Here is a 144,179-nt window from a genome sequence, read left to right on the forward strand (position 1 = left end):
AGAACCCTGGGATTATGACCTGAGCCAAAGGCAGACACTTAACTGACTGAGCCACTCAGGCATCCCTACTTCCATGCTTTTTAAGAAAGTAAATCTATACCTGAAGAGATTAAACAAGGTTGTTTGTAAATATGTATAACTGTATATACTTATATTCATGTAGATGTCCATATAGATGAATCTTTGTATAGCCAAGAAAGGTTTAGATTGTGTGCACTTTGTATTTTCTTTCCCTTCTCAGACCAAACTCAAGGGGTATGAGAGGAAGTGCTTCTGTCCATATCAAGTCAATTGAAAGTCTTCAAAATAATCATCAGGAGAGCTTGCCATGAGTCCACCGAAGTCCAAAGGCCATCTGATTCCATTGGTCAACTCTAAGATAAGCAGTGGTTGCCAGAGTTGCTACTACTTAGCAGCAGAGCTTGGAGAGCTGGCATTCCCAGAGACAGATTGGGTAAGAATCCTATAAGTCTCCTGCGAACCTTGCATAAGGATTCAGACAGGGCCATCTCTAATAGATACACTGGTGGGGCTAGGATACAGAGATACTGGTACCATTATCCTGGGGGCTGTAGAAAAATGCCTAAAGACATTACTCACTTGACAAAGTGAACCAGTGAGAAATGCTCAACAGTGGAATTCTCTAGAGAACCCACATAAGCACCATGTAGAGAAAACAGCCAGAAATTCTGAATCTATAATACACAGCTTGCTACATTTTCCAATTACAAGTAAAATTCCCAATTATATGAAATCATTCCTTGTGTCTTCATTGTATTCTTGCAATTGCTATGATCATACTGAAAGGGACAAAACAGCAAATAAGAATAAAAGATGTAGAGCAAAAAAGTGTATATGGGATTTATTCCAGAGGGAGCTATTAAAAGGACAACGGATGAAATGAAAATGTTTACCTTACATTATGGAGGCTAGTTTATTTGAAATACTTTAAATACATAAGCATATATTTAAATACTTTATGTATATATAAATACTGTAATAATTCATGGACTCAAGTCTATAGAGTCTGATTTATTCAAAACCCTTCAAAAATATATATTATATATGCATGCTACTATTTGCTTCTACTATTAAACATATGTTTACCAGGACACCTGGGTGGCACAGTTGATTAAGCATCTACTTCTTGGTTTTAGCTCAGGTCAGAGATTGAGGCTCACATTGGGCTCTACACTCAGCCTGGAGTCTGCTTGGGACTCTCTGCCCCTCCCTTCCCCTCTCTTTCTCTCTCAATAAATACATAAATCTTAAAACAAACGTATGTTGCATTTATACAACTTTATATTATAGACTTTAAAAAAAGTTACCTATGTATCTGTCTCCTCTTTTCTCTAAATTATTTGGGGAAAGGGGGAATTAATCATTTCCCAGGGAAGTTCTAAGATACTACTTTTTTATGTTGTATTTGTCTCTACTGCGTTCACTCTACTATTATCGTGGCTGGAAAGACCAGAACTGTATTATCCTTCCCAGTGCCGGCCTCACCTCATTATAACTTAAGCTAAAGAGTGAAGATTGGTTGGTCACTGGTTTGTGCTATTTTTGCTCCCAATACCATCATTCGAGGTTTTTTTGTGTATACCAGATTTTACTGAATCAGACAATGGATCAGTTTTATTATACAATAGGACAAATCACCTAAAGTAAACATATTTCTAATATTAATTAAAAGTTAACTGACAACCTCTCTCAAAGAAATTTCATAATTTCTAGCTTGCTAGTCATTGCCTAGTCTCTTTCTCTTTTTGATTTGCATCTACTCTCTCTGTCTTGTGTATTTGTAATCCAAAAACATGGTGTACGTATAGAGAAATTTTTTATCTTTGTCCTTTTGTCCCCCACCCCCTTACCCTTTGTCAAACTACATCCTCGGAACTTTATTCCCAGGCAGCTTAGTTTCATTTTCATGAATCCAAAAAAGAAAAAAAGAAAAGTCCTAGGTATATACACATGTGTTTCTATGTTTGTAACTTTAATACAGATACAGTATCAAGTAAAGAATCATTTTTCATTTCTCCTATATCAAAGCATTTCTTTTTTATATTGTATTAAATCTCAACTTCTCTTATCTTTACAGCAGCAGTTATATATAGCAGAAATTATAATTAATGTAGATAACTATTTTTAAACAATCGTTAGTATTCCTAATATAAAATGTCCATTATAGTATTGGTTAGAATGATCATAGGAAACAGATGGTGACCTCAAATGGTAAAATGAAGAGAGTTTAATGAAACACTAGCTACTGATGTGAAGACAAGGTTAAGGAAAACAACAAGGGATGGTGAATCAATCACTACAGCGCTAGCAGTAGCAGTCAGACATTCTCACCCTTAGAGCTGGTAGGGAATGCAAAACTCATGGTTATCACATCTGATTGCTGCAGCTTAAAAAAAAAAAAAAAGTGGTGAACAACCACTGCCAAAGTGCAGCCAAGCAGATTAAAGTGAGCCAGTATAATAAATGACCTTACTTCTTTCTCCAATTGTCCTTGAACCCCTTCCAGGGCTGCCTATTGGGCAATTCTCCTGGATGATGAAGATCAAGAGGCTTTGTCTGCTGTTAGCATTTAGAAGCCAGTTGGTCAATGTTTATAGCAAGATAAAGTACATGGAAGAATGCACCTGGAGGTATAAATGGAAAATAATTTGCACAACTCACCTCTTTCTCCCATTAACATCAACTCCAATGCTTTGTCTGGATGAAAGACTCAGGTAAGTTAGCAGAGGAAAGGAAATGATGAAACCGAATAAAAAATGGTTACTTTTATGCAGCTGACTATTAACCCTTACACCATTTATTCCATGTTCCCCTTACCCTCTATAGGCATATACACTGGTTGGGAAATTTCTATGTAGAGAGTTAACTTGACACAAATCTTAATCCCATGGGACAAAAGATCTCCATGCTTCTGTCCTTACCAGATTGACAACCATTATTGAGTCCAGGGGAAGTAGGAGGAACTTAAGAGGAACTTAGTTTATAATATAGTGATATAGTTGTTCTTGACACTATTGGGGAGAAGCAACTTAATTTTCTCTTAATAATCAGGGTGAATCACCTTGGTCAGTACACTAGTCCCTCTCTGTTAGTTCAGTAACAGAAACATCAAATAAGAGACATAACTATATTTCCTAGTGAAAGCATTTCTTCTAGCATGTTAGGAGAACTAAACATAATGATCCTAAGATCACAGAAACAGAAAGCAAAAATTTTGTAAATGGATTAGTAGAGCAATAAGGGGGATGAGTCATGGCATTCTTGGCCACTCCCAACTCCCAATGGATCCCAGGGCTTTGCTCTCTTTCCGTGGAAGAGACCACACTGAATATTGGGTCATGGACTTAAAGTCAGAGTGATTATATTTCCCAGTTTACACCAGGCGATGTCAGTTCAAAACTTTTGTTTCCTCTTTCCCTCTGAAAAATGTTCTGGTTTACACTAAGTTAAACAGTTACATTATTATAGGCATATAATGCATATTATAGAACAGTTCTCTATACTTGTAGGAAATTCTTTTTGTCTACTGACATCACAGCAAATTCTGCAATAAGTCGTTTTAAAATTTTACCGGGTCAACTGCTTCTAGGTAATAAGAGTACATTAAGACAAATGAATTCTTTTTTTTTTTTAATTTTTTTTTATTTTTTATTTTTTTTTCCCATTTTATTTATTTTTTCAGCGTAACAGTATTCATTCTTTTTGCACAACACGCAGTGCTCCATGCAAAACGTGCCCTCCCCATTACCCACCACCTGTTCCCCCAACCTCCCACCCCTGACCCTTCAAAACCCTCAGGTTGCCCCAACCTCCCACCCCTGACCCTTCAAAACCCTCAGGTTGTTTTTCAGAGTCCATAGTCTCTTATGGTTCGCCTCCCCTCCCCAATGTCCATAGCCCCCTCCCCCTCTCCCAATCCCACCTCCCCCCAGCAACCCCCAGTTTGTTTTGTGAGATTAAGAGTCATTTATGGTTTGTCTCCCTCCCAATCCCATCTTGTTTCATTTATTCTTCTCCTATCCCCCTACCCCCCCATGTTGCTTCTCCATGTCCTCATATCAGGGAGATCATATGATAGTTGTCTTTCTCCGATTGACTTATTTCACTAAGCATGATACGCTCTAGTTCCATCCACGTCGTCGCAAATGGCAAGATTTCACTTCTTTTGATGGCTGCATAGTATTCCATTCTGTATATATACCACCTCTTCTTTATCCATTCATCTGTTGATAGACAAATGAATTCTTATCTTTTCTCATAGCCCCACTTTTTAGTGTTTATATTAATTCTCTGGTTGACAACTATGTTTTCAAGATACCAAGGCAATCACTAAAACATTGCTACCAAAGTACAGCTTGTACATTAACTGCTGATTGCCAAACTATCAATTATCAGACCAGAACTAGATTTAATTCAGAAACTGAGGAAAAAAATAGAATATTTTATAGAATTTTGGCATGGCTGCTTTATGCGAGCACATTACTGATGGGTCCATCTCTGAAAATATTATATATCCATTAGAGTTCTTACTCTAATGGATGGAGTAAGAACTTACACAGTGAATCACACGGGTACTTATTGTATATGGTAGGCCCCATTGCGCCATTTAATATTTTAAGATTAGTTTGTCGACTATAACCTAAAATTATGTAAAACTCTGAGAATATGTGAACATGTATAAATATTTAACATTATTTCACAATAATTTTAATTTTTATTCAAATCCTGCTTTACGTATTTTAACTTTATTAACTAAATTGGGGAAGTAAAACCTCTATTATTTTTTTCCAAAGTGATTTTAAAGTTGTCAAAATTAGCTTCACTGAACATTTTTGTTAAGAAAAGGCAGTAAAGTAGTAAAGAAAGTGAAAGCAATGGAGTGATTCTGAAGTAAATTAAGACATCCTAGTTTTATTTACTTGGTTTATTTTTACAGCTGTAATTTTTGGTGAGATGCCAAAACTAAAGTGTGTCCTTTGAGAAGATACACTGACTAATGAAGCAATGAGCCATCAGAACTTAAACAATCTATGACTAACATTTTGGTGTCACCTGCCTATAGACTATAAGCATACTCCCCTATGGCCACATTTTTGGCTGGCATAGTTTCTTTGTAACAGAAATCAGAAAATTTTTCAAATTTTACTTATTTATTTGAGATAAGAGAGCAGAAGTAGGGGAAGCGCAGAGAAGTAGGAGAGGCAGACTCCACACTCAGCAGGGAGCTCCACCCAAGGCTCAAACCCAGGACACTTGGGATCACAACCTGAGCTGAAGGCAGATGCTTAACTGACTGAGAGCCACCCAGGTACCCCCATGAAATCAGAAATTTTTAATGGAGATATTTGAAAAAAATCAGATGAATTGGGAACATAAAATATTTATGCTCCAAAAGGAAGAAACAAAAATTGTAGATTGAATATGTCTTTAAGAATACCTCTGAGCCTCAAGATGGGATTGGGAGGGAGACAAACCATAAATGACTCTTAATCTCACAAAACAAACTGGGGGTTGCTGGGGGGAGATGGGGTTGGGAGAGGGGGAGGGGGTTATGGACATTGGGGAAGGTATGTGCTATCGTGAGTGCTGTGAAGTGTGTAAACCTGGCTATTCACAGACCTGTACCCCTGGGAATAAAAATACATTATATGTTTATAAAAAAAAAAAAGTTGGAAGGGGAGGCGAACCATAAGAGACTATGGACTCTGAAAAACAACCTGAGGGTTTTGAAGGGTCGGGGGTGGGAGGTTGGGGAAACAGGTGGTGGGTAATAGGGAGGGCACGTTTTGCATGGAGCACTGGGTGTTGTGCAAAAACAATGAATACTGTTACGCTGAAAAAATAAATAAATTAAATGTACAAAAAAAAAAAAGAAAGAAAGAAAGAATACCTCTGAGCCTGTATGGCTCAGTCAGTTGGGCCTCTGACTCTTGATTTTGGCTCAGTTATTGGTCTCAGAGTTCTGAGGTTGAGCCCCACATGGAGCCTTGCATCGAGCCCTGCATCTAGCCCTGCATCTGGCTCTGCACTCAGTGGGCAGTCTGCTTGAGATTTTCTCCCTTTCTTCCTCCCTCACCTCTCTCTTAAATAAATAAATCTTTAAAAAGGAGGAGGAGGAGGACGAGGAGGAGGAGGAGGAAGGGTGTCTGGGTGGCTTAGTCAGTTAAGCATCAGTCTTTGGCTCAGGTCATGATCCTGGAGTCCCAGGATGGAGCCCCCAGTCATTGGGCTCCCAGCTCAGCAGGGAGTCCACTTCTTCCTCTGCCATTCACCCTGCTCCTGCTCTCGTACTCACTCTTGCTCTCTCTCAAATACGTAAAATCTTTAAAAAAAAAATGTCTCTGGTAACTCTGAGACTCAAAATATTAAGGTAAATTATAGTCTAATTTAAAGAAAGCTGTGTATCTAAGAATCTCATTGTAAAGGTAATGGGAGCCTAAATAGGTTATAGAGATAGGTTGAGCAAAATAAGCAGACACTTAACCAAATGAGCCACAGAGGCACCCCTATTAATTTTCTTATATTTAAAACATTAAATTAGAGCTTAGATACCCTTAAACATTAAAGAAAAAACTGCCACAGTGTAGATAGTAGTAAAATGTGACTTAAAAGGTTAAGAAGGCTGTTCAAAGAGGGCTGTCTTAGGACTAAATGTGGAAATCATGACTTCCTGCCAAACACATATCCTATTCTTATTTTTTTCCTCTTTATATGCATGTAATACTGAACTTTTCAAAATGCATGAATGAGATCACATGACATTTAAATTGCTATAATTATGATACAAGTAAGAATTCCATATCAAAAGTATGATTATTAAAAATGATTACTGATTTTTCTAGATTTTCTCAGTAACCACAGGATTTGACAAATTTTTACAAATGCATATGTTCGATGGAACTATACATCAGTTTTCTGACAGAGCTTACATATGATTAAGACTTCCTTTAGGAGGAACTATAAGAGCTACTCATAGAATACAGCTAATAATCTGTTTAAACTAGCTACATGTTTTTCAATTGTTGGTCAAGAAATTTAAACTTATAATTGCTTGAGAGAATCAGTATTAGTAGAAATTATGGATTAACTTATAACTAATGTCAGGTAAATGGTGATTACTCATCTATTTTCCAAAGACTACTGTACAAATTTTCACGCAAAAAGGAGAGTCTCAAATGATTCTTGGATTGCATAAAGTCAATTGAATCAAGTTGACATAAAAGAAGTGATTATGTCAAAACGAAAATAACCTTTAAAATGGACAATGGGGAACCATCCATTTCGTTTATTTTCATTTTTCTTCTTTAAGAAGAAATTTAACCTTATGCTAGTTTATCTTTGTATTTCAGATAGTAATACCTTTAATGGAGAAATAAACTTATCTCCTATTTTGTCTGGTGTTTCTGTTGCTGCCATTCTGTTGCTTTTCCAAGTTAATCCAATAAGGTTTTATTAAATGCTATTACCTTTTATTTTCCAGAAAAACATTTTGTGAAGTTTAAATATTTCATTAGACCCTAAAGCTATAATAATGTGGTTTACTATCACAGGAGGATTTTAATTATATCAAACTTTAAGAAAAAAAAACAAAATAAAGCAAAAAACAGCTTTTGTATTTTAGAGACAAAAATTACAAATTACGAAACAGATATTTGAACAGATACTATTAAACCAAGTCAACATCTAAAATCTTACCTCTACACTTGAGGTATTTTTTTTTTTTTTTGGCTGGCAGAACACTGTGAATACTGTGAGTTCCCAAGTATTTGCATACCGGATTTAAACATGATATTTTACAGTACTGATTTGGCTTTCAGCACCTTTTCCTTCTTACAAACACAGATAGTAAAAGGAAGTTGTTTTCCATGAAATAAGAATAGCTCATTTATTTGGTTATAAAACCAGATCCCAAAATGATAAATGGTTCTGGGAATTTTGAGTTTCATCTTTTCAATAAGAGGAAGACCCTTTCATGCTAAGTCCGTCATGTGTTATAGTAAATACTAAAAGAGACTCATTGATTTCCCAGCTCTCTGACTCATGCATTCTGAGATTTGAAAGTTCACAACAAAGATAGCCAACATTAAACTTTTATAATATAAAATACATTGCAAAAATATGTTTAGCTTTTGGTTAAAGTTCCATTTTAGTGAGTTTTCTTTTTTAATAAATGAATCTAGTTATAGAGCATGATGATTAATGGTGTATGAATAAAAATACCTGTAAAAATTTTTTGTATAATTACAGTACTACTTTTGGCTAGGATTTATTTTTAAAGTTCATCATCTTGGAACCCTTGCGTCAAAATTTTTAAAATGCACCATTTAAAAAATAAAATGTATAAGGACTCTTTAAGCCATTAAAGAATGGCAGTAAGCCATAGGACTTATTACAGCCTCATAAGTGTTTCACAAAGTGGAAATTTTAACTGATGCTATTTTTTTTATTTAAACAGATCAAGGATTAGTTAAAGAGATTATTATTTACAAAGATAACAATAGAGAGTGGCAGTTGATCACTTTTCCTTTCATGTTAAGTTCTTTTGAGTAATACTGGCAAAGCAGCAAATTAAAAAAAAAACTTTCATAGTCATGAAACTGCTTAATACTTTGACCATATTGAATAACTTGGCATAAACATATATATTTATATTTATATTTATCTCTAGTTCTCATATTTAATGTTACCCTGTTTGTTAGCAATAAGATTTTTTCTGAAAAACTATTTTTATAGAAGATAAAAATAACAGAAAATTGCCTAATTATTATCATAACAAGGAAATACTTTAATAATAAGTTTTACATAATATAATTATTTACTGTTTACTTCATTCTTTTTGAAGCTAAAAATGAGCCAAATTCCTTATGACTGTTTCTCCTCTAAAAATATAAAGAAATCCTGCCAGACATTTAACATTACATGTAACAAGGCTAAATCTCATACAACCATGCATAGAAGACTATGTCTATAGATCTAAGGAAAATCTGCCCTGGACAAGTAAATTCCTTGAATTTTTGGTTCTGCTTTCCTCATACATGAAGCAAGGAATTAGACTAGATCACTCAGAGACCACCTCCTCACGGACATTCTATGGGAGGTACTCAGACAGCACTAACCAAAATAATTCTGGCCTGAAAGGAATTCAGTAAGATCATAAACCAGCTCAGGTTTGGATTGGCATCCTGGAATGGGAAAGTCACATAATTGGGTCCATTTCTCTCAGGCCCTTTAATGTGGAGCTGGTCCAGTTCAGTTCTTAATTCTCAGTAGAATTATTGTAAATGGTGATAAGAAATCCCCAGAACCAAGATGTGCCTATCTCTACTTCTGGACATGCTCTGAGACCTTGACCCCAGAATTACCTGAATATATACACCAGCATGGACCTCTTTCCTGAGTCAGTGATGCAAGGAGGTCAGGTATGCATCCCTAAAACCAAGTGCCTCTTGTCTCTGAATAATGCTCAGTCTTCCAGGCTCGAGTAGATGCATCGTCAGTTGAGAGCATCTATATCTACTCAGATGCTCTAAATATATGTTCATGAGAAAGGGGATGTGAATATAGGAGTAAATAAGAGTTTAGATTTTAAAATGTTCATTAAGAGACTCCCAGGAGGAATCAAGTGTACCTGTAAAAGAAGTATTTAAAGTTATATGTTGAATTTAATATTAAATTCCTGAGCTAAAAGCAGACACTTAACTGACTGAGCCCACCCAGGCATCCTTACAAGTATCAGTGAACAATACAAGCGTTTTAAAAAAACATTTAATCAGAACAGGACTATGATGAGAAAACGAATAAGAATGACCTAAGGTACAGTAAAAGAGCTATCCACCTGTGCATTTACTAACCCCATATACTTTAGAGTTTAAAAAATAAAAACTTTTATCACATTAAAAGAGATCCAACTGAGATTCCCCTTCCCTTCCATTCCACTGCATGAGAATACCAACCTGGAAGTATGCAATCTGGAAGGGCACCCTCCTTCAACCATTATGGCAGCCTGATTTCAGATTTCTTCCTCTGAAACTGTGAGAAATAAATTTCTATTATTTATAAGCTATCTAGTTTATTATATTTTGCTATAATAGCCTGAATGGACTAACACACTCCTGGTTCTTTCACTTTTAAAACAACTCTTTAATTGCACTGGACCCATACAAGTAGTCTAAATTAATCTCCCTGATTTAAAATCAGCAGACTAGGAAATTTATTAGCATCTATAGCCTTCTTTTTTTTTTTTTTTTGCCCTAAAAGATAACATATCCATAGTATGCAGTACATTACTGAGAGGGCACTATTCTGCCTAACGCATTATCTAGGAAGCATTCATTCCCCTTTCCTCTGACCACTTGGAGGAAGTACATTTCCCTATTCGTTTGATGCTGGGCTTGGTCATGTGACTTGAATTGGCCAATAGAATCTAAACAGAAGTGACAGATTGCCAATACCATGTTTAACTTTGTCTCTCTGATGTGTCTGAACTCCACTATGAAACTCACCGTCTACACCTTGAAGTAGAGCCATCTCATCCAATCCAGAGACTAGAAAATGCTCAGTTTTGGGTTAGTTTATTACGCAGCAATGGATAACTATGTTAGTATTAATTGCATCTCCAAAGCGTGATGCCAGCTTATAACCATTGCTGGATAGAGGCAATAACAGGGATGATATTTGCATAACTCTGTGGATAAAAGGTAATTTGTACCCTATTCTGTGTGAATGAGATTTCCAGTGTTATGCAATTGGTAGCCCTGGACTATGACAGTAATTTGATGTTCTGGGAGAAGGTGAATAAACACTGAAACCTGAGAGAAATGAACATGTCTCGAAGTTCTGTTGTCCAGAATGTAAATTCATCACTCTCAGCTGTCTGATATCCATAATCTATCGACTAGCTCATTTGTAGAAACCTATCATCATAAAGTCTCCTGAGATATTTTGCTCCTTATTTTATCTTTATGCATCATCCTACCTCCTCTCTAACTAATATTTGAAGCAAACCTAACTTGTTGCAAAATTCTGAAACTTTCCAAAAAAAGTACTTTAATTTAAATGTACATTTTATTTTTGTTGATTATTAGTTTATTTGTAAATTGTTAGTCTCTCCTCTCTCCTGAACATTTCTGTTCTTATAAACACTCTTCACTCAGTGTGTGACTGTCTGTGTTCTCCCCAGAATACAATTCTTAATATTTCCTACATATTTCCTTATCCCTTTTAGGATTCTAAGACTTCTCCATACCAGTGTCATAATGGATGCTTCAGCTGTTTATGAATCTTACTTTCTAGGAGTGCATCCTTACAATTATTAAGAAAGAATCAACTTTACCAGATATTAAATCGCTGTTGTAAATATATCCAAGCGCTGTGTCTGTATTGCCACTGAAGACCTGTGAACCCTAAGCTATGGCCTAGTCTCTATTTCCTCCATTCTTCAACATTTGAATTTCCTAGGCTTGAAATAAATTTTAAGTTGGCCCCTAAGTGTTCCATTTCTATTATTTTCTATTCCTTTAAAGCAAATCTGGTGAGGGCCACCTGGGTGGCTCAGTTGGTTTAAGCCTCTGCCTTTGGCTCAGGTCATGATCCCAAGATCCAGGGATGGAGTCCTACATGGGACCTTGCTCAGCAGGGAGCCTGCTTCTCCCTCTCTCTCAACCTGCCACTCCCCTGCTTGTGCTCTCTCTCTCTCTCTGCATCAAATATATAAACAAAATCTTTTTTTTTTCAATTTTATTTATTTTTTCAGCGTAACAGTATTCATTGTTTTTGCACAACACCCAGTGCTCCATGCAAAACGTGCCCTCCCCATTACCCACCACCTGTTCCCCCAACCTCCCACCCCTGACACTTCAAAACCCTCAGGTTGTTTTTCAGAGTCCATAGTCTCTTATGGTTCGCCTCCCCTTCCAAATTTTTTTTTTAAATAAACATATAATGTATTTTTATCCCCAGGGGTACAGGTCTGTGAATCGCCAGGTTTACACACTTCACAGCACTCACGATAGCACATACCCTCCCCAATGTCTATAGCCCCCTCCCCCTCTCCCAATCCCACCTCCCCCCAGCAACCCCCAGTTTGTTTTGTGAGATTAAGAATCATTTATGGTTTGTCTCCCTCCCAATCCCATCTTGTTTCATTTATTCTTCTCCTATCCCCCTAACCCCCCATGTTGCTTCTCCATGTCCTCACATCAGGGAGATCATATGATAGTTGTCTTTCTCCGATTGACTTATTTCACTAAGCATGATACGCTTTAGTTCCATCCACGTCATCGCAAATGGCAAGATTTCATTTCTTCTGATGGCTGCATAGTATTCCATTGTGTATATATACCACATCTTCTTTATCCATTCATATGTGGATGGACATCTAGGTTCTTTCCATAGTTTGGCTATTGTAGACATTGCTGCTATAAACATTCGGGTACACGTGCCCCTTCGGATCACTATGTTTGTATCTTTAGGGTAAATACCCAGTAGTGCAATTGCTGGGTCATAGGGTAGTTCTATTTTCAATATTTTGAGGAACCTCCATGCTGTTTTCCAGAGTAGTTGCACCAGCGTGCATTCCCACCACCAGTGTAGGAGGGTTCCCCTTTCTCCACATCCTCGCCAGCATCTGTCATTTCCTGACTTGTTAATTTTAGCCTTTCTGACTGGTGTGAGGTGATATGTCATTGTGGTTTTGATTTGTATTTCCCTGATGCCGAGTGACGTGGAGCACTTTTTCATGTGTCTGTTGGCCATCTGGATGTCTTCTTTGCAGAAATGTCTGTTCATGTCCTCTGCCCATTTCTTGATTGGATTGTTTGTTCTTTGGGTGTTGAGTTTGCTAAGTTCCTTATAGATTTGGATACTAGCCCTTTGTCTGATATGTCGTTTGCAAATATCTTCTCCCATTCTGTCAGTTGTCTTTTGGTTTTGTTAACTGTTTCCTTTGCTGTGCAAAAGCTTTTGATCTTGATGAAATCCCAATAGTTCATTTTTGCCCTTGCTTCCCTTGCTTTTGCCAATGTTCCTAGGAAGATGTTGCTACGGCTGAGGTCGAAGAGGTTGCTGCCTGCATTCTCCTCAAGGATTTTGATGGATTCCTTTCTCACATTGAGGTCCTTCATCCATTTGGAGTCTATTTTCATGTGTGGTGTAAGGAAGTGGTCCAATTTCATTTTTCTGCGTGTGGCTGTCCAATTTTCCCAGCACCATTTATTGAAGAGGCTGTCTTTTTTTCCATTGGACATTCTTTCCTGCTTTGTCGAAGATGAGTTGACCATAGAGTTGAGGGTCTATTTCTGGGCTCTCTATTCTGTTCCACTGATCTATGTGTCTGTTTTTGTGCCAGTACCATGCTGTCTTGATGATGACAGCTTTGTAATAGAGCTTGAAGTCCGGAATTGTGATGCCACCAACTTTGGCTTTCTTTTTCAATATTCCTTTGGCTATTCGAGGTCTTTTCTGGTTCCATATAAATTTTAGGATTATTTGTTCCATTTCTTTGAAAAAAATGGATGGTATTTTGATAGGGATTGCATTAAATGTGTAGATTGCTTTAGGTAGCATAGACATTTTCACAATATTTATTCTTCCAATCCAGGAGCATGGAACATTTTTCCATTTCTTTGTGTCTTCCTCAATTTCTTTCATGAGTACTTTATAGTTTTCTGCATATAGATTCTTAGCCTCTTTGGTTAGGTTTATTCCTAGGTATCTTATAGTTTTGGGTGCAATTGTAAATGGGATTGACTCCTTAATTTCTCTTTCTTCTGTCTTGTTGTTGGTGTACAGAAATGCAACTGATTTCTGTGCATTGATTTTATATCCTGACACTTGACTGAATTCCTGTACAAGTTCTAGCAGTTTTGGAGTGGAGTCTTTTGGGTTTTCCACATATAGTATCATATCATCTGTGAAGAGTGATAGTTTGACTTCTTCTTTACCAATTTGGATGCCTTTAATTTCTTTTTGTTGTCTGATTGCTGAGGCTAGGACTTCTAGTACTATGTTGAATAGCAGTGGTGATAATGGACATCCCTGCCGTGTTCCTGACCTTAGCAGAAAAGCTTTCAGTTTTTCTCCATTGAGAATGATATTTGCAGTGGGTTTTTCATAGATGGCTTTGATAATATTGAGGTATGTGCCCTCTATCCCTACACTTTGAAGAGTTTTGATCAGGAAGGGATGCTGTACTTTGTCAAATGCTTTTTCAGCATCTATTGAGAGTATCATATGGTTCTTGTTCTTTCTTTTATTAATGTGTTGTATCACATTGATTGATTTGCGGATGTTGAACCAACCCTGCAGCCCTGGAATAAATCCCACTTGGTCGTGGTGAATAATCCTTTTAATGTACTGTTGAATCCTATTGGCTAGTATTTTGGCGAGAATTTTTGCATCTGTGTTCATCAAGGATATTGGTCTGTAGTTCTCTTTTTTGGTGGGATCCTTGTCTGGTTTTGGGATCAAGGTGATGCTGGCCTCATAAAATGAGTTTGGAAGTTTTCCTCCCATTTCTATTTTTTGGAACAGTTTCAGGAGAATAGGAATTAGTTCTTCTTTAAATGTTTTGTAGAATTCCCCTGGGAAGCCGTCTGGCCCTGGGCTTTTGTTTGTTTGGAGATTTTTGATGACTGTTTCAATCTCCTTACTGGTATGGGCCTGTTCAGGTTTTCTATTTCTTCCTGGTTCAGTTGTGGTAGTTTATATGTCTCTAGGAATGCATCCATTTCTTCCAGATTGTCAAATTTGTTGGTGTAGAGTTGCTCATAGTATGTTCTTATAATTGTCTGTATTTCTTTGATGTTAGTTGTGATCTCTCCTCTTTCATTCATGATTTTATTTATTTGGGTCCTTTCTCTTTTCTTTTTGATGAGTCTGGCCAGGGGTTTATCAATCTTATTGATTCTTTCAAAGAACCAGTTCCTAGTTTCATTGATTTTTTCTATTGTTTTTTTTTGGTTTCTATTTCATTGATTTCTGCTCTGATCTTTATGATTTCTCTTCTCCTGCTGGGTTTAGGGTTTCTTTCTTGTTCTTTCTCCAGCTCCTTTAGGTGTAGGGTTAGGTTGTGTACTTGAGACCTTTCTTGTTTCTTGAGAAAGGCTTGTACCGCTATATATTTTCCTCTCAGGACTGCCTTTCCTGTGTCCCACAGATTTTGAACTGTTGTGTTTTCATTATCATTTGTTTCCATGAATTTTTTCAATTCTTCTTTAATTTCCTGGTTGACCCATTCATTCTTTAGAAGGATGCTGTTTAGTCTCCATGTATTTGGGTTCTTTCCAGCTTTCCTCTTGTGATTGAGTTCTAGCTTCAGAGCATTGTGGTCTGAAAATATGCAGGGAATAATCCTAATCTTTTGATACCGGTTGAGACCTGATTTGTGACCCAGGATGTGATCTATTCTGGAGAAGGTTCCATGTGCACTAGAGAAGAATGTGTATTCTGTTGCTTTGGGATGAAAAGTTCTGAATATATCTGTGATGTCCATCTGGTTCAGTGTGTCATTTAAGGCCTTTATTTCCTTGTTGATCTTTTGCTTGGATGATCTGTCCATTTCAGTGAGGGGAGTGTTAAAGTCCCCTACTATTATTGTATTATTATTGATGTGTTTCTTTGATTTTGTTATTAATTGGTTGATATAGTTGGCTGCTCCCACGTTAGGGGCATAGATATTTAAAATTGTTAGATCTTCTTGTTGGACAGACCCTTTGAGTAGGATATAGTGTCCTTCCTCATCTCTTATTATAGTCTTTGGCTTAAAATCTAATTGATCTGATATAAGGATTTCCACCCCAGCTTTCTTCTGATGTCCATTAGCATGGTAAATTGTTTTCCACCCCCTCACTTTAAATCTGGAGGTGTCTTCACGTCTAAAATTAGTTTCTTGTAGGCAACGTACTGATGGGTTTTGTTTTTTTATCCATTCTGATACCCTGTGTCTTTTGATTGGGGCATTTAGCCCATTAACATTCAGGGTAACTATTGAGAGATATGAATTTAGTGCCATTGTATTGCCTCTAAGGTGACTGTTACTGTATATTGTCTCTGTACCTTTCTGATCTACTACTTTTAGGCTCTCTCTTTGCTTAGAGGACCCCTTTCAATATTTCCTGTAGAGCTGGTTTGGTGTTTGCAAATTCTTTCAGTTTTTGTTTGTCCTGGAAGCTTTTGATCTCTCCTTCTATTTTCAATGATAGCCTAGCTGGATAGAGTATTCTTGGCTGCATGTTTTTCTCGTTTAGTGCTCTGAATATATCATGCCAGCTCTTCCTGTGGATTCCATGTGGATAAGTCTGCTGCCAATCTAATATTTTTACCATTGTATATTACAGACTTCTTTTCTCGGGCTGCTTTCAGGATTTTCTCTTTGTCACTCAGACTTGTAAATTTTACTATTAGGTGACGGGCTGTGGACCTATTCTTGTTGACTTTGAGGGGGGTTCTCTGCATCTCCTGGATTTTGATGCTTGTTCCCTTTGCCATATTAGGGAAATTCTCTCCAATGATTCTCTCCAATAGACCTTCTGCTCCCCTCTCTGTTTCTTCTTCTTCTGGAATCCCAATTATTCTAATGTTGTTTCATCTTATGGTGTCACTTATCTCTCGAATTCTCCCCTCATGGTCCAGTAGCTGTTTGTCCCTCTTTTGTTCAGCTTCTTTATTCTCTGTCATTTGGTCTTCTATATCACCAATTCTTTCTTCTGCCTCATTGATCCTAGCAGTGAGAGCCTCCATTTTTGATTGCACCTCATTAATAGCTTTTTTTATTTCAACTTGGTTAGATTTTAGTTCTTTAATTTCTCCAGAAGGGCTTTAATATCTCCAGAGAGGGTTTCTCTAATATCTTCCATGCCTTTTTCGAGCCCAGCTAGAATGTTCAGAATCGTCATTCTGAACTCTTGATCTGACATATTACCAATGTCTGTGTTGATTAGTTCCCTAGCCTTCGGTACTGTCTCTTGTTCTTTTGTTTGTTGTGATTTTTTCCGCCTTGTCATTTTGTCCAGATAAGAGGATATGAAGGAGCAAATAAACTACTAAAAGGGTGGCAAAGACCCCAGAAAAATGCTCTGTAACCAAATCAGAAGAGACCCCTAATTGTGGGGGGGAGAAAGGGGATAAAAACAGGTTCTTTCAGAAAGTGGTTGATTTTCTGTTTCTACAGTTGCTGTTCTTCTTCTCTTCACTCTCCTGTTGGATTTGTAGGTGTTTGCAATGTTTAGATAAGCTATTGATCTGATCTCCTGCTACCTGATGTAGTCTCAGGCTGCTACTTCTCTGCCATCTTGACTCCTCCTCTATAAACAAAATCTTTAAAAAAAAAAAAGAAAGAAAGAAAGCAGATCCAGTGAAATTGTCAAATTCTATTTAGTTTCTTAAATTGATTCGGCATCTTTTCCAACAGAGAGGTTCTACTTGTCTTCTGTATCTTAGTGCCATTATTCCCTGATGGTTCTCTTTCCTGAGGCCAGACATTTTTATTGTTTTTATTCTTGATATGCCTATTGTATTTTTTTCTTACAGATTCCACTCTTACTGTAAGATATAGAAAGCCAATAGTTCAGAGCCTGCCAATACATTCACTGTTTAAACAAATCTTGCTGACTTTTACTTTCTTATTTATGGTTATCCATCAAGTAGATTTCCTAATGTCTAGCCAAGATCTGGGAGGAATATCTGTGGTTCCATCAGGTAGCACATTGCTGGACAAACGCAAACATACACACACACACACACACACACACACACACACACACACACACACCTAACTCAAGCACCGTAACTCTGAATCTTCCCTGGCCATACATACTTTCTCCTTAGTACAGAAACTTTGTCACTCTCTCTGAACTTGCAGGACTTTTCCATCAAATTGTTTCAAATAATGTATAATCACCTAACTACATCTGACCAAATGATATAGGAAAGTTTCCTCAATTGCTCTGATAATTAACTTTCTCTCTCTACCAGTTTAAAAGCATGTCTCTTAATTATTTTTCCTCGATTCAGCTTTCCTCATGTTAAGTAATTCCAGGCTGATCTCTAAGATCGTGACTCTGTTAAACCATGTTGGGTCCCATTGGCCTCTTTGACCTAGTAATAACTTCACTGTTCAGTGGTTCCTAGTTCCATCTTTAGCAACACTTAGGTACATATTCTTTTAATTTTTATGTATATCTACTATGTTGTTGACATTTTTTTTTTTTCCTGAGGAAGGGTCTTTTCTTTCCTCTAATGTTTTTTTCTTAATATCTGTGTGTATGGGTGTTTCTTATTCTTTCAATTTCTTTTTTTTTTTTAAAGATTTATTTATTTGACAGATAGAGATTACAAGTAGGCAGAGAGGCAGGCAGAGAGAGAGAGAGGAGGAAGCAGGCTCCCAGCCAAGCAGAGAGCCCGATGCGGGGCTCGATCCCAGGACCCTGGGATCATGACCTGAGCTGAAGGCAGAGGCTTTAACCCGCTGAGCCACCCAGACGCCCCTTATTCTTTCAATTTCTAACAACATTCATTTTACATGGCTTTTGAGAAAATTTTTTCTGAGTCTCCAATCAAAGTGTCTAATCAAACCTACTGCTTTGACACAGTTTCAAAGTACAAATCTTTATGATGGTCTTCTTTGTCTTTGGGCTTTTATATATATAATCTCGTGTATATACACATATGTATATATATATGTATATATATATACACACACACATACATATAATCAATCTCATATTATATACACATCATATATACATATATGTATACATTATATATACATACAATATACACATTATATAGATATATAATGTGTATATATAGACAGATATATAATGTATGTATAGGTGTATGCATATATACATTACATATATAGATATCATGTATAAATATACATAACATGTATATACATGTGTATATGTATATGTTATACACATATACACACACACCATGCGTAATTAAGCTGCTTTCTGCAATTTAAAATCCAAGTAATATAATAGTAGATGTGTCTATTTCCCTGGTGTCAGACCCAAAGCAAAATTAAGTATCAGTAGGATATGGACTTGGGGGAAATCCTCATGGTCAGACTAGCTAACATCCCATTGAAACAAAAATCAAATCTTTCTCTTTTTCCATGCTTTTCCTCTCCATTCTCCTTTCCCTAAATAACATAGAGTTGGCTAAGTCTCAGCTTTCAAAATTGATATGAAAGCTTCACTTCTCCTTTCAAGAAAAGCTGTTGATGGATATCATCTTTTGTTCTCTCTGGGGGCCATTCCTATATATATGAATATAATATATATATTATAATTATCTTATATATTATAATATATACAAACTATTCATATATAATATATTATATATTATGTATTATTTATAATATATATGTGTTCATATTAGATATATATTATATATATTTATATATTTAAAATTTTGGAATAGGTAAGCAGGATTATTTCAATGGAAGTAATGAAGAAGGTACTCCCATCTGAATTAATATTGTGTTTCTGATACTGCTATTGTGTGAACATATAAAGCCACTCAGTTGAAAACTCCTCTAGCTAACTCAGAACAAAATAGTAAATTGGGAAGGGAAGAATTTTGCAGTTTAATTTTCTTCAGTTTTCATTAATAAGAGGTTTTCATTCAGCACTCTAATTATTTTGTGTAATTTAATAATGAGATCAACCTAGAAAAAATTTATTGAATTAAATGGGATTATTATGTAACACTTCCTGGTGAACTATATAGGGCACTAAGGCATAATTTGAGGTGGAAAATAGAACAAAAATTACATGTGTCCTTGAAGAACACACAATAGTTTAAAATTAACTTATGTCTTGATTTGATCCATTTTGGAGGTTTCTGTGATCAAACTTGAATTATTCATCTGAGTCTTACAGAATACTGTCCCTCAAGCTTTATTAATTATCTGTAGCTCTTTGAAAAAATGCAGATTCAGATTCAGTACACCTGAGAGGGGTCTGAGTTTCTGCATTTTTAACAAACTACCATGTAATGCCAATGACAAGTGAGCGTGGTTACCCTTTGAGTAGCAAGGCCACAGAATGCATAAGGGTAGTAGCAGGAACAAGTAGTAAATTAACATAATGGAGAACAGGACTTAATTGATATGCTAATGTTTTCTTCCAGAAAGAGCAGCTTCACTCTGATTATTAAACTCCATAAAAAAAAAGGAAAAAGAACAAAATACTTGGGAATAAAAGGGAATCTTATCCAATTATTATAGTGAGGTGGTTGTGTGCTTATAGGTCCATGGAAAATTCCAGCTATCCTCTCCACATGAGTGGATTTTGGACAAAGCTTTAACTTTCTAATCATTTTTTCTTACCTCTTTCCCAAGGGAAGAGTTGCTTATCTAATTGGTCAGAGGACAAGACACTCACTGGTCACAGTTTTAAAACTGAAGTTGTTTTGCCTAAGTCCAAATGCAAAACAACATGAAAAGACATATAATGGAAAGATTGGCAAAATATTTATTTGGCAAATATAAACCATAAAAAATGTGAAACAACACTAATATTGGGGTGTTTTAAAAGAAATTATAGTTATAGGGGCACCTCGGTAGGTCGATTGGTTAAGTATTTGCCTTCAACTAAGGTCATGATCCCAGAGTCCTGGGATCAAGCCCCACATGAGCTGCCTCCCTGTTCATCAGGGAGTCTGCTTCTCCCTCTGCCCCTTCCCCCACCCCACTTGTGCTCTCTCTCACCTGAATGCAGAGTGCAGGAGAGAGCACAAGTGGGAGAGAAGCAGGCTCCCCGCTGAGCAGGAAGCCTGATTGGGGACTCCATCCCTGGACCCTGGGATCATGACCTGAGCTGAATACAGATGCTTAACTGGTGTCCCTAAGTAAAATCTTAAAAAAAAAAGGCAATTATAAATTATAAACATAACATAAACATTAAAACAGGAAATTATAAACATCAACACTGCCAGCCTCCAGTCAGCTCAGGATCAGGATGAGTGGTTTCCCAAGAAAAAATAAGGGGCGAATATAATATGGACAGGAAAGAAATAAGAATAAGAATTCAACCCTTTTTCTGCCTAGTATCTATGTGCATCTTTCTTCTCCACTGACACATTTCAAACAATTGCGTCACTAATTTACAGTTGTACCACTTTCAACCAAATATGCATTCACCATATACAAAGCAAAATACAATACAGAGACTCATCTATTTATTATATCCTGCTATAAGTTCAGGGTATTTGCATGACAGAAGTGTCTCAGTGACAATATTTAATATGACTTAGGTTAATACAGAAATATAAGTCTGTAAAATAAATATACTTAGTTCAGTACACCCATTATAAAATAGAAGACATGAAAATAGGTAAAACCAAAATTAATTTCCTATTTGCAAATTAAAGAAAGGGAAGCAACTATTAGAAAGCAAAGAATGGGCATAAAATACTTAGTTTGCATGTGATATTTTATCTTAAAAATTAAACAAACATCATACCTTAACAGAATTTGATACTATTAATTACTTCTTGGTCACTTTGCCTTTCATCTGCCACATCCTTATCTTAAAAGTGAAGTTCCTCAAGGTTCAGTCCTTTCTCCCCTTCTTTTCTCTATGCTTATATTGACTCCTTGGGTGTCAGAGATTTTGTTCTAAATAAGGTATTTAGATATCAGTTGCAGAATTCCCAAATCTCTATCTCCAGCCCTGACCTGCCTCTTAAATTCCAAACTCCTATATCCAACTGCTTCCTCAATATCTCCACTTGAGTGTTCAATAGTTTTTTCAAACATGACATGTCACAGACTGATTTGCCATTCTTATCCTGCAAGGTTGATCCTCCCACATTATTTTCTATCTCCATAAAGAACAAATCATCCTTCACTTCTCAGTTCAAATATTTGGGTTCCTCTATTTCTCTCCTGTATCATGGACAACACATCAACATGCCATATCAGCCCTAATTTCTTTTTTTAAAAAGATTTTATTTATTTATTTGACAGAGAGAGATCATAAGTAGGCAGAGAGTCAGGCAGAGAGAGAGAGAGAGAGGAGGAAGCAGGCTCCCTGCCTAGCAGAGAGCCTGATGCGGGACTGGATCCCAGGACCCTGAGATCACGACTTGAGCCGAAGGCAGAGGCTTAACCCACTGAGCCACCCAGGCGCCCCTCAGCCCTAATTTCATCACTTATCTCAAATCTGAATGTTTCTCACCAACATTATCACTACCACACTGGCATAAATTCCTCTATTTTTACTCACATATATTTAATAATGTATTGAGCAGATACGATTTTTCTAGAAAAATTTAATCCACATTCGGCTTAAATTCCAAATCTACCAGTGGCATTATATGTCAGTGAGAATCAATGCCAAAGTGCCTCTCATGGCACAGAAAGACTGTTTTTTTGTCTGGCCTCCATCGCCTTCTCTGACCTCATCTTCTATCACTAATTCATTCCACTTCTGCCTCACTGACCTTCTTATTGTTTCTGAAAAAGATCTTATGTTTTCTTTTGACACTGCTGGGATACTCTTTCCTCCAGATGTCCTTACTGACTCACTCCTACATTTGGTTCTGGTTCATATCTCTTTTAAACTCAGATGTCAGGCCTTTCCTGATTTCCCTATATAAAATAACAGTTCCTGTTACCTCAGTCCCATGATTCCCTACCTCTATTACCCTGATTTATTTTACTTGATAGTAGTTGTCACCATCTGCAATGCATTATTTGTCTATAATAGTTATGCTTTTATCAGAATATAAGTTTCTCAAATGTAAGCACTCGGTTTGTGTTTTGATCATGGATATATCTTTAACATATAGAATATGTATCTATATGTAATAGGTACTCTTAAATGTGTTGAATCAATGAATGAATGGTGACTGTTTGAAAGCAACTGAATTAAAACCAGAATTTTAACAAAAAGGAGATAAGCTATTATTCAACATTGTATCAAGAGTCCTAGCAACTATATATATGTATTGTGAAATTAAAATGAAGTATAAATATCAGGTGATATGATTTTGAGTTCTCATGATGTGCAGATTTTATCTACTGAAAAAATACAAAACCACAAACTAAAACATTATTTGAAATAATGAATAAGCTAAATATAGACATGTTATATACTGCATTAAGGGCCTTAAATTTTATCTTATCTATAGCCACACTTCTTGTCATGTAGTTTTGCAGTTCTTAAAACTGGAGAGATAAAGTATGTTATCCCATAATTAACTTTGGTTTTAATTATGTGACTTTCTTTTAGCAATGGAATGTTACCAGACATGACTCAAGTAGGGGCTTAAAAAGCATTTGTAATGGGACACCTGGGTGGCTCAGTCCGTTAGTGTCTGCCTTTAGCTCAAGTCATGATCCCAGGGCCCTGGGATCAAGTCCCACATCAGGCTTCCTGCTCAGTGGGGTGCCTGCTTCTCCCTGTATCTGCTCTGCCTGTCACAATCCCTGCTTTTACTTACTCTACCTGGAGCTGAGGCTTCCCCAGCCAAGGGAATTCTAGATCAGTTGAAAGCCCACCAGCCTCAGATATATGAGTGAGCCTAGATAAGACCAGCAGATATACCTAGCTGAATGCAGTCTAGGTCAGCTGACCTATAGTCAAACTGTATAGACCCTTGATCTAAATAAACAGTCATCAGTGCATTCTGCTGGTATTTTGTATTATTCATTATGCATATTATTATGCTGACAGTAAACCTAAACTTGGTATATTCACAATTTGTTATTATATATATATAATACATACTTATGTATATAAGTATGTAATATATACATATTTATATATGTATATATACATATACATATACTTATATATGTATATATGTATATATGTATATGTATATAAGTATATACATATACTTATATACATAAGTATGTATTATATATAATAATATCTTATAATAATACATACTTATTATAAGATATATTATTTATATCTTATACATATACATATGTATAATATGTATATGTATATACATATGTGTATATATATACATATATTATATGTATATATGTATATATATGTATATATGTATATATGTATATATATATACATATATATGTATATATATGTATATATGTGTATATATATGTATACATATACATATGTATACATATGTATATGTATGTATGTATACATATGTATACATACATACATATATAATATATATATTATATACATATACATATTATATACATATGTATATGTATATAAGTATACATACTTATACATATACATATATATAAATATATACATATTTATATATGTATATATACATATACATATACTTATATATGTATATATATGTATATATGTATATATGTATATGTATATAAGTATATACATATACTTATATACATAAGTATGTATTATATATAATAATATCTTATAATAATACATACTTATTATAAGATATATTATTATGTATCTCAATGCTGCATTCTACATGAGCAATAACAATACTAAAATGTAATGGAATAAAACTCTTACAGAAGCAATGTGAATAATGAATTACATCAAAATAATCCAAAAATATTTAATAGAATGTAACAAAATTTGTAAAAGACATAAGAATGAAGAAAAACTTGTTCATGGCTAGAGAAGGTCAATAATATAATCACTGTGATTCTTCTCTTATGAATGTACAAAATTCTTTCACAACTTCAGATTATTCAGATTATTATTCAAGAAAGCAGATTCTAAAATAATATTAAAAATAAATACACAAAATAAAGCAAGTCAATTTGGGAAGAGTCCGATTCAAAGAAAGTCATCAAGATATATTGGCACAGGACTAGATAAATATGTCAATTGTATCAAATAGATAATCTAGGAATTTTTTTAGGTACATATAAGGACCTTATTATATGGTAATGACTGCTTTTCAGATAAGTGAGGAATGAAGAGATAATACAAACAACAATGCTGAGACAATTTTGGGAAAATTAGATATCTTAGAACATTCATAAAAATAAGTACTATTAAAATTATCTAAAGTATTACTATAAAATGTAAGATAATATGTCTATGATTTTAAATAATAAAATAAATATATATATTATATATAAGTAAATATATATAATATATATAATAAAATAAAAAATAAATTTTAAGCAAATTTTTTCAAAGAGATATGGACAGTGTGGACATCAAAAGTACAAAGACAATGCTTATGTAATTTATACTTTTTTTTTTAAATAAATAGGCTCCACACCTGGCATGGAACACAACATGGATCCTGGACTCAGGACCCTGAGATCAAGACCTGAGTTGAGATCAAGAGTCAGATAATTAGTGGACTCCCCCACCCAGGTACCCCTGTAATTTATGCTTCTTAACTAAATATCTATAAATAACAAAAATATCATGTCCAAATTTACACAAGTGACTGGCCCATGACATCATATCCAATATATATACAACAAAGGACTAATAGTCACAATAAGAGCTCCAATACATTTATACAAAAAAGCCAAATGATTCAATATAAATTTTTGCAGTTATATAAAAATCAATGACAGATTAGAAATGTGAGTGGTCAATAAAGGCCAAAATATTTTTCTTCTTACCAGTAACAATAGAAATACAAAATAAAACAATTTAACAGCATTCTTTAATCATCTTCCTGAGAAGACAAAAATGAAGCTTTTTCACATGAATCTTTTCTCTACACATCCTTAGGGGGAAAAAAAGTTGTAGCTGTGAAACAGAAAGTTTTGCTCTTATGATGAACAAAAACAACCTTTCTGATAACGATCTTTTCTGATACTCAATAATGTGAAGAGAATGACCTATATGATTTCTATGGTTTCTTCTTTCCTATAATGTCACTAAGAGAAAAGTCAAAACCATCTTCATGGAAAAGATAAAATATATGATGTAATAAAGTAAAAGAATATCTATAACATGTAAAAAGTGCAGAAACGAAAATTCTCATTCTGTCAATTATGAAAAGACAAATCACTCAATAAATCAGAAATAAGTAAAACATAGGGTATTTCAATATCATTATATTATACCACAAAATTAATTCATATTTTACTTAAAATTGGTAAGAGAATGATATTAACCACATAAAAACAAATATTTAGAAATGAAATATTCTGTTACCACAGAAGGATATGATCTATTTTTTTCCAGCTAGAGAATATTTTGTTTTTGTGAAATAGATATTAAGTGAAGATATATTCCTTAAAGCCCAGATCAATCAAAATGCAAGACATATTGAGAATCTTAAAGACTGTTTCAAAAATTATTTGAAGCATTGGGGCTATTTAGAGATTCAATTACCATTACCTTAAAAATTGTTTTTCAGGGAGGAGGAGTCAAGATGGCGGAGAAGTAGCAGGCTGAGACTACATCAGGTAGCAGGAGATCAGCTAGATTGCTTATCTAAACATTGCAAACACCTACAAATCCAATGGGAGATTGAAGAGAAGAAGAACAGCAATTCTAGAAACAGAAAATCAACCACTTTCTGAAAGGTAGGACTGGTGGAGAGGTGAATCCAAAATGACGGGAAGATAGACCATGGGGGGAGGGGCCGGCTCCCGGCAAGCGGCAGAGCAACAGAGCACAAAATCAGGACATTTAAAAGTCTGTTCCACTGAGGGACATTGCTCCAGAGGCTAAACCGGGGTGAAGCCCACATGGGGTCAGCATGGCCCCAGGTCCCGCAGGGTCACAGAAGGATCAGGGGTGTCATAGTGTTGCAGAGCTCGCAGGTATTAGAATGGGGAAGCTGGCTACAGAGACAGAGCCGAGGACTGAACTCTCAGCTCGGGGTTACCTTGAACAGGTCGCAGGCTGGGTGAGCTCAGAGCATGGCGTGGGCCAGGGATATGGGAGTGATTGGGGACTATTCTCTGGGGGCGTACTGAGGAGTGGAGCCCCAGGCTCTTGGTTCCTCTGGTCAGAGACTGGAAGGCCGTCATTTTCATTCCCATCCTCCGGAACTCTACCGAAAGCGTTCAGGGAACAAAAGCTTCCGAAAGTGAAACCTAGTGGATTACTGCCCCCAGTAAGGGTGGTGCAATTCCGCCCCAGGCAAAGACACTTGAGAGTCACTACAACAGGCCCCTACCCCAGAAGATCAACAAAAATTCCAGCCAGGACGAAGATCATCTATCAAGGAAAGCAGGTTCAATACAAAGGACAGCAGCAGAATTCCAGAGGAGTAGAAAGCAAAGCACAAAACTCATGGCTTTCTCGCCACGATTCTTTAGTCTTGCAGCTAATTTAATTTTTTTTTTCAATTTTTTTTCTTCTGCTAATTTTTTTTAACTTTTACCCTTTTCATTTTTAACATTTTTTAACTAGTTTATCTAATATATATATTTTTTTCTTTGTTATATTTTTTATTTGTTTTCTTTTTTAATTTTTTTTTTTCTGAACTTCTTTTTATCCCCTTTCTCCTCCCCCATGATTTGGGGTCGCTTCTGATTTGGTTAAAGCACATTTTCCTGGGGTCTTTGCTGCCCTTTTAGTATTTTACTTGCTCCTTTATATACACTTACCTGGATAAAATGACAAGGCTGAAAAACTCACCACAAAAAAAAAAAAAAAAGAACAAGAGGCAGTACTGAAGGCTAGGGACCTAATCAATACAGACATTGGTAATATGTCAGATCTAGAGCTCAGAATGATGATTCTGAAGGTTCTAGCCGGGCTCGAAAAAGGCATGGAAGATATTACAGAAACCCTCTCTGGAGATATAAAAGCCCTTTCTGGAGAAATAAAAGAACTAAAATCTAACCAAGCTGAAATCAAAAAAGCTATTAATGAGTTGCAATCAAAAAAGGAGGCTCTCACTGCTAGGATCAATGAGGCAGAAGAAAGAATTAGTGATATAGAAGACCAAATGGCAGAGAATAAAGAAGCTGAGCAAAAGAGGGACAAACAGCTACTGGACCATGAGGGGAGAATTTGAGAGATAAGTGACACCATAAGACGAAACAACATTAGAATAATTGGGATTCCAGAAGAAGAAGAGAGAGGGGAGCAGAAGGTCTATTGGAGAGAATTATTGGAGAGAATTTCCCTAATATGGCAAAGGGAACAAGCACCAAAATCCAGGCGGTTCAGAGAACCCCTCTCAAAGTCAACAAGAATAGGTCCACACCCCGTCACCTAATAGTAAAATTTACAAGTCTTAGTGACAAAGAGAAAATCCTGAGAGCAGCCTGGGAAAAGAAGTCTGTAACATATAATGGTAAAAGTATTAGATTGGTAGCAGACTAATCCACAGAGACATGGCAGGCCACAAAGAGCTGGCATGATATATTCAGAGCACTAAACGAAAAAAAAAAAAAAAAAAAACATGCAGCCAAGAATACTGTGTCCAACTAGGCTATCATTGAAAATAGAAGGAGAGATAAAAAGCTTCCACGACAAACAAAAACTGAAAGAATTTGCAAACACCAAACCAGCTCTACAGGAAATATTGAAAGGGGTCCTCTATGCAAAGAGAGAGCCTAAAAGTAGTAGATCAGAAAGGTACAGAGACAATATACAGTAACAGTCACCTTACAGGCAATACAATGGCACTAAATTCATATCTCTCAATAGTTACCCTGAATGTTAATGGGCTAAATGTCCCAATCAAAAGACACAGGGTATCAGAATGGATAAACAAAACAAAACCCATCTATATGTTGCCTACAAGAAACTAATTTTAGACATGAAGACATGTCCAGATTTAAAGTGAGGGGGTGGAAAACAATTTACCATGCTAATGGGCATCAGAAGAAAGCTGGGGTATGAAAATTCTCACCAAAATACTAGCCAATAGGATCCAACAGTACATTAAAGGGATTATTCACCATGACCAAGTGGGATTTATTCCAGGGCTGTAGGGTTGGTTCAACATATGCAAATCAATCAATGTGATAGAACACATTAATAAAAGAAAGAACAAGAGCCTATGATACTCTCAATAGATGCTGAAAAAGCATTTGAAAAAGTACAGCATCCCTTCCTGATCAAAACTCTTCAAAGTGTAGGGATAGAGGGCACATACCTCAATATTATCAAAGCCATCTATGAAAAACCCACCGCAAATATTCTCAATGGAGAAAAACTGAAAGCTTTTCCATTAAGGTCAGGAACACGGCAGGGATGTCCATTATCACCACTGCTATTCAACATAGTACTAACAGTCCTAGCCTCAGCAATCAGACAGCAAAAGGAAATTAAAGGCATCCAAATCAGCAAAGAAGAAGTCAAACTATCACTCTTCACAAATGATATGATACTATATGTGGAAAACCCAAAAGACTCCACTCCAAAACTGCTAGAACTTGTACAGGAATTCAGTCAAGTGTCAGGATATAAAATCAATGCACAGAAATCAGTTGCATTTCTGTACACCAACAAGAAGACAGAAGAAAGAGAAATTAAGGAGTCAATCCCATTTACAATTGCACCCAAAACTATAAGATACCTAGGAATAAACCTAACCAAAGAGGCTAAGAATCTATATGCAGAAAACTATAAAGTACTCATGAAAGAAATTGAGGATGACACAAAGAAATGGAAAAATGTTCCATGCTCCTGGATTGGAAGAATAAATATTGTGAAAATGTCTATGCTACCTAAAGCAATCTACACATTTAATGCAATCCCTATCAAAATACCATCCATTTTTTTCAAAGAAATGGAACAAATGATCCTAAAATTTATATGGAACCAGAAAAGACCTCGAATAGCCAAAGGAATATTGAAAAAGAAAGCCAAAGTTGGTGGCATCACAATTCCGGACTTCAAGCTCTATTACAAAGCTGTCATCATCAAGACAGCATTGTACTGGCACAAAAGCAGACACATAGATCAATGGAACAGAATAGAGAGCCCAGAAATCGACCCTCAACTCTATGGTCAACTAATCTTTGACAAAGCAGGAAAGAATGTCCTTTGGAAAAAAGACAGTCTCTTCAAAAAATGGTGTTGGGAAAATTGGACAGCCACATGCAGAAAAATGAAATTGGACCACTTCCTTACACCACACACAAAAATAGATTCAAAATGGATGAAGGACCTCAATGTCAGAAAGGAATCCATCAAAATCCTTGAGGAGAACATAGGCGGCAACCTCTTCGACCCCAGCCACAGCAACATCTTCCTAGGAACATTGGCAAAGGCAAGGGAAGCAAGGGCAAAAATGAACTGTTGGGACTTCATCAAGATCAAAAGCTTTTGCACAGCAAAGGACACAGTTAACAAAACCAAAAGACAACTGACAGAATGGGAGAAGATATTTGCAAACGACTTATCAGATAAAGGGCTAGTGTCCAAAATCTATGAGGAACTTAGCAAACTCAACACCCAAAGAAGAAATAATCCAATCAAGAAATGGGCAGAGGAACTCTGAAGCTAGAACTCAATCACAAGAGGAAAGCTGGAAAGAATCCAAATACATGGAGACTAAACAGCATCCTTCTAAAGAATGAATGGGTCAACCAGGAAATTAAAGAAGAATTGAAAAAATTCATGGAAATAAATGATAATGAAAACACACGGTACAAAATCTGTGGGACACAGCGAAGGCCGTCCTGAGAGGAAAATATATAGTGGTACATGCCTTTCTCAAGAAACAAGAAAGGTCTCAAGTACATAACCTAACCCTACACTTAAAGGAGCTGGAGAAAGAACAAGAAAGAAACCCTAAACCCAGCAGGAGAAGAGAAATCATAAAGATCAGAGCAGAAATCAATGAAATAGAAACCAAAAAAACAATAGAAAGAATCAATGAAACTAGGAGCTGGTTCTTTGAAAGAATCAATAAGATTGATAAACCCCTGGCCAGACTCATCAAAAAGAAAAGAGAAAGGACCCAAATAAATAAAATCATGAATGAAAGAGGAGAGATCACAACTAACACCAAAGAAATACAGACAATTATAAGAACATACTATGAGCAACTCTACGCCAACAAATTGGCCAATCTGGAAGAAATGGATGCATTTCTAGAGAGATATAAACTACCACAACTGAACCAGGAAGAAATAGAAAATCTGAACAGGCCCATAACCAGTAAGGAGATTAAAACAGTCATCCAAAATCTCCAAACAAACAAAAGCCCAGGGCCAGACGGCTTCCCAGGGGAATTCTACCAAACATTTAAAGAAGAACTAATTCCTATTCTCCTGAAACTCTTCCAAAAAATAGAAATGGAAAGAAAACTTCCAAACTCATTTTATGAGGCCAGCATCACCTTGATCCCAAAACCAGACAAGGATCCCACCAAAAAAGAGAACTACAGACCAATATCCTTGATGAACTCAGATGCAAAAATTCTCGCCAAAATACTAGCCAATAGAATTCAACAGTACATTAAACGGATTATTAACCACGATCAAGTGGGATTTATTCCAGGGCTGTAGGGTTGGTTCAACATACGCAAATCAATCAATGTGATAGAACACATTAATAAAAGAAAGAACAAGAACCATATGATACTCTCAATAGATGCTGAAAAAGCATTTGACAAAGTACAGCGTCCCTTCCTGATCAAAACTCTTCAAAGTGTAGGAATAGAGGGCACATACCTCAATATTATCAAAGCCATCTATGAAAAACCCACCGCAAATATCATTCTCAATGGAGAAAAACTGAAAGCTTTTCCATTAAGGTCAGGAACATGGCAGGGATGTCCATTTTCACCGCTGCTATTCAACATAGTACTAGAAGTCCTAGCCTCAGCAATCAGACAACAAAAAGAAATTAAAGGCATCCAAATCGGCAAAGAAGAGGTCCAACTATCACTCTTCGCAGATGATATGATACTATATGTGGAAAACCCAAAAGACTCCACTCCAAAACTGCTAGAACTTGTACAGGAATTCAGTCAAGTGTCAGGATATAAAATCAATGCACAGAAATCAGTTGCATTTCTGTACACCAACAAGAAGACAGAAGAAAGAGAAATTAAGGAGTCAATCCCATTTACAATTGCACCCAAAACTATAAGATACCTAGGAATAAACCTAACCAAAGAGGCTAAGAATCTATATGCAGAAAACTATAAAGTACTCATGAAAGAAATTGAGGACGACACAAAGAAATGGAAAAATGTTCCATGCTCCTGGATTGGAAGAATAAATATTGCGAAAATGTCTATGCTACCTAAAGCAATCAACACATATAATGCAATCCCTATCAAAATACCATCCATTTTTTTCAAAGAAATGGAACAAATGATCCTAAAATTTATATGGAACCAGAAAAGACCTCGAATAGCCAAAGGAATATTGAAAAAGAAAGCCAAAGTTGGTGGCATCACAATTCCGGACTTCAAGCTCTATTACAAAGCTGTCATCATCAAGACAGCATTGTACTGGCACAAAAGCAGACACATAGATCAATGGAACAGAATAGAGAGCCCAGAAATCGACCCTCAACTCTATGGTCAACTCATCTTCGACAAAGCAGGAAAGAATGTCCAATGGAAAAAAGACAGCCTCTTCAATAAATGGTGCTGGGAAAATTGGACAGCCACATGCAGAAAAATGAAATTAGACCACTTCCTTACACCACACACGAAAACAGATTCAAAATGGATGAAGGACCTCAATGTGAGAAAGGAATCCATCAAAATCCTTGAAGAGAATGCAGGTAGCAACCTCTTCGACCTCAACCAAAGCAACATCTTCCTAGGAACATTGGCAAAGGCAAGGGAAGCAAGGGCAAAAATGAACTCTTGGGATTTCACCAAGATCAAACGCTTTTGCACAGCAAAGGAAACAGTTAACAAAACCAAAATACAACCTACAGAATGGGAAAAGATATTTGCAAACGACATATCAGATAAAGGGCTAGTGTCCAAAATCTATAAGGAACTTAGCAAACTCAACACCCAAAGAACAAACAATCCAATCAAGAAATGGGCAGAGGACATGAACAGACATTTCTGCAAAGAAGACATCCAGATGGCCAACAGACACATGAAAAAGTGCTCCACATCACTTGGCATCAGGGAAATACAAATCAAAACCACAATGAGATATCACCTCACACCAGTCAGAAAGGCTAAAATTAACAAGTCAGGAAATGACAGATGCTGGCAAGGATGCGGAGAAAGGGGAACCCTCCTACACTGGTGGTGGGAATGCACGCTGGTGCAACCACTCTGGAAGACAGCATGGAGGTTCCTCAAAATGTTGAAAATAGAACTACCCTATGACCCAGCAATTGCACTACTGGGTATTTACTCTAAAGATACAAACATAGTGATTCGAAGGGGCACGTGTACCCGAATGTTTATAGCAGCAATGTCTACAATAGCCAAACTATGGAAAGAACCTAGATGTCCATCAGCAGATGAATGGATACAGAAGATGTGGTATATATACACAATGGAATACTATGCAGCCATCAAAATAAATGAAATCTTGCCATTGGCGACGATGTGGATGGAACTAGAGAGTATCATGCTTAGTGAAATAAGTCAATCAGAGAAAGACAACTATCATATGATCTCCCTGATATGAGGACACGGAGATGCAACATGGGGGTTAGGGGATAGGAGAAGAATAAATGAAAGAAGATGGGGATTGGAGGGAGACAAACCATAAATGACTCTTAATCTCACAAAACAAACTGGGGGTTGCTGGGGGGAGGTGGGGTTGGGAGAGGGGGAGGGGGTTATGGACATTGGGAAGGGTATGTGCTATGGTGAGTGCTTTGAAGTGTGTAAACCTGGTGATTCACAGACCTGTACCCCTGAGGATAAAAATACATTATATGTTTATAAAAAAAAAAAAAAAAAGAAAGAAAGAAAAAAAGAAAGGATGAATACCCAACTTTTGTTGCAACATGGATGGGACTGGAAGTGATTATGCTGAGTGAAATAAGTCAAGCAGAGAGAGTCAAGTATCTTATGGTTTCACTTATTTGTGTAGCATCACAAATGACATGGACGACATTGGGAGATGGAGAGGAGAAGGAAGTTGAGGGAATTGGAAGGGGAGGCGAACCATAAGAGACTATGGACTCTGAAAAACAACCTGAGGGTTTTGGAGGGGCGGGGGTGGGAGGTTGGGGGAACCAGATGGTGGGTAATAGGGAGGGCACGTATTGAATGGAGCACTGGGTTTTGTGCAAAAACAATGAATACTGTTATGCTGAAAATAAATAAATTAATTAATTAATAAAAAACAAGAAAAAGAAAAAGAAATGGGCAGAGGACATGAACAGACATTTCTGCAAAGAAGACATCCAGATGGCTAACAGACACAGAAAAAGTGCTCCACATCACTGGGCATCAAGGAAATACAAATCAAAACCACAATGAGATATTACCTCACACCAATCAGAATGGCTAAAATTAACAAGTCAGGAAATGACAGATGCTGGCGAGGATGCGGAGAAAGGGGAACCCTCCTACACTGTTGGTGGGAATGCAAGCTGGTGAAACCACTCTGGAAAACAGCATGGAGGTTCCTCAAAATGTTGAAAATAGAACTACCCTATAACCCAGCAATTGCACTACTGGGTATTTACCCTAATGATACAAATGTAGTGATCCGAAGGGGCACATGCACCCGAATGCTTATAGCAGCAATGTCTACAATAGCCAAACTATGGAAAGAACCTAGATGTCCATCAACAGATGAATGGATAAAGAAGATGTTGTATATATACACAGTGGAATACTATGCAGCCATCAAAAGAAATGAAATCTTGCCATTTGTAATGACGTGGATGGAACTAGAGGGTAATATGCTTAGTGAAATAAGTCAATCAGAGGCTTAACCCACTGAGCCACTCAGGCGCCCCCAGAATTCAATATAGAAAGGATGACAAAATAATATAACTCTACGGAAAGGAAATGGAATTTAAATATAAAAAAGGTGGAAATACTGGATTATAGGTTATGTATATATGATCCATTATGATATATATATATAGTCATCCAGGTTTTCAAATAGTTGTTATTCATTTACACTCCCATCAACATTGTATATGAGTTCAAATTGCTTCAGAGTCTCAATAACACCTGTATAATTTACTTTTTTGTTGCTGTTTTTAAGTTTAGCAATTCAGTTCATGTGTAATGGGGAACATAGTGATTTTTAAGTTGTATTGACCTGAAATCTAATAAATTGGACTTTTTAAAAATTTGACCATTTGAGTCTCTTCTGTTCCTGTCCTATATTTTGCACATTTTCCTTTTTTTTTTTTAAATTGTGGAAGAACAATTTAACCTGGTAGCCACCCTCTTAAGTGCCGTACAGTATTGTTAACCATAGACACAATTCTTTATAGTAGATTTCTAGAGTGTATTCATTTTGCATAACTAAACTTTATACCTGTTAATGTAAATTTCCATTCCTCTTCCCTCCATTTTTTCCTATTGGGTTCTCTGGTTAAGTCTCATTTATTTTGCAGGAGTAGATTAGATAGATAAACAGTCTTTTCTCTAATATTTCTTGCAAATATTTTTCCCCAGTACGAATATTTTATTTTCATTCTCCTAAGATTTTTTTCTGATTATCAGAAATTCTTTTTTTTTTTAATTTTATTTATTTGTTTGACAGAGAGAGAGAGAGTGAGAGAGGGAACACAAGCAGGGGGAGTGGGAGAGGGAGAAGCACGCTTCCTGCTGAGGAGGGAGCCTGATGTGGACCTCAATCCCAGGACCCTGGGATCATGACCTGAGACAAAGGCAGATGCTTAATGACTGAGCCACCCAGGTGCCTCTGATTATCAGAAACTTTTAATTTTAATATAATCCAAATTACTTTTTTCTTTCATAGTGAGTGCTTTTGTATCCTGTTGAATAAATCTATGCCTGCCCAAATAGATTTTCATCTAAAGCCTTTATTGTTCTTATTTCTTTTTCAGATCTATAATCTGTTTGGAATTACTTTTTGTGTAGAATGTTAGAAGTGGCTTAAAATTTAGTTTTTTTTCCAATATAGATATTGAACCAGCACCATTTACTGAAAACATCATCATTTCCCCATTTCAAGACAGAGTCCCTTTAGCCATAAATCATATCTGAACTGTTTCTGGAATTTCTGTTCTATTCATTAGTCTGTTTATTTTTATTATTGCATCAATATTATAATCACATATTTTGTTTTAGTTGAAAATAGAGCTGTATAAGGATTCTTGACATTGTTATTGCACATTCACCCAATGTTTTATGAGAAAAATTATTAGAGTGAAGCTTGATAAATTGTCTCAAAGTAAACTCCAGCTGGCAACAAGCACAAGCTAAAAAACAAAACAAAACAAAACAAAAAAACAGGAGTATCCACAACCAGTACTCCGAACTTCTCTCATGCATACTTCCAGTCAGGATTCCTGCCCAAAGGTTCACAACATACTGACAGCTAGCCCTTGAGTAAGATCATATGGGATGTACTTTTTAATCTCTATTTTTTTTGTTCAGTACTTTGGAGATTTACTTTTTATGAAGTGGCATTTAGTTTGTTCTCATTACTATATTTTATGGCATTGGATGTTTGTGCCACAATGTTTGTAATTCATTCTACTTTAGATAGAAATTAGAGTTGTTTCTAGCCTGGGCTATAATTAATAGATGGACTAGTTTTCTATTACTGCCATAACAAAGTAGCAGAAACTTAGTGGACCTCACAGTTCTGGAAGTTTTTGGTCCACATGGGCTCCTTTGGTTCCCTGTCCATGTCTCACAAAACTAAATTTAAGATGTCAGCTGGCCGGTTCTATCTGGAGGTGCTGAAGCAGAATCTGCCTCCAGGATCATTTAGTTTGTTGGTAGTATTCAGTTCATTTGGTTGTCATTTGTTTCCCTTTTCCTTGTAGGTTGTCATTGGGAGCCTCTTGGCTTTTTAAGATTACCTGAATTCCTTGTCATGTTCCTACCTCCAGCTTCAACCCCTCCAAGGGCAGATCAAGTTCTTCTTATGCTTCCAATCTTTCTCACTTATTCTTGTACCTCATCTTTTCTCCAGCTAGAGAAAGTTCTCTGCTTTCAGGGCTCATGGAATTAGGTTGGGCTCATCTGGAAAATCTAAATTAATTTCTCTATTTTAAGGTCCTTAACTTTAATCATATCTGAAAAGACTCATTTGCCGTATAACATAACATAATTGGCAGCTTCTTAGGATACGACGTGGATGACATCTTGTGGGGGGAGGGGTGGTATTATTCTGCCTTCCACAATGCTTTTTCTAATAGCATACTTGCAGATGGCTTTGTGAATACATATCTGCACTTTATTAGCATATACTTGGGATAAATGCTTTTGCCAAAGTGTGTAAAATTTAGTAAATATAGCCAGTTTTCCAGAAAGTCCGTACAATCTAGCAATCTGCAAGATCTCCCACGTCCTAGGTTCTCATTAACAGTAGATGTTTTATGACTATTCCAAATAGCCATTCTAATATTGTACAATATTTCACACTATAGTTTCAATATGGATTATAATGATAATTAAAAGATTGATAGGGACGCCTGGGTGGCTCAGTTGGTTGGACCACTGCCTTCGGCTCAGGTCATGATCCTGGAGTGCCGGGATCGAGTCCCGCATTGGGCTCCCAGCTCCACAGGGAGTCTGCTTCTCTCTCTGACCTTCTCGTCGCTCATGCTCTCTCTCAAATAAATAAATAAAATATTTTAAAAAAAAGATTGATAAAGTTTTCATGTTTTTTACCTTCAGCTTTCCTTTTTTCTTTTTTTTTTGTATATTGTCTTTGTTTAGGTCTCTTGTTCATTTCTTTGTTGTTTCCCTTCTATTTCATTGAATTGGAAGAGTTATTTATGTGTTATTTATATTAATACTTTGTTGAATATACATATTGGAAGTATTTTTCTACCCAATAACGTCCTTTTGCCTTTCTTAATGACCAATTTTAATGAATAATATTTTATTTGAAAACAATATATTATCTTATTGTATTATGGCTTATATTTTTATTTATGAAACTTTTGATAGTGTTTATCCTCATGAAACTACTCCTCCACATTGTATTCTAATTTTTGTTATTATTCTACCATTCTTAGAGATAAATGAATTTGAAGTCGATATGTAAATGGCATAAGATAAGGATCAATACTCACTTTCTCTACCATGAATATCCAATTGACCCAGCATAATTTCTTTTGAAGAATATCCTTACTCTAGTTATTACAGCATTTACTTATGTCAATTGTCAAGCAATTGTACATGTGTGGGACTTCTCAAACACCTTTTTCTGTCCATCATTCAGTTTGTCAATTAGTATAGCAATTCTATACAGTCAAGGTTGCTATTGCCTATAGATCTTGGTATCTATTGGTTTTAGCCCTCAACTTTGTTTTCCTCTTCAATTTTATTTATGTTTTGCTTATTTTTCTTTTTTAAAAAGATTTTATTTATTATTTGACAGAGAGAGATTACAAGCAGGCAGAGAGGCAGAGCAGAGAGGGAGAAGGGAAGCAGGCTCCCTGCCGAGCAGAGAGCCTATGTGGGGCTCCATCCCAGGACCCTGAGATCATGACCTGAGCCGAAGGCAGCGGCTTAACCCACTGAGCCACCCAGGTGCCCTGCTTATATTTCTTAAATAAGATGCATGTTTAGCCAATATCTTTCCCTCTAAACATTATTTTATCTGTCTTAAAAATGCAATAGATGCAATCAATAGGAATTAAAGCAGTAAAGCTGTTTTTATTTCCAGATAACTACAGTGTATACACAGAAATTATAAACTTCAAAAAAGCTTCTTAGACTAATAAATGAATTTAGTAGCATCAGAAAATATAAGATTAACATATATATACATGTGCTATTTGAAAGAATCTATATTGTTAAGGTATAATTAAGGTATAATGTATAAGGTATACATTAATCTACAGATTCAGTGAAAGTCCATATAAAATTACAAACAAAATTGCCATTTGATACTAAAATATATGTATTGAAATACAAAGAACTTAACTAGAATAATATATTTTAAAAAGAAGACAAAGGTTAAAAAATTGAGGGACACCTGGGTGGTTCAGTTGTTAATCAATTGCCTTTAGCTCAGGTCATAATCCCAGGGTCCTGGGATTTAGCTCCACATCAGGTTCTGTGCTTTGCGGGAAGGCTGCTTCTCTCCCACTCTCCTGGCTTCTGTTCCCTCTCTCGCTGTATTTCTCTCTGTAAAATAAATAAATAAAATCTTAAAAAAAAGGTTAAAAATTGAATGTCCTATGGTTAATACTTTCTAAGAAGCTACCATGTTTAAAAGAATAAAATTAATGCTAAGATAAACATTTCTATCAAGTGATTTTCAAAAATAGTATCAATGCAAATCAAAAAGAAAAAGAAATCTCTACAACAAATAGCACTAGAAAAACTATGTCTACATAGGAAAAAAAATACATCAACACCTTCCTCATATTATATATGAGAACAATTTAAGGTAGATCATTCACCTAAGCATAAAACTAAAATTATAAAGTACTATAAGAATATATAGGGGAACATTTCTGTGACACTTCTTAAACAAGTCATGGAAAGTACTAACCATTAAAAAAATTACTAAATTGGGGGTGTCTGGGTGGCAACCAATATTCCAAACCAATATTCATCTCTTTGGGATGATATCATGTTCACTGGTACTGCACAACTTAAATCAAATTAGTGTGAGACAATCTGAAGCCTTAAGTGACCAAATGAGTGAAGTAGGAAATATAATACAAAATATTCTCCAAATGTATTTGAATACAAATTCTGTTTTTCTCAGATTTCAAGGGAATAGTGTTAAAATACAGAAATTTCTGGAAGCAAAGAACCTACAGCCCTTGAAGAACTATGCAATTCTTAAGTTCTTTGATACTTCATTCATATGTGTACTCAGGTCATGTCATCTGGTTTAAATCACTTACCTAGAATTGTGCTTGATCTGTTTTCCTCTACTTTTTCCCTACCTGTAAGGAGAAGGTAATTGAAGTCTGAGAAAAATCTATAAATGATGAGCCATGACTGAATGAGATTAGCCAAGTATTTTTTTTAAGTCATCTTATTTGCAAGGTTTTCTCTCTCTCAGAGATATGTTTTTTCTTACTTGAAATGTAGTGAAACTTAAAAAAAATTCCAGGTTTTCTAGCAAATTTTTAGCAAAGTATTTTTAATAAAAATTATCAAGTAATCAAAATTCAGAGAAAGTGAAATGTTATTCTAAATCTAAATGTCAGAAATTAAATCAAATATTTAATATTTATTCTTAACCAAAACTGGTTCCGAATATTCTCAAACTATATTTTTTATACTCATTTAGGAAAACCCTTTTAATACAATGAGATATGATTACCATATTAGTATCATGGCCTCTATTTCGCAAAGTGTCATTCATTCACAAATCATTGTGTGTATAAAGAAAAAAATCTAATTCAATTTTTTAGTAAAATAAGTTATATCAATGAAATGAAAGACAACCCCAGACAATGCAAAGATCAGAAATATATGTAATAGCCATATGAAATTTTTGATGAAGAGTGACAGTTGCTTTTTATTTTCTTTGATCAAATTTTTTCTCACTTTTAAAATTTAAATTTACTCATGATGATCTGTTAGTATTAGATTGCTTGAAAGCAACTAAAGAATAATGATTTCTCATGATAAACATCTATTTCTAGGCCACTAAAACAAAAATATATGTAGGCAATTCAAAACTTGTAGAGCAATTTCACAAAGATTTAAGGGATTCAGGTTACTTCCTTTTTACTGTCCTCCCTTCTTCAGCATCTAATTCAATGCCCTGAGATTTTTTGAGAGAGCTGCAGATTTCATATACTCATTGTAGCCAGCAACAATAGGAAAAAAAAAAAGTGTTTCTTTTCTCCAAAGCTATTTCTTATATGTAAGGTCACAATTTCTCCTTCCCTCCCACTGGGGAGAGGGTATGTCCTTACCAAGGAATAAAGGGTAAATGTGTAATAGAGAATTAGAAATCACTACTAAATTATACAATCTGATATTATCTATATTTATTATACAGTAAAATTCCTATGGAACAATTTTACATTCAATTTTTCCTATTACTTAAGAATTAGGTATTATTTACCTGGTTATTTTATTTCCATTTCACTGAGTGTTACTTCCTAATATATGTTAGTTTATTAATCATACATAGTTACCAGGGTTTTTTGAGTTTTACTTATGGCATTGCTCACATCATTGTGTTTTCAATGTATGCTTGGAAATAAGAACACAATACATTCACTGGGGAACCACTACCAATACTCTGCAGAAACTCATATACTTATATTCCAGAAACTTTTAACAGTCCAGTAAGGCACAGAATATTGCCTTCAGTTCAGTTTTGTTTACCTTGCTAAACTGACACATTCAACTTCATGTGCAATCAAAAAGTTATTGAATATGCAATCTTCCATTCTGTTTTACAGGAAACATAATGTTGACAAAACTATTAAAGTTATATTAGATAAAGGAATTCTATTATATTAAGGATGGATTATCTTTTTTTCTAATATAATCTCTTTCTCTCTCTCTCTCTCAATATTATACTTCAGCAAACATACTAAGAATGATTAACGATATCAGGTAGAAAGCAAAGTAAATTTCAAATTTTTAAACATAATTTCTGTAGTTGAAGAACACATCATAAATTAAAATGTATTTTGGTATTCTTTTCTATTTTCCAACTTAACACAAGAGATTCAATCTCCTTAAAAGTTTCAAACACATATCATCAGCAAAAAAATATTTAGTATATCATTGAACTAGAATGTGGAGTGGGAGGAGTTCTATGATAATGCACTTTACACAGAAACACAAAGCACATCTGCTCATGATGAAATATTTTAAAATGCTAATATTAACTGAAGTAATATATGTTGGACTGTATCATTGATTGGTCCTTTTAAGACATTTTAGGGAAAGAGGTCATGTATGTTATTATAACTTTATAAGAGTTGCAAAATATGAGTTTAAAAGTTAACTTAGGGTTTTAATAAAATTTAAGTACATTAGAAACTTTGCTGAATAAAAATAATATAACAAAAATCTACTTTATACATGATATTATTTAAAGTAGCCACAAAATATAATATGCTCAACTTCTTTACATAAAAAACTACAAAAAACTATCAAAGAAAAGGTATACAAGTGGAATATAAATCATTTTCACTGACAAAAGGTCAATATTAAATGGATATCATTTATTTCCAAACTGCTTTATTGATTCAGTTTAATCTCAAATTTAATTCCAGCACATTTTTGGCAAACTGAATTAATCATGCATATGAAAAACCAAAGGGTCAAGTATATTCAAGAAAAACAGAAGTAAAAAAATGAATCCATAGGCCTCAAAGTATCATATATCTAGTTTAATCATAAAACCACAGTAACTGAGATAGTATCATATTGGCTCTTTACCATCTCATGGATATTTTAAAAGCACACACACACACACACACACACACACACACACTCCATTACCTGCCACAGATCCTGCAACTGAAGGTATTCGGGCCAATCATGGAACCCACCCCAAACTTCAAACACCTCAAATCTCATTATCTTGGGGACACTCTCATTAAACAAAACATATCAACATGTATCTCCTCTTGATGAATTCCTATGAACGGGTCAAGACTCCCACATAAAATCTTGGATAAGGATAATCACCAGGGTGCACTTAACTTCTCTTTGAGACTCTGAAACATACTATCCATTAGTATAACCTTGAGACAAATGAGGATCATACATTATATAAAGGTTTGTCCATTCTAGTTACTTATTTATCCTAAGATTCTCTTCCAGCTTCAAGAACAAAATAAATTAACACAGTAAAGTGTCCCAATACATTCATATTCCTCTGGCTGGCAGAAACATATGCTCATATAATTTCACAGCTGATAAGATAAAATTGAAAGGGTTATTGACTTCAAAACCCTTATTTCACACACGAAGAAACAAAGCCTTCGAGAAGTTTAAAAACTTGCCAGAGCACACAAGACGTTAGTTCCAGAAATCTCTCGATGAAATGCCTTTCTTATATTAATTCATTCATTTATGTTTATAGCCTATTGTTAATAATTTATTCAAAATAACTGGATGGAGTAGAACAGATAGTGAGGGTGATCTGCCTACATCTGTCACCCCACTGATTGTCAGAGTTGATTCCATTGCTCTGGTTGACTAAGCAGGTGTCCCTGTCCTCCATCACTGTTCCATGTGTTTCCTTCTGGAAGCTGTGTGCTCTTAGAGGATGACCATCCCCAATAGAGGAGTACCATTCTTGGGTCAAAGGTTTAATTTAGAATAGAGAGATAGATAGATAGATAGATAAATGATAGATAGACAGACAGACAGGAATTTTTCACTTCTGTTCAATCTGCATCAATGACATTAACATTTCAGGAACATTCAAATAGTACCTGGAAACACAGTGAAACCAAGCTTGGTTATCATGTGGTCACACTTCTGGCTTTAATAACATGTTGTTGTCATTTTTAAGAAAGATGAAATATACTGAGTGTAATATATGTGAATCAATGTTAAAAAGGGCAAAGAGTCAGTAATATGTTGTGGGGCTTGTATATTAAATTATAAATGGAAAAGTTTTAGATAAGGTATATTATCTAGAGCTATTTCATAGTTATCTTGAAAAGGAATTTGCCACTTGACTATATTCAGTTAAGTGTCTAATTTTCTATTAAAGATTTCCTTGTTCAACCTTGGTACTAAAAATTTTTTTTTTTTTCTGGTACTAAAAATTTTTTTTTGCTTTTTCAGAAAACAACAACAAAAATATTTTGATGTATAACTTTTATATTTCAGAGTTTTGAGCTAAAAAGCCCATTTTAATATTGACTAACATTTAATAACACCTAACCCAAATTTAAAAAAAGAAAGAAAAATTATTACTACCTAATATGGAAGTACAGAATATTTAAATGAGGTTAAGAGCCATTTTGATATTAAATCTTAACATGACAAAAACAGCATTTCAGATTAAATATGAAAATGATCTGAGTTAATACATATAGAAATGTTCAAATTTTCCTGTACATATGAAGAATTAGTAATGACATTAATTAACCTGAATTAAGAATTGGGTTAAATGTTGGGGCACCTGGGTGGCTCAGTGGGGTAAAGCCTCTGCCTTCAGCTCAGGTCATGATCCCAGAGTCCTGGGATCGAGCCCCACATTGGGCTCTCTGCTCGGCAGGGAGCCTGCTTCCCTCCCACCCCACCGCCTGCCTTTCTGCCTACTTGTAATCTCTGTCTGTCAAATAAATAAATAAAATCTTAAAAAAAAAAAAAAGAATTGGGTTAAATGTTTTAGATGCACTCTTAGGGTAGTGTGATTAGGTACATTTTCTTTCCAAATGAAAAGAGTTAAATGACTAAACAAGTTGGCAATTTTCAGTAGAAATGTTAAGATAAGATAAGAATCAGTAGAAATGTGGTACAGTGATTGAAATCCTGGTTGTTTGGCTCCAGAGTCCCGTGTTTTAACTAATGTGCAATATTACATATTCGTACAATATATATAAATAAATTTAAGCATTTATTTCTCCTCTTTTCATAATCTAATAACCACATCTAATTATATAAATCTTAGTAACATTATTTACAAAATATTGACTAAAAAACAATGTACTGAGATTATTTGATCAATTTGGAAATACCATAAGTCAAAAGTAGGTAGATGATAGATAGATAATGATATTCTAGATGCATCTATAATATAAAATATAATATAAATATATAATATAAAATATAATATAAAAATATAAAAGTAATCATACATTTTAAGATTATGTATAATGCTGAAACAAATAGTCTATTTTTTACTTCAGATATGGCACTGCAGAAATCTAACAGTGTATGTTCATTTCTACAAATTTGTTCTACCTTGAATCATTAGACCAAATGTTTTGGATGATGCTTCCTAAAAAAAAAAAAAAAAAAATGAAAGAAAATTTAGATACATATAAAAACATCAAAACCTTAAACCACAGAGAGAGAGAGAGATAAAGTGAGAGAGGAAGGAAGGAGGGAAAAGAGATTGTGCAATATCTGAAATATCACCTGAGAAGAATTAGATTAATAATAATAATAGAGGGGAACCTGGGTGGCTTAGTGGGTTAAAGCCTCTGCCTTGGGCTCAGGTCATGATCTCAGGGTCCTGGGATTGAGTCCCGCATCGGGATCTCTGCTCAGCAGGGAGCCTGCTTCCCTTCCTCTCTCTCTGCCTGCCTCTCTGCCTACTTGTGATCCCTCTCTGTCAAATAAATAAAATCTTTTAAAAAATAATAATAGATAATAATAATTAGATTAATAATAATTAGATTGATAAAATATAGATTAATACATATTTTGAAAAACCTCATTTACTATCCAACACTCATTATTTCTCTTTTAGAAATTTTCTTATGAAGAATTGAGAGTCTTCCTGCCCTTCTTTTCCATATTAAATATATATGTTTGGTAATCTGGTAATTTTATATTTTCTGTGGTATCCTCTAGAATCTTGTAATAAGTACATTCTAATGAGATTCTGTAATTTCTTAACAAAACTAAATATGAAGAAAATGAATGAACTCCAGGGAAAATAACTGGCAAAAAATATTTTAAAGCCAAAATATTTAAAAAATATTTTAAAGCCACACAGTATTCCAAATTTTCAAAGGAATAAAGGCTTCCTTTACAAATTTAGAAAACCGGTGTATTTGGAGATGTGTACTACTACTACTATGGCTAATAACAATAATGATAAGAGTTAATAAAAAGCTAAAAATTGTTTGTGCTCAAATTTTCCATTTTGGTTTTCTAGAAATGGTTAAATTTTTTGTAAAATTAGCATAATGATAAGATCAGCATGATCTAAGTGTGCATTTATTGTAGTCCACAATTTTGTTTTTAAGTTCTAGCTGTAATAATGCTAGATGCTAATAATTTCCAGGAAAAACAGATCACCATCATTAAATAAAATGTTCTCACCTTACTTTTTCCTCCAGAAATTATTTTTCTATTTTTATCAGAGGAATGGGTGCCAAATAAAGACAGCATAATACTAAGTTTTGTGCACTAAATGACCTAATGATCAAACAGAAATAACCTGAGTAGAGTGTCATGTAGGAGTCTGTAAACATTATAGCATTGGATCAAACAATTAAAGATATTAAGTCCTATATTTAGTTGCTCAGAAAAAAATAACATTTTTAAATTTATTGGCAAGTTTAGTTAATAGAATTATATTAGAAATTATAATAGTTATATTATATTTATATTATATATAATATATTATATTAATAGTTATAGTTAATAGAAGAATCCTAATTTTTAATGCCACTACTTTTCCCACTTTTTCTTTCTATGTATAGTTATTATATACTAAATATTATAATGGAATTTGAATACTGCCTCTATATAGTTCAAAACCTTATTCATTTTGACCTCAGTGAAAGCAAACTCAAAGTAGAAATTTATATGCTGAACAAACATAAAATCAGTTAATTTAACTTAATCATTAGAAACTTTGTTTGAATTTGGAATATTTTATACAATAATTCATGCCAGAAGGTGGCACCAAAAGACTCAACTTCAAAATCCCTTTATTAATAAATTCCTAAGATTTTTCTATATTTGGATGTCTAAGTGTGGGAAAATCGCAATGCAAATGTGGATGAAAAATATAAAAGTAATCATACATTTTAAGATTATGTATAATGCTGAAACAAATAGTCTGTTTTTTACTTCAGATATGGCACTGCAGAAATCTAACAGTGTATGTTCATTTCTACAAATTTGTATGTATTTCTGATCTCTTTGAAAATAGTTACTTGTATATTGTCAAATGGTACTCCACATGCCAAGGGAGAGTATCACGTCTTCTTATCAATGAAGTATCTTTCATGCCACGTGATTTAATTTTGTTATGAAACTTTGGCCATTCCAATTAGTTTTATCACTTTAAAGACATACCCGATGCTACATTAAGTGAAAATAATTTCCAAGCTCCACCAGTATTATCAGTAATATATCATTCCTTTTCATTTGCTTTTTCTTTTAGGAGGCAGTTAAGGCCAGTTATCAGGTACTCAAGAGCAAGTGTCATAATATGTGTTTGAATTCTTGTTCGGCCATTTAGTAGCTTTGTGATCTTGAGGAAATTAAATTTCTTTGACACCTCTCTCTTCTCTCTCTCATTTCTTAAGCTTACTTTTTGCTAGCATTACAATGGAACCTGAAAAAAATGTACACTTAAAGTGCTTACAGAGTTCTCTGGACCTTGTAAGCTTTCAATGAATTGTAGGTGTCTTATTTCAAATAGAAGTGTTCCTTTCTGAAAGTGATCTCCAAAGAAGCTTTAATCTTAAATTCCCCCCAAAAATGAAACTTCTTGATTAGAAACCATACAAGCAAACATTATCCGATTAGCTTCTTAGCAGAGAAAACTACATTGATTTTTAACCTTTTCCCCAAATTGCCACAAATATAAGCATGTATTTTAACTCACCACTACAAAGTACTTTCTTCTTAAGATTTTATTTATTTATTTGTTTGACAGAGAGAGAAAGTGAGAGAGGGAACACAAGCTGGGAAAGTGGGAGAGGGAGAAGCAGGCTCCCTGCTGAGCAGGGAGCCCCATGTCTGCTTGATCCCAGGACATGACCCCAGCAGAAGTTAGATGATTAAAGACAGCACCACCCAGGTGCTCCTACAAAGAACTTTTTTTTTTAAACATTCATGCCTGAGCATTTACTCTCTATAAAATAGACAAACAAGAAAAGTATGGAAGAAATAAAATTTAAGCAGTGACGATGTTTATGAAATAAAAAATGATGTTAATTTAGGCAGAGAAGGAAAATTTAGTAAGCCTTTTTAAAAAATATTTTATTTATTTATTTGACAGAGAGAGAGAGATCACAAGTAGGCAGAAAGGCGAGCAGAGAGAGGAGGAAGCAGGCTCCATGCTGAGCAGAGACCCTGATGTGGGGCTCAATCCTAGGACTTGGGATCATGACCTGAGCGGAAGGCAGAGGCTTTAACCCACCGAGCCACCCAGGCGCCCGTTAGTAAGCCATTTTTAATAATCTTTTTTTTTTTAAGATTGTATTTATTTATTTGACAGACAGAGATCACAAGTAGGCAGAGAGGCAGGTAGATAGAGGAGGAAGCAGGCTCTCTGCGAAGCATAAAGCCCGATGCGGGGCTCGATCCCAGAACCCCGGGATCATGACCTGAGCTGAAGGCAGAGGCTTTAGCCTACTGACCCCCCAGGCACCCCAGTAAGCCATTTTTAATAATGAATTTTATTTCAAGATAAGTAATGTTTTTGCTGAATTTTATATATATTTTTAACTGATGTGTGGCTGCTACAGATATATATAGCACATTTATGTTTGGAGTATGGACATCAAAAATTGAAACTGAGAAACTCTAATACATTAGATAAATAGATTGTAGGGAGATACAAAACTCTATTCCATTTTGCTTGTAAAGTCATAGTTGCTTTATAAAATGAAAAGAACAAGTGTCCACTATTTACAAAACATACTTGCAAAACAAAGGCCTATTGAAGTAGCTAAAACTTTTTTTTAAGGAAGATTCTAATCTTCTAGTCTGTAAGTCTCAAAAGGACACAACTGTCCATTTTGTCTCCATAAAAAGAGATCTCAATAATAATATATGTATAGAGAGGAGACAGGAGACAAATAGACTACCACTACAAAGAACTGAAGGACTATTTCTATAGCAAGTACATGATTTATAACCGTGACATATTATTACCTCATCAACCTTTTTCTCTGTTCTAAAAACTTTTAAGTTCAGCACACCTTTATTACCATAGCATAGAAAACCAAAGTTCATAGTTGATTATTACATCACTTATAAATCAAGTTTATAGTCTATTTATTTTTGCCAGTAAGACAATAGGACTTGAATTAGTGGTAGACTAATCTCAAGAAGTATAGAGATCCACCTCAAATAAATATTCCAGGTTCAAATTGGCTTTTGAAAGCTTCTTGAAACAGTCACATTATTCTGCCATGCTTCTTGTTATTAATTACAGAAATTTGCACATGTATACATATAAATGTTTAGAATACGCTTTCATATATGCCCTACACTTTTTTTTATATCCTTCATATGTTCCTATATAAGTTCTACTAACCAAGCCTTTCTCCATTCCTTTAAAACCACTCTATACTATAAAATGAATTTTTTTAGGATTTTATCTTAACAGCTGCCATTTCAACCTGCCATGCCTGTTGAGATGGTTTTGATAATATGTTGGGTTTTTTGTTAAAAGTTAAACTTCTTTGACTTTTCAAAATTCTGTCTTCCTTCAGCTATATAATGAATGAACTCTAGGGATCTAATAAACAACATAGTGGTTATGCTTAATAATATTGTGTTGTATACCTGAAATTTGCTGAGGGTAAGCCATAGGTGTTCTCAACACACTCACACACACAACACCTCTGAGAAGTAACTGATATGATAATTAACTGGCTGTGGTAATCCTATATGAAAGTATATGCATTCAAATGATCACATTGAACAATTTAAACATACAAAATTTAATTTTTGAATTATGCCTCAATAAAGCAAAAAAGAAAAGAGAGTTAAACTTCATTTCACAGCAAATTTTGCCTTGCCTGTCTGGTAAACTTGCAGTGTTTATCTTTCGTGATAGATTCTTGGGTTGCTGTTGGATGTACATTTACTGTATTTTTGTTTTGCTTTTAATTTAACCCAAATGAAATACCAATCATGTTAGTAAAATCTCTGGTTATCTTTAAACATTTCCAAGGTGCAGAGATGTGATTAGTTTAAGGTAAGGCATCTAACTGATGCCAATTTGCAAATTGTTATGTGATATAGAAATGTTTTATTCCTATTTGACAGATATAAAGTCTAAAACACAGAGGTTGTATATGACTTAAGGTCATAAAGTTAATAAGACAAAGACAATGAATTTGTGAACAGAAGTGTCTGATATCAAGGCTTATAATCAGATATCATAGTATCATATCTTGATGCAAAAGGTATTTTCATATCTTCTTTTCCAAATAAATTTGTTTTTAAGGATCTGCTTCATAAATAATATATTAGAATAGTGGTTCTTTATCCTGTTCTCCATTTAATATAGGGGTTTGAATAGCCATGAACACTTTCCATACATTAATACATGCAAAAAGGAAAGGAGGAAAACAAAAAGTGCATTAAATCATTTAAATTAGATAACCTAATACCCAATAGAATTAGTTATAAGTCAAACTTAGAGTCATTTTAATGATATAGATTTTTTTTTCCTTCCAGTATATGTTAAAATAACTTCTTTGCTTAGCTCAAAATAATCTACTTCTATCCTTCCTTATAAGAATTCCATAATATCAACTATTACATTTGGGTCTTTGATGTATCCTGAGTTCATTTTTGTATAAGGTGAGGTAAGGTCTGACTTCATTTTTGGCATGTGACTGTTCATTGTCTTAACACCATTTGTTGAAAGGTTATTCTTTTCTCATGAGCATCATTGTCTCATGGCCTTAAAACACTTGTTGAAAACAACCGATCAAAAATGCATGGGTTTGGAGCACCTGGGTGGCTCAGTGGGTTAAAGCCTCTATCTTTAGCTCAGGTCATGATCCCAGGGTCATGGTATGGAGCCCCACATCAGGCTCTGCTCAGCAGGGAGCCTGCTTCCTCCTCTCTCTCTGCCTGCTTCTCTGCTTACTCGTGATGTCCATCTGTCAAATAAATAAATAAAAATCTTAAAAAAAAAAGTTCTATTTAAAAAAAAGATGCTGCTATAAACATTCAGGTGCACGTGCCCCTTCAGATCACTATGTTTGCATCTTTTTTTTTTTTAAGATTTTTTATTTATTTATTTGACAGAGAGAGATCACAAGTAGATAGAGAGGCAGGCAGAGAGAGAGAGAGGGAAGCAGGCTCCCCGCTGAGCAGAGAGCCCGATGTGGGACTCGATCCCAGGACCCTGAGATCATGACCTGAGCCAAAGGCAGCGACTTAACCCACTGAGCCACCCAGGCGCCCCACTATGTTTGTATCTTTAGGGTAAATACCCAGTAGTGCAGTTGCTGGGTCATAGGGTAGTTCTATTTTCAATATTTTGAGGAACCTCCATGCTGTTTTCCAGAGTGGTTGCACCAGCTTGCATTCCCACCAACAGTGTAGGAGGGTTCCCCTTTCTCCGCATCCTCGCCAGCATCAAGAACCTAGATGTCCATCAACAGATGAATGGATAAAGAAGATGTGTTATATATACACAATGGAATACTATGCAGCCATCAAACGAAATGAAATCTTGCCATTTGTGACAATGTGGATGGAACTAGAAGGTATCATGCTTAGTGAAATAAGTCAATCAGAGAAAGACAACTATCATATGATCTCCCTGATATGAGGATATGGAGATGCAACATGGGGGGTTGGGGGATAGGAGAAGAATAAATGAAACAAGATGGGATTGGGAGGGAGACAAACCATAAATGACTCTTAATCACACAAAACAAACTGGGGGTTGCTGGGGGGAGGTAGGGTTGGGAGAGGGGGAGGGGGGTTAGGGACATTGGGGAGGGTATGTGCTATGGTGAGTGCTTTGAAGTGTGTAAACCTGGCGATTCACAGACCTGTACCCCTGGGGATAAAAATACATTATATGTTTATAAAAAATAAGAAATAAAAAAAAAAGATGCATGGGTTCATTTCTGGACTCCCAATTCTATTCCATTGATATATGTGTTTATCCTTGTATCACACTCTCTTGATAACCCTTGCTTTATAGTGAAATTTGAAATCTGGAAATGTGAGTTTTTCTATTTTGTTCTTTTTCAGGATTGCTTTGACTATGTTTAGTTGCATTTCCATTTGAATTTTTGAACAAGCTTATCAACTTGAGTGATTATGTTGATGCTATAGATTAGTTTGGGAAGTACTGCCATTTTAACAATGTTAAATCTTCCAATCCATAAAAATGGGATGTTTTCCATTATTTGGATCTCCTTAATTTCTTTCAATAGTCTTTCATAGTTTTCAGAATATAAATTTTATACGTCTTTTATTAAACTTATTCCAAAGAATTTTATTGTTCTGGATAATCTTGTGAATGTAATTTTATTAAAGTCATTTTCAAATTTTCACTGCCAGTATATAGAAATACAATTAATTTATGTTAATCTTGTATCTTGCAACCTTGGTAAACTCAGTTACTAGTTCTAATAGTTTTCTAGTGGATTTCTTAGGATACTCTATATACAAGATCATTTCATGTGTGAAGAGAGATTCTTCTCTCCAATTTGGATGCCTATCTTTTTTTTAATTAATTTTAATTATACTCAAATCTATAAGCCCTTATGACATTTATTAACTTTTATTAAAATTTATCTATCATTATTTTTATTTCATTTTTATATCCTATCCAGTATTATTTTAGCAAAAGTTTTTATTTTTTAATTTTTTTGTTGTTTTCTTGTTTTGCTTTAGACATTTTTCTCCATTTTGGTAGTTAAGCCAGAAGTAGAGTGCTGATTTTTATTAATTTTTTGTTTGTCTTTATAAATCTCACCTGTGATATATCTTGCTGACAGCAAGCCAATAAACTCTTTCTAGAACTTCTGGAGCCTCTAGATATTTATAATATTTTAAAATTGCCTATGACATACTACCAATTTATGGCCACTCTATTTAAGAATAAAAATACAGCCACTGCATTTAGCATCACCTATGTACTTTAAAATTTTTTCCAAAATATTTTTCCATCAAAGACCTTTAGGCATCTATGGAAATTTTTGTGTTTTTCTTTTCCTCATGTCTCATCTTGAGAGCCAACAATGGTAGATGTAATGTGATATAATTTTTAAAAATGTACCCTAAATGGAGTACCAAGTTCAGCAAGACACTCAGCATCCCATCATTCAAAATGAATTGTTATTACATGTTATGTATTTAACAATTAATTGTGAACAACTGTTTTGTGCTCTCTTCTTGACTTGCTGAACTCCTAAAATTAACTTTTCTTTTTTTTTTTTAAAGATTTTATTTATTTACTTGACAGAAAGAGATCACAAGTAGGCAGAGAGGCAGGCAGAGAGAGAGAGAGGGAAGCAGGCCCCCTGTTGAACAGAGAGCCCGATGCGGGACTCGATCCCGGGACTCTGAGATCATGACCCGAGCCGAAGGCAGCGGCTTAACCCACTGAGCCACCCAGGCGCCCTAAAGTCAACTTTTCAAAAGCAGTAAATTTGCAAATGAATTTGTACAATATTTTGGGAATTTTTTTAAAGCTTATTAAGTCATTACTGACAGAAACTATTGTCTATAAAGATTTCTAATTAGTAACTATAGCACAAGTTATACTTATAAAAAGAAAGGGGTTTGGCCAAAATGAGAAGGTAGTCATTTTCCTATTTTTTTCTAAATAGTGGGTCTTCAAATAATATGAAATTTCCTCATTCTACAATAGCCTATACTAGACAAATGGAATCACATTAGGAGTACACAGTTTCACTAACAGGTATTATAATTCCAATCCATTGCTCTGGTTCTCAATAAGGAATAGATTCTGAATATTACAGATCTTTTTAATCTACTGATTTGCTAAGTATTCTGATAGAATACCAATTGCAATCTAAAAGAGTAGCCTTATATGTTTCTTAATAAATCATTCCATATTTAAGACTTCCACAGGCTACCAACTTTATTGAAATTCATTTATATGTCCCTTATCCTGGAGGGTTTTTAGGATAGTTTATGACACACAGTTAGTACCAAATAAACGCAATTAATTTTTTTCTGGCATTGATGGTGATGATAATGATTATACCCCACTACTGGTCTACAGGTAGTATCCAGGGTAGATAATGGTGAATCAGAGAGGGCGATTTGGTTAAAGTTACATAGTTAATAGCTACAAAATAAGGATTCCAAATTAGGCTATCTGATTCCATATTATGTGACTACTGTGACCGATATCTGACCACAATTATTTTTTATTGAGTGATTATAGAATAAATAAATAAAATCAAATATTTCTGCCTTTGATTTTCAAATAAGGAAATGAAATCCAGAGTGATGAATGAAGCAATTAATTAAAAACATTCACTTTTCTAAGTATCTACTTTGCACTCAGGTTTTCTAGGACTTGTAAGAGGTACAAGAGGAGAAAATATATACACATATACATGCACACAAAATACATAAGAATGTTGACTTAGATAGTATTTGGGGGACCTGGGTGGCTCAGTTGGTTAAGTGTCTTGCCTTCTGCTCAGGTTGTGATCCCAGAGTCCTGGGATCCAGCTCTAAATAAGGTTCCCTGCTCATCAGGGAGTCTGCTTCTCCCTCTCACTTTCCTTCCATCCTCTCCCCACCGGTCCCTCAAGTAACAATAAATAAATGAAATCTTTAAAAATTAGATAGTAAGAAAAAATTAACGTATATGAGGTAATTAAAAACATTAAATTGGGGCGCCTGGGTGGCTCAGTGGATTAAGCCACTGCCTTTGGCTCAGGTCGTGATCTCAGGGTCCTGGGATCGAGCCCCGCATCGGGCTCTCTGCCCTGCAGGGAGGCTGCTTACTCCTCTCTCTCTGCCTGCCTCTCTGCCTACTTGTGATTTCTCTCTCTGTCAAATAAATAAAATCTAAAAAAAAAAAACAAAAAACATTAAATTATGGCTTAAATATGCTAGATACTTCAGAAAGGGAAAAATGTGTGGCCTTAACTGTAAAAGGCCTTGTGGCAAAAGAAGACAGTGGTCAATGAAATCCAAAGACTTTCAACAGAATAAATAAAATCCTGAGAATACGCTGGTGAAAATGCATCTAACTAAATCTTGCCTTAGGTGTCTGAGAAATACTGGGAAATACAATTGCTTATTTATAGCAAAATCATATTATACTAGATTATGAAAGCTAGAAGAGATTACTAGATTTAAAAAATTAAGTAGTAGGGTAAAATCGTGTACATAGGAGAACAATAGGAAGAAAGCAATAATTTATAAATGTTATTATGTCACAGATCTCAGGCTAAAATTAAAAAAAAAGAATACTGAAGATAATAATTCATTCAACAAATATTTAATGGGGAAAGACAATTACTTTTGCTAAGAAAATTTAAATTAAGATCATATTAATCAGAAGAATACACATTTTTAATTTTTTAAAAATTTTTATTATATTCAATTAGCCAACATATTATATTAGCCATCATTAATTTTTGATGTAGTGCCAAATGATTCATTAGTTGTGTATAACATCCAGTACTCATCACAACACATGCCCTTCTATTAAGTACACCATCCCCTCCACCACCTTCCCCTCTGAAACCCTTTGTTTCCCAGACTCTGGAGTCTCTCATGGTTTGCTTCCCTCTGTGATTCCTTCCCATTCATGGTCCTCTGTGTTATTCCTTATGTTCCACATATGGGTGAAACCATATGATAATTGTCTTTCTCTGGTTGACTTATTTCACTTAGCATAATCCCCTCCAGTTCCATGCATGTTGCTGCAAATGATAGTTATTTATCCTTTCTAATGGCTGAGTAATATTCCATGCATGTTTTGACCAGCATCTAGATAACATAACCATTCTATCAGTGTCAATATCACTGGAATAACCCTGACAGAGACAGAAGTAGAACTCATACTAGTGAACTTGGTAAATTGTGGAGTGATAAACCTGCCCAAGCCTAGTTCTTCTTAACCATATTGCTCATTTTACTGTGAATAGTTCTGTCATAGAAGCTAAAGAAAAATTTCTAGGAGTGGATGCTTAACAATAAATAATCCTGCATAATTTAAGGATTAGAATTTAGATATGGCATGTGACCACTGAATTTATTGGAAATAATCTGAATACAAGGAATCTTAGAGACACTGAATGTGGTATAAAATGAAAGAATAAAAAGTTGACTCACAGAACATAATCATAGAGCAAATTGTTTAGAAAGAAATGAAGAAAAAATAATAATTATATACAAGCTAGGAAGAAAATCAAGATTTTGTATTTTTCCTGTTGGGTGTGAACCTGTGAGAAGAATGCCTTTAATCACTGATACTTCAACTCACACTGTGGAAGACACATCAAGATATTGCTATTCTCTCTGTCTGGATTATGATTCTTCTCCCTGGTCTTATTCAGTCTCTCCTATAATATTCATTCTCCAGGAAGCAGGACTTTTAGATTCACAGAGACTAAGACTGTGGAAACTTTTATTTCCTAAGCAAGTCAGTAGGACTGACTCACTCTCTGAGAGCAGGGCCACTCCTACTTTAATGCTTTGTTTCTAGGCCCATTTATTCTATCTGTTAAAATTAAAGAACCATACAATGTCCATTGATTTAAGGAATGTTCTACATCATGAAGGATAAGTGCCAGCCCCACAGGATATAATCACTAAGCTGGTGCTTCTGCTACATTTTCAAGAGGTCACCTCAATGTTCTTTCAGGACAGGAACTTCCAGATGATACAACATCTGCTGGGACCAGTAATTCATGGTAATGTAACCACTGTAATTTCACATTTTCCATAAAGTAGTTTTCTAAATCTGAGACTTGTTATGCAGGATCACCTTTTTAGGAAATGAGACTTCTGTAAGCCTCTGATAATAATGCTATGTAAAGTCTGTGGACAAAGGGGATAACTTAAAACATGAATATGTGCTAAACATGATTAAGATGATATGTTATTTCTAGAGTAGAAAGGATGCCCTGTTATCAACTTGCCATGAAGATATTGATTGGTCTCCTTAAGGGATCATGACATTGGTCTTTGTTGCTGGTAGAACCAGATGTTCAGTAAGAATATTAGTTGATCAGCTTTGATGAGGGATCACTGATGTTATACATATTCATATATGTAGGAAACACTTTAATAGAAAAATCTTAATAAGCCAGCTTCTGGAGAATATACAGACTATAATTAAACATGAATATTAAAACATGAAAAGTAATTATATATGTATATATGTATACATACACATGTGTATGTATATGTGTATATACATAGTTATACACAGTGTATGTATAATTAGGTTAGGGATACACAAATGTGTAATAACAATAAAATTCACAGAATTTACATAAACCAAGCGTGGTTGAGAGTATGGAAAACACAAAAGTGCTGAGCAGAAACTTCCAATATATTGATAATAGTGTATTATACAACATGTACAATAAGTGCTTCGGTGTTTTACATGTCATTATTTATGCCTATTTATTTGTGAAATTTTTCATAACATTTTAAAGAAATATTGCTTAATAAGCTATTATTGCCAATTTGGGTAATTTTTTTGGTCATGTGTTTGTTTTCAATGAACTTATTTTAATATTTTCATTTTATTTTTTTAAAGATTTTTTATTTATTTACTTGAGAAAGAGAGAGGAAGAGGAAGAAGCAGACTCCCTGCTGATAAGGGAGCCCCATGTGGGGCTCAATCCCAGGACCCCAAGGTCATGACCCGAGCTGAAGGCAGACACTTAACCAAATGACCATAAACCATACAGTATTTGTCTCTCTCTGACTTATTTCAGTTAGCATTATACTCTCCAGATCCATCCTTGCTGTTGCAAATGAGAGGATTTCTTTTTTTTTTTTTTTTTTGTGGCTGAGTAACAGTCCATTTCATATATATATACCACATATTCTTTATTCATTCATTCACTGATTTGTTGTTTCCAAAATTTGACTGTTGTAAATATTGCTGCAATAAATATAGAGGTGCATATATACCTTTAGTGTTTTTGTATTTTGGGGGTAAATAGTAGTGTGATTATTGGATTGTAGGTTAGTTCTATTTCTAACTTTTTGGAGGAAACTCCATACTATTTTCTGCAGTGGATGTACCAGTTTGCATATCCACCAAGAGTGCAAGAGGGTTCTTTTTTCTCCAAATCCTCATTAATATTTGTTTCTTGTGTTTTTAATTTTAGCCATTCTGACAAGTGCGAGGTGATATCTCATTGTAGTTTTGATTTGCATTTCCCTGATAATGAGTGATGGTGAGCATCTTTTCAGGTTTATGTTGGCCATCTGTATGTCTTCTTTGGAGAACTGTCTATTCATGTCTGTTCCCATTTTTAATTGTATTATTTGCTTTTTTGGGTGTTGAGTTGCATGAGTTCTTTATATATTTTGGATACTAACCTTTATCAGATATATCATTTACAAATATCTTCTCCCATTCAGTAGGTTGCCTAATGTATTTAATTTAAATATAACTTGGCATTCTTTGTACTTCTATATACAAAATTTAGATGAAATAACAGAAGTTACATATGCCAGATTTTCTGATCTGAAGAAGCTAGGAATAACAGTAAAATATTTTGATGGAATCACTAGAATCCAAAATGACCCTAACAGTCTGAAGTAGGTTAACAGGCTAAATATTCCCTAGGTACAAGGAACCAAAATTGTGTAGTAGCAGAAAATCTTTATTTATTCATCTGTTGATCCATCTATCATCTTTCTTTTCTTTTTTTTAAGAATTTATTTATTTATTTATTTAAGAGAGAAAGAGAGAGAGCATGCATATGTATGCACATGCATGAGAGAGAGTGAGAATAGGGGGAAAGGCAGAGGGAAAGAGAAAATCTTAAGCAGGTTCCATGCCCAGCACAGAGCCCTATGCGGGTCTCCATCTTACAGCTCTGAGATCATGCCCTAAGCCAAAATCAAGTAGGACACTTAACTGACTGAGCTACCCAGGCACCCATCATTTATCTTTATTTCTTACAGAAAATAATTGATTAAAGTATATTATGAATTATTAGCATGAGGAATGTGTCAAAACTTCTGTGATACCTTTTGACTTTTTTAACAGGAATATGGTATAGAGAAAAAGATGCTTAGTGAATCATGTTAGGCCGTATCTGTAATGTTGCATGGAATTTTCTGAGCCATATAGTAAGAAAGATGTTAAAATTTTAGGGCATCAAAACTATAGTTGTTTGGCTAATATTTATTTATTTAAGAGATTATCTCTAATGACCTACCAATACTTGGAATCTATCATTCCAATGCAATCTATTTCTTTTTTTCTTTTTTCTTTTTTTGCAATCTAGTTCTTTCAATAAAAAGAAATTATTCTCTAATATGTTAAAAATAAAACAATTTGATAAAATTCCTTATGGCTATAATATAGATTGAACTATTATTAATTTTCATATTTGTTTATTCACTAATATGTATGTGAATAATTTTATTTTTTTTAAGATTTTATTTATTCATTTGACAGAAAGAGATCACAAGTAGGCAGAGAGGCAGGCAGAGAGAGAAGAAGAAGCAGTCTCTCCACTGAGCAGAGAGCCTGATGTGGGGCTCGATCTCGAGACCCTGAGATCATGACCTGAGCTGAAGGCAGAGGCTTTAAACTACTGAGCCACCCAGACACCTCAATAATTTTAAAACAAGTATCACATACCATGTAATTTTATTCCCATATACATCTGTATTCATTTCTATAAAATCTGCTTATTTCCTTGTAATCAGCATTTTTATTATTATAAATTGCCAAAGTAACAGTAATAGTTGGTAATAATATTTTTAAAATGTGTTTTATAATGATTTTTGTAAAAGATTTTATTTATTTATTTGACAGAGAGAGATCACAAGTAGGCAAAGAGGCAGGCAGAGAGAGAGAGGAGGGGAAGCAGGCTCCCCACCAAGCAGAGAGCCCAACATGGGACTCGATCCCAGGACCCTGGGATCATGACCTGAGCCGAAGGCAGAGGCTTAACCCACTGAGCCACCTAGGCGCCCTGTTTTATATTGATTTTAAGAGAGAAAAGACCTAGGGTTTAGATATTAAGTATCATCAAATATTTGATGAAATGCCAGTTGGATGAAGAAGTATATATTTCTATGTTCTCCTGACAGAAGGATCAAGACTAATGGCTGCAGCTTATAAGAAGACAGATAAACCTGTGTGTAGAAGATAGAATTTTTTTTTTTTGCATGCCTTAAATAAAGTTAGCAAGTTCCTCAATTTTGAATGTGTATGAAGATTTTGCTGATCATAATATTGGAAAGTTTAAAATGTTCCAGGGGATTAATGAATCAACACAGTTTAAACCAGAAAGTCATATCAATAAACACAGATATATTTGCATAGTGTATTTGAATGGAACATTTTGATGCATATTTGTTTTAATGTGAGAAACCAATAATAAATATTAAAAATAGAAAACATTTAACTTATTTTCCAAGTTTTAAGATAATCTCTAAGACAAACAAAAATAGGAAGCCTAACAGAAAGCTATCCCTGGAATACGTTTGTCCCCTAAATATGTAACCTCAAACCCTAAAAAAAAGTTGTTAAACTATAAATGTGATTTTTTTTCCTTAAAAAATAACATGATAGAGAGAAACTTATCAAACCTTAAAGGAAAAACTCATGGTGGACAATGACTACTACTAAGATATTCATCGAAAATAAATAAGTAAATAACATACTCAGAGAAGTAGTCCTTTACTGCTTTAAAAAATTGAGTTAGTCTTTGTATGATTATTTGTCTGCATGTTAAAATTTTTACCCATTAATATATCTTTTAACATCAAGTTCAAATCAATAAATACAAGACTCTCTGTAACTCCTACAGCCTCCACTTTTCGTCATTGAAATTTTCCCAACCTGTTACCTATGTTTCCTGCATGGAACTCCGATAAGACTTATTCAGTAAAAGCAGGAGTAGAAGAGTCATTAGCACATCAAAAGTGGTAAAGTGTACTGAATTTCTGTCCATTGGAACAAAAATGGGAAAATATATACCCAGAATTGTAGTTTGAATTGTAATGTTTGTAGTGTATCGGTGATGAATAGTGTTACCTTGTGGGAATGGACTTGAAAAAAAAATGCCTTCAAATATAGCTAAAGTTGTATGCAGATAGTCCAGGGCTGATTGTATGTCTCTGAAAACATGTCCTATAGGGTTAATGAGGTTGAAACCAGCAAAAAGTTTAAAGCTTGTTTTCAGAGAATTGTTTCTCCTTGATCAGCTATTGTGTCTTGTCAATCCCACTAACGAATCCACTATCTGCCTCTGCAGTGGTCTAGACTCAAGATCAACTAATATGGTTAGAGCCTGTGAACAAGCAAAATCCTCCATTCCTTAGCAGAGATAATGAGCCCAAGACTCCATCCAGCTTATATCAGCTCTTAAAGAACACTCATAACACCTTCTTCTTGTCCTAGATAACTTCTTCTTGTTAAGCGCCAAATTTTTCCTAGTTCTGAACTCCATTTCAAAGTGAACATGAGATTTATGTTATAGCATGTTTGCTCAAAGCAATGCTCCATATTTCCTCATATATAGTCATCACAAATTTCCCCACCCTGTTCCTTAATATGAATGTTTTTACCCTGAATTTCCCTTTTAAAAGCCCACTCCTTAATCTGGAACCTGGGAAATAGTCTTTGCGCATCAGTCCACTGTCTTCCCAGGTGGCCAACCTCCTGAATAAAGCAAACTTTCCCTTCCAGCACTACTTGTGTCTTGAGTATTGACTTTTGAGTGGAAAAAAGACAAACTTGGGTTTCAGTAACATCTCAACAATGTCACTAGTAGATGCCAAAATCCTTCCATATGTCAGTTCTCATCTTTAGTACTTCAAATAATCTTCTGTCAACAAGATTAATACTAGAGAACCAACCAGTACATCCAGCTTTTCCTTAAAGATCTACCCAATGACTTTTTATTTTTTAATTTCTTTTTAAGATTTTATTTATTTATTTATTTAAGAGAGAGAACATGATCATGGCTAGGAGCACAGGGTGAGGGAGAGGGACAAACAGACTGAGGAGTGCCATCAGGGGGCTGGATCTCATGATCCTGAGATCATGACCTGAGCCCAAACCAAGAGTCAGACACTTAACCAAATTAACCACCCAGGTGCCACATGATGACTTTTAATATGTTCTGACAACTTGATTTTGCAAAGGGAAACCAAGACATGAAGTTTCTTTTTATAATTGAATATCTTCTTGCTTCTATCAATATATTTGTATTGTTAAAGTAAAAGGAGAGAATAGATTTTTCAGTAGGTAATTAGCAATCTCGGCCACATTTCCAAAATAAGAAAGTTTCAAATGCCCACAGATAAAAAATTACATGAAAACTTTGGGAAGTAAGATTCAATAATATATCTGAAAAATTCTTCTCAAATGTATTCAAATTTTTCCATATTTCTTGAATGCAAAAATGGAGATTTTAATAATACATAATGTATCATTCTATAGATGCCATAATAAGAAATGCTCATTTCAGTTCAAATCAGAATAATAGGCCCTTGAATAATGAGCATGGCCAATGTGAAATAACCTTTTATAGAATGATTTTATGTAATCAATAGTAATTTTAGGAAAATAATTGCATTTATGCCTCTTACAAGGAAATGTTAAATTTAGACTTTAACTTTGGGTTTAATGTTGTTACCAAGGAAATAATATGAAAAGAGTATATTTTCTTCTAAAATTGAGTATAATTATTTAAATTACTATAATGGTATTTATTTTCATATTTTTATATTTCATATCTAAGAATGGCAAGCTGAACCAAAGAAACATAATTACATTGCTTATATTTGGCACAGCCATATGGTAACTTAGTTGTGCTGAACTCTTTATAAAACTTATTTTATTAATGAAAGCTTTTCATCATCATAAAGCTTTTATGTATTTTCTATCCTCTTTAATTTTATTAGAACTTTCTCACTGTAAACACTAAACGTTCTCTTTAAAACATGAGAATATTCAAATCATCACATTCAGCATGTATAATGCTTCTAGTTGTGAGGAACATGCACAAAACAGGCTTAGCCAACTATCACTGACTCCCACTTCCTTGCCCATCCCCTAGCCCACATCCAGGTTCCAATCCTGTTCTCTGTGACCACACTCACCCTCACCACTGAGAAAACAGGATTTGAGATGTTTGAGCAGGAATTTATAGAGACAGAATGAATGATGAGGGAAGAGTAATAGGAGAGTAAGAGGAAGAAGAGAGGAGGAAAGAGAAAGGGAAGAATGAGTTTTAAGTAAAACATTGATTTTGCCTCTATTTCAGTTACTCACTAACCTATTAAATTATTTTACTAAGTTTTTATGAGTCTCAAGATTAACTGAACCTGAGAGTGAACAACAACTCAACTTTCTTTGCTGGAAAATGACATCCAAACAAGAATGACAATTTCAGAATATTTTTCTTTTTGGGGCACCTAGGTGGCTCAGTGTGTTAAGCCTCTGCCTTCTGTTCAGGTCATGATCTCAGGTCCTGGGATGGAGCCCCACATCTGCATCCATCCATCCATCGGGCTCTCAGCTTAGCAGAGAGCCTGGTTTCCCCCCTCTCTCTCTGACGGCCTCTCTGCTTACTTGTCATCTCTCTCTCTGTCAAATAAATAAATAAAATCTTTAAAAATATATATATTTCTTTTCTATTCAGAATAATACCACAGCCACTATATCTGTAAGTCAAGTACCTGGTGAAGCCAGAGCTGAGTTTATAGAGTATTATACAATGAACAAGGCAGTCTGAAAAGTTGCTGCAAGTAGCCTGCTTATTACTTAAAGAAGCAGCAGGAGAAAAGAAAAATCTGAATGAGTAAGAGGCTGAATGTTCATTCATTTGGCTGGATTCCTCTCTCTGGTGTGTTTGTGAAGTCAACATCAATTCCCAATGACATGTATAGAGCAGTTGCTTGAAGGCATAGACTGGTTTCTGAACCTGCTGAGTTAATCTCAAAAATGTCCATTTTGCTTTCATTTTGCTATGGCAATGAAGTTTTCTACTATCTTGATAACTGGTTAGTCATGCAACCAAATCTCCAGTTCTAATCTTTTCTCTCACTATTCCTCACTTTTTAGTCATGGCTATTGCCATTTGATTTCAACTTTTAGCTGGTAATTTCAAGCATATTCTCATTTCTGCTTTTTCAGTATAGATGTTATGTATAAAAGTCTGCTGCTTAAAGTAAGTCATTTACAGAAAATTAAATTGAAAAGTTTACAGAGATCCTGTGCTTTTAAAAACCCTGGAATTTCTCATGCTGTTGCTCTGCCTTGTTTTGGTCTTCATTTTGAATGAAATTTTTCTTCATGGTTTTTGATTATGCATTCAACTGTGGTTCCCCTTCAACACAGACCCATTCATTGATGTTAAGAATCACTCATCTGAGGAATACAGAAAGAACCTGTAGACTAATAAGGACTTTCAATATAATAAGGAAAGCAAATATATAAAAATCAAAAAGAACAAAAATATTTCATAAGCAAATCACAAATTTAAGTAATGCTTTACTCCTAATTTTTACAAAAGAGTAGAAACAGACATTTATATAGCTAAGTGTTATTTTCTATGATAGTTATAAATATAAGTTCTGAGCAGATTCAGATATTCAATGATATTCCACCAGGACTTTATGATAACAGAGTAGCCTTTAATCTATTCTGTTTGACAAAAGTAGTCATTTGTTTTGTTTTGTACCCTAAGACTGTTATGCTCATTGACTGGCTGAGAAGAGAATAATTACATTAGTATTTATAATTAATAAAATTTAATAACTTTAAATAAATTTAGATTGTATTCTGTCACTCAGTGTATTTGACTTTACAAAAGAATGAATATTACTTTTAAAAAGCAATAGATTACAGCTTTGTAATAGAGCTTGAAGTCTGGAATTGTAGTGCCACAAAATTTGGCTTTCTTTTTCAACATTCCTCTGGCTATTCGTGGTCTTTTCTGATTCTATATAAATTTTAGAATTATTTGTTCCAATTCTTTGAAAAAAATTGATGGTATTTTGATAGGGATTGAATTAAATGTGTAGATTGCTTTAGATAGCATAGACATTTTCACAATATTTGTTCTTCCAATCCATGAGCATGGAACGTTTTCCATTTCTTTGTGTCTTCCTCAGTTTCTTTCATGGGTATTTTATAGTTTTCTGAGTACAGGCTCTTTGCCTCTTTGGTTAGGTTTATTCCTAGGTATCTTATAGTTTTGGGTGCAATTGTAAGTGGGATAGACTCCTTAATTTCTCTTTCTTCTGTCTTGCTGTTGGTGTATAGAAATGCAACTGATTTCTGAGTATTGATTTTATATCCTGACACTTTACTGAATTTCTGTATGAGTTCTAACAGTTTTGGAGTGGAGTCTTTTGGGTTTTCCACGTAAAGTATCATATCATCTGCAAAGAGTGCGAGTTTGACTTCTTTGCCAATTTGGATGCCTTTTATTTATTTTTGTTGTCTGATTGCTGAGGTTAGGACTTCTAGTACTATGTTGAATAGCAAAGCTGTAATCATCAAGACAGTACGGTACTGGCACAAATACAGACACATAGATCAATGAAACAGTATAGAGAGCCCAGAAACAGACCCTCAACTCTATTATCAGCTAATCTTTGACAAAGCAGGAAAGAATGTCCAATGGAAAAAAAGTCAGTCTCTTCAACAAATGGTGCTGGGAAAATTGGACAGTCACGTGCAGAAAATGAAACTGGACTATTTCCTTACACCACACACAAAAATAGACTCAAAATGGATGAAAGACCTCAATGTGAGACGGGAATCCATCAAAACTCTTGAGGAGAACATGGGCAGCAATCTCTTTGACCTCAGCTGCAGCAACTTCTTCCTAGAAACATCACCAAAGGCAAGGGAAGCAAGGGCAAAAATGAACTGTTGGGACTTCATCAAGATCAAAAGCTTTTGCACAGCAAAGGAAACAGTTAACAAAACCAAAAGACAACTGACAGAATGGGAGAAGATATTTGTAAATGACATATCAGATAAAGGGCTAGTATCTAAAATCTATAAAGAACTTACCAAACTTAACACTCAAAGAACAAATAATCCAATCAAGAAATGGGCAGAAGACATGAACAGACATTTCTACAAAGAACACATCCAAATGGCCAAAAGACACATGAAAATTTGTTCAACATCATTTGGCATCAGGGAAACACAAATCAAAACCTCAATGAGATATCACCTCCCACCAGTCAGAATGGCTAAAATTAATAAGTCAGGAAACAACAGATGTTGGAGAGTATGCAGAGAAAGGGGAACCCTCCTATACTGTTGGTGGGAATGCAAGCTGGTGCAGCTGCTCTGGAAAACAGCATGGAGGTTCCTTAAAAAGTTGAAAATAGAGCTACCCTATGACCTTGCAATTGCACTATTGGGCATTTACCCTAAAGATATAAATGTAGTGATCTGAAGGGGCACTTGCATGTTTATAGCAGCAATGTCCACAATAGCCAAACTATGGAAAGAACCTAGATGTCCATCAACAGATGAATGGATAAAGAAGAGGTGGCATATATATACAATGGAATACTATGCAGCCATCAAAAAAATCTTCCCATTTTCAATGATGTGGATGGAATTAGAGGGTATTATGCTGAGCAAAATAAGTCATCAGAGAAAGACAATTATATGATCTCTCTCATATGAGGAATTTGAGAGGCAGGGTGGGGCATTGAGGGGGTAGGTAAGGAAAAAATGAAACAAGATGGGATCAGGAGGGAGACAAATCATAAGAGTCTCTTAATCTCACAAAACAAAATGAGGGTTGCTGGGAGGGGGGTGGGAGATTAGGGATAGGTGGCTGGGTTATGGACACTATGGTGAGTGCTGTGAAATGCATAAGCCTGATGATTCACAGACCTGTATCCCTAGGGAAAATAATACATTATGTGTTAATAAAAATGATTTTTTTTAAAAAGCCATAGAAAGTGGAAACAGCTCATATTCACCATATCTTACTTAGAGGGATCTTAGAAGAAGCATTCTCTCTTAGAGAAAAATGTGACACAAGCAGAACAACCTCCCAGGAAGTTTTAGGTAATGTCTGTTCTCAGTTGTTCAGATTTCTATACCAATATTCCATCTGTGATTTAAATGAAATTACTACTGCTATGACAAGCATACGGAAAGCTTCTACCCGGAGAAAACAAAAGGAACTATTACTTCTGAGAATGTTACACAGATAAAAATTTTGAAGTAAATCATACCTATGGGGAGCCTGGGTGGCTCAGGGGGTTAAAGCCTCTGCCTTTGGCTCCGGTCATGATCCCAGGGTCCTGGGGTCGAGCCCAATCTTGGGATTGAGCCCTACATCGGGCTCTCTGCTCAGCGGGGAGCCTGCTTCCTCCTCTCTCTGCCTGCCTCTCTGCCTACCTGTGATCTCTGTCTGTCAAATAAATAAAATCTTTTAAAAAAAATCAGACCTTATTTTGAAGGCATAAAAAGGTTATTTTAGTTACATAAACCCAATAATTTATATTCTTTAGTAGTGGGAAACATAATTTTTAATGACTCAATTATTGGACATTTAAAGAAATTATTTATGTTTATTATATCCAGAAATTAGATTGAAGACATTATAATGTTTCTTATTAATTAAATATTCTTACTTCAATAAAGCACAGTATAAAATAACCATTAATTTGTTACATTTAAGCATTTCTTTCCCTGTTTACAGATCCTAGCATTCATTAAGCATTCTCACTACACATAAACTATGGTCCTCAACCTTGACTAAACGTTGGAACCACTTGAGAACCTTTTAAAGGTTTTGGTGCCAATTAAATCTCTATTTTGTGAGGAATTACCCTTGGATAAATATTTGTAAAGCTTCCCAGGTGGTTATAATGTGCAGCCAGGCTGGAGAACAACAGTACTAGAAAATAACCTAAATGTGCCATAACCAAAGTTTCTGTTCTATTTCAGGAGACTTGACATAGGCAAATTCACCTGCCAATTAAATCATCAGAGACAATCCTAAAATTTTATTATACCCTGATGTCTGTCCTTTAAATTAAATATATAACATCTCCAATAAAATTGTAATGGCTTTTAAGGCATACACCAATATTATTCATATTCATCCCACATTTTCATGAGGGACTCAGACAATAATAAAAAACATGTATACATATATATATATATATATATATATATATATATATATATATATCCTGCCCTACTTTCTTTATATATGTGTGTGTGTATGTGTGTGTGTGTGTATATATATATATATATATCCTTACTTTCTTTAAAAAAAAATATATTTTTTTTAAAGAAAGTAAGGCAGGATAAGGAAATGATAGTGACAGAGAATATAATCAATAGGTTGGTTAGTGAAGGACTTTTTGGAAATTGGACATTTGAGTAACTAAAAGGAAGTAAAGGAGACATGACACATGCATCTTTGAGATGATTTCCTGTTCAAGGAAGAAGGAAAAGATCATATTATGTCCCCCACCATTTAAATGAAATTCATGTTTTAAAGAGACAACAAAGAGCTCACTATGGCTTAGATGCAAGATGTACAGAATAGTAAGAAATGAAAGTGAAAAGATAATCAAGGGAAAATTATATGAAATCATAATAAAAATGTGTGGTAGGCAGAATGGTCCCCAAAGATGTCCAAATTCTAATCCTTATGACCTATGATTATTTTATGTTACATGGTATGGGAGAATGGGAGAATTGATATTTCAAATGGGATTAAGTTTGCTAACCATATGCCCTTAAAACAAGATTATCTTGGTTTTTCTGAGTGGGCCCAAGATAATGACATGGTCTTAAATATGGGAGAGGAAGACAGGAACAGTCAGTGTCAGACTGATGAAACATGGAAAAAATCTGACTGTCCATTGCTGGCTTTGGAGATGGAAGGAGGCCATAAGCTAAAGAATGTGAATAGACTTTGGAAGCTACAAAAGTCAAAGAAACAGATTCACCCCAGAACCTCCATAGGAAGCACAGCACTTCTGATACCTTGTTTTAGCACAACGAACCTATTTCAGACTTACGAACTCTAGAACCTAGCAATAAATATGTGCTATATCAGGATACTAAATTTGTGATAATTTGTTGCAGTACCAACAGGAAACTAATACAATATGATAGAGATAATTTTGGTGAGTCCAGAGAAAATGTCACCTTATCTGATTAATACTGTAAGAAAGACATTCAGCTGCTCTATGGAGAATGTGTAGAAAACAGGAGTGGAAGCAGAGAAGTCAGTTGGGTAGGGTGGGTATTTTAGTAGTTCAGGTAAGAGATGATGGGTGCTTGAGCTTTATCTTTAGCTAATAGATTTGATGTGAAGTATGATAGCAATAAGGAAAGTAAAATATACCCAAACTGTTTGCTTTGAACAGTAGGATGAATTGTGAAGCTATTTAAAACTGAAGTGAATTTGAAGTGGGACTTTCCCTATTACATATATCACACCTAATACCTTAACAACAATACAGTTAGTACTCAATAAACATTTAACGAAAACAGTAAGAATAATGAAGAAGTTGTTGATAATAATGGCAATGTAAATAGTAATGATCCAAAATGATACTGATGATGAAAAGGTAAGAGGAGAAACAGAACCTAAATGGGCCTCTATTGAATGTTACAAATAAGCATATTAAATACCACTGCTTAATTTTTCCCCAAAGTTTTTTTGCTAGAATTGTAGTGAGCTAGTTGCAGTGAGACTAAAAGAGCATTACCATGAACTACACATGGAACTACTGATGCTTAGGATTTTCTCTTAATTTGTCTTTATTTTCAACTTTTTTATCATGTTATCGTTAGTCAAGTAACTTAAAATTAATTCCTACAATCCTTTTTTTATGGCTATTATGCCTCCATATCATGTAGAAAAGTCCTAGTAAGCCCCATACATTTAAACCTCTTCAACATTTTACTACTGAAGGTATTGTTCATTAGGGTAGAATCTGCTTTGTTTAGTGCTGTATCCCTATCACCAAGAATAGCAAATTGCATAAAAAGTTCTCAGTAAAAACTTCTGAAAAAATGAACAAGTGGTATGTCTTGTCTAATCTTTGCTTTGTCAGCATTGCCTGAATAATGCAGATCCTAGAGTGACTCAATTTACAAAAATGTTCAATAAATTAAGTTCAGTTTACATTCTACATGGGTAATACTAGACATGTTTATAAGAATATCACAGAGCACGGGGCACCTGGGTGGCTCAGTGGGTTAAAGCTTCTGCCTTTAGCTCAGATCATGATCCCAGGGTCCTGAGGTGGAGCCCCACATCAGACTCTCTGCTCAGCGGGGAGCCTGCTCCCTCATCTCGCTCTCTCTCTCTGCCTGCCTCTCTGCCTATTTGTGATCTCTATCTGTCAAAAAAATAAATAAAATCTTAAAAAAAAAAGAATAACACAGATCATATTCAAGCCCAAAGTTCAGCCATTATTAAAACAAAATTACTTTTGTGTGAGATGATAAATTCATTTTAGGCATATCTTGCAAACATAATAAAATAAGAGATTTAATATTGTGCCTGTTAATAAAGTAATATATAATTAGTATACTATACAATTAATATACTAATTCTACCTCTAATCTCATAACAAATTAACATTATAAAGCAAATACTTCATTACTTTCTCTTGAAGAATTACAGAGAAAAAACGATTAGATATGTAGGTTTGTAGAATATAGATAATATTCTGTTAGGTAATCTTTGAATGTATGATGCTCATTTGTCTTCAGTATTTCTAATTTCTACATTTGTAACTGGAGAAGTAGGCCAAGCCAAAACCCCAACTATTTAAAAAAATATTTTTAAAATATGACATTTTGGATGTTAAAAAGGAATTCTGTCAATAGACATACCATATTGAAAATGAAAACAGGAACAACATGCTGAACAATTTGAATAACTGACTTTAATTTTGCTTCACAGCTGAATTTAAGTACCTAAATTGTTATTTTTAGTTTCTTAGATTAACAACTATCCAGAGGTCACTTGTTATTGGAAATATTTACTTATTTTCTGTTAGTTATATCTAAAAATTAATATATAACTAACCTCAAAATGCACATGATTGAAATAAATTTAAACTATAACAAACTATCATTTATCTATAAAGTAAAGCAAGCAAAACTGTCACAGCTTCTAAATGACTTGGTGTTTCTATTATTGAATAGTTTTATCCTGCTAAGCTTTCACAAAGTTGAATTAAGAAATTTTTTAAAAATCTAAAAATAATTTGAATTCAAAACACAAATACTATATTAATTTGAAAATCTTAGTGAAGTAACTATATATCTTTAGAAATTCAGAATTTAAATTATTGCATGTGATTGAATTTGTTCTTCAGGCATACATGGAAGAATATATAACAATTATGATCCTGAAAAAATGGTGGAATATAATATGATTATAACAGGTAGCCTATAGAAAACCATGTGGCTTTTTGTTTGTTTTTTATTGATAACATAAGATTAGGAGATGTCCATGAGTATACTTAGGCATCATATTTTTTCTAATGAAACACTCATTACTAAGTGTGGGATCAAATCAAAGATAGAACCTAAACAGTATGGGAATGTCAAAAAACAGTCTTTAGAAATTTATTACTATCTTTAGTATATTTGTTTGCTTGGAAGGTCATTTAAAACACACACACACACACACACACACACACATACACACAGGCTATATAAACGCTTAAATAACAGAAATTAATTTTTTCATAGTGCTGGAGACTGGAAAGTCCAAGCCAAGGATTTCAGCAGGGTTTTGGTTCCTAGTGAGACCTCTCTTCCTGTCTTGCAGTCACCTTACTATGTAAGCTTTCCTTTGGTGAGTGCATGTGGAGAGAGTACACATTCTTGAGTCTCTTAGGATGCTAATCCTATCAGGTCAAGATCACCTTTATGACCTCACTTAATGTTAATTGCTTCCTTTTGGATTCCATTCAACATACGAATTTTAAGGAACACAGTTTAGTCCATAGCATTTAGATATATTACTTAATGGCAACTAACCTTCATGCAACACAAGATGCCACCCTTCTTCTAAGAGATTTACAGGTATTATCATCCAATATCCCAACCCTATGGAATAGATATCATCATCATCATCATCATCATTTATAAATGAGAAAAATATGTTGAAAATCATGTCTAGGTTTAAACATCCTATACATGATAGAATTTGGAACTAAAATTGTCTCATTGAAGCAATTTGTGATCCAAATCATCAACACTGTCTCTAAGTGAGATAATATTAAAAAAAAAAAGTTAGAATATTAATTAAGAGATTATCATTTCTCAGGGCATGGAGAGTCTCATATTTTAGTCATAACTAAAACATTTGAGTGATTTCAAAAATTATTCCAAGATTAAAATTACAATGTGAATGTGAATGTTGATTAGGTATATTAACATCAAAAAAATGTTATGTGAAAAAAATTTTAAATGTCAAAACTCACTTAAAGTCTTCCAATTTTACTACTATACTTTAATTATTCTTGCTGTTTAACTAAATTTCTGCTACATTATGAAAAATGTGTATGGTAATCTTACCTTGATTTCTGGGCCTTAAAATAAAAAATTCTGTTTACTCACTGATCATAGATACCTGAATGTTAGAACACCTATGTACTGAAAGTTTTCAAAGAAGTCTCAAACTGTGACAGGTTTAGAGAATTCATGAATTTAGCTATGATTATTATTTGTAGTAAAGACACACAAGCATATTGTATTTCTTTTGTGTAAATGTTTTTTATAAACTATCTTTTAATTTTCACCTATGTGTCCTTCTACTTAGAGACAGTTTCTTATAAAAACATAGTTGGTCCTCGCTAGTTTATTCAATATGACATTGGCATGTTTGAACTATTAAATTTAAATTAAGTATCAATATGGTTGAACTAAATCTACTACCTGGTTAAATATTTTCTACTTGTTCCAGTTTGCTGTTATTTCTTTCATTCTCACAGTTTTTTGGTCTTCTTTCAGTTTGATCATTTTTTATAATTCTGTTTATCTCATCTATTGATTTACTATGTGTATCTCTTCCTTAATTTTTCATGGTTTCCTCAGTTTATAATATATATTTAAAATCATCAGTATTCTATCATAAATATTGTAATATATCCTATGTAGTATAAAAACCTTATAGCTATATTTTCAATTCCTATCTTCCATTTATTGTGTGAGCATATTCATATATTTTACTTTTATATATGCTATAAATACACACTACATTACATTGTTCCTCATATTGCTTTAAACAGTGAGTTACTTTTTAGAAGAATAAAAAATAAAGGGGAACAAGATTTTAAACCTTAATTTATTTCATACTTGATACTCTTCATTTCTTTCTATAGACCTCTTTCTGACTGCCTTGTATTCTTTCTATCTGTAGAAATTCTTTTAATATTTCTTGTAGAGCAGGTCTTCAAAAGCCCCATATTTTGAGAAATATTTCTATTGAATAGAGAATTCCCAGTTGTTTGATGTTTTCTGAGTTTTTGGTTCCATAAATTGGTGCCTATCACTAAAACAACTGTCAAACATTGTTTCTTAAAATTCTTCCCATTTTTTTCTTTTCTCCTTTTTTCTTTCTTTTTCTTTTTTTCTTTCTTCCTTTTTCTTACATTTGTTTGCTAATCCCCTCCCTCTAGTTTCAGTGGTTTTCCACAATTATCCCAAATACCTATAATTTACCATCTTGTTGCCACTCTCTCCACAAAGCAGGCTGTTGTTCTACAGGGGAATTGGGAGAAATAAATTTTCAATGGTAGCTGCTGTTCTGCTCTCCGGTTTCAACATGGGTATCCATTAGCGCCCTAAGGCTACTCTTTTTTTCCCTTTGGCCTTCTTCCTATAAACAAAAGTCATTGTTCCTTGTGAAAGAAATGGAAGATGGATCTAGGTTCATTTTGGCAGTGTCAATTTCTTTTCTCCACAGCTCCTGGGGTAAACTTTTTAAGATTTCTCACCAATATTTCCTGTCAGTCTCTTCAGGTTCTTGAAGAAAGCCATCCAAGATGATATGAACTTCCCTATACTCATCTAACCAACACTCATTCTTTGATAATTAAAAAAAAAAAAAAATCTAGCTAAATCTTTCTTACACAATATCCAATAGAATCTGTCCTAGGTAGGCAAATTCTCAGGTCCTTTTTCTCCCTGAAAGTTTATGTATCCCTCCAGATTTAAAGTTAGTGTTTGTCTAATGACTTCAGAGAGAGTTTGTACATCTTTCTCCTTATTGTGTGGAACAACACACTTTCTAGCACTCTTTACCTGCAAGCTAAAACCGTATGCCCCATGTGACACTTTCATTTTTTTTTGTCCAATCAGCACATTAAAAATTAATTTTAAAAGTATTCAGCATAACTTCTTCATGTCAAAGACAACATTTGTTAAAAACATATTCTTAAGTCATATGTAGATTATAGGCTCAGGATGTGGAGCTGTCCATTTACAAAGACGAGCTCAGAATGTTTTCTACAATTAGAAAAACCTGAAGATAAAATTTTTTCTACCATTTCTAAGTTGTTTGACATGTAGAAAATGAAAGAACTTAGGTCATATTGCTGTGAGTGTTAAAAAAGCTAATGCATATGAAGAACTGAGGATAATGCCTACCATACAACAGATACTCAATAAACATTAGAAGTCACTATTGTTACCAACACAAATGTCATAGAAGTCTTCTGCAAAGGTTTTAAATGAAAACATCTACCAAAAATAAATAAATAAATAAATAAATAAAATAAGAAAAGAAAGGAAAAAAACATCCTAAATAATAAATCTAAGATTACAAGATAGTTACATTTTATTTTAAGTCAGGCCAATAACCATTTTGAAAAGCTTATAACAACAATCTACAAGGGCTATGTAGTAACTTTATTAAGTATTTCTATGGAAAAGAAGTAAGTATGTCTATGGGAGTCCTCATCACTGTGCTGGAGCTTTCTGAAACACCAACACAAACATTCACACTTACGTGGTTCTTAATTTAGTGGCCATATTGTACAATGAAATAAAAACAACAAAATTAGAGAAAATGCATATTTTTTTCTACTGATGCAGATATTAAATTAGGAGCTCACAGAAAAGCAATATACAGTCAGTCCTCATTATTAGCAGATTTCAACTAGACACAGTTTATCTGTAATACTAAAATTAATACTCATGGTGCTTTCACAGACATTGGCAGATGTACAAACAGAGCAACAAAAAATTTGAGTCACCTTAATCTCATGTTCCCAGATGAGATCAAAGAAAGAAATGCTCTGCCTTCTTTCTTCAGTTCTCATAAAAAAGATGACCAGAATGTAGAAAAGACAGGCAGCGGTGCAGTGCAGTGCAAGATGCTCTCTTCTCTGGGGCCAGTTGGACAGGGTTTGTAATCCCAGTTTAACACTTGTTTATGAGGTGGCCTGGGGCAAGTCACTTAACAGATGGAAATCTCATTTTCTCTCTTGTAAAATAAATAGAAACTACCAGGATGAGTTAAAGATTTAGGATTATAATTTATGTGAACTATGTGTGTGTGTGTGCATACATAGATATAGATACCAATATACATGTAGATAGATATAGAATCTCCCCTAGGAGTGGTGGTTCAATGCTTGGTAATTCAGTGTTCACAGCAAACTTTATAGAACAAAACTCCTGCAAATAAGGAGAACTGACTGTGTATCACTGTAAAAACAAAAATGCGTGGCTTAAATACAATGAGAGGACAAATCTCTTAAATAAGACTTCACAGTCAAGAAAGGACTATATTTAGATATACAAGCATGCTTGAGAAGTGAGAGCTGGGGGACAGGGACTGTGAGAGAAGTTCACTTTATGGAAAGCCTTAGATGCCAATTGAGCCATTTGGATAGGATATGCTAGTTAGCTCAGAACTAGCAAAGGTTTTGACCAAGGGAGTAAGTCTGACAGCAATCTTTGAAGAATATTAATCTAGAAACAGCATAGAAGTTATCTGTCTGATAAATTCAAAAGAAAGGGATTGGAGAATATTGTGACAGACCAAATAGACAGAAGAGATGAATCTGTGGGTCATTAACATGGAAAAACTGATAAACGATACGACTGGAGATGAAGCAGTGATAGCAGTCAAATTAATGCTAAAATTGTGACCAGAGTAATTGGAAAGAATAGTAATGATCTTGATAGAATTGTGAATTTATAAAGCGGAGCAGGATGAGGAGACAGATGTAAAGCATGACATCTGAACAGCTGGTGTTTTTCATTTTAAATGAAGGCAAAAGAAATACTATCAGGATGCACCAACACACAGCTGAATTCACCGAGACATAGATGTGGAAAACAGAGAAACAACAGTGGCAAACAAACCAAAATGATGCACAATCCAGCAAAGATGAATTGCTCTTTTTCAGCAATGACTTAGTTAGCAGAGGTTGCTAACCCTGCCAGATTACTGCTGGAGAAACTTTAATGTTCAAAAATAATGTTAGACAGCCAAGAAACTTCTGAGTAGCATATGGATATAATAGGAAAGAGATTTTTTTTTTCTCCTGATAAAGTCACAAGATGAGTAGTGTTGATTCACTGTAATGAGGCATCTGGATGTCAAATCAACTATTTCATCTTGCCTCTTTAGGCATGATTCTCCTTTCTGGGGAACTACATTAAGTGGATCTGATTAGACTGGAGAGGCTCTTCTTTCCTCTAAGAAGAGTAACAGTTGCAGAGGGCATGCATTGCCTATGTTCATGAGAAATTCCTCCCCTTCTTCTGTTGAGTTCCTCCCTGGTCAGTGGATGTTTTCCCTTTAAGTCACTACCTTACACAGGGTGTGCAAAACCCGTTTTCCATCGGTTTGGAACAGGGGAGGGAATATGCTTATAAATGTCTTACACCATAATAGGGCAGGTGGCCTACAAGAGGGCCTATAAAATCAAGAAGGATAAGCACTGCGAACGTTAGCTTATACTCACAGTTCCTAGTCCTTTCTCCCTAGCTTCAAGGCCCTCTGTAGTGATCTTTTCCCTTACACTTACTATTTCTCTTCCAATATATTCAAGCATGTTTCTTCTCTCGTTCCTCTCCCTTTCCAGGCATTTAAAGTTAAAATGTTGTCTCTACAAACCAGCATTTCTGTTACACTAAGATATGTGTTTTCTTTGAATCACTGTTTTCAATTACTAAGGTTGGGGAAAGAATATGCTCTAAAAAAGCAAGGGGTGGGGGAGGCAGGGGAATAAGCAAGGAAAGCGAAATGTTTTTGATTATTATTGTTCTGTTACAACACAACAGTCTGTTTCTACTACAATTGCAGTGAACATTGTTTTTTAACTTTTTTATCTATAATCAGTAAACCATGGATCTTAGTATAATCACAAAGCAAAAAGTCAAAATGACAAACCACAAGAAACCATTAATAAATTACACAATAGATTTCACATATTTTCTCTGTGGGAAATAAAAGCTTATTTGATCTCAAATATGTTTAGAATTCAAAAGTCCACAAAAGTATTTGCACAGAGAGTAAATTAAGTATAGATGTTTTATATAGACAGTCAATAATACAACTCATGCCATTTTTTAATTCCTCAGCTAACAAATATTGATTATCTCTTACGTGCCAGGTACACTGGGGGATTATATTTAAATTAGATATATTTCTTGCCTGCTTTGCGCTTACATTCTGGTGAAGGAGCTAGCTGTATTTCCCTCAGCTTTATCGATGTGTAATTTGCATAAAATGCTTATAACTTATTTTAAATATATGGTTTGATTAATTTCAGAATTTGTATAGTAATATAAGCACCATTACAATCAAAATATAGAACATTTCCATCAACTTAAAAAGTACCTAGATGTGATTTTTGAGTTGAACTGTGCTCCCAGTTTCCCAGTCTGACAATCATTAACCCGTTTTCTTTCTTTTTTTTTTTTTTCTCTCCTAGAGATCCATTTTCTATCCTAATTTTCCTATATGCATCAGATAACACAATATATATTTTTGTGTTTCACTTAACATAATGTTTTTGTAATTTTTCATGTTGTGTTCATTAAGACTGTACTCTTAAATTGCTAAGCAAGATAGCATAGTATGGCTATAACACTTTTTAAACTCACTGATTGATCGACATTTAAATTCTATTAAATTTTAATTATTAAAAATAATACTGCAATAAAATTTTTCTTGTTTACAAATCATTTTGGAGACATTTTGGAGACATTTCTTGTTTACAAATCAATTTTGGAGAGTTTTCAGTGTATAGATTCCATGTTTTTTTTTCTCTCTTTTTTTTTTTTTAATTATGTTAGTCATCATACAGTACATCATTAGTTCCTGATGCAGTGTCCCACGATTCATTGTTTGTGTATAACACCCAATGCTCCATGCAATCTGTGCCCTCCTCAATACCCATCACCAGGCTCACACATCTCCCCACTCCCCTCCCTTCTAAAATCCTCAGTTTGTTTCCCGGAGTCCATAGTCTGTCATGGTTCATCTCCCACTCCAATTTCTCCCCCTTCATTTTCTCCTTTCCTTTTCCTAATGTCTTCCATGTTATTCCTTATGCTCCACAGGTAAGTGAAATCATATGGACTCTGAAAAACAACGAGAGGGTTTTGAAGGGGCAGGGGGGGTGGGAGGTTGAGGAACCAGGTGGTGGGTAATAGGGAGGGCACGTACTGCATGGAGCACTGGATGTGATGCCAAAACAATGAACACTGTTATGCTGTAAATAAACAAAAAACAAACAAACAAACAAACAAAAAAAGGACGAATACCCAACTTTTGCATCAACGTGGACAGGACTGGAGGAGATTATGTTGAGTGAAATAAGGCAAGCAGAGAGAGTCGATTATCATATGATTTCACTTACCTGTGGAGCAGATTCCATGTTTTTATTTCACTTCAGTGAATTCTGAAGAATGAGATTGTTGAATAACAGGATAAGTGCATATTGAATCTTATGACACACTGCCATAAGTTTTTCCAAAAGGACTGTATCATTTTGCATTCCACCACCTGTCAAGGATTTCCATTTGGTCCATATTTTTGTCTATATTACGTGTTGTTGGTCTCTTAACTTCTGGTCATTCTAGGGAGATTGTAGTAAAATCTTACTGTGGTTTCAATTTGCATTTTAAATCTCTATGTGTATGTCTTCCATCAATTTCAAAGAAATTTCAATTATTATTTCTTCAAATATTTTTCAGCCACATTTATCTCCTTTCTTACTGAGATTCTAATTCATTGATATAATCATTCCTCTTTAACTTCACTTTTTTCTCTGTTATCTCCATTTGACTGGTAAGACTGTTCACTGATTTGCTTATATATGATAATTTGTCTTCAGTTCCAAACTTACCACTTCTTTTTCTCACTCAACTTCTCTAAGAGTCATTATCTTTTTTGTTTGTTGCAAGCATATTTTGTTTTATATCATTAAAATTATTTTAAAGGAACCACTTTTAAAATTTTTTAGTTTTTATTTAAATTCTAGTTAGTTAACATATAGTGTAATATTGGTTTCAGGAGTAGAATTTAGTGATTCATTACTTACATACAATACCCAGTGCTCATCCCCAACTGCCTTCCTTAATACCCATCACTCATTTAGCCCATCCCCCATTCTCCTCCCCTCCAGGAACTCTCTCCTTGTTTTCTACAGTTACGAGTCTCTTATGATGTGCCTTCCCCACGCTCTTTATTTTTTTCCTCTTTCCCCTATGTTTATCTGTTTCATTTGTTTTTTAAATTCCACACAAGAGAAATCATATGGTATTTGTCTTTGTTGACTTATTTTGCTTAGCATAATGAATGTATCACATTTCAATTTTTTTTTAGATTTTATTTATTTATTTGACAGAGAGAGAGATCACAAGTAGGCAGAGAAGCAGGCAGAGAGAGAGAGGGGGGAGGAAGCAGGCTCCCTGCTGAGCAGAGAGCCCGATGCGGGGCTCGATCCCAGGACCCTGAGATCATGACCTGAGCTGAAGGCAGAGGCTTAACCCCCTGAGCCACCCAGGTGCCCCTCACATTTCAATTTTTTAATGAACTTTCATTCTGTTTTCCATAATGGCTGCACCAATTTACATTCCCACCAACAGTGTACAAGGGTTCCCTTTTCTCTTCCTCCTCACCAACAGTTATTAATTTTTGTCTATTTGAAAATAGCATTCCTAGAAATGTGAGGAGATAGCTCTTCGTAGTCTGAATTTGTATTTCCCTGATGATCAGTGATGTTGAGTACGCATTCACAAACCTGTTTGTCATTTCTATGTCTGCTTTTTAGAAATGTCTACCCATGTCCTTTGTCCATTAAATTGGGTTATCTGTTTTCTTGCTATTGAGTTCAGTTCCATATATTTTGGATGCTCTCCATTTGTTTATTTTTGCTTTTGTTCCCTGTATTTTTGGTGACATGACCAAAAAAATCCTTGCCAAGACCAGTGTCAAGAACAGTTTTTCCTATATATTTTCCAATAGTTTTATAGTTACAGCTCTTACATTTAATTAAGTCTATTTTGAGTTAACTTTGTATATGGTATGAGATGAGGGTCCATTTTATTCTTCTGTACATAATATCAAAGGATTATCAAAAAGACAATCCTTTCCCTGTTGTGTGTCTTGGAGCATTTCTTGAAGAACAATTTGACCTTAAATATGTAGATTTATTTCAGAGTTCTCTAATCTGTTCCATTGATCTATACATCTGTGTTTATACCACTATCACATTGTCCTGATAATTATGCCTTTATAATACATTTTGGAATCAGGACATCTTACAATTGCACACTTGTTCTAACTCAAGATTGATAGAGTATTTGGAGTCTTTTGTGGCTTTATATGAATTTTAGGTTTGTTTTTTCTATTTGTCATTTCACATTATTTGAAAAAAACTGACATTATTTGAAAAAGACGTCACTGGAATTTTGATAGGGATGATACCAAATCTATAAATCAGTTTGGGTAACATGAACATTTAACAACATGAATTCTCCCAATCCATAATCACAGGGTTATCTTTCCATTTGTTTGTGTCTTCTTTAATTTCTTTCATCAGTGTCTTATAGTTCTCAGTGTATAGATCTTTTGCCTCATTGATTAAGTTTATTTCTAAGTAGTTCATTATTTTTGATGCTATTGTAAATGAGTTTGCTTATTTTAATTTATTTTTCAGAAAGTTTATTGTTAGTGTATAGAAACACAATTGTTAGTGTATCCTGCAATTTTATTGAATTTATTAGTTTTAACAGCTTTTTGGTGGATGTTTTAGGTTTTCTACATATAAGATTATGTCATCATCAAACAGAGACATTTTTACTTCTTCTTTTCTTACTTTGATCCTTTTATTTCCTTCTCATGCCTAATTGTTCTGGCTAGGATTTCCAGTACTATGCTGAATGAAAGTGATGAGATTAGGTTTCCTTCTTTTGTTTCTGATCTTAGAGGAAATGTTTTCAGATTTTACTGTTGAATACAGTGGGCTGGTCATATTTGGCTTTTATTATGTTGTGATACATTCCTTCTATATGAAATTTGTTGAAGGTCTTTGTCATTCAATGATGTTGTATTTTGGCCAATGCTTTTTCTTCATCTATTGAGATGAACATGTTTTTCTTTCTTCATTCTGTTAATGTGGTGTATTTAATTTACTGATTTGAGTATGGGGAACCATCTCTGAATCCTAGGAATAAATCCCAGTTGATTATGCTCTATGGGCATTTTAATATGCTGTTGAATTTGCTTTGCTAGAATTTTGTGGAAGATTAATGCATCTATGTTTATAAGGGATATTGGCTTATAATTTTCTTTTCTTGTAGTGTTCTTATTTGGCTCTGCTATCAAGGTAATACTGGTCCTGTAAATGAGTTTAGAAGTATTCCTTCCTCTTCCTCTTTTTTTTTTCTTTTTTCTTTTTGAAAGAGTCAAAGAAAGATTGGTGACAATTCTCCTCAAATGATTGGTAAATTCACCAGTGAAGATATTTGGCCTTGGCTTTTGTTTTTTTGGGAGGTTTTTGATTACTGATTCTATCTTATTCTCCATTATTGGTCTGTTCAGATTTTCTTTTTCATCATGATTCAGTTGTGCGTTTCTAAGATTTTTCCATTTCTTCTAGGTTATCCAGTTTTTCACAGTAATCTCTCATGATCCTCATATTTCTGTGGTATCAGTTGTAATATCTCCTCTTCCAATTCTGATTTTATTTATTGGTATCTATTTTTTCCTTTATAGGTTAGTGGAAGATTTGTCAATTTTGTTTATCTTTCAAAACAGCAGTTATTAGTTTCATTGATCACTTTTATTGTCTTTTTAGTCTCTATTTCATTTATTTCTGTTCTAATCTTTATTGTAGCCTTCTTTCTGCTGACTTTGAACTTAGTTTGTTCTTCTTTATCTAGTCTTTTGAGGTGTAAAGTTAGGTTGCTTTTTTGAGATTTTTCTTTTCTTCTGGAGGTAGGAATTTTTATAAATTATAAACCCTCTCAGAACCACTTTTGTTGTGTCCCATATATTTTGATATGCTGTGTTTCTATTTTAATTTGTCACAAGATATTTTTTTATTTCCGTTATGGAGGACAAAACTCAGTTCTGTGCTTTTCCCCAACCACACAAAGGAATGTATGATGTAAGAGGATGCCTGTCCCTTTTCTTTACTGCTAACTATGCTGGGGACAGGGTTCTATAGGTTGTTTAGTTCTAGGAATGAGGTATTATAGAAACTGGCTTCACAGAGGATGTCCTAAAATGCTGGGGATAGGACCCCTTTTGTTCCCTTTTCTCCTTAATAGAGAAAAACAAAACAAAATAACAAAGTTCTCTTCTATGCCTATTCCCAATGTCACAGAGCAATATCAGCTGTAAAGAAATGCCTTCTCTTTACCTTTATTCCTACCTGTCCCAGGGCAGCAGGTTCTGCACTTGTATAAGGCAAAATAGAAGCTGGTTCCAGGGAGAAAGCTCTGATAGGAAAGGAGCACACTCCAAAATCTCATTTTCCCCCACCACAGGAGAAATTACAGGCAATCTTCTCTCTTGGAGCAGAGAAGTTTGGAGAAGGGATAGTTGAAGGTAAAGTGAAATTGTTTTCCTTACCTGTTTAAATGTGACTGTTCTATTTGTACTTCACTAGAACTTCTACTTCTTAGCTGTATGCTGAATTCTTTTTTCAAGGTATTTTGGTACCAATATTATTGTTAGATCATTGTTTTTGTGGAGGAATGAGAAGTAGGGATTCTTATTACCCCATCTTTCTGACGTCATTCCCTCAATGTCTATATTTTGGCCAAATATTTCGGTCTAATTTCAGATATTCTGAATTGAGTTGCTTTGACTCTGTTTGGCATATGTTTCCTTCATACGGGCCAACATGTGAATAGATAGATTTTGGGAATCTTCTGTATGGTTCCTTTCTACCTGAGATTGCCCATCTACTTATCCTGCAGTTTCCCCAGATTTAGATTTCTGGTTCCCTAGGCAAAAATAACTGCATGTTTTCCATCAATATCAACCTCCTAGGTGCCATACTAGAATGTGGCTGGCAACAAGCTAAATGTTCTGAAAACAAGAACTCATATATATGACTCTGTTCTGTATATGTGCTCAACAAGAATTTGCCTGCTTTGTTTCACTCTCTAGTTCTCTCAGGTAATTCCTCAATACAGCTAGATTTTATAGCTGTGTTCTACAGAGGACTGAGTCCTATAGAAACTCAGTACAAATGAAAGCTTGTTGTTGGGTTTTGACCATATGGAGATTTTACTCTTTCTCAACCATACTGACTTCAATATATTGATTTTTCAGTTCTGAGAAAAATTTAAAGAGCTTTAAGTATTTAAGAAGAATATTAGTAAGAGCAGTAAACTCTTTAGGAAAGAGAATACATGCTATTTAGTTTTGTGTCTGTCTAGTATAGTGTCTGATAAAATGTATTTTTGTAGAGACTTTAGTTAATGGACAAACTTTTTGATCAATCATTTTAATCAGTTTAATAATATTGCACACTAATTTACTGTGACAATTTATAAGCTGTAGATGTTTTCTCTCACACAGTATAATGCATAACGATGACTTTGATGACGTATCCAATGTGTGTTCTAGGACACGCAAGTTAAAAGTTCTTCCAAGGAGAAGATACAAAACATTTATAATGAAATGTTAGCATTATTATATATTTTATATATTAATATATTATTATATATTTTTCTTTTTGAGGATTACAGAATAATTAAAATAAGTCATGAAAAATTATGCTATATATTAAGGAAATTTATCTCTTCTCACTGACTCCCTTTACACTGCTTTGATTTGTATTATAGTGTTAATCTCCCCCTGATATATAATGTGAGAGTTTCTGTGAAATTTGCTTTGTGGTCTATCTCTTTAAGGCTATAAATTCCATGACAGAAAAATTCCATATATATTTAACTGCTCTATCCCAAGCTCTAAAAAGTACTTGGTACTAAGGAGAAATAAATAAATGGTAGTATCCCTTGTGCATTCATTCAGAAAACTTGAATTAAATACTAATTAGATGTGAGACTTCACTGTAAGCTCTGAGTATAGAGAAAAGAATAAAATGCTGTATATCCCATTATAAAGTTTATATTTTGATCATTTCTGAAGAAATAAAGAGAGCAATCATTAAAAATATAAAATAGTATATAATTATTATAAATTATTTTCAACATATATGGCTGAATTGAAAACAGAGTTGAACACAGAGTAGTTTGTCTGGCAGTAATTTAAATATACTCAGAAAACTAAACAGAGAAACATTTACTTTCTAAATAAAATGAACAGTTCATTTTTCTTGTCACAAGATATTTAACTACTTTCTCTTACAGCCCATTAATTATATAAAATATTAAAAGGCAGTGCTTTCCTGTAAAAGAAAGTAAATTAAGAGACATTTACATTTAAACTTTGCTTTTCTTATTTATTTAAATATAAATCTGTATAGGAAAGGTTACCTTGTAATTATTGCCATAAAGGAGGGAAAAAAAAAGATTGGGAATGTGGTCATGTAACAAATCTTTTAATTCATAAACTACTATGTGAAATTTATGATCCACGGCAGTTACCTTTTCATGGATTTCATTGTCAAATGTGCTCTATAATACAGACAGAGTTTAATTATTATAATTACTTTCATGAGAGAAACAATACTTGGAGAATATTTTTTTTAAGAAATGAAGAGAAAAAACTTGAGTCTTCTCATTTGTTGCTAATTTAGCAGAGTCACCACATATGAATTTAATTAAGAGCTACCCATGCCTCATTTACTACTTAATGAGCTATAACAAGTTTGGAAGAACTACTGCCAATTTTCGGAGTTAATGCAATATTTAAATTAATGACATTCATGGATAATATATGAAACTTCTAAATAGAGTTTATATGAAAAAAATGTTACCTAGTATATGATTTTGTATTCAACAAGGAAATTTATCGCTACATTATCTTCTTTGAATAAATACAAAGTGGGATGCATACAAAGTAATGCCAGTTTTATAATCTTATTGATTCATGTCCCTGTTTCTCATAAATGTTAAATATTGATTTCTTGAAGTGTCTTCCTGATAGCATGCTTTGATGATCTTACTTCTCCTAATATTCCATTAAACATATATCTAGAATTATGCTGCTCTATAATCCTTACTCCTTTCTTACAATAAACACTTGTAGTCTATCTACACCTATCTCATTCTAAGCAAATTATGTAACTTATTTGCATTACTTTATCACCTATAAAAAGATTAAAAAAATATATCTTAGAATATGTGACAATTAAGGGTGCTTGAGTGGCTCAGATATTGAGCATATGCTTTAGCCTCAAGTCATGATCCCAGGACCCCGGGATCAAACTGCATCTGGTTCCCTGCTCAGCAGGAAGCCTACTTGCCCTCTCCCACTCCCCCTGCTTGTATTCCCTCTCTCGCTGTCTCTATCTGTGTCAAATAAGTAAATAAAATCTTAGGGAAAAAAGTGACAATTAACATAGCAGTACTTTAAATCATATTCAAATGTATAACTTTTCATAGTCCTCTGGAGTTCAGCAAAGTATCTTTTGTCTACCCAATAATCCTCAAATAATTTGAAACATGGGGGACCCTGGGGGGCACAGTTGGTTGAGTGTTGACTCTTGGATTTAGCTGGAGTCCTGATCTCAGGGTCCTGGGACCAAGGTCCCTGTGGAGCTCTGCACTCAGTGCAAAGTCTGCTTAAGACTCCTTCTCCCTGTATTTGGGTTCTTTCCAGCTTTCCTCTTGTGATTGAGTTCTAGCTTCAGAGCATTGTGGTCTGAAAATATGCAGGGAATAATCCTAATCTTTTGATACCGGTTGAGACCTGATTTGTGACCCAGGATGTGATCTATTCTGGAGAAGGTTCCATGTGCACTAGAGAAGAATGTGTATTCTGTTGCTTTGGGATGAAATGTTCTGAATATATCTGTGATGTCCATCTGGTCCAGTGTGTCATTTAAGGCCTTTATTTCCTTGTTGATCTTTGGCTTGGATGATCTGTCCATTTCAGTGAGGGGAGTGTTCAAGTCCCCCACTATTATTGTATTATTATTGATGTGTTTCTTTGATTTTGTTATTAATTGGTTGATATAGTTGGCTGCTCCCACGTTAGGGGCATAGATATTTAAAATTGTTAGATCTTCTTGTTGGACAGACCCTTTGAGTAGGATATAGTGTCCTTCCTCATCTCTTATTACATGGAGACTAAACAGCATCCTTCTAAAGAATGAATGGGTTAACCAGGCAATTAAAGAAGAATTGAAAAAATTTATGGAAACAAATGATAATGAAAACACAACAGTTCAAAATCTGTGGGACACAGCAAAGGCAGTCCTGAGAGGAAAATATATAGTGGTACAAGCCTTTCTCAAGAAACAAGAAAGGTCTCAAGTACACAACCTAACCCTACACATAAAGGAGCTGGAGAAAGAACAAGAAAGAAACCCTAAACCCAGCAGGAGAAGAGAAATCATAAAGATCAGAGCAGAAATCAATGAAATAGAAACCAAAAAAACAATAGAAAAAATCAATGAAACTAGGAACTGGTTCTTTGAAAGAATCAATAAGATTGATAAACCCCTGGCCAGACTCATCAAAAAGAAAAGAGAAAGGACCCAAATAAATAAAATCATGAATGAAAGAGGAGAGATCACAACTAACACCAAAGAAATACAGACAATTATAAGAACATACTATGAGCAACTCTATGCCAACAAATTTGACAATCTGGAAGAAATGGATGCATTCCTAGAGACATATAAACTACCACAACTGAACCAGGAAGAAATAGAAAACCTGAACAGGCCCATAACCAGTAAGGAGATTGAAACAGTCATCAAAAATCTCCAAACAAACAAAAGCCCAGGGCCAGACGGCTTCCCAGGGGAATTCTACAAAACATTTAAAGAAGAACTAATTCCTATTCTCCTGAAACTGTTCCAAAAAATAGAAATGGAAGGAAAACTTCCAAACTCATTTTATGAGGCCAGCATCAACATGATCCCAAAACCAGACAAGGATCCCACCAAAAAAGAGAACTACAGACCAATATCCTTGATGAACACAGATCCAAAAATTCTCACCAAAATACTAGCCAATAGGATTCAACAGTACATTAAAAGGATTATTCACCACGATCAAGTGGGATTTATTCCAGGGCTGCAGGGTTGGTTCAACATCCGCAAATCAATCAATGTGATAGAACACATTAATAAAAGAAAGAACAAGAACCATATGATACTCTCAATAGATGCTGAAAAAGCATTTGACAAAGTACAGCATCCCTTCCTGATCAAAACTCTTCAAAGTGTGGGGATAGAGGGCACATACCTCAATATTATCAAAGCCATCTATGAAAAACCCACCGCAAATATCATTCTCAATGGAGAAAAACTGAAAGCTTTTCCGTTAAGGTCAGGAACACCGCAGGGATGTCCATTATCACCGCTGCTATTCAACATAGTACTAGAAGTCCTAGCCTCAGCAATCAGACAACAAAAAGAAATTAAAAGCATCCAAATTGGTAAAGAAGAAGTCAAACTATCACTCTTCGCAGATGATATGATACTATATGTGGAAAACCCAAAAGACTCCACTCCAAAACTGCTGGAACTTGTCCAGGAATTCAGTAAAGTGTCAGGATATAAAATCAATGCACAGAAATCAGTTGCATTTCTGTACACCAACAACAAGACTGAAGAAAGAGAAATTAAGGAGTCAACCCCATTTACAATTGTACCCAAAACTATAAGATACCTAGGAATAAACCTAACCAAAGAGACTAAGAATCTATACACAAAAAATTATAAAGTACTCATGAAAGAAATTGAGGAAGACACAAAAAAATGGAAAAATGTTCCATGCTCCTGGATTGGAAGAATAAATATTGTGAAAATGTCCATGTTACCTAAAGCAATCTACACATTTAATGCAATCCCTATCAAAATACCATCCTTTTTTTTTCAAAGAAATGGAACAAATAATCCTCAAATTTATATGGAACCAGAAAAGACCTCGAATAGCCAAAGGAATATTGAAAAAGAAAGCCAAAGTTGGTGGCATCACAATTCCGGACTTCAAGCTCTATTACAAAGCTGTCATCATCAAGACAGCATGGTACTGGCACAAAAACAGACACATAGATCAGTGGAACAGAATAGAGAGCCCAGAAATCGACCCTCAACTCTATGGTCAACTAATCTTCGACAAAGCAGGAAAGAATGTCCAATGGAAAAAAGACAGCCTCTTCAATAAATGGTGCTGGGAAAATTGGACAGCCACATGCAGAAAAATGAAATTGGACCACTTCCTTACACCACACACGAAAATAGACTCCAAATGGATGAAGGACCTCAATGTGAGAAAGGAATCCATCAAAATCCTTGAGGAGAATGCAGGCAGCAACCTCTTCGACCTCAGCCACAGCAACATCTTCCTAGGAACAACGGCAAAGGCAAGGGAAGCAAGGGCAAAAATGAACTATTGGGATTTCATCAAGATCAAAAGCTTTTGCACAGCAAAGGAAACAGTTAACAAAACCAAAAGACAACTGACAGAATGGGAGAAGATATTTGCAAACGACATATCAGATAAAGGGCTAGTATCCAAAATCTATAAGGAATTTAGCAAACTCAACACCCAAAGAACAAACAATCCAATCAAGAAATGGGCAGAGGACATGAACAGACATTTCTGCAAAGAAGACATCCAGATGGCCAACAGACACATGAAAAAGTGCTCCACGTCACTCGGCATCAGGGAAATACAAATCAAAACCACAATGAGATATCACCTCACACCAGTCAGGATGGCTAAAATTAACAAGTCAGGAAATGACAGATGCTGGCGAGGATGTGGAGAAAGGGGAACCCTCCTCCACTGTTGGTGGGAATGCACGCTGGTGCAACCACTCTGGAAAACAGCATGGAGGTTCCTCAAAATGTTGAAAATAGAACTACCCTATGACCCAGCAATTGCACTACTAGGTATTTACCCTAAAGATACAAACATAGTGATCCGAAGGGGCACATGTACCCGAATGTTTATAGCAGCAATGTCTACAATAGCCAAACTATGGAAAGAACCTAGATGTCCATCAACAGATGAATGGATAAAGAAGATGTGGTATATATACACAATGGAATGGAATACTATGCAGCCATCAAAAGAAATGAAATCATGCCATTTGCGACGACGTGGATGGAACTAGAGCGTATCATGCTTAGTGAAATAAGTCAATCGGAGAAAGACAACTATCATATGATCTCCCTGATATGAGGACATGGAGAAGCAACATGGGGGGGTAGGGGTTTAGGAGAAGAATAAATGAAACAAGATGGGATTGGGAGGGAGACAAACCATAAATGACTCTTAATCTCACAAAACAAACTGGGGGTTGCTGGGGGGAGGTGGGATTGGGAGAGGGGGAGGGGGCTATGGACATTGGGGAGGGTAAGTGCTATCGTGAGTGCTGTGAAGTGTGTAAACCTGGCGATTCACAGACCTGTACCCCTGGGGATAAAAATACATTATATGTTTATTAAAAACAAAAAAAAATTTGGAAGGAGAGGCGAACCATAAGAGACTATGGACTCTGAAAGACAACCTGAGGGTTTTGAAGGGTCAGGGGTGGGAGGTTGGGGGAACAGGTGGTGGGTAATAGGGAGGGCACATTTTGCATGGAGCACTGGGTGTTGTGCAAAAAGAATGAATACTGTTACGCTGAAAAAATAAATAAAATGGAAAAAAAAAAAAAGATTCCTTCTCCCTTTTGCTCTGTTCCTCCCCGTTCCCCTATCCCTGCCCCACCGCACACTCTCTGAAATAAAGTCTTTTAATTTGAAACATGAATTAAATGCAGAATAAATAATTTTGACAAAAATTCGGTACCAATAATATCTTTTATCTATTATAACAAGTTTGCCCTATAAAAAGAATATGATTGGTGGTATCTTCAATTTAATGAACTTTTGAGTGAAATGCCATGCTTTTCTCTGAAAAAGAAAACATGCTTAGAGAGTCAATAAGTATTTGAGATGTATATCAGTATAAAACACTTTTCTGTATTCATTAAAGATCTATTGTTTAATTTATGAATCCAATATTCACTTTCTTCCATATAAAGTGAATATATAATAATTATTTTTGATTTTAAATAAAATAAGTAATAAACCTACATAGTGCTATCTCCTTGAAGTGAAACCTAATGTAAATATATTGAAAATTATTCATTAATTATGTATTTAAAATAATAAAAATACATATAAAATCATATGGCCTTTATTTAAACTATTTTAAAGTATATAAGTTCAAATGAATTATAAGAGATAAAATATTCATATTCTTAAATTCATCAGGTTAATTAGTAAAACATAGTAGTTTTTGAGTGCTAGATACTCTACAGGATACCTGGATTCTAGCCCTTGCTATATACAACTATGCTACTAAAGTTTGTAATGTTTAGATTCTATAACACTATTATTAAGATAATAATCAGTGATAACACTTTGTATTCCTTCATTTTAAATAGTTTCATTGTCGTGTTTAATAATATAATCATTCTAAAAGGGAAAAATCATGTTTCATTAATTTTGTTCTATTTTTCAGTTTTTGTAAGCAGATCTGCATATAACCAGAAACCTTATAAGTACATTATATTAGAAAACATATCACAGATGAGAGTTCTGTGTCTCATTGAAATAAATTTTTGGGTGGTTGAACACTGGGGAGGGTATGTACTATGGTGAGTGCTGTGAAATGTGTAAGCCAGATCATTCACAGACCTGTACCCCTGGGGCAAATAATACATTATATGTTAATAAAAATAATTTTAAAAAAGATCCCCCCCCCAAAAAAAAGTTTTCATGTAATATTCAAATTTTGGAATTTACTTGTATTATTTCAAGGAAAAATATTATTCCAAATGAAATCTGTCCCAATTATTCATCCAATGAAAACTTGATTCTCTGAGGAAGAGACTGTAACACTGCAGAAGAAGAAGACAATGATACTAAAAAGTTTCTCTGTTTTCCCATACTTCTGGATAAAACAAGCATTATATTTATGACTTGTTGATATTAAAAAATAATTTTAGTAAAAGATGAGAATCAGATAAGAAGTTTTGAAAGTAAGACAACTTTAATACTATAGGTAAGGTGAAATTTATTTTTGAGCTGAATATAATAATGGAATTTTTGGTGCTACAATAATAACCTTAATTAGTACATATCTGTATGAAGTAAAATGTTTAACAGCTGACAAATGTGGTGTTTTTTTAAAAATTGGTGATGAATGTGATCAATTTGCTATCTGTGTGATGTAAACCTTCTATTTCCCAAGAATCTTTAGTGATTAAGTAAAGCATTTGGAGGTATGCTAGAGATGGTTTACAATCTGTGATAATTGTATTATTTTGAAATTAACATCACACAGATAATAATACAAGTTTATATTTGTACTTAGATAAAAATTTCATGAAAAAAGGCCTCAATTTGTTATTTTTAGTATGATTTGAATTAGAAAATATAGGGCTGAAGTGCTAAGCTATTCATTTTAGTTCTTGTTTTCTCTCTCTCTCTTTTTTTTTTTAAGTTTTATAAATGTACATTTGCCCCTGTTCATTTGTCTACTGATTTTCCCAAAACATTTAAAGCAACCAAAACTGAATATTAAAAATCTTGATAAAATCACAGATTTTACCTAGCATCTTACTTTTTCCACCTTAACATTTGCTAGTAAACATAAACAATGTGAAATAAGGATAAAATATTAAATGGCAATCACATTATCATAAATATTAAGAATTGAAAAGAACAAAAAAGACCCTATTAACTCAACAGGTCTTTTCATCTTGATTTCATATGCCATTTCTGAATTAATATATTTATTACAAATAAATAAACCATTTGTTTTTCTGCTCAGATATGGAAATCAATTGTGCTAAAATGCCATTAAATCTTTTTTTTTTTTTAGAAATATGTCCTTAGCAGATACATATTTATTCTAGAAAAATACTGTCTGTGCCTTAAATAATTTTCAACATGATCCTTCTATTTAACCAATACATCATTTGAAGATATGAAATATAAATTTCTGTTTGTATACTGGTTTTTCTAATATGACCTTTTCTTCCTAATGCATTCTTTTCAAATGTATCTTTCATGACATTTCTAATATTTTTTTTTTCTGTCCGGAGTTTTTATATTTTATGTTTACTTCCCAATGCAAGTATTATGATAAGTTAATACAACTTCTAAAATGTATTTTTAACAATTATTACAGTCGTAATTATAAATTTAAAAGGATTTTTTAATTATGCCACATAGGACTTTAGCACATTTTATTCCTTTTATTGGCAGAGGCATAGGTAGACAAAAGAGGGAATTGTGAAAGGAGAGATGCTCCTGTTTTTATATCATTTAGCATCCAGCTTTCTCAAATACTTTAAAATGAGACAAAATTATAATTATTTCTTTTAAATCACTGTCACTATTTTTTTAAAAAGACATACACAGACGGACACACATGAAATCACATTACTTCAAGAACAAAACATAACAATATCTAAGAGTAAACCATTTATTTTAAAAAACTTTCAGGGAGAAGGAACAAATATACATATATATTACTCTATTCATCTGCCTACTGTAATGAACATTTTATCACTTATTGTCTCTCTTCTATCAAAAATAACCTTCTTGGGGCACCTGGGTGGCTCAGTTGGTTGGGGGACTGCCTTTGGCTCAGGTTGTGGTCCTGGAGTCCCGGAATCAAGTCCCCCATCGGGCTCCTGGCTCCACGGGGAGTCTGCTTCTCCCTCTGACCTTCTCCTTGCTCGTGCTCTCTCTCACTGTATCTCTCTCAAAATAAATAAATAAACAAAATATTTTTTAAATACCCTTCTTTCATTGACAAGATAATGCTTCCCTCCCTATTGTGTTAGAGTAGTCACTCTGTTATAGAAATTCCACTTGACTCTAGGTTCTAGTAGGACTCAGTGTCTCTAATAGGGTATATCATCACCCTACTGACCATGACTGTTCTAGGGATGGGCATGTGAATCATTTTGAGCTAAAGAAACAAGGAGTTCTGAAGAAGGTTTCAGATTTAAACAATGTGATTTTCCTCATCCATAGGAGATGTAGTGCAGACATTCTATAATTCTCTAGATGAGGTAAGATGTCTGCTCTTACCGATAAAGATGAGTCAGAGTTGAAGCAGACAGATTGAGTTTACTGCCAGGAAATGGACCAGGAATGATGATGATATCATTAACTTTTTGATCAAATGGCACTTTTTTTTTTTTTTTAGATTTTATTTATTTATTTGAGAGACAAAGAGCACAAGCAGGCAGAGAGGCAGGCAGAGAGAGAGGAGGAAGCAGGCTTCCTGAGGTGCAGAGAGCCCGATGCAGGACTCGATCCCAGGACCCCGGAATCATGACCTGAGCCGAAGGCAGAGGCTTTTAACCCACTGAACCACCCAGGCGCCCCTGATCAAATGACACTTTAAGTGAGAAGTATTCCAAAGTCCTTTTCAAAGTGGAAGTCTAAACTAAAAGTCTTACTTTGGCCAATTAATGCCGCCATTATTTTTCTTTAACTAATGTGTGTATTTCTAATTGAAAATAGCAAACATACATAATAAGTGAAAGATGATGACATTGTCACTCGATTTATCGTAACAGACACTGGAATACAATAAAACCCTGGGTCATAGATAAGTGGTGGGGAGAAGTAAAAAATAATCATAATCAAAGAACCTTTCATAGCCATGATTACCTTTATCTATTAAGAACAGAGAATAAGAAAAAAAACAAGAATAGAGAATAAGATTTTCAGAATGCAGGGGTTCAGTTGGTATAATTCCTATGCCTGAGGTAAATATCTGATGAACTATTTTGACACAATTGAACTAGAAAAGATACCAACACAGGATAATTTAGAGCAGAAAAGATGAATCTTGATATTTACCTAGTTAAATGAATTATTATAATGTTTCTGGGGATTCATATAAAAGAAGAGTGGTATTATTTCAGAAACTCTGAAATGTCTTATTACAAGTCTTGTGCAAGATGTCTTGTGCAAGATGCTTGCAATAGTTTATATACATAAATATATCTAGATATATAAATGTATAATTATATATAATATATCTAATAATGTAATGATTTATATATGTATAAATAAATATAAATACATATAAATAAATAAATGGACAGAACACCAAACTCTGGGTCAGATCCACAGACACAAAATAATGGCCAGAGCAATACCTAGCATCAGTTCTCTATGTCCCAATTCCCACAAAGTGACATAATGAGGGCCCGACATACCTGTGCATGCAGCAGGTTGTCCCACAGGAGAAAAACAGTAAAATTATGAAATTCAGAACTTCAGTGGGATAGCTAGCACATCTGTTCACACTCCCTTTCAGAAAGTCAAGCTAATCTTTGAGGAAGCATGGAGAAGTTGTCTCCCTTGTGGACAACAATATTATACTAGTTTCAGGTGTATAACATAGTGATTTGTCAGTTCTATACACAGTGCTCACCACAGTAAGTATCATCTGTCACCATACTTCATTACATTATTGACTATATTCCATGTTGTACTTTTCATCCCTGTGACTTACTTATTTTATAACTGGAAATCTGTATTTCTTAGTCCCCTTCACCTCTTTCACTTATGCTCCCCAAATACCTATTTTTAATACCATCAAAGGTAAGCAAATGTCTGTGAGGGAGAGGAAAAAGACTTTATTGTTTTGGAATGTCTCTGGGGGTGTCTATCTTTTAGGAGATACTATGTCTGGCTTAAAGGCACATTGCCATTCAAACTTTCACTTTGCTTGCAAACTCCAGACTGTTTAGGAATGCAAAGTCCACAAAAAAAGAAAAAAAAAAATGTCTCCTAACAGACATATATAGGATAAAATATACATAGTTAAAATTATCTCAGCAAAACACAGGAGTTGGGCACCTGGGTGGCTTAGTTGGTTAAGCAACTGCCTTTGGCTCAGGTCATGATCCTGGAATCCTGGGATGGAGTCCTGCATTGGGCTCCCAGCTCCGTGGGGAGTCTTCCTCTCTCTCTGACTTTCTCCCTTCTCATGCTTTCTCTCTCTCTCTCTCTCAAATAAATAAGTAAAGAAAATTAAAACAAACAAACAAATAAACAAAAACAACACAGGACTTGAGAGAGGGAGGAGGCAAGGGAATAGGGGACAAAAACTGTTCTAAATGATTCATCTTGGAGGAGGGGAAAAGAAATATAAATAAGTCTCTAGGAAAATAAACCTTTTTTCACTTTCATATTTTATATTACAACATGTGACTCTAAGTTTATGACCGCTAAGAAAGGGAAAATAATGATATAAACTATTGAATGGCTTAGTGGAATGTCCAAAATGAGAATGGGTAAGATCAAAACCTTGACACAGTCAGCAGACATGAAAATAGAAAAAGACATTACTAAAAGATATTGTGTTAGCATATGATTAAAAATGAACTTTCACCATTTTCAGTGAGGAGGATGAAACTAGAGGGTATTATGCTATGTTAAATTAGTCAATCAGAGAAAGACAATTATCATATAATCTCACTGATATGTGTACTTTAAGAAACAAAACAGAGGATCATAGGGGATAAAAATAAAACAAGACAAAACCAGAGAGGGAGATAAACCATAAGAAGACTCTGAATCATAGGAAACAGAGGCTGACTGTAGGGGAGAGGGGAAGGGATAGGGCAACTGGGTGATGGGGATTAAGGAAGGCATGCGGTGTAATAAGCACTGGGTATTATATAAGACTGATGAATCACAGACCTGTACATCTGAAACCAATAATACATTACATGTTAATTAAATGAATTAAACAAAAATAAATAAATAAAATAAAAGTGAACTGATAAAATTTCATTTCCATAAGACAGAGTCAGTTAATATAAGTTAAATATGAACAAAATACTGTCAAATCGTGTTATTTGTATTCTAATAAAATAAAATGTTTTCCAGTATAATAAAAGATAAAACAAATTGTGCCTGAAGACATTAATATCAAAGTAGAAATTAGGACTAAAAGGGTCATGAAGTAAAGAAAAGCATAAATTTAAAATGATTATATAAAAACAAATGAACAAAGTAGAGAAAGCAAAACTCATTCAAGAACAAAATATGATGAAAACAAATTTAGTAGGGAAACAAAAGAAATAGAACAAAATGATATATCTTTATCCTTATATTTAACCAACATGATGCGCTTTTCATATGTCTTTGAAATAGTATCTAAAGTTTGTACTAGAGACTAAAAGCCAAATTTTATAATTATACATCAATATGTAATTATACATACATTACATATAAATAATAAATCAATATGTAATTATACATACATTACATATAAATAATAAATATACTCCAGATCCTTGACTACTTATAAATTAAGAATATTTTTAAGAAAATAAAAACTGAAACTATGTATTACTTAGGAATAATGAGCACATTTATTCCTAATAAGAAAATACAAAATGCAACTATACATTATCTAGGAATAATAAGAATGAGAACATTTATTCCTGATACATATGTATATGTACTATATATGTAGTTACATATGTACTATATATGTAGTTACATGTAGTAACTACATATGTAGTTACATATACATATACATATGTATAACTACACATATGTAACTACATATATGTACATGCATACATATATAACTAAATATATATCTACATATTTGTAGTTATATATAACTACATACATACAGATACATATAACTACATATATACATATCTGTTATATATGTGTATATAAAATATATGTATGCAGTTATATATATAACTACATATATGGTTAAAATATGTGCAGATAATTAAGTGATTTTATTTAAAAATATGACTAAATATTAACAAAAGAAGTTCAATTTAATAAAACTGAAATACAAAGCTAAATAATAAGCATATAGAGAGAACTTAATGGGGCTCCTGGGTGGCTCAATAGGTTAAGTGTCTGACTTCAGCTTGGGTCATGATCTCAGGGTCTTGGGATGAGCCCTTTATTGGGATCCACACTCAGTGGGGAGTCTGCTTGTCCTTCTCCCTTTGCCTCTGCTCCTCCCCCTGCTTGTGCTCCCTCTGTCTCTCTCTCAAATAAATAAATAAAATCTTACAAATATGTGAAACCCAGGATTACATAATGTTTCAGATTCAGAAAGTAATATTTTCTACTATGGTATTGTTTAACTTTTGGGAGATTAGAAAATGTTTAATACAAAAATTCATTAATCATTTACAAAGGGTTACTTGAGATTTATATAGTTTAATTTTCAAAAGAATATCTATTCATATATATATGTGTCTTTTTAATACTGTGTGTATATACACACATAAATTCATTAGAATAACTTTATCATACTATATGATGATATATATAACTATATATAGTCATACATATGTGAACTACTACAGAACATGAAAAATTTTAAGCTTTCTGTTCAGAGAAACACATCTAGGTTTAGGTTTATCAGGGACCTTGGAGGTAATACTAAACTTCTGGAAAATGAAATAACTTTTCTTTTTTTTTAAAAAAAAAAAGGAAAAATTTCTAAAAACAGTATTGTTCATCCAGTGGCATTGATTTCTCATACACTAGGTTTTTGTTTGGCATTAATAAAACCTAGTAATATTAACTATGACTTTATTATATAAATCTTATATTTACCCAAGAATCCTTCTCTCCAAATCACAGCTTCTCGTGCAACACTGTCCTTTTCTGTAATTGTAGTTATTTACTTGCATGCAATGTAAGGATCCCTAAGAATACCATATATAGTATATATACATGAGGCAGTTATATTCCTGATTTGCTAACCATAAGTGATATATGGTTTATATTATCTTTCCTAGTATGATTAGAAAAATACTTTTTTTTAAAAATGTTCATGCATTTCAAGAGTCAGTTCCTCCAATCAATAAGGAGAATTTTTGACAATTAAAGAAAAGCTGTTTAAATGCACATAACCTTATGGAAATAGTTCTCAATCACTGTAATAAACTGAAAGTCTAGCCACTTTTTATTATCCACATTTAAAAAAGCAACATTTACAGTAGAGAGAGTAGGACTTCATCTAGAGAGCTACTTCCCGAGGTGCCCCATCTGCTTCTCAATTTTCCTTTTTCAGCCTGAGATCTCAATGCAAGTCATTCTTCAAGGAGACCTCTAGCTGTTTCTCCAAGACTCATATTTTTCTACTATTCAGAGTGCCAAACAGCTAGGTATCAAATTGGTCAAGTGGGAAATAAGTCTATAAAAAAAATAACAAGCTTTATTCACTTACCACAATGGTGAAAGCAAGAGACAAAAAGTAAGGGGCCAGCTAATCACTGTTCAATCCCTGCACCACCTCTCTCTCCCCCATAGAATGGCACCAGGACTGCATCAGGTGGTTGCACTACAGATGTGGGGTAATCTTCTCGCTGCCAAGGAGGCCCAAACAAAGGATGATTGCCTCTTTATGGATCTGCGAGCCAGAGAAAGGAAGAGGGGCTGAGAGTAGAATTGTAGTGCCTCAGAGTACAGTAAAGCCCCTAGGCAATGTCCCTGATTAGAAAGCCTCTGAATAAGAACTGGTTAGCTTGAGGGCAGGGAAAGGTGGCGGAGACCTTCACTCTAACTCTCCACAGAAAACTACAAGACACTGACTATGCACCAAATCTGGTGCAAGAAGAGCATCATTCTCTCAGAGGGTTGTCAGGCAAAACCTTGTGATTGGCAATGGGTCAAGCCTGAAATATCACACGTAAGATTTCTGTCATGGAGCCAGTCTCCTCACACAGTGCCTGCACTAGAATTCTCTTAAATCATATGGATGTGATCACTACTATTTATTTTATGATTCATGCATTCATATCCTTCTTGGTCTTCATTGTATAAACATGTATTGGTAGAAGCTTTTATTGTTTATCCACATCTGGTTCTCCATCCTTTCCAGGAATACTAGAGGATTATACTTCCTGTCCTCTGGAAGTTAGGCAAAACCATGTACAGTTCTAGAAAAGTGATGGGTATTAGTTCTGGCCAAAAATATTTAATTGTAAGTGAAAAATACCTAATGTTCTCATCCCTGGTGACACAGATAAAGAAGATTGCTCAAAGAACAAAATTTTAAATTAGTCAACTATAAATTAGAAAATTATACTTTACCATATATGATGAGATATCACCTCACACCAGTCAGAATGGCTAAAATTAACAAGTCAGGAAATGACAGATGCTGGCAAGGATGTGGAGAAAGGGGAACCCTCCTCCACTGTTGGTGGGAATGCAAGCTGGTGCAACCACTCTGGAAAACAGCATGGAGGTTCCTCAAAATGTTGAAAATAGAACTACCCTATGACCCAGCAATTGCACTACTGGGTATTTACCCTAAAGATACAGACGTAGTGATCCAAAGGGGCACGTGTACCCGAATGTTTATAGCAGTAATATGCCCTTTTAATAAGAAATATGTCCAGGGAGTTATCAAAACAAAATGATGATGATGATGATGAGGGTGGTGATGATTTATTTTTAAAATAAATTTGGCAATACATTTTTATGAAAAATTATCCAAAAGTTGATAGAGGAAATGGCAGTGATAACCTAACTTTATATTCATTACAGCAGAATCAACCCTGAAAAGAGAATTTTAAATCAACTTAAGTCAGTAAATTTGACTAAAGGCCTTTCACTGAAATAGCTCCATACATACTCATAAGTATCTTCTAGTTACTAGAATAAATTTCATAATAAATTTAATTCTTGGATGAATTTATAGGATATAAAAGTAATTTGAATCAAACCATTTTTGACACTATAAAAATGGCATCAAAATTAAATATAATAATGAAAAAATAAGATTCTTTTTCTTTATTTTCTTTATTACTTAAATCTACAGTAAACATAACAAAACTAGAAAAGAATTTGGTACTCTCATGTTCTGAAAACAGATGTTTTATATGTATGTTTTATATATTGTTGCTAAGGAAAATTATTTCAAGATGTCTGCTGGAAAATGTTCTAACTAATACATTGGAGAAAATGTAAGAAAGGAAAGGTATGATGTTAAAAGATTTTTTTTAACATCTAAAGACAAAATGAATGTTAAATTACAATTACTGAATCAAAACAAGAAATTATAACTTTCTTTTCAACCTTGTTACCTCTTAAAAATTAGTAATGCTATGCATATATTTTATAAAATTTATATTAAAAAATCTAGCAATATTATGCATAAAAAGCAGGCCTATTAACTAGAAGTCTTTCCCATTGGGTATTCATTGTTTACAAGGGCCAAACAATACTGTAGCAAGAGCAAAAAAAGACTTATGAGAGTTTATTTTTCCCCAGGGCATCATTATGCAAAAAAAAAATAATAGAAATGTTCCTAGCAACATAAGCTTAGGTCACCTTTCTAAAACTCATTGAATGACAATTTTGAAGACTTTCAACAATGAGATATGTACAGGAAGAAAATGTTGGATATACAAGTGAAAACAAAAAAAAATCTCTGAATTTTCATTAACTTTTTTCATACAATTTGAATAAAACTAACTTGGAGTTTTTCAGACTATATTATTTGTGCCAAAGATATATATGTATATCTTTAGATTTTCTTAATTCTTTGTCATCTTTTTTATATATTGTTTTTAATATATTTTATGGATTAATTTGATGAATATTGTTTATGTTGTTATTAATTTGAACAAGATAAATTGAAAGAATGGGACAGGCATTCCAGCAGAGAGACGAAGATATACATTTCCACATGAAAAGCAATTGGTATGAAAGTGAAAACCATAATGAGAAGTATCAACAACAGATGTTCTTGAAATATCTCTGGCACATGGTAATCACTAATGACAAAAAGAGCTCTGCAGTAATAAGACATTTCTACATGTCAGTACATCAAGAAATCTCCTGTAAGATGTTTATCAAGAAAGAAAACGTCCTGCAACATGTTTGTTGAAAAAACTCCAGAATGTTTTAGGTCCCTAAACAGAGTGTGATCATAAATGAAATAAATATTTTACGAGTAGACCACTGTGACCTTAAGCATATCATTATTTTAAGTACCATTTTTTAGAAAAATCTTAATTGTAAAGTTTGGAGATACACTTTCTCCTCCCCTACCTCAGTGTCCCAAGTCTCTTATCCTATAGTCAGTGTCACAGTTCCTACATCCCTATTGACCATAAGGCAATTCTCACACAGGCCTTTAGAGGTGCTTTTTAAAGGAAGCACATTTTGATGTGCTAACGAATGAAATAAGTACAAATACTCAGCTCTAGGTGGTAGACATTTTCCTTTTTGCTTCCTTTAGTGTAGCTCTTTTTTTTTTTTAAAGATTTTATTTATTTATTTATTTGACAGACAGAGATCACAAGTAGGCAGAGAGGCAGGCAGAGAGAGAGAGGAGGAAGCAGGCTCTCTGCTGAGCAGAGAGCCCCGATGTGGGGCTCCATGCAGGTCTCGATGTGGGTCTTGGATGCAGGGCTCGATGTGGGGCATGATGCAGGGCTTGATCCCAGGACCCTGGCATCATGACCTGAGCCGAAGGCAGAGGCTTTAACCCACTGAGCCACCCAGGCGCCCCTAGTGTAGCTCTTTTAAAGAGTCAAAACTCTCAAAATTTCTGAGAGTCTGATGTTAGTATACTGGATAAATGCATGATCTGATAACTTTACATAATCACTCAGTTCTCAACATTCTTCTGTACAATAAATGCCAATTTTTTGATGCGAGGATTTCCCCAACAACTGAAGACAGAGAATTTGAGTACATCTCAGAAAATGTTCTAGATTTTGTTATAACTAGTACATTGAAACAATGAGGTTCCATTAGAAAGATAGTTTAGAACAATCAAAATAAGGAAACATCTCCCATTTAAAGGACACATCAGAGGTATTTGTGCTTTATGGTCCAGCTAAGACTGACTAATGTAAAGTTATAGGAAGACTTGGAGTTTTAAATGAAATCCAACTCATTCCAACTCTTTTAAAAAGTCCCAAACTATTCAAATAATGAAAGTAGTATCTCGTAAAAAAAAAAAAAAAAAAAAAAAAAAAAAAAATCAAGCATAAACATACTCCACTCAGACAACTCTCTGTCTATTGGTTAAAATACTTCCTTATTCTAACTTTTTAGTTTATCTTTTTTTCTAATCCCTATTTGGTTACCTCTATTCTTAAAATTTCCTTACGTTGACTTACTCATGATTTTAGAGTTAGGCCAAATACAGGTTAAAGACACCATCTTCCAGACTGCCATGTCTGTTCATGACTTCTGATACCAGTTACAAGTCTAAGGGTCCCCAGGATCACCCTTACTTCATTAAAATTGTTACTTTGAACCAACTACCTACACATTCAGGGGTCTCCACAGACTCCCTCAGTTTTGGTAATTCCCTAGAAAGTCTCACTGAACTCAGTCAAGTACTATATTTACAATTACAGCTTTATTATAGCAAAATGATAAAATACTATCAGTCAAAGAAAGAGAAACATAGGATGAGACTTCATATTCTTCAAGAATATGGTACCCTTCCAGCATCCAAGTATGACAACATCAAAGAGTGTTGCCAACCAGAGAAGCTCACCCTTTACCTAGGTATAATTGATTAAATCTTTGCTCTCTGTAGTTGAACTCAGTCTCCAGCATTCTTCTATCCCAGAAGTTAAACTGATGTTACATGGCTCAAAACCCCAAAACCTCTGATTACATGGTTGGCCTATTTGACATGGCCAGCCTCCACCCTTAGTCACTGTGTTAGCATAAACTATCTACCTGCCCACCATGAATCACCTCATTATCTAATTAAGTAGGGACTCACCATGAATAACAAAGACTCTTATCCTTTGGGAAATTCCAAAGACTTTGAAATTACCTCCTCAGAGCTGAGACAAAGGCCAGACCTTTCTGAGTAAATTTAATTCTTCACTACACAGTAATTCACTATGGTCCTTGTTCTCTGAACTGGTCTTTGAATGGTCTTTAGTGTTTGATTTTGTTTTAATTTCTCTTTTCCTATGGTACGGTGACAATGAGTAAGAAGCAGCCTTGATCACTGTAATCATTCAGCCAGGTCCACCTCCTCTCTGGCTTAGCCTTAGGGAGGGGAGAGCACAACTACCTTCTCTATTTTTCATTCTTACTAAATTAAATTATATGACATTTTCTTTTTTTTTAAGATTTTGTTTATTTATTTATATAGAGAGATTGTAGGGAGAGGGTAGAGGGAGAGGGAGAAAGAGAATCCCAAGCAGACTCCATGCTGAGTTCAGAACCCCACACAGAGCTCGATCTCACTACTCTGAGATCAGGACTGGGCCTGAAATCAAGAGTTGGACGCTTAAACAACTGAGCAACCCAGGTGCCTATTACATTTCCATTTCCAAAAATTGTCAGATATTGTTAATTTCATTATCACCAACCTATCTGGTGTTTAAATTAAAGACATAATACTACTCCAGGGTGACATGTCCCATGGTCAAGATAGTTTATAAATGTATGCTAAAAATTCTTTAAATCTACCTCTTCATTACATGAAAATTCAGCTTTAGCCAAAAGTGTCATTTACCTCAGCATATTAAAGAAATCATGTATGATCTTGCTGGGACAAATAAATGGAAACATTACCATCAGCACGCATATTTAGATAAACATTCCTACAACCCTGAAAGAAGCTAGAGAAGTGAATGGAAGATGAGAAAGTTGCCCACTTGAAGAGATTTTTTCTTTACTTTTTTTCTCCAAAGAGTTATAGGAATTTCCCATATATCTTGTAAGTAATTAAAATTAACTAGATCATATTTCAAGTATAAATGTAGGAGAAAGCATAAGTCATATTTTTTTCTTTTTGAATTGTAGTAGGGGTGTTAAGCTTCAGTTAGTCAAGAAAATACAGAGAGAAAAAATTTTAAAAACTCATAACTATTTTACATCTTATGCTTAAAAAATTTAATTTTTTTCATTTAACCTAAATGAAACATTTTTAAAATTTTAAAAACTGAGGTCTTGAAAAATATTTTGCCTATAAAGAGACTAAATCATTTTTTAAAATTGAGATACTTTTATATTACAGTTTGGGTGGATTGTGTTCTCCCAAAATAAGATATGTTGAAGTCTTAATCCCCAGCCCCCAAATGTGACTTTTTGGAGATAGGTCCTTTTAGATGTAATAAAGTTAAAGTGAAATCATTAGGGTAGGCTCTAATGCAATATGACTTATGTCATAATAAAGAAGGGAAATTACTACACAGAGACAGGCATACATAGGGGGAAGACAACATGAGGAAAGAGAGAAGCCACCTACAAATCCTGAAAGTCCTGAAACAGATTCTCAGAAAGAACCAATCTGCCTGGCCTTTGATTTCTGACCAATAACCCACAAAATGTGAGACAAATTTCTATTGCTTAAGCCACCACTTTTGGTAGTTGGTTATTATAGCAGCTCTGGAAAACTAATTTACTTTACCTTTGTAGTACTATTGCTAATTACTAATGTTATAATACTAAGGTAGTATTTATTTTTGTAGTAGTATTTTCACTGCAAATTCTCCCCCATTAAATTAATGCTGGTAAAGAACCATAAGAATCTATTATATGATGTTTTACATGTACAAAGCTATAATTCTGTGTACCTGCGGCAATTGAAAGTTGACTAGTACAATGTTAAATTCAGTGTATAATTTCTTATGTCGTTTATTGTTTTAAAACAAAATTCAGTGTTCTGAGACACTTTGATAAGATGGCAATTTTGCCTTTAAAGAAATTCTACTGATAATGTCTTGTTTCATGGAAACTAAATGTACTGTTAATACTTGCATCTCAGACTAAGCATTGCCATTAAAATTGTAAACTTGGGGCTTTTGGGTGGCTCAGTCTGTCGAGCATCTGACTCTTGGTTTCAGCTCAGGTCATGATATCAGGGTCTTGGAATGGAGCCCCGTGTTCGTTCTGTGCTGGGCATGAAGCCTGCTTACAATTTTCTCCCTTTCCCTCTCCTTCCCTCTCTGCCCCCTCCCTGCTCATGGGAGCACACATGTGCACATGCACTCATAATCTCTCACTCAATCTCTCTCTCCAAAATAAATAAAATCTTTAAAACAAAACAAAACTGCAAACTCATTCAAGTCATACAAGACATAAATCTATTAAAAGCAAATTAAATATTCAAAAGAACCAGGTGTAAAGATTTCGTATGTAGACAGATTTTAAAAGATATTCTCAAGACCAAATACTGTATATTTTATCAAACTTTTAATAACACTGCTTAATTGCCTAGAGGGTATGGGTTTTGTTGTATTTTTTAAAAATGAAAATTGCTTTACTTGTGAAATCTAATAATACTAAGTTGGAAATAAAAATAGGAAGGGATTACAGAATGCCAAACAAAGACAGAATCTTTGTTTTGATGCAGTGAGAATATTTTAAGAATTTGAGAGCAAAGGCATTGAGAGATAAGAATTAGAGAGTATGGACTGGTTGCAATATCTAAAATGAATGGAATAGAAAAATTTTAAAAACAGGAACAATTTTAGTATGATTACAATATATTTAAGCATTTCATAAAGCAATCACTCATATTATACTTGAATTGCTTCAGGGTTTTCTTCTTAATAAATTGTATTTGTAATTCCCCTCAACCAAACATAAAAGCTCCTATATGTAAATTGTATCTTACTACTTTCACTTTAGAGCTTTTGATTCTGCTTTAAGTCATGTCAGCCTGGCAAGTTCCTCAAAGGCAGGAATCTGTCTTTGCCATGTTTATGTATTTCATAGCATGTTAAACCATACACTAGATGTAGTAAACCACTTAGGAAGTGATTCATAAGAGAATAAGAGAGAATTTCAGAATACCAGAAGAATTGCTTAGCACTGCTCAAGAGCAAGACAAAATTTTACTTTTATATTCGTTCTATATATTTTACAGTCTTTACATTGTGAACCTGAAGATTAAAATATTAAAATTAAAAGGTAGTGTTATTTTTATACGTTCTTTCTTTAGCAGAGCACCTGATTTCTCAGAACCTCTGTCATTTCTGAAATTGCTTCCATTGAGAAATAAACACTAGTAAGAGGTACCAGATATTGAGGTGAAACAGCCATTAAGAAAAACAATAATCTGGTCAAATAACAAGATAAATTTAAAAGTGGCTTGTTGCACTGGTATCATTTTGCCTTGTGGAAAAGAAGATTCTTAGGCAATAGGCAATGGAGACTGACCAGAGAAAGATAACTTAAGATTTACTGTATTTGCCCTTTGATAATCAATTATGACTGATTTAAATTAAGAGGTTTACCATAACACATAATTTGCAATGATCAAAGCAAAAAGGATAAAACTATTAAAGTAATCATAATTTGATGCACTATACTTTTAGGCTTCTTGGTAGAATTTTGGATGTATGTGTGTATGTTTGTCCTCCTATGCAAAAGCAAGGAGGATGTCTGTATAAATGGATATTTTCCTCTCATTTCTTTTTTAGTTAACAGTCTCCTGGAGAAAGGACATTTTTTTTTAATGTTTGTTCAGCTTGCTATTGTTAATATGCAATTTCTAGTAAGCACCAGGGAAGTTATCAGCCTCTAAGATGAGTGTTACACTTGGAGCAGTGGCTCTCCACTGGGAATGATTATGGGCTCCAAGGAACACTCTGCAATGTCTGGAGATATTTCGGATTGTCATAACTGGGGTAGAGGATTGCTACTGGCATGAACTGGCTTGTGGGCAGAGACATGCTGTTAAACATCCTACAATGTATACAGCAGATTCCATAACAAAGAATTATCCCACCCAAAATATCAGTAGCATCACAGTGGAAAAATCCTCACTCAAAGTCTTGTTGACTTTGACTTGACATCTCAGCTTTCACATTCCTCTGTTCTATCATTAATAAATTCTGTAAAACCTTTTTGGAATCTATTTACATACTCAATCTAACATCTTGTGATAATGTATCCCATAAAATAATTACACACTATATAAAGCAGTCCTCATTTGTATATGATTTAGCATTCCCTTTTGCAAACATGTTATGAATAAAGATTATATTTCACCTGGCATACTAAGAGTTATGCTTAGTTTGTTTCTTGTATTTTTTTTCAAGAAAGACCCCTCATGCTTGTGAACACCACAGACCTCTGTTACATTAAATAACCCAAAGAACTAGGAAGATCTATTTGTATTGTGACAGAAATAGTTACACTGTATTTAGGAGCACCTGGATGACTCAGTCTGTTGAGTGTCTGACTTGTGTCTGATTCTTGATTTAGGCTCAGGTCATGATCTCAGGGTCATGAAATTGAGCCCTGCATCAGGCTCCAAGCTTAGTGGAAGAGTCTGCTTGAGTTTCTCTCTCTCCCTCTTCCTCTGCCTCTGCTCTTCCCCTCACTTGTGTGTGCACACTCTCTTTCTCTCAAAAACAAATTTTAAAAAAGGAAAAGAAAAAAAAAAGAAAAAGAAATAGTTATTCTATATTTAGTTCACAAATGTTATTGTCTTAATCTCTTTCCCACAAACATCTCAGTCTCTCTGTCAAACAAGGGAAAAGCCACCTAACCCTGGCAGTTAATCATCATGAAAATCATGTATCTATTTGCCACAACAGCAGAATATTACAAATTAAGGAAATTTTGATAATAGATCACAGTATCTTGCTTTGTGTAAAACAGACTGTAGACTTACACCATTTTTGACATGCTCAGATTAAGCAAGCCTTGTTTTTCACCAAACCAGTTATCTTGCCTGAGAATGAAGAATTCTTATTCCTTTTGGTAATATCCACAGCAAATAATACTGCCAGTAAGCCTTTCAGCGCATTTAATCCTAGTGCATTTAAGTACCCTAAGTCCATAGTATCTTCTAGATAAAGACATGAAGAATGACAGATTCTGAAAGACAAAAGACTTTAGCTGTGTTTCATAAATCTGAGGTTTGTAAAACTTGGGTTTCTTACAGGTATGTAATTGTTTTACACAAAAATAAATATTTCTGGACTGAAAATTCTGTTTAAAATTTTAAGATATGAATAGTATTTTGGGGTTCTAAAAAGATCAAGTTTTCTTTTTAGGACTCCTTGAAAACGTATATAGACAGAAGTGACAGTACGAGGAGAAACAGAGGAAAAGTATTCAAGGTTAAGTGAGATAGGCTCCTCAAAGATATTGGAGTAGACAGAGTCAGGATGACATGGTGAGTTAATACTCATGGCAAGAATGAACACTGTTTTCCTCAATGATTACTTGAAAAAAGAAAAATATATTTTTCAGAGAGAGGAAAAGGAAGTTACCTTGGATGGTCTTTACCATTTCTGCGGAGCATTTGGGATAGACATAAGATTGGGAACTTTAATAACATGGAAATATCTAGAAAAACAACCATAGGACATATGACAGAGAATTTAAAATAAATTGCTGACTCACTCAAGAGTGGTGAGCAGCCAGTAGATAGTAATTTCTTTATAAAGGAAATAAAATAAAAGAAAGCTAATTCAGATCTCCACACCCAAGTAAGGAATCAAGGGTGTAAGCATGCCTAATGAGAGTTTACCCGTCACAAAGGGAAAGACAGAGAATTCTCTCAAAGATGATATAAATGTACAGACTGGGAAGTGTCAGGGAACTGTGTTCCATAATGATGACATGAAAACATTCAGTAGGAAAAATAAAATAGAAAACACAATAGTTGTACAAAATGGGCATATGGTGAAAGTGGGTATTTAAAGTTCAAATGTTTTTCCCTTTTTGCCTCTGTCCATAAATGCATTTACTCAGCAAATATATTGTGACGCCACTTTTGTGATATGCAATCAACGGCAAATTTGCAAGAGCCAAAACAAAATACCACCCCCCTCCAAACAACAACAAAATAATGATATTTCAGCATAGCCTGATGCTCATTATTCACTGAATAAAAACATATTTGTAATATACATTTAACTATGAATTATATAAAATTTTAATTGACACTAAATGTTATATTTGAGTATAATAAATTTACCTGAATTTAAAAAATATTTTGCACAATCAACATTCTATATCTTAAAAATGTTAACTTTAAAATAAAACACCTATTTCTTCTATTACAAAATTATCACTAGGTATTTTATTTTTTATGCCCTAACAACTCAATTTTTTTTTCATCTACAAATCCACTTCACTTACTGTCATGAAACTAAACAAATACTCAATTAAAAAAAATTATAGAGATATCTGGATAGCACAGTCAGTTGAGGACTGGACTCTTGATTTTTGGCTCAAGTCATGATCTCAGGGTCCAGAGATCAAGCCCCACATATGGCTCTGCACTCAGCTCAGAATATGCTCTCTCCCTCTCCCTTTGCCCATCCTCTGCTCACAGTATCTCCCTCCCAACAAGTAAAATCTTAAAAAAAAATAATATAATCCAATTAATCTAGCTTCACAGAGTACATAAATATATCCCCTCTGCAAGAAGAGAATATTAAATGCTCATGTAGTCTGAGCGTTCTGCACATAAGTAATCTGCAAGACATAAGATTTATTATCTATAAACTCTAAGAACCTATTAATATTTAGTCACATCTGCAAAACATCCATTCTTCCCAAATATTCCCTCCTCATTCTATTTGCTACTTTTACGTCATGCTTGCATTTTTTCCACCAAATGGAGAGTTCTTCCTTGCTTCTAGAGTTTGGGCTCATCATAAAGTGCACTTTGGCCTATAGGATTTTGTCAAATGTAATGCAGTAGAGGTTTGAAATGTACTTGTGTCATAGAGCTTACTACGTTTCCTCTTCCATCACATAATGAGAACACACCCCTGACTGACCAATGATTAAAAAACAAAACAAACAAACCAAAAAGACACATGAAGCAGATCTGAGCCTAACCTGGTACTTGGAGCCAAGCCCAGCCTCCTTAATTTGAGTCAACGCTCAGCAAAAATGCAGATGCATGGAAGTAAAAATTATTGCTTTAAGCTAATGAGCTTAAGAGTTATTTGTTACGCAGCATTATTATTAAAAAATCCAGATTATTTTTGCTTTTATTTTGTAAATGAACAGTGAAAACTTAGAAGTCCCTTGTAGAGGGTAAGAGAAGACTGATAAATTAGAGAACCTATAAACAATTACAATTTAGTCCTCTAACTCTTGACGAGAACCCTGCGGTGTCAGTGCCATATTTTGTCATGTTGAGATACCTTAATAGTTTTGATCCATAGTCATTAAATCACTATGAAATTTTCGTAAATGTCATTATGCTAAGTACGACACTGAGTGACCAGACTCTCAAAACTAGTCTCACTCTAATTTTCAGAAGGGCATGTTATGTCATTAAAAATTGATGTGCTAATATTCAATTTTTCCAAAAGGAAAAAAAATCCATACATTTGAGGCATCTACAAAGCATATATATCTAGTCTATGGGCTTGGTCATGATAGTGGTAGTAATAAAGACACGTTTGTGGCCAACAGACTTATGAGTTATAGAAGAAAAGAGATGAGCTGCTGTGTAGGTAATTTTATTCCTAAAGTACCAAAGTTACAAAATTTATAATGAAGTGATGTGTTTTCTGTTTTTCTCTCTTTTTCTTTCTTTCTTTCTTGCTTCTAAAAATAAAAACCAACGGTGATCAGGAGCACAAAAGCTAACAGAGGATGGTGAGTGATTAACTGCAACCAGACACTATTACCCCTCCTAGGCTAAAAACCAAATAGAAGAATGTTGTGGACTGATGAGCACCCCGACATACCCCAAATTCACATGCTGAAGCTTTAACCTCCACTATCTCTGGATGTGATTGTTTAGGAGATGGGGCCCTTAAAAGGTAATTAAGTTAAAGCAGGGCTATTAAAGTGTGCTCTAAGGGGTGCCTGGGTGGCTCAGTGGGTTAAACCTCTGCCTTGGGCTCAGGTCATGATCTCAGGGTCCTGGGATCGAGTCCCAAATCTGGCTCTCTGCTCAGCAGGGAGCCTGCTTCCTTCTCTCTCTCTCTCTCTGCTGCCTCTCTGCCTACTTGTAATCTCTCTGTCAAATAAATAAATAAAATCTTTAAAAAAAAAAGTGTGCTCTAATTCAATCTGTCTGGCATCCTAATAAGAAGAGAAAATTTGCTCACACAAAGAGATATTAGAGATGCTCACACACACATGAGGGTAGAAAAAGAAAGGGGCCATCTGTAAACCAAGGAGACCTCAGGAGAAACCAAACCTGCCAATACCTTGTTGGACTGTGAGAAAATACATTTCTTTTGTTTAAGCCACCCAGTCTGTGGTATTTTGCTATGGCAACCAGACCAAACTCATGCAAAGGGGGCAGCTGGAATCTTGATGGGCCAATCAGGCAAGCAGTGGAGCCATGAGAAAATATAGCTGCTGGGAAACAAGAGTGCAATGCAGAGGAGATGATTTCTCTTTTCCTCTCACTCTTCACTCTAACCATCTTTGCCAATCAGAAGGGGAAAAGAATGCATTTACCAATTCAATGACTCTGTACCAAGTTTCAGGGATCTTGTTAGTTCATCTATAATTGGAATCTCCACCCAGTTAAGTTTACAATAATTGACAGTGTTCCTCAAGATTAATTAGACTTAAATTCTGATGCAAAATGTATTCTCCCTTTCATTGCTTTGTAGGCAGATTGAACTTTTAGGGTTGATCTTTTCTATCTAGGGTAATTACAAAATCTCAAGTTGAAAATAATAACATAGCTGTTATGTTGTCAATATGTATTTTTATTCTGGGGCAGAGTGATCACAGAATTTGCTAAACTTTTTGTAATGAACATGTATGTAAATGTTCCACGGGCATACAAAATTTTTTCTATTCAAAAAATAAATATGAAAATTGCTGTTTAGTAATCAAATTAATAACTTGGTTATATTTTAAATATATAGTTACTTTGGGCTATTAAAGGTGTCTGATTGTTAAAATAATGTGTACTAATATTTCCCTTTTCAAAGCTTTATTCCCCTGTTTACATTTAATTTTTAGCAACATTGATTCATACATTTAATTGATATTTTGAGCTGTATGTGAATTTATGAATGTCATATCTAATTCATAAATTGAGCTTCTTATCAAAACATGGTAGTTATTTTTAACCTATTTAATAATCTTATTATTAATTCACACTTATCTGATATTAATAGTGCCAATTAATATCTATCTTTATGTGGTTATCTTTTGTGCATTTGCAAATTTTTTAACTTTTATTTTGCACTTGTTTTTTTTTAAGATTTTATTTACTTATTTGATAGATGGAGATCACAGAGAAGTAGGCAGAGAGGAGGAAGCAGGCTCCCTGCTAAGCAGAGAGCCCAATGCAGGGCTTGATGCGGGGCTCAATGCGGGGCTCGATGCGGGGCTCGATCCCAGAACCATGGGTTCATGACCTGAGCTGAAGCCAGAGGCTTTAACCCACTGAACCACCCAGGCGCCCCTATTTTGTTTGCACTTGGTTTAAAAGTCATTTTAAGCAGTGTAGAATTGTTCATTTTCCTAACTCAGAAGGATACTCTCTGATATTTAATAACCCATTTGCCTTTAATGTAACTATATATAATATATTTTTGTATTTTTAAATATATTTTTATTTTATATATTTACTTATATAAAAGTTATATATATACGTACACACACACACACATATATGCACACACTTGCCTTATTTTTTAATCGTTCTTAAATTCTCTTACTTGATGGAAGTTTTCTCCCACCATTCTTTATTTTGGCTCGTTTGATCTGTATAACTGTTAATTTTCCTCTTTTCCCTATTTAATCCAGTGTTTCTAGTGTACAAATTTATCCTTCCACTGCTGTGTTCCACCCCAGATCAGAAGAAACCATTTGACAAATGTGACTTCTAAATTTCCACCTGACCACAGTGTTCTTTAAGAGATTCTCACCTTCCTTCCATGTGATTCTGATATTTAGCCAAGTTCCCATTTTTCTACTATTCTTTGTAATATATCTGTTAAAGTTTTTAAAAATCATCTTAAGCATAAATATTACCAGGTGAGACACTCCATTAATACTGTTTTAGACTTAAACACATGTACATAAGGTAGATAGGAGAGGGAGAGAGAAAATGGAGGAGACAGAGGTAGGGGGAGGAAGAGAGCAAACAAGAGAATAAGAAAGTGAATGAGCAGAAACGCTGATTACTTACCGCAATCTTTCTCCATCTTTCCCTCTCTCCAATTCTAGTTTGGGTTAATGCAATGTTCTTTTTATGTCTTTTTTGCCAAATATTTCCTACAGGTATAAGACATAAATGATATAATTTCTGGATTCTGGAGTTTTGTAAATATCTTTCTATCACTCTGATGAATGATATATTTCTTAGGTGCATATAAGAATACTGAGTTTTAAGTTTGTTATTTTTTTATTATGTAGATTCTATTCACAGTCTTCAGCTTAAAATTTTGCAGATGAGAAATCTAATATCAGTCTTATTATTTCTACTTTTACAAATCATTTATTTCCTGTAATTGGAAGTCTGTAAGATTTTCTGTTTATCCATGGAATTAAGAAAAAAATTTACCAATGTGTCCTTAAGGGTTGTATGTGTGTGTGTGTGTGTGTGTGTGTGTGTGTGTTCTTTTGGTCGTGCTTTGAATTTGGAGAAAGACTTAAAACTGCAGAATTTCACATAAGGAGATTTTTTAAATGTATAACATTTTAATGTCTGTCTCTCCTTAATTTGATCATTTTGAAAGATCCTTTGTAACTATTTTAAAATTTTTCTATATTAAGAGCCATTGTTTATACTCAAATTATTTTCTCTCCTTTATGATTTTGCTTTCTTGGAATTTTACTCTAATTTTTATGATATTTCTTCCACTACTCTTCCAGCTAAGAATTTATCTATCCAATGGTGAAAATACTTTCATTTTATCTCTACTTGCAGTTCAGATATAAATAAGTAAATAAATAAGTACCACAATCTGATTTGTGATACAAAAACATCACTCCAACAATAATACTGAACCTTACTCAGGCCTTACAATCTTGGAAAACAGTGAAGGTGAAGAAATCGTCCATCCTTTGTGTTCTAGAAAAGATCTTAGGGCAAAGAACCACCCATCCCCATTTGACTTAAGGAAAACTCATAGATGGATGCCCCTGTATACACTTATAACAGGACCAGACATAAGATATTTTCAGATCTCCCTTTTTGATCTCTAAATGATGGGCTGGTCAATTGGAACAAAATACTTGTTAACCAAGTTTTGGTTACCATTTTCTCCTTTCTTGAAGTTCCTAAACTTTTGCCCATCTTCAGCCTGAACAAGCATACCAGCTCTTCTCAGCTTCTCCTGAGATGGGGTAGCTTTAATGTAAACGTTCTCGAATCTACTGTCCAATCATGCCACTTCCATTCATCTCACTTGCTCACACCTGGTTGTTTCTGACCTTGCTTACTTCTCTCTATGAAAGAAAAATCACTTTTGCTTCATCCTTGGGACACTTGCTGTTCTTATGATCATAGTGTTCTGCCTATCACAACAGTGCCCCTCCCTGCCCCTGTTGCAATAGCGTCCTTCCTTTTGTTTGCAACATCCTTTCAAATAAGTCTCTCCTTACTAAGTTTCAAATTGATTTTTATTTTACAGCCTAAAATCAATCAATCTTTCCTTCTCTCTACTTCCCCTTTCCTCTCATTATTATTTAAATTTCCATTTCTTTCTTTCAATAATAATTCCACTTTACTATGAATTGTCTATTTGATATGTTATACACTTAGTTTTTCTTTTCCCTCTGGTTGCTAGAATATATTAAAAACACTGACAAGGTTTTTGACTACTCATTGGAGCTTGGTTTCAGTACCTACTTAAGTGGGTCTCAAGAGGCATGGGAATAAGATCTTCCTCTCTTGTGGGCTACAGCTCTACTGGCTTGGAAGTTGTCAATCCCTTTGTCCTGGAAGGAGGAGAAGATTCAGCACTATTTGTAATGCAGGGCAATTATCAGGCTAAGGAACCTAGGCCTTACTATAACCAGAGTTAAAATCAAGCCACTCCTCACTTACAGAAACAATTAACAAAGTTACATAACCACCTTAAGTAAGCAAATTACCTTTTCTCAGGCATATAACATTAAAAATCCTGTTGCTAATGCTTATGGAGAATGCCCAAAGAAAGACAGCTTATCACCTCACTGCCACTGAGAATTTCTGAAAGAATTTGCTTGTGTGTACTTACACACCAAAATAAATAATAAATAAATAAATAGACTATATCTGATACAATAAAAACTAGCTAAATAATTAAAAGCTTCCAAATATATCAGAATATTTGAGCAACAACTGAGTATTTATTTCTGATTCTGCTGCACTCACAAATAAAATAAGTAAAAGTACAAAATCTATAAATTTATTCAGGGCACTCACACCAACTAAAAATTGTTATGGTCTCAACAGAAATCATAATAAGGAGAATGGAGAGTGTGGGGAAGCATAGTCTAAAAAATTGTCTTCTATTATAATCAAATCTTATAAAATAGGAAAGAAGTAAATATGACCTTCAATCAGTACAGAAGAGAATCAATGAAGTTGGCAAGAAGGAATAAGAAGGGGAAAGTATAATTGCTGCTGAAAAAGAAATTAACACTATTGAGTAGCTACAAGGCAGTAAAACTAGTGCATCAGGAACTGAAAGAATAAAGCGTATCTAACTCTGTCAAATGTATGGTAAAATTTGCTAGAAGCTACCTAGGGGAAGTCAACATTTGGTTCCCCAGAGAAGATAGTTTTTACCAATATCAATGAGTTTTCTATTGATAGTTATATATTTACAACTAGTACAAAAAAGAATATGAAATCCTGTTGCAATGTTGTTAGGAAACCGGTGTTAAAACTATCTGCTACTGACTTAACTGAATACTTTCTAGTCTATGTCTCACCTGAATTTAATTTAATAGAAAACAATATCTGTTGCACATTTTGGGATGAAAAAACTATTTAGACTATTATATCCATTAAAATGTTAAATAGTATAACATAACTATTGAATAATTATCAATGTAGGTATCAAATCAACATTTATTTTAATACTATCTTCACCCATATTGATGACCAGAAACTGTAAATCATTTGAAACTAATAAAGCCAGGAGTTAAGGACAAAACACATTGTAGAGAAAAACAAACAGTAAAGAAACTGAACCTCAATAAAAGTGTTTCTGTACCACAGAAATAAATATAAAAGGAAATAATATGTATAACTATGTAATAATTTTTAAATAAAAATAGTTTTATAAAAATATAAAAACAGACTTAAGAATTAGAGAGAAAATAGATCAATAACAGTTGCAGAAAATAATTTATATTATTAAAGAATTATCTTCAGGAAAGTGACTGAATTCAGATGGATGCCAACCGTTTCTTCAAAACTTATTTATTGATCTCCTACTCTATGCCAGGTACTGAATGAAGTGCTAGGCACCCAGTGGTGAACAAACCTTGTGTGGCGGCTGCCTTCCATAGTTCCTTAGGCCAAGAGGAGAAAGGTGATTAAACATGAGTTTTTTAGGAGACAAGATTATAAAGGAGCAATCTCTGATCTCATTTTGAAAAATTAACTGGAAGAAGTGACAGAAATGAGAATGAGTTTAGTAGTCAATTTTTTTGTAAGGAAAAACGGTAAGAAAATATAGATAAGTATCTGATCTGGGTTTACAGGTGAAATATCAAACGGATATCTGATATATATATATATAGAACAACAACAACGAAAAACAACCACAAAGGAAAACTTGGTCAGATGCATTGACTAACATTTCTTCATATTAAAATAACATTGGGGTGCCTGGGTGGCACAGTTGGTTGACTTTTCAACTCTGGCTTTGGCTCAGGTCATGATCTCAGGGTCCTGAGATTGAGCCCCACATTGGGCTCCCTGTTCAGTGCAGTCTGCTTAAGACTCTCTCTCCCTCTGCCACTCCCCCTATACTCTCTCTCTCTCAAATACATAAAGCTAAAGTGTGATGAAGTTAAGAGAAAGACAAATGACACAGGTAAAATTGAAAAAAAAAACAAAACGGAAAACTGAAAAATATGTAAGATACATATAGGTTTAATATCTTAGTACATAAATTAACCTATAGTCAATCAAGGAAATCCAACAGTCTTGAAATAGAAAAATTTCCAATAAATATACATAGCCCATTCACAAACTATTATTGAGGAGAAGATATTGCTAGTAATAATAATGCAAATTAATTAAAACAATAGTGTACAATTTTCTTTTTAAATTGATGTCAATCAATACAAAAAGATAGTAATAAATGTTTAAAGTTAAATATACATTTAAAAATTGCTGTTGGGAAATCAGCTTGACTAAATCTTATTTGATTTTAACAAAAGCCATAAAAACTGTCAGAGCATTTGATAAGGTAAATCTACTTTAAGTAATTCTTATTAAATATATAACACAATAGTTTCTAGAGCTAGGTATGTACAGAGTAATTATTAAAATACTAGAGTTGAAAAATAAGTTACAATCATTAGGGAAATTAAAAAATGTTCTATTCTTGTTTACTGAATACATGATAGGTATTGTGGGTTTAATAATGTTCCTTCAAAAAGAGATATGTTTAAGTTTTACTCCTCCAGTACCTCAGAATGTAACCTGATTTCAAAACAGAGCATTTGCATATTTAAGCAAATTAAAATTCTCTTTCTCTCCCCTCTCTCTTTTTCTCTCCCTTTAGCTACCTATCTATATACACATACATATATATATATTTAGTTAATTAGATACTTTGTTAGTGGGTGCTCTAAGGCATTATATATTTAAAGTATGGACTTAATAACACCAGCAACTAAAGATACCATTGTGCATCAGCCACAAATCCTGTACTTTGAGTTCCATGCTTTGACTGGATAGGATTTTTGAACTGTCTTCCATTGGGACAAGGAGGTAACTTCATGTTTGAGGGGGAAGGAGAGTAAACTGAGTATTTGAGGACTAGAGGTCTGCAGATGTTAGTTTTCAGGGCTATTCGTGAATTACTTCATGTGTCAGCTTCCTACAGAAAAAAGTTAGTTTCATAATTCTAACTTTTTGTGTAATATAGCTAAATACAGTTAGTCTTGGACAAATGTAATAGGGAAATTCCCTATGGTTGGCCAATTAAATGGTGGTAAAAATAACATATACGTGTCTTCTCAGTGAACACTTCAGAGACAGTAGATGGGTTCTCATGGTCTTCTTCCCTATAGCACTGCCACCTGCAGCATGAGAGAGGTATCAACTCTTCCATCAACCTGGTTGCAAGATTTTGGATGATGTAGACCAGTAGCTGTGGTGACGTCTTGTTGGACATGCCACAGAAGTGAGCAATAAATTATTATTATTATTATTATAAAAACCATAAAAATTTTGGATCTGCTTTGCTGAAGAAAACTTAGTGCACACTGATTTATAAAAACAATTGTTATTGTCCAAAAATTAGTATTACCAAAATAGGATAACTAAAATCTAATTAAATTCATGTTTCAGAAAAATGAAAATAAAGAAAATATGATACAGTGTTATATAATGAAATATGAACTGTAAAATATGATTTTGTGAAAAACTGTATATGATATATTATACCTATGTATGTTTATATTAATATAGGCTATGTGTATAATGAGATAAATATATGGATGGCTATACTTGAAAATATAAATAATAATTACGCATGTGATATAATATTAGTTCTCTTTTTGACTTCTTATCTAAAGAATCTTAAAAAGTGACAGTCATAAAAATAAAACATATAAATATTTTTCCTATAAACTAACAATGTATTCAATTTTTATATGCAAATATAATTATTTGTTTTTTCTGTTTAGATTTTTAAATATTTGGCTTATTTCAATACATAGGAAAATTACATTCTACTATTAAGGATACTTTTCAAAATGAGTTAAAGATGCTATTGATTTTGTTATTAGACTAAAATTGCTTTGATAAAGAAATATATCTTTAAAGACTTTGAAAGTATTATAAATGGACCAATACACTTTTTAATAGCTACAATATAGTTCTCAAAAAAAACCTCTTAGCGTCTACTAGGAATTTATTTTCTCCCTATGATTTTACTGAAGAAAATGTTAAACTTTTGTGGCAATTCTGTACCTTTACCAAATGTATCCCAAACAGGATACATAGTTTTATTCCAAACAGGATACATTTGGTGAAGGTATAGAATTGTCACAAAAGTTTACATTACCAAATGTATCCTGGTTGGGATAAAACTATAGTTATCAGAGAGTTCAAATAAATGAATTTTTTATGTCATATTTTAGAACCAGTGTGGATAGAAAGGAAAGATAAAATGAGGCAATCAATAGCTCTGTAAAAGATTTGAGAATGGAAAGCTAAATGTCCTGAAATAGAAAAATATATTTACTATGTGTGAATGAACAAGGATATGTGGTCCTTTTTTTTTTTTTTAAGATTTTATTTATTTGACAGAGAGAGACACAGCAAGAGAGGGAACACAAGCTTGGGGAGGGGGAGAGGGAGAAGCAGGCTTTCTGCCCAGCAGGGAGCTCGAACACAGGATCCAGGGATCATGACCTGAGCCTAAAGCAGACGCTTAATGACTGAGCCACCCAGGCACCTCATGGATATGTGGCTTTAAGAACAGGTACTGGGGGCATATGGAAGAGAAGACAAGTGTAAGAAAATGCATCTAAAGAACAAGAATAATGCTAGATCAATGTGTGTATCTGTATAAAGACTGCTTTAAATCTTAAAAGTAAAGAGAGGCTTGATATGGAAAGAAAGAACCTTACAGGGCAAAGATTATCAAGGATGTTTCTTAGTTCTTGTCAAGATAGTAAACTAGTAGTCTGCTGGTCCCCTGATTGAGCACGAAATTATTATTAATAATAATAGTAATAATAATAATAATAGAGGGAATGTGAACAGAACAAAGCTATTATGAAAAACTATTGAATTTTTGAAGAAACTGAAGGTTGACTTGAAGTGGGATGTGTGTTGGTTAGCAGTTGCAACTTAAGGCCAGTGACAGATCAATGTAGCACTGACAGTGTAGGTCCAAGGAAATGTTTAAATGTCTGCCCTTGCCGAGATAATGAGAATAAATTTCTCAGATCTAGAGAAAGATGAAAATGCACAAATTGAAAGGATTCATAGAATGACAAGTAAGTGAGATCAAGAAAATTCTGCACGTAGACGTATTACAATGATATTTAGAAACACCAAGCCAAAACAAAACAAAACAAAAAAAATTCTGAAAGGTTTTGAAAAGAAAGAACAAATCAATGTTAAAAAACTCATTCTTATTAGATGAATATAAGACATTTAGAAAACAATGCTAGATGGTAAAATATATTTAAAGAAAAAAATATTATAATATATTGAAGTAAGTTTTAGTACATATTTTATATAAAAATACAAATGTGCATATTTATATATGACTTATATAAAATATAAAATTACATTTTATATTTTAAAATATTAATGAATTTAAAATAAAAGTATTACAATGGAGTAATTTTTTTAAAGATTTTATTTATTTATTTATTTTAGAGAAAGAAAGAGAGCACAAGCAGGAGCAGGGGCAGAGGAGAAGGGAGAAAGAATCTCAAGCAGACTCCTTGCTGAGCACAGAGCTGATACTGCGGGTCTATCTCTATCTCAGAACCCTGAGATCATGAACTGAGTCTAAACCAAGAGATGGGCACTCAATGAACTGAGCCACCCAGGTGCTCCTCAGTGGGCATTTTTTGAGAAGCTTGATACGTTTGCTCCAAAATTTATATAGAGGAACAGAGATCCATGATTATGTGAGCTTAACTACTAAGCAGAAAGATAAATCAAGAAAGAGGGGTTGTTCAACCGTGGCTTTAAAATTAGAATGGAATAAGTTATGACTATAATTATATCAAAATAAGGATTCATTACAATAAAGGACATCACTGAAAAAGCTAATAGATGATATATTGGAAGAATACATTTGTAATGTCCAATAGAGATAAGAAAATGATACCTAGAATATATAAGGCATTTTTATAAACCAACAGGAAAATATTTTTTAATGTGAAGAAAAAATTTGTAAGAAAGGAAATGCTTAAGACTAGCATGTATATGAAGAGAAGCTCAAACTTGTGAGAAATAGTGAAATAAAAGATGAGACAATAATATGATGACATTAGTTGTCAATATTTTGGTTCTCTTAACATTAGGTCATAAGGGAGGGTCTCGTTGCAGATAGTTGTGGGAAGTAATCGCAGTAAGTACAAATGAGGAAGTAAGGAGAGTAAGCCTTGAATAGGAGAAAATCCAATTAGGTATGCCTTAATGATATAGGTCCAATGGGTCCAATCCTGTCAACAATTCTTTTTTTTTTTCAAGATTTATTAATTTAGTTTAGAGAGAGAAAAACTGAGAGTCTAAAGCAAGCTTCACACCCAACACAGAGCCCGACACAGGCTCTATCTCAAGCCCCATGAGCTCACTACATGAGCCAAAACCAAGAGTCACAAGTTTAACCAACTGTGTCACCAGAGGCCCCAAATCCTGCCAACAATTCTGAGAAAGGACACAGCATGTACCTAAGAATTATTCCACTAAAGAACTGAGAAGTACAGAGTTAATCCACTACCTCCCACCTTCTCATTAGTTGCAAAATGCCCCATAGATGTGAAATTCCTGGCACACAGACTCACTGAATGTGGGTTGAGCAGACACCAATGGTTGAAGTCAGAGGAACATAGAAAGCTGGCACTGGAACTGGGAAGCTATCGGTATGAACAGCTGCTGGCAAGCATATGGGGCAGGAAATTTACAGTATTTGCTAGAGTCCTACCTCTTGCCCTGCTCGGATACACTCATGACCCACAATGAGCCTACTCTGTCACTCTTCAGGTTTTGTGGTACTCTTTATTCCATTTCCACATTCTCGTAAAAACTTTCATTCCAGACTATCTTTTCAGGGAGATTTGTATAGTAAAGAGCCTTGAATGACATAGGTAATGCCTCCTTCTAGAGAACAAAGGTTGGGTAACAAAACCTAGCATTTCTTTTAAAATGATTGGGTTTGGCTGTGTTTGGAGTTCCTCGGCTTTACCACAGCTCTATTGTGTGTGCAGCATCCAAATTGTCTGCTCTTCCGTAATGCCCCCATGGGAATGGGGAGAAAGTGGGACCAACACAAATATCAAGTTTATGATGCTTGCTGTGTTGTCAGTAATAAAGTCCTTTGTCTCTAACACAGGAGGAGCCTTATATGTTCTTTCAGCACCTATAAAACTGGGAGGCTCACTTGTTTGCCAGTAGGGCAGAATCTCAGAACTTCCACCACGATTTTGAAAAAATGCCTTAAAATGTCAGAGTTAATAAAAACATCTGCACATCCCTAGACCTGAGGACTAGGGATACAAAATTCGTTTTCAACCTCTTCTTCCTCTATCACTTATTTGAGACTCATGTCAATCTTAGTCTAGGTTAATTGCCCAGTGAGGTGACATAGACCTTTATTCCTGAGAGATCTAAGCCCCTGGTTAGCTTTACTTTTTTAGGCAGTTTTTTCATATATCAACCTTTATGATAATAATGATGTATTAATGACAAAGTGGTGCCCCATACTTGGTTTACTAGTTTATTGGTCTATTGGTATGAGAAGTCAAAACGACAAAGGGGTCAGTGGTAACTAGGTTCAGAAGAACCCTGTGCCTCTGGTAAAAGTGACCCCCTGCCCCCACCACATATACTCTGTATCCAATCCAGGAAATAGGTCCTAAATCCCTGGGAACTTAGTTTCAAAGATAAAAAGTACAAATTGTTCCTCAAGTAGATTACTGAGAAAGGGACCCATTCTAATTTCACCCTTTCCTTTCCGGTGCTATGTATTTTAGTAAACAGAAACAATGATATATTGTGCCACTTGGATAAATATTCAGAAGGACTATTCCCAATTTCATAATGCCATCCCTAAACTGGATGATCTAGCAAAACTTTAGAGGCACTTCCGGTGTTTTCTCAGGCTGGCAGTTTCTGGGTGACATGGTATGTAATAACACCAGAGAATTCCATCGCACTCTACACAATGTCAAACTTCCTTTACCTTAAAAATGATTATTCTGATATGAGATATTAGACTGAATGCCATGCTGATACATCAGTATGTTTGAAAGTTCTCTGTTAATGGCTTTTGTACCAAATCTGAACTTTCCTGCTCATCCCCATACATCCATTCACAAGTATCTTCCCCACATCTGTTTTTCTCTAATATTTCAACCTTGCTCCTTCTAGATAATTGCCCAACTAATCAATGTATTTTCTACTCTCCAAAGTTAATGTATATCTTTATCCCAGACACTTTTTCCCTCTGTACAAAACTGATGATCCCATATACTGCTTGAAATTCTTCCCACTAGGATATTTCCCTTCAACATCATCCTTTATTGCTACTCTTTATGTCCATTTTCAACTCACACATATATTTCACCGACTCATCCTGGAACTATTCCTAAGTATTTTCTTCCTCCATCAGCTAATTGTGTGAAACCAGTCAGAGCTGAGGGACAGGCATTGGTACAACAATTGTAGTTGATAAATCTACTTAATGACTATGACTCAACCATAATTGAGTAATTTTCATTGTGCAATGGATTACTACTCAGCCGAATTAAATTTATTAAGTGATGTATCTGATAATCCAGTTTACAAAAAGCAGAATCAATTTCATAGTCTCTTGATGCAATATTTTCAGGTCCTAAGTCTCTTCTAGGGGTTAGTGGAAAGCTACAGGCTACTTTAAAGATAATAGTAATTAATATTTACTATTTATTAATCATTTTCTACTTTTTTTGTTCCAGTACTCTAGAACTGGAACCCACCTTTTGGAGTTGGCCTACACTCCTTCTATGGATACTTAAACCTCATACAGATTCATCTCTCATTCTGGAACTTTGATCAGGCAGCCCTTTGATCCCACCCTCCCTTATTTCAGTGGGTCTCAGAACAAAAGTGGAACATTCAAGAAGTCTTTTCTATCAGTAACTGGAAAGAACGCATTTGTCAGACCAATAGCTACACATCAAATGCTAGAGGCTGTGTGGATTTATTCTATGAAAGGTACCATATCTGACACAATAGCTGCAATTGGGCCTGTTACTTCATTACACTCAGATAGCCCACCTTTTTCATCATGATTCATTTCTTCCCCCATTGGGATTATATAAGAAAATTGAATAGAGATATAATGGAAACCACTACTCTTGCATCCTTTAAGTTTTTAAGGATTTATCTAATCTCTGTGATAAATTCTCTTACTCCGCAGTTCAGGAGCCAAGGAAAGACTTCATAAAGGTGCCAAGTATATCCGTATATTTTATACATTCAAGGAACTAAGGAAATGACCATGAGGTAGATCTGCAAGCCTCCTGGATGCATTATGAAACAGACGTGGTCTAGGGTTGCATTTATTACCTGGCTTACTGTTCATTTACTTTAGTAAGGGATCATTAGTGCATATAGCTCAGATGCTTATTCAAATTTGTTGGGAGGTCTGGAATTTTATTTTACCTACTGTATAACCACTCTGGTCAATGTGCTTAGGACCCTTTTGAGAAAGACTGGAAGACTATTCCTTTTAATTTACTCATGGTGTCTGCAGAATCCTTACTCAGCAGACCAAAACTCCAACAGATGAAAATCTCTGGGTCTAAGAAATGGGACAAATACAGAAATTTAGTGAAAAATAATTATTTTTTACTGCAGTGTCAGTCATTAGCTCTTGCTTACCATCTCTTGATGTTTTTGAAGTAAGTCAAGTTACACTCTTCTTGGATGCCAATTTTCTTAACCAAAAAACATACAGCCATTACCAGAGACTCCTGTAGTTCAAGTATCACTACTTACTATTATAGTCTTGCTGCCTGTTTTAATACTCATATCCACTTTACCTCCAATAGTTAAAGCCACTGTCCTCTGTTATGCTGCAATAATCTGCACTGTCACTCTGGAGGCCAGTTTTTGGCAACCTCTGATACTTACAACAAAGAGTTTCTCAAGGATGCTGCCCACCCTACCCCCTCCACTGGTGCATTCCTTATATTTTTAATAAAGGGAATATTACTTAGAACATATGAGGGAACTTATTTACAGATAGGTTCCCCATTTTCACATAATAAATTCATCCTAACATGCCCATCTCTCTGAATCTTCTGACTCCTTTTTTCAATTTTCTGTCAAAGCAGTGATGATTATACATATTTCTAAGCTTCAAGGGAGATTGAATATTTGAAAAATGACTCAATTATCTTCTCCTTCTGGTATTCATTTCTTTGCAATATGACTTTGCAGCTCAGGAGGTAGAGTCTATTTCCTCACTCTCTGAATCTCAACTGGGTCTCTGACTTATTTTGACTAACAGAATGAAGTTGAAGGATCACTGTGCCTGACTCTAACCAAGAGTCCTATGCACTTTGATTCTTTCTATTGAATCTCTGCCTCACCATTGAGGTGAGTATGATTTAACCTCCTAGAGGATGAGAGACTACATGAACCAGCTAAGGTGATCCTAGACAAGCTGCGTTCAGACCATCTGTCTGTTAATAGCATATGCTTGAGATAATCCACTTGACACAACTGAGCCAAATCTAGAACAACAACAACAACACATCATGCTAAACCACTGGCTTGTGAATAAACAGTTACTCTTTTAAGCCACAGGATTGTGTGGCTATTTATTACAGGACATTATTATGACAATGGACAACTGATATAAAACTACTTAAGCAGTGTATCAGACATGGTTGTAGGATTTTCATCAAATCTACTAGTATTTTCATCCTGATTCATCATTTATCACTCCCACATCAATAAACTCTCTTGTTTATCAGCTTTACATTCTGCCTCCTTCTCCTCTGTGCAGTGTACTCAAAGTCCACTTCTGTATGTATTCTCTAGGTTTCCGCTCTTTTTTCTCCAACTTCATTGAGGAATAATTGACAAATATAATTGTATATATTTAAAGTGTACACTGTGATAATTTGATATAATTTGATATATAAACTGTATAATAATTACCAAGATCAAGATAATTAACACATCCATCATCTCATACAGTTCACACATTTTTTTTTGTGGTGAGAAAGCTTCAGATCCACTTTCAGCCACTTTTAAGTATACAATATTGTATTATTAACTATAGTCACTATGTTATATTTCAGATGCTTAGATTTTATTCTTCTCCTGTTACGTGTTGTTAGGTTTCCATAGTTCTTAAATGAATGATTCTTTATTCACATAATATAGCCCGTACTTCCTACTTAATACATGCTAAGATTTCAGCTTAGTTATTGATTTAGGAGGCAATAAAAACAGGAGGCAAAAGATCATGAGGAAAATTATCATTAATGCACTATCTTAAGTAAGGCCATCCTCAATCTTTAGATAATATAATTTTTCCCTTCTAGAGCATTAGATAGGTCATCATTTCCCCAGTTCAGAGGGCTCAGAAGAATCTGGAGTTCAGAGTTACCAGGTGAATCAATCCAATGTCTTTTCCTTTTTTTTTTTTTTTTTTTTACATCCCAGTCCCTTTCTATCAAGGGCTTGAGTTTTGCAGTGAAGATGCCTTTTGGTGGTTCTGCAGCTTTTTTTTTTTTTAAGATTTTATTTATTTATTTGACAGACAGAGATCACAAGCAGGCAGAGAGGCAGGCAGAGAGAAAGAGAGGAGAAAGTAGGCTCCCTGTCAAGCAGAGAGCCCAATGCGGGACTCAATCGCAAGACCCTGAGATCATGACCTGAGCTGAAGGCAGAGGCTTAATCCACTGAGCCACCCAGACATCCCGGTTCTGCAGCTTTTAAAATCAAAACATGGGTTTAATTTTTCAGCACAATCTGACTTTGATTACTAAAGATATGGGTTTCTCTGTATTTGCCTTGAAGGGATTCTGGCTTGTACAGTGTACCTCAAACTAACACTCAATTGGCATGAACCTATCATTCTCTTTCCTCACAGCTTCTAGGTCAGTAAAAAAATGTAGTCAACTCCAATATCTTTAAAATCACTACTGCACTAATATGTTGCAAGTGCTTTGTGCTCTTGCATAATAATGGTTTTCCTTTCTAATTTTATCTCATTTCATTCTCCACAAATGAGAGTGTAAGTAATTATGATGCTTCCGTCCAGCACACATTATCAATTTGTCAATTTGACACCATTTGTCACGAGCAGCGGGGTACTTGGTGCCTTCTGATTCCAGTATTTCATTGTGATGACCACTACTATTGCCATTTTATATGTATTTCCTTAAAATAAAATGATGATCCAGGAGGTAATCACAGAAAGAACAAGTGAGAAAATGGGGAAAGGGTTACAGGAGGAAGGAAACAGAGCTGGCTTTGTGGTGTACAAGCTGTGCACTCACTCAGGGCTTATGCTAAGGAGCCACATATAATTTAATGCACTGCTATCATTATTTTGAAATTCTTAGTAATTTTATTTTGGAACTTAAGTTTTGTAAGTGAAGTCTGATAGAATAATGAAGCATGTGTGTGAGCAGAGGAAATATGCACAATATGCATATGCAATATTTTTTGCTATCCCATTACATATAGCTTTTTTCATGTCCCCTGTGTACAGAATGCCAATACTGTGGGAATTCAGTAAGACACCCAATAAGACATGTAAGGCTTCCAAAAAAAAAATAAAATCAAAAGCAGAACTGGAGTTAGAAATGGGACCTAAAATAGCTAATGTATTAAGGAAAGAAATAACATTTCAAGAACAGGAGGTAGGGGTGGGGGGAGAAAAAGAAAGGGGACAGAGAGGGAGAGGAGAAATTGAGGGAGAGAGAATGAGTTAATAAGAGCTTAAAAAGTCGAAAGTGTCACAATAAATGGACACAAAACTTTTTATAATATTTTTGAAAATGCTAGTATTCTGAGGAATTTCTATAAAACTTCAAAGTGGTAATTAAACAACTGAATTCAAGATTTGTTTGTGGAAGAAAATAAGATGCTCAAGAAGGATTATTAACTTTATCATTAATTAATGACAATGCCATAACAGGTTATAAAAAAAGGTCAGAATAACTTAAATTTCTAATTTTAACACTTAATCATTCTTGATATGACTTCTAGAAAAACACTGAACTTGAAAAAAGTCCAATTTTATGTTATATGACATAATGATTTTGATCATGGCAATAAGATAATAATCAAGCCTGAGACATAAGCAATGTTAATTAAGTAATAGTATTTACATTTAAAGGACACACAAAGTGGGGTATCTGGAAAACATATCCTAAGTATTTTTTTTCAGAAAATTTACTGTGAATATAAATATTTTTATACCATATTATTCTTATGGAATATCAGAGAATCCAGTTAAACCAAAAGAAGTAAACAAAATTCATTTATAAATTGAAGTCATTCAGAAACAACATGACCAACTTTGGGACATATATGTTATAAGTTGTATTATAATTTGTATTAATGCCTCTAAAATTAATGCCCCATGTCCTGATCACAGGAAGTTGTGAATATGTTACCTTATAATGGTAAGAGGAATTTTACAGATGCAATTAAGTTTAAATGCCTTGATATAAAGAGATTATCCTAGATTATCTAGGTGGACTCAATCTAATCACATGGATTCTTAAAAGTAGAAACCTATAGAAGGGAGATGTCAGAGAAATGCCACATGAGGATTCAACTTATCATACCTGGGTTTGAAAATGGAGGACAGAGGCTAGAAGGCAACAAGATGCTTCTAGAGACTGGGAACCCCCCCATCACACACACACTTTATAGCCAGCAAAAAATCAAGAGTGTCAATCCGAAACCTCAACAAATGAAATTCCATCCACAATCTGGATTGGCAGGAACCACATTCTCCTCTACATTCCCCACAAAGGAACACAGCCTACCAATACTTTCATTTTATATATATGAACTATACTATACTGAACTCCTGACCTACAGAACTGTAAGGTAATAAATTTGTGTTGTTTTAAACCATTATAATTTATGGTAATTTGTAATAGTAGCAATAGGAAACATTAGTTTGTTCATGTCATTTATTTATCTTTGTCTACTCTGTACAAGTTATCTTTTTAAACAAAAATTTGAGTTGAATTTTCAAAATATTCTATTTCCTATTTTATTTATCCTACAATGTATTGCGAGTATCGGTCACAAGAAGCAATATAATGGTTGAGAGTTCAGTTTAGCAGTCCAGACTGCTTCAGTTCAAATCAATGATCTGTCTTATTTATTGATCTGTCCTCTGTTTCTCTCTATAAAACAACCGAGAAGGGTAAAAATAGTACTATTATTAGATGTCCATCAACAGATGAATGGATAAAGAAGATGCGGTATATATACACAATGCAATACTATGCAGCCATCAAAAGAAATGAAATCTTGCCATTTGCGACGACGTGGATGGAACTAGAGGGTATCATGCTTAGTGAAATAAGTCAATCAGAGAAAAACAACTATCATATGATCTCCCTGATATGAGGACCTGGAGATGCAACATGGGGGGCTAGGAGGGTAGGAGAAGAATAAATGAAACAAGATGGGATTGGGAGGGAGACAAATCATAAGTGACTTTTAATCTCACAAAACAAACTGAGGGTTGCTGGGGGGAGGGGGATTGGGAGAGGGGGAGTGGGGTTATGGACACTGGGGAGGGTATGTGCTATGGTGAGTGCTGTGAAGTGTGTAAACCTGGTGATTCGCAGACCTGTACCCCTGGGGATAAAAGTACATTATATGTTTATAAAAAAATAAAAAATAAATAAAAAATTTTAAAAAATAGTACTATCCTATCTGGTTAACACAGGAATACAATGTGATATTATGTACAACCTAACCAAAACATCATTAAATATACTATAAGTGAAAAACATATAATAGTCCTTAAATCTTTTTATTATAACCCATTTTAAATACAGATCTATCTGTTCAAGTGTTAGAGTTGCTATACAACCTTCCATTGTAAGCATGTTGCATAATACAGTTAAAACAATCCCTAACATATTTAGTTTGTACTTTTTTAAGCGTGTAGTTTTTGCTGTGTAACAAACCATTCTGAGACAAAATGGCCTAAAACTGAAACCATTTAATTATATCATGATTTTGGATTATCTGAACAATTATTCTGAACTGGGCTAGCTCAGTTCATCTCCACAGAGCTCTCTTGTATCTGTTGTCAGAAGGTAGATTGGTGGTTGGATGTTCCAATATGGCCTGACGTGAATGGTTTGAAGACTGTCAGCCAGGTTGATGGAGTTGCCAGGCCATGTGCCTCTCATCATCTGGTAAACTAATCGGGCGTATTTTAATGGTGGCAGGAGACCCAAGAGCTGCAGAGAGGATGAGCCCTCTGTGCAAGTAAGTGCTTCTTCTTCTGCTTCCATCACATTTGCTAACATGGTATCAACATGGACAAGTCACAAGGCCAGAGTGGCAGGGGAATTCATGAGGCAAGAATATAGGGAGAAAAAATTGTGGCCATGTTTGGAATCTACCACAAATAGCATATGCTTTTGCTTTTACTTTTTTTTTTTTTAAGTTGATGAACAATGTCAAATGAATCTACATTCTCAACGTATTTAGAAAAGCTCAGATGTGCTTTCTCTAAGTAGGATGTTTCTGGCTTTATGTATTCAAAGAAAATATTTTTAATAACAGTTTCTAAAATCATTGTAAAGACATATATCATAATATTAAAGTAATATATGATGTGTAATATATAATGTAGTATTTAATTTCTTGTTAATATGAGAATTTATATAATTGTAATATTTATAGCACTATGCCAAATTTGTGTATAACATCCAACTACAATTCTTAAATTATTCTCAGTGATATTTTCTGGCCACACATATTTTAGAATCTATTGAATTTTTATAATTGAACTACATTTCATTGTTATTGCTTCCATTTTCTTACTCTTCAGTTGCAATGATAAAGTGTCTGTACTTAATTTAAGTGCTATAGACCTCATGCCAGTAATAGAACATAACAGAAACCACAAATTAAACATTGTTTGTGTGTGCACAAATGTGTGTGTGTGTGTGTGTGTGTGTGTTTAAAGCAGATAGATCATATATACTGACCATAGCATTATAACTACTGAGAGAATTCTGCACAGGTTTCCATTACCCATTGCCAGTGTTTTCTTTGCTAAGCTCCTGGCAATATTAGCAGTCAGATTTTCAGAGACTCATACTAACAGCAACAACAACAACAACAACAACAACAACAAAAAGTTATACTATCACCAATAATAAAGCAAATTGATTTGTTAGCATACATTGTAAAAATATGCTAAGATTTCTGGGATAGTTCTATAACTGTTTTCAAACCTAGTGTTACTTGATCTACATGAAATTACTATTTTTTTAAATAAGGATTTTATTGTTTATATTTCCCTCCAGCCTTAAAGCTCTTAGGAAGAATACAAATGACCTTAAGCTTAACAATCTGACTTTCTAATGATGGAATGGTGTTGATCTACATTGTTTACACTTATATTTGAAAACACCATAGAAACATACGTGAACCACCAGTATGCTTGCAATGACCCACATTATGAATTCTATAACTTTCAAAATGTAATTTGTTCCCTCTTGTTCTACCGTACATGTATTTCCTGAAGCCTGATGCCTTCTGATGCTGTATATTAAGAAGAAAATCAAGAAATACGCTTTCCTTGAGCAATGTATTTCTCTATTTTGTTTTGGGATAGCAACTGTAATACCCCCAGAACATTTCTTACAGGAGGTTGTATTGTTTTCACTGTTCAAGACAGAATTCTGGATAAGAACATGAAACTATGACATGGGAAGGAATGAGTACTCAGTCATCTAGATCCAAATAATGCCATTTTTTTGTACAATCCAACATATCTTCGAAGCATAATCAAGCTTGTGCTGGAGCTAAGGGAGACATGTGCTTATGTCATATAGAGAATGAGAATAATCAAGGAATCCGGTTCAGTGAGAAAATATATCATTTTGAATCCATGGGTTCTCTTGCTTGAACAATCCAGAATGGTTCCACTACAAACCAACATGCAGAATAAAAGCAAAAGAGAATGGTTTTATCAGGTATTTATCATAGAAAGGAGGGAGTTTCTCTGTGTTTCAGCATTGCTCAGCTTTAGAGGAGCAAATGAAGAACTGTGGTTGCTTGAAGTATAGCCATGAGTTGTAATTATAGACTTTTCTCTAGCTTATCTTTGAATTAGGAAATTCCCAGGCAGGAATACTGATGTATGTCTCACACATGTATATATGTAAACTTCAAGAGTTGGAACACCTTCTTCTAATGTTGAGTGGGTATTTTATTCAAAGAGTGTGTGACCAACAAAAATAATTAAAACATTTTTGAAATTAAAAAGAAATACCTAAGAAGATATTTACAGAATTTAGAAAAATTTATTTAATTATCCCCCTTCCTCAACTCTCCTATTCTGGTAATAACTCACACACAAAGTGGCTGTTTCTGAAAACTCTTATTTACCTGTTCTTCCAAATTTCTCTGACTAATCTCTCCAATTCCTGCATTTCTCTCTTGACTTTCTACTTCTGCCTCCCCCTTCCCTTACAGTTTTCAATGTATTCTTCTAGGCTCTCAGTTGATTCAGCTCCCCCCTCATTCATTGGTTTGATATTCATTATGAAGCCCTGAAAAAACAAACATGAAATCTATATTTGAAGATCAGAGGTGGGGTTTGTTTACAGAGAACTGAGAATGTAGATGAGCAACACCATCTCCTGATATGTGGGGGCAGACAGAGGTTGTGCTCAAATGCACTCATTACTAAATATTTTCTTCTCAATGTTTTACATTTTTCAGCTTATTAATCTTACAAAGAAGCTCATATGTACACAGGTTAAAAAAACTTCCAAAAACCCACAAAAAGAAGCAAGGCTTACTTTCAGACCTAATTCTAGAAGCCATACCTTTAAATGTCAAACTGTTGTCCTGTGTTAAACTCACCTATGCCAATATTCATAGTCCCTGTCACACATGACTGACATAACTGGAAAAGAGAAGCATCTGGAAGGGAGAGTATATGCAGACATGTATGCCTTGCTTAAAGCTGAATGAAGGCAACAATCCCTTAATAGTAAGAGACCTATTGGGGCACCTGGGTGGCTCAGTGGGTTAAAGCCTCTCCCTTAGGCTCAGGTCAAGATCTCAGTGTCCTGGGATCGAGCCCTGCATCAGGCTCTCTGCTCAGCAGGGAGCCTGCTTCCCTCTCTCTGCCTGCCTCTCTGCCTACTTGTGATCTCTCTCTCTCTGTCAAATAAATACAATCTTAAAAAAAAAAAAATAGTAAGACACCTATTTAGCACAAAGAGTCAGCCAGGTACATTAACTCAATGTGGTGTTTTAATTACTGTGTTTGAAATAAAACATTCATATTAACCAAATAAAACATGGCAACACTAGGCCAAATACTTTTATAAATCACCACAATTTTTTATATCCTATTATTCAACTTTTATTAAGTTTTCATTTGCTGGCCATTAATGCCACTGTAACCATATACCATCTTTGAAATTCTCCCTGAAGAATTATATATTTGAGGGGCACCTGAGTGGCTCAGTGTGTTAAGCCTCTGCCTTCAGCTCAGGTCATGATCTCAGGGTCCTGAGATCGAGCCCCACATCAAGCTCTCTGCTCAGCAGGGAGCCTGCTTCCCCCCACCCCGCCTGTCTCTCTGCCTATTTGTGATCTCTCTCTCTCTGTCAAATAAATAAATAAAATCTTTAAAAAAAAAAGAATTATATATTTGATGCTATTAGCATTCCTGCCCAGCATTCTAGTAATAGTTTAGTGACTTTAATTTTTCTTATAGAAAAAAGTAATTGAAATGTAAATTTTTTTTTCATTTTATTTATTTTTTCAGTGTAACAGTATTCATTCTTTTTGCACAACACCCAGTGCTCCATGCAAAACGTGCCCTCCCCATTACCCACCACCTGTTCCCCCAACCTCTCACCCCTGACCCTTCAAAACCCTCAGGTTGCCCCAACCTCCCACCCCTGACCCTTCAAAACCCTCAGGTTGTTTTTCAGAGTACATAGTCTCTTATGGTTCGCCTCCCCTCCCCAATGTCCATAGCCCGAAATGTAAATTTTTATTTAAGACTTTATTCATTAATTTGAGAGAGAGAGAGTGGGGAGGAGCAGAGGGAGAGGGACAAGAGGACTCCAAACCTAGCACAGACCCCAGACCCGCGGCTTGATCCCATGATCCTGAGGTCATGACCTGAGCTAAAATCAAGAGTCAGATGCATTACCAACTGAGCCACCTGGCCTCTTGAAATGTAAACTTTTCAGTAAATTTTGGGAACTGGAAGCTTATTATTACAGGGATCTTACTTGTCAAACTCTGGAAAGCATTAAGCAAGAATAATTTGCCAGTTCACCAGCTTATTGATATTTAATACTGATTATATAAAATATTCTTAAAATGAGTCCCTTGTTAAGGAAAATATAAGAACTAAAGAAATTCCTTAATTTGCAAATTTTTCTCATGACCATTGAAGCATTTCTTTTAAGGATATTATTTTCCTTTGTTATGTTAGAGAAGTATCTGTTGAGAATTTGTTCAATTCATGATTATCTTTTTTTTTTTTTTTTTTTTTTAATTTGACAGAGAGAGAGAGACATCACAAGTAGGCAGAGAGGCAGGCAGAGGGGGCCAGGACCCTGAGATCATGACCTGAGCTGAAGGCAGAGACTTAACCCACTGAGCCACCCAGGTGCCCCTCACGATTATCTTTAATGAAGCCATAAATGTTACTTGTTAAAAAAAAAGTGTCAGTTAATTGGTTCACTCTTATTTTGGTAAGAAACACTGCCCAGATGCTAGCCATTCACCTGGCAAAATGTGATCAGGTGAGATGGTGAGAATGGAAAAATACAAATACATAATTACAATAAAAAAATCAATTATCAGGCCTTATCTATGAGTAAAAAGAAATACAGAATCAGAGGCACCAGGTGCCCTGTTATAGGCTGTTAAGTCTGCCCTGTTCAGTCTGTTAAACATCTGCCTTCAGGGGCGCCTGGGTGGCTCAGTGGTTTAGACCTCTGCCTTCGGCTCAGGTCATGATCTCAGGGTCCTGGGATCGAGCCCCGCATCGGGCTTTCTGCTCAGTGGGGAGCCTGTTTCTCCCTCTCTCTCTGCCTGCCTCTCTGCCTACTTGTGACCTCTCTCTGTCAAATAAAATAAATAAAATATTAAAAAAAAAAAAGCATCTGCCTTCAGCTGAGGTCATGATCCCAGGGTTCTTGGAGCAAGTCCTGCATCTGGCTCCCTGTTTAGTGGGAGTCTGCTTCTTCCTCTGCCCTCCCCCCTGCTGGTGCTCTCTGTCTCTCTCACCCTCAAATAAATAAATAAAATCCTTAAAAAAAATATATATATAATCATAAAGTAAACATGTTGATATGGAATCAAGAGAGTTCTTTTTTTTTTAGAAATTTTTTTTTAAGATTTTATTTATTTATTTGACAGACAGAGATCACAAGTAGGCAGAGAGGCAGGCAGAGAGAGAGAGGAGGAAGCAGGCTGTCCACAGAGCAGAGAGCCTGATGCGGGGCTCGATCCCAGAACCCTGGGATCATGACCTGAGCCGAAGGCAGAGGCTTTAACCCACTGAGCCACCCAGGCGCCCAGGAGTCAAGAGAGTTCTTATACAGTTAATATTTCAATACATTTGCATAAAGCACTTACTATATAAGCTGGATTGAATTAGTAATAATTATTACTAACATTATACATATATAATTACTGTAAGAATTATTACCTATAATTCTTTGCCTGATCATTTTTTTCATGTTATCAATTTTTTGAGTACCTACTATGTAGCAGCCTGAGAAGCTCATAATCTATGTAGAGGGCAAAAATGAAAGACTCTCTGGTATGATGGAAATAAGTACAGCCTTCCATGAAAGCATATCAAAAGAATACCTAACTAAATTGTTTGATGAATGAAAGCTTCACAAGATAGGATACCCAAAGTGAATAAGTAGAAATTAGCTATGCTCAGGTCTGTAGTCTGAAGTGAAGAACAAGTGAAACATACAAGTGTCATTGAGCATAAGTAAGTGGTAAAAGATAAGGAAAAAATAAGTAGAGTTCGAATATGATATTTTCCAAGTCATACTCTGTTGTTTAATTTTTCAAGGAACAATAAATCATTGAAATATTTTCAGTGAAGAATAAAATGATCATATTGGCATTTTAAAAAGCTTGATTTGGTATAAAATGATTGCAGGAGGGACAGTTTGGTACATAGAACACTTAAGAAACATGTATCATAGAGGAGACTGCTTACCTGGGAGAGTAACCTAATATAGGGTGTCAGAACCCAAATGGGATGAGAAGGTCACTTACACTTCAAGTAATACCTGGAAGATTCTTATAAACAGAGAGAAAAAATATTAACTTGCCAAGTTAATAAAGATCAACAGAATAAATTCCAACTCATGTATCTCTTCCCAGTATATCATTCTCCCACTCTTACACTTCCTAAAATACTATGTAGACTCTGATATAGGTAATAAATTAATAAAATAAATCAATAAATGTTTTTTGAGCTTTTACATCACTACAAAACATTAATTCTGAAAACAGCCTTGCTTGAATTATAGAGATACATCATCACTAATCTCAGAGAGACTATGTCAGTACCCTAAGGACCCTAATTGTGCCCTCTCCAAAAGAATGAAGGTTATAATAGAACGTAAGTTTAATACCATTTTTCAGAATGCCTCAGTGTTTCGTACATGATAAAGCATTAGAGCGCTATAAAACATACACTATTTTTAGCAGGTCTATTTTACATGGCTGAGGAATTTGGAATAATCCTGCTAATTAGAAGTCTTTCATAGAGGAGAATATAAAGACACATTTTGGATGGAATAAAGTTAATGCACTCTTCAGCCATTATGAAACAACACACAACTTTAAAACAAAATCATCTATTAATAAAATGATATTATGTATGATAGCATGATAATTTTATTTTTGATAATTTGACATTATTTCTCACATTACAATAAAGAAAAGTATTGCAGAATTGGCTATTACCAGGTCTAAAATTTTGAAAATAATGATGTGAATTTTAAAAATTACTATTTTGGTTGTTTTCCTTAGTATAGATTGAGAGAGAACGTTATTCTCCTCTCAACTCCCTGGAAATGAGATTAATCTTGACATCTGTTATCAGGACTGCATCAGTCTCTGCCCAGTTTGATGTCTGGGAAGACGTGTATCCTGTTGCCTCTTTCTTCATAACTTGATGCAAGCGTGGAATATAAAGAAGGATGTAGTGAGAGGGTTGGCAAACTACCACTGGAGGGCCAAACTGAGACACTCATTTGTTTTGTAAGTAAAATTTTACTGGAACACAGTCCCACCCATTTGTCCATATGTCATGTGTGGCTTATGCGTGGCTTTGTCCACAGCTGTTTTTGTGCTGTAACAGTGGTTTCAAAAAGTTGAACAGAGACTGTATAGCTGCAAGACTTATATTGTTCACAATCTGGACCTTTAAAGTACAATCTTGCAGACTCTTAGACTACATGTTGGTAGCCTCAAGGCTCTTACTCTTTCCATAGACATAGTAGGGTTCTGAGTACTGTCACTTGTCATTCTTTTTCTTAAAGATTTTAGTTACTTATTTGAGAGACGGAGAGAGAGTGAGCATGATCAGGTAACAGGCAGAGGGAGAAAGAAAAGGAGAAGCAGACTCTCCACTGAGCAGGGAGCCTGATGCAGGGCTCCAACCCAAGCCCCTGGGATCATGACCCAAACCAAAGGCAGATGCTTAACCTACTGAGCCACTCAAGCATCTTGAGTCACTTATTCTATATTGTATATCAAAATATGCATGCATCAAACAAGAGTGTAGATCCATGAGTGATAATCACAAGAGAATTAGGAATTTCCTTAAGATATCCTGATATTAAAACATTCAACAAACGTCCTTGACTTTCAAGTGTGCAAAATGGTATATTTAGAGAATGAGATTTTTCAAAGTAGTTTTTTTGTCCTTTGCTTCCAACCTTGACATGTCTGCCTGTATTCAATGTACTCTGATATAAAATTGATTCAAATAATATGAAATATCAAAATAAAACCTAATTTTTAGAGGTGATTTACATTCAAATGGTTAGTAAGACCATGATAATGGTATTTAAGTAACAATCATTAAAGTAGTCAGGGACAAAAAAGCAATCAGTCCAACATTAACAAAAAAATAAAAACTAGGCAATGAGCCAAAGAAAAATCTACTTGACCAATATAAGAAATACATTTAATGTCTTCCTATTTTCCTTTTATTTTTACTGTGGGAAACTAACTAATGCATAAACCAAAGACTATCTCACCTAAAACAGTTGTGAGAGAAAATTTACTAATGGTATCTAAAAATCATCATATAAATAATTTATAGAAATTAATTTTGACTTCAATTTTTAGACATTTCAATAGATATTTTCATAAAATAATAGGTAAATACTACTGAGCATAATACAAAATTACAGGATAAATTTAAATACAGCAATGAAAATAGCACTTGCCCTCCTAAGTCTCTGGAAAGGATTTACAGTCAGCCCCAGGATGCACATTTGTTTATTTATTTATTTTAAGATTTTATTTATTTATTTGACAGAGAGATCACAAGTAGGCAGAGAGAGGGGAGAAGTAAGGTCCCCACTGAGCAGAGAACCTGATGAGGGACTCAATCCCAGGACCCTGAGACCATGACCTGAGCCAAAGGCAGAGGCTCAACCCACTTTAGCCACCCAGGTGCTCCCCAAGATGCACGTTTAACAAGAAACTTGACCCTCAGGCCACAGTTATGACAATTAGCTAATAGCATCCTTTATAAAAAAACAGAACTCCTCTTTCTTTTTCCTGTGCCCTTGGAGTGGTAGATGTTTAAAAACTCTTTCTCTGTTGATTATAGTCCTATGGACCATTGAGTGTCCACTGGCCACCAAGCCAGGCAGTGTAGAGATAATCCCTGGCAGCAGTCACATAAATTGAGGCACCAGATAAGAATATGAACTCCTTTTTGGGGTAACTGATTATTACAATCCCTTTGGACCAGGAACATAAATGCCTTTGGCCTTCAGAGCCCAAAGATGATCCAAAGATGTCACCTAGATAGCAGCTGAAATAACTGGGGTACCAGATGTACGTAAAAGTTCCCTTCCAGGAGATACTGGTGCTCTGGAGAATGGCAAAGGGAGAACACAGATGGTACCCATCAGTCTCCATCCCTGGAGAATGTTACAGCATACTCTTAGACGTGTTTGTGAAATTAGAGATCTGCCCTTCAGGCTAATGCTTTAATATAAGCAGCAAGTCTCCTTTACTTTAAGTGAGGTCAGGATCGGCCATTCAAGGGCCCTCTGAGCAGGGCCCTTGAATGGGTAAATCCCAGTACACCCACCCTGTAAGAGGTGTGTCTCAGGTGACTAGAGTATATTGTGGTTCTTGGGACAGGAGGTCTGCTGCTTTTCAAAGTTAGCGTTTGGGGGGTATGTCTTTCAAATATACGTTTCACAAGTTAGGATGCCCAGGGGCACCTGTGTGACTCAGTGGGTTAAAGCCTCTGCCTTCCCCTCAGGTCATGATCCCAGGGTCCTGGGTCTGCTCAGCAGGGTGCCTGCTTCCCCCTCTCTCTCTGCCTGCCTCTCTGCCTACTTGTGATCTCTCTCTTTCTCTGTCAAATAAATAAATAAAATCTTTAGGAAAAAAAAAAAGTTGGGATGCCCAAAGTGGGTTTGAATACTTTGCTCCTCAGGGAGAAGAAGTCCCTTGGGCTTGTGGGATGCTGCACTGAAGGTGGGTTTATTTTGAGATTATTTCTGATGTCCTGGTTTCACTTACCACTTTTATGTGGTTTTCTTCTTGGTTGTTGATGTATAGTTGTCACTCAGCCAGGCTTTAGGTTTTTATAAGAGGAAACTGTGCTGTTTGTACCTGTAGACTCATTGTGTCCATGGGAGGAGATAAATTCAGGATCTTCCTACATCATCGTCTTGAATCCGAATTTCTATACAATCTCATTAAGCAATTTTTTCTTTTCTTTTTTTTTTCAATTTTTTTCCTTATTTTCAAATTAACATCAGGTATCTAAGGGCCTCTTGAAAGCAGTACTTTCCTGAATTAATTTAGATAAGCATATATATATATATACACACTAACCTATATATGCTATATATATAGCATATATAATAAATATATGCTTATATATATAACATATATACTTTTATAGCTCTGTTAAGTTTATAATTTAGACTTAGCTGATTTAGACTGGCTTTCCACTAAAATAAGTAAAAAGTATATCTATTTTATTAGGTTAGTTTTGTTCAAAAGCTATCCTCACAGGGAACCTGCTTCCTCCTCTCTCTCTGTCAAATAAATAAATAAAATAAATAAATAAATAATAATAAATAAAATAAATAAAATCTTTAAAAAAAAAAAAGCTACAATGAGCTATCTACAAAATCACATGTCTGGGGCGCCTGGGTGGCTCAGTGGGTTAAGCCTCTGCCTTCTGCTCAGGTCATGATCCCAGAGTCCTGGGATCGAGCCCTGCATCGGACTCTCTGCTCTGCAGGGAGCGTGCTTCCTCCTCTCTCTCTGCCTAGTTGTGATTTCTCTCTGTCAAATAAATAAAACATTTAAAGAAATTAAAAAAAAAAAAAAAGCTATCCTCAGTTAAATTCCCTCAGAACTAATTTATACTTTCTATGGAAAAAAGTTCACACATGAATTGTGATAAATATACTCCAAGAATAGTCTCTGTAGGCATTATTTTGTTAATGCTCTATAGGCATTATTAATACGTAATAATGTCACAATATTATGCCATTAAGTCAATATGTTCTAATTAATTTATTGAATATATACAGCATTGCAAATTATAAGAACTGATGCTTCTATTATACCTTTCATTTATTTTTTTTCAGTATTTAAATTTATTTATTTTTTCAGCATAACAGTATTCATTGTTTTTTTTGTTTTTTTTTTAATTTTTTTTAATTTGTTTATTTACAGCATAACAGTGTTCATTGTTTTGGCACAACACCCAGTGCTCCATGCAATACGTGCCCTCCCTATTACCCACCACCTGTTCCCCCAACCTCCCACCCCTGACCCTTCAAAACCCTCTGGTTGTTTTTCAGAGTCCATAGTCTCTTATGGTTCACCTCCCCTTCCAATTTTTTTTTTTATAAACATATAATGTATTTTTATCCCCAGGGGTACAGGTCTGTGAATCACCAGGTTTACACACTTCACAGCACTCACGATAGCACATACCCTCCCCAATGTCCATAACCCCCTCCCCCTCTCCCAACCCCACCTCCCCCCAGCAAACCCCAGTTTGTTTTGTGAGATTAAGAGTCATTTATGGTTTGTCTCCCTCCCAATCCCATCTTGTTTCATTTATTCTTCTCCTGTCTCCCTAACCCCCCATGTTGCATCTCCCTTTCATTTATTTTTTTAATTGTGTTATGTTAGTCACCATACAGTACATCGTTAGTTTTTGATGTAGTGTTCTATGATTCATTGTTTGCATATAACACCCAGTGCTCCACGCAATCAGTGCCCTCCTTAATACCCATCGCCAGGCTCACCCATTCCCCCACCCCCTCCCTTCTAAACTGTCCGTTTGTTTCCCGGAGTCCACAGTCTCTCATGGTTCATCTCCCACTTTAATTTCTCCCCCTTCATTTTCCCTTCTAATGTCCTCCATGAAAATTATATACCTTGAATTATTTTGGAATCCTAACAAATAACTTCAAACACAATGTTTCAGTTTTTATCAAAAACTTTCTGGTTTGCATTGCTTTTTTTCCCAAGACTGCAAATTAATCACCTGGGATTTTTTTTTTTTTTAATGCTTTAGGTTGCACATAAATCTTGTAACAAAGTAAATCCCTGTAATTCAAAGAACCAAAAGTACTTTTACTTCAGCATGTTATTTTCCCCTGCAGCCCTGTTGTTGCTGATTACTCTCTCAGTTTAAATTTGAAATAGAAAAATAAGCTTGCCAAGTTTAAAATCAACACTGGTGTGGTGACCTCTTCTTACTAAAAAAACACAATTTCAGTAAAATTTCAGGTGTTGCTCCTCATTGGAAAACAAAAACAAAAACTTATTCTTAAGTAGACATTAGAAATGAGGATACAGGAAATACTTTTTATTCTGTCAAAAAAAAAAAAACCACTTAGAATGTAAATTCTCATTGAGCACTTTAGGAGTAATAACAAATGTCATGGTTGTATATAAATAAGGCACTATTGGGAAATGAGAGACCAAGTTTCTAGGCCTATTTCCCCTGGATGATAGAGGAGTAAATGTGGATATTAAAACCTGTGAAACGTATGAGGTTTACCTACTTGCAAACTACAGTGTAGCCACCAGTCTCATAGATGTTGGCAGAAAATATGAAATGCCTTTGTCTAATAGACTTTAACTCAGAATACCAGGTAATATGGATTTCATGTGTGCATTTGTTGGCCAAATCTCCAAACCCTATGGGGTCATATTGAGTGACCCAGGTGGATGCTGTACACACAGTGAGTTTACATCACAGTTGAGCAAGCCTGAGCTAAGGAACACTCCCTGTCATATAAATGGGCACTAGCAAGCCTGCCAATCTATGTCCAGGAGGGAGACATCATCTTTCCTAGTTTGGTCAGGAAGCGAATTTACCCTGTGTCTGGGCAGAGGAGACACTATTTACTATCCTACTAAAATGTCTGTTATACAGGCATCCTTGAAAAGATAGTCCAGAAAAAAAAAAAAAAAAAAGGCCTTTGCTTAAAATAACAGGAAAACATTAAAGATTAATGGAGAGAATTGTCTTCCAACGTTGCCCACCCATGTTTCAACACCATCTTTGTTTCAGGTAAATTTTTCCATGAGCATACCACTCTCTCAGTGACTATGATTCGTCTGCCCAATAGGAGATGCTATTTTCCTCTAGCAGCAATGCCATCAACAGGACTCCAAGCAGCAAGGTAAGACCAATCTGCAATATTGACTTCAGCCATGCCCTCTGGGGTTCTTGCTAAGCAAATGTGCAAAACCCTCAATATCTACCATATAAAGCCACATTAGTGTATTGACATTTCGAATTGTCCTGAGGCACTAATCCAGATACAGCAGGATTGTACAAATTCCACCTTGACCTTCAAGAAGGAAGGCTAGGGTACTTGTGTCATCCATCACAACTTTGGCCATTTAGTTGAGACTGACTGGAATGCCTTCCAAGGTGAGGTGGTATTTCCTTAAACACCTGAAGATCTCTTATCACCCAAGATGCAAGTCATTGTGTTCTCAGAAGAGAGTAAAATCAATGTGTGATTCTCATACAGAAAGTAGAGTTCCAAGGGGACAGAGAGTGCCTCTGAATGTAAGTGTGTTCACACTCGTTGGATTCCCCAAGTAGGACTTCCACAGGGTTAAGATTATTTTCCATGTGGTTATTCAGGTGGTTGAAAGGCATAGGGCTCCAGTTCATTTAGAATAATTGGATCTAGTTCTTCTGATAGGTGACCTCCTGAGATGAGCAAGGCCCACCTGTTCTGTTAGTCCATGTCACCAGTCAGGTGGCATTTGTTTAGCCAAAAGAATGCTAAATGATGGTGTTGGGAAAGACCCTCATAGGCATTTTAGGCTGGGTCCATCCTTGACATTTCTAATCATTTTTCTTCCAAGATTAAGGGTAATAGCAATCAAACTACAGTCAGAGTTGTATAGCAAGTGATAGCCCTAGCAGTCAATTAAGCTTAAGGGATTGGTCCAGTTTGAAAAAGCTGCACCATCCACA

Source organism: Meles meles, chromosome 2, assembly GCF_922984935.1.
Source record: "Meles meles chromosome 2, mMelMel3.1 paternal haplotype, whole genome shotgun sequence".
NCBI lineage: Eukaryota > Metazoa > Chordata > Mammalia > Carnivora > Mustelidae > Meles > Meles meles.